Genomic DNA, 144,179 nt, shown 5'->3' with positions numbered 1-144,179 from the left:
TGCCTCACAGTGATACTGGGCCACACATACACCTCCCAGTCTGCCTCACAGTGATGCTGGGCCATACATACACCTCCCAGTCTGCCTCACACTGACACTCATTCATACATACACCTCCCAGTCTGCCTCACACTGACACTCATTCATAAATACACCTTCCAGTCTGCCTCACACTGACACTCATTCATGCATACACCTCCCAGTCTGCCTCACAGTGATACTGGGCCACACATACACCTCCCAGTCTGCCTCACAGTGATACTGGGCCGCACATACACCTCCCAGTCTGCCTCACAGTGATGCTGGGCCATACATACACCTCCCAGTCTGCCTCACACTGACACTCATTCATAAATACACCTTCCAGTCTGCCTCACACTGACACTCATTCATGCATACACCTCCCAGTCTGCCTCACAGTGATACTGGGCCACACATACACCTCCCAGTCTGCCTCACAGTGATACTGGGCCGCACATACACCTCCCAGTCTGCCTCACAGTGATACTGGGCCGCACATACACCTCCCAGTCTGCATCACAGTGATATTAGGCCATACATACACCTCCCAGTCTGCCTCACAGTGATACTGGGCCACACATACACCTCCCAGTCTGCCTCACAGTGATACTGGATCACAAATACACCTCCCATTCTGCCTCACAATGACACTGGGCCACACATACACCTCCCAGTCTGCCTCACAATGATACTGGGCCACACATACACCTCCCAGTCTGCCTCACAATGATACTAGTTCACATACACCTCCCAGTCTGCCTCACAATGATACTGGACCGCACATACATCTCCCAGTGTGCCTCACAGTGATACTGGCTCATACATGCACCTCCCAGTGTGCGTCACAGAGATACTGATTCAGCCATACACAGATATCCTGTTAGAGTGAGAAAGACACCAAAAACCAATTCCATGGTATAGCACTGCATTCAACACATGACCTGCCCTACTTGAAATATCATTAGTCCTTACTTTGTCTAGCTTTCTCCCTCCATCAGCCTGTTCAACTGACATCTTCAGTCAAGCTTCATTTGTTGTCATTTGTGAACTTTCTGTCTTGTTATGAGGTTTATTGACACTTCACTGGTTAGAGAATGTTTGTTATTATTGTGGTTTTTAAAGCAAAAAGCAGCAACATTTTGCTTTGGGGAAACATGGAGAACAATGAAGTGCTTGTTAAGAGTGCAGAGCTGTCTCAGCTCCAGCGGTTTGGCAGACTATAGGCACTAGCTGAAACAAATTATAATGAATTATAGGAACCACATCAAAAGATTAGTTAGATTTTGTGCTATTCGTTAGGTGCTGCAGGGAGATTGTATAACTTTACACACATTCTAAAATAGAACAATAGGAACACAGAAACCCCAACAGCTGCTTGAATCTAGTTAGTTTTGTATGTTCTAGTTAATGGCAATCTGCCTGAGGTGGTTGCTAAAACTTGTATTAAAGTAAGTTTTTTAAATACATTTTATTGCACCTAAGACATAAGAGAGAAAAGATTGTTTGCAAGTACCAGTATAAATATAATCTTGAAATATCCTTAAGGTGTTAGCTTTGGCTCAGTGGCAGCACTCTCACTTCTAAGTCATGAAGGTCATAGGTTCAAGTCCACTCTGGAGACTGGAATGTCTAATTTTGGTCGACACTTCAGTCAAATAGTGCTATATATTCAAGGTGTTGTTTTTCACGAGAGACATTAAAACCAGGTTTAATCCCCCTCTCAAGTGGACGCGAAATATTCCATGGCACTCTTCAAAGAAATGCAGGAAAAATTCTAATTCCTTGGCCAACATTTATCCCTCAGCTGCCATCATTGAAGTAGAATAGAATAGAATAAAATTGCTGCTTGTGAGACCTCACCATACATAAATTGGCTGTTCCATTTTTTACATTTTCTAATGATTGGGTTTTCAAGAAAACAAGAAAACACTGTCAAGGAGAGAAAATGGCAACCTGATTCCAAGACTTCTAATTTCATTTGCATGGTTTCCAATTTTTATTTTAATGTTGTGAAAAATTTAATTCATAAGTCCACACTCTGCACTCCTGACCTGGCCAATTCCATTGTAAAGATAGGAATACACCGGTCCTTATCACTTTTACTGGCGGCCCATTTTTCAAGAGCTGTAGTTCAAGACACCTCAGGAGTGTTGGGAAACATCATCAGGATGGGGGAATATTTCAAAAGGTAAATTCAAAAGGCCTAAACATGCTCCCTGTGCCACACTGTGTCCCCAGCCAATTCCTATGGCCCCTCATGTTCCCTATACCAAGATATGACATTTCCATGCTCTTTCACCTCACCATATAATACCGATGAATCTTATTGTGCTCACAGAATATGTTTACATTAGACTTTTTAAAAGGTCATTTGTTTATAATTTCACAGTTTCATAAAGACCTATTTGATGGCAAATAGCATTTTAATCATCCAGACTTTTCGAATTAGTAACAACAGTGCAATCACTTGAAACCTCATTATTTTATGCAAATAAATATTTACGCATTGACAGCAGAAACTTATTTTTATTTGCTTCTGGAATGTAAATTTCACTGGCTAGGTCAGCATTTATTGCACATCCCTAACTGTCCAGAGGGCAATTGTTCTGGCTCTGGAATAACTTATAAGCTATACCAGATAAAGATAGCACTTCCTTTTCTCATGAATATTAGTGAACCTGTTGTGTTTCTATGACAAGTGAAAGTGCTTACACTGCTGCCAATTGATTACCATTCTTTTCCCCACTCAAATTTTTCTTCAATTCAAATTTCACCATCTGCCATTGTAGGATTTGAGCTGATGTTCTCAGGACATTCGCTTGGGATTCTGGATGACTAGTTCAATGACATTAACACTACTTTACTGCTTCCCCCAGATCAGGAAGCCATGTTTGTCAGTCAAGCAATGGTGGGTTTTCCCCAAGGGCTCAGCTGTTTCAACAGTCTAATGGATGACTCAGTTTTCAGCCAATAATACATTAGCAAACGGGTACAAAGCTGGGAAAAAGTGAAGACGGCAGATGCTGGAGGTCAGAGTTGCAAAGTGTGAGGCTGGAAAAGCACAGCAGGTCAGTCAGCATCCGAGGAGCAGGAGAGTCGATGGTTTGGACATAAGCCCTTCATCAGGAAACTGAGAACAACCCTGCAGAGAGTGTCTCTCCAGCTAGCGACATAATTATAGAATGTTATAATTTTTCATGCATCTTCATAAATTTGTGCACACAATATAATGGTTTTTTTGGAACCTTTCTCAGAACCTTTTTTGATAAATCATATTTTCATTCTCTGTTGATCCAACAAAGAACATGATATTACACTCATCTGAGTTAAAGCCATTGCTATTGCATTGCCCACTGACCCAGCACATCTAAATTGATAAAAATCACACAATACCAGGTTATAGTCCAACAGGTTTGATTGGAAGCACTAGCTTTCAGAGCACCGCTCCTTCATCAGGTACCTGTGTCACAATCAATTACATTTCCATACAGTAAGATTCTAGTCCTTACACAGAATTTGGTGTCAGCCGAAAATTTACTGACTACACTCCCAACATTATCAATCAGATCATTAGCAAAAATACTGACCTGATATGGTTAAAGGCTTAATCCCTGGGGGATACCAGCGGTAACAGCAGAACTGCATCTATTAACTGTTTTGATGCAGGACTAAAGTCAACTTTTAACTTAAACTATTAAATGCGATGGTTACTGCAAGATTCAATCTTGTGGAGTAACCTAGTACAAAGTAACTTATGTAAGGCTTTATGACAAAAGTAGATAATGTCATATTGTATATTTTTAATAGCTTGTCCACTTTGCAGTTTATCATAAAGAGTAGGACTTATGATTACTTTTAGAATTTTCTCCATAGCAGATGTCACTCTGATGGGTCTAAAGATAGGAACCACATGACCTAACTGCATGAGCTTCTAACCTAATGGACCAATCATTGATACTATTGAAACATTTAACATTTGGTCAAAGAGATGACAGAGCACTTCTCCCATCACCTGAATCATTCTGGAACCTGCTTAATTTTGTATGTTCTTATGAAAGTTAAAGTATTCATGTGTTATAAATAGTAAACAGGCTTGGGCTGATAAGCAGCAAGTAAAATTAATGCCTCACAAGTGTCATGTAATGGGCCTCTCCAAAAAGATAGTTTAAGCATCTTCTGCTGACATTACATGGCATTACTATTACTACCAAGTTCCCGACTATCAATTTTTTGCAAGCTGTCATTGAGTCAAAACTCAAGTGTACTAGCTACATAAAAACGATGACATCAGAGATAAAGCCGAGGTTGGGTACCCTGGAGGGAGTAATTCTGAGCTCTGCAAAGCCTCTCCAGTACTGACAAGGTATAAGTCAGGAATATGGGAGACAGTTTTTACATGCCTGTATGAGTTAGCTTGCAAATAAAAAACAGTTTATCAACACCATCAAAGACAAAGCATCTTATTTGATTGACAGTGAAAATGGCATTTAAATCTTCACTTCTTTTACTATGGCTGAAGCAAGTCTAACATCATGGCTTCTGCGAAACATTGTCAAATTTGCGTCCTCTATACTTAAAGGTGGAAGATGTACTTGGTATAACAGCATCACCCCCATAGCTCTCCAGATATCACAGCACCTGAACGCGGTCAAGTCAGGAATAAGGTTTGGTACCACCTTCTTCTGAAGGTCAATAAATCTTCATTAGTGATGATCAACTATTCAGAAGCAATTTAAAAGTGACTCCATCCTGGTGTCTTATCTGCTCAGTTAATAGGACAAGCTAAGCGTATAATTATTGAGGTTGTATTTTTCACTAGTTACGATTCCAAGTTGCACCTGATTGAAATTCTAAGGAAGATCCAAATCCAGGTAAAGAACCTACAAAGGGATGCGAGTATCTGTCAAAAGGGGAAAAGCTCACAAGAGAGGAGTCAACGTTGACTGGATCTCTCCATAGATGTTTTCTCATCTGCTCAGCATTTCCAGCATTTTCTGCTGTTATTTCAAATTTCCAGCACTCACAATATTTTTTCATTTTTATGAAGGGAAAGAGCTGACTGAAATAACTTAGGATTCCAATGAAGCTCAACACAATGAGATACAGCATCTCATTTTCTGCTTAGATGCTTTATAGCCTTCAGGACTCAATATTGAACTCAATAACTTCCGAACATGAACACCGACTTCCATTTTGATTGTACTCCTCACATTACATTCCCACGCCTAGTGTCTCGTTTGCATGGGCTTGGTCTCAGCAAAGCTGACTTATTTTCTACTTTCACACCTATCATACCAAACATTACACTTATTTCTGATCTCAACAGCCTTTATTACCATTCACACTCCTTTTGTGTTTTGCTCTGGGCACCTTCACCACCTATTACCTTTGAGTCTCCTCCCTCCTTGTCAACAGCATGAAGAACATTGAATTCCAGGGCCCTTCAGTTCTGTTTTTCTCTCTCCACAGATACCATCAGACCTGTTGAGTTTCTCCAAAACTTTTCAGATCTCCAGCATCAGCAATATTTTGCTTAATTTGTGTTAGCCTAGACCTAGGTAATAGGCCCTTTCTTTTATCTTTTAGATAAGATAATTCACCCCTTTTAAATGTCTCAGGTATTATCTTGGGTGGCTTGCATGTGTTCTGTGCCTCCCATATATCTCTCCACCCCCGAGGCTTCCAGCCTCATTCCTGATGAAGGATTACAGCCTGAAACATCGATTTTCCTGCTCCTCAGATGTGACCTGACCTGCTGTGCTTTTCCAGCAAAACACTCTCAACTCTGATCTCCAGCATCTGCAGACCTCACTGTCTCCTGCGTGTGTTTGAGACAGTTCCACTGCAAGATTTCAGTGTTGTCTCTAGTTTTTGTTCATGTAGGGATGTATCCTTTGGCCCTCACATTCATGATGTACAAATCCCTTGGTAGTTGGGAGGCCTAGTCATGGTTAGTGATGAGGAAGTCTGGGGACAGACAGATTGCAAGTTTACAGGATAACTGATCGGGACTCCATGAAGCACTCCTGCTCCTTCGGCGCTGTAAAGGCTGATTCAGCCTTTCTGTTCTCCTCAAGCCCAGAAACCCAGTTGCCTGTGGTAAATAGAATAATTATAAAATGTCATACAATCTACCAAAAATGTTTAAAAAACTATGTGCTTCCCAGGTTGATTGCTCAGCCCTTGTTACAACACAGTTAAAACCAAAAACGGGTAGCAGTTTCAAGATGTTTCAGTTCTTTTCAAACTCCTGTGCGTTCTATTCTGTTGCTTTTTTATCCACACACCCATGTATGTGAGTCAAAAGCTTTTTCTTGGTGGTAAGCCAACTTTAGCTGTACTAATCAAACTGTACCAAGTTATGACATGTACAGATATCTAGGAATAGCTTTAAAAGGAGAATATTTTTGGAAAATTACATTTTAAAAGGCTTTGGATGGCACTGGTTCATGGCAGATTGTAGGTTCTGTAATTTGCAAATAAGTCTGAGCAGAAACGCAAGAGGAAAAGGACACTTCTTAAAACTACTACAATTTAGGGTCCAGTTGTGGTACCCCAGATTTCCGATTACGCCCAAAACGGAAATTCTACCTCACATATAATTTGAATAAATAACAATTATGATATGTGTATGTGTGTTATATATATATATATATATAGAGAGAGAGAGAGAGAGAGAGAGAGAAGATCCTCTGGAAACTATTTTAAGGAATTATCTCACACAATCCATCTGTGTGGAGATGAAGTAGCATGCTGAGTCAAAGCATAGTGGGCATTTTACAGAGCTTGTAAGAAAGTGAAAATATAGAGGAAATAAGATCCTGCAAAACAGCCAATTTCTGTGCATTAAAGAGAACTTTGAAGAGATGACAACTTAATTTTAGTGATTTATCAATTTAAAAAATAATAATTTTTGCACAATACAAGTGAAATAATAGTTCCTCTAATCCTAACCTAACTCTAACTTCAATACCATGTTTCATTGTGCTAAAGTCATAGAGATGTACAGCATGGAAACAGACCCTTCGGTCCAACCTGTCCATGCTGACCAGATATCCCAACCCAATCTAGTCCCACTTGCCAGCACCTGGCCCATATCCCTCCAAACTCTTCCTATTCATATATCCATCCAAATGCCTCTTAAATGTTGCAATTGTACCAGCCTCCACCACTTCCTCTGGCAGCTCATTCCATACACGTACCACCCTCTGTGTGAAAGAGTTGCCTCTTAGGTCTCTTTTATATTTTTCTCCTCTCACCCTAAACATATGCCCTCTAGTTCTGGACTCCCCGACCCCAGGGAGTCCTGAAATACTGCTTGTACTGATACGTTGCAAACCTTCTTCACCAGTTCTTTGTCGAGAGGGACATGTATCACTTACAATGACAATTAAAATTATCTGAATTATTCAATTATGTGGCCTAGCTCAAAACTCCATTGAGGTTTGAGTAATGACAAAACTGAGTAATGGATTATTGAACTAAAATGGGACCCAATGTTTGATGAACTTGACTCAGCCACTTTACAAACAAAAACAGAAATTGCTGGAAAATCTCAGCAGGTCTGGCAGCGTCTTGGAGAGAAATCAGAGTTTAGATCCAAACGTCTTCAGTCACTTTACACAGTGTATATTCCAAAAAAATAGCTTTGATTTTGTGAAGGCCTAACCATTAGATTAGATTCCCTACAGTGTGGAAACAGGCCCTTTGGCCCAACAAGTCCACACTGACCCTCTGGTGAGTAACCCACCCAGACCCATTTCCCTCTGACTAATGCACCTAACACTATAGGCAATTTAGCATGGCCAGTTCATCTGACCTGCACATCTTTGGACTGTGGGAGGAAACTGGAGCTTCCGAAGGAAACCCACACAGACATGGGGAGAATGTGCAAACTCCACACAGTCAGTTGCCTGAGGCTGGAATAAAACCTGGGACCCTGGTGCTATGAGGCAGCAGTGCTGACCACTGAGCCACCGTGCCGCCCTGGAGACAAGTGTGTACCTGCGACAGTCCAGTTTGCAAGGATAGCAGTGAAATCTTCTGAAATTCACAAAGTCCGAATCACCAATATTATCACATTCTCTTTCTTATTCCCCCAGGGAGGGTTCTGTAACTAATTGGGAACCACCTCCAAGATCTGGTGGGAAACCAATTAAAGCAATCAAGAACAAAATTAAATCCTGGACTCTGACCTTTACAGCAAGGATTGGTGTTTCCTGAGTAGTCAGCAAAGACTGGCCACAAGGGGAAGAACTCTTTCCAATGAAACAGACAAATTGAAAAAGTGTTATTTGTGAAAATGAAAAGCTTCAGCCATCACGGGGAGAAAGGCTACTGTAGACAGCACTTCTTATCTCAGAAATGTTTTCACTACAAGACTGCAGACTGCCAACCTTTTGGAAGGCACCTTAGTTGCTTAGTATTTTACCCCCCTTCAGATTCTATGCTGCTAGCTTTCTCCACTCACTTCGTGAGCAGCTCCTCTGTGGTTCTCCGGAAGAAGGATAAAAGAAAAGACAACATCACCAAGAACAGCAGCAGAAACGGGAGTAGGAGAAAGGAAGCAGTGCCAATTTTCACCTCAGCTGCCTGCTATTTCATAGTACAGAGATCCACTTCCAGTTGGAAGAAGACAAGATTCCTAACATAGAGTTGAAGGGCAGATGACCAATTTTCCAGAGATGCCGCAACACTAATGTTTTAGTTGGCTCAGACTAACGTGGTGATTATTGTCACTTCCTGGAATGATAGTTCCTTCCTGGTCGACCATGTAGGCATTTATTAGCGGTGGCTAATCAGGATGTATGTTGCTTAAAAGTCACAACTCCTCCTCCTACCTCTTGCTCCATCTCCATCTTTGATTTCTCCTCAAGTTGCTCACTCTTTTCTCCCGCAAGGAGAGAAAACAGAGAGTTGTGAGTCTATGTAAATGTAGATGTGCTGTGGAGGGAAGAGCACAACTTATGAAGCATGATATGAGGCAGAATAGGACGATTGTGAGTCTGAGGATTGATTGGGAATGTGAGGAATTGTTTCTTTCTTTTAATTCAAGAGATGTGGGCGTCACTAACTAAACCAGCACTTATTACCCATCAATAAGTACATTTGAGAAGGTATACCCACAGTCCTACTAGAATGGGAATTCCAAGATTTTAGCCAGTGACAGTGAAGAACTAGTGATATAGCTATAAGTCAGAATGGTTTGTGGTTTGGGGGGAATGTGCAAGTGGTGACGTTTTCATGCATTTATGTTCTTGTCCTTCTAGGTGATAGAGGTTCAGGTCTTGCAAAGCAGCTGTGAATTGCAGTGCACCTTGATGGTGTTGAGCTTCTTCAGTATTGTTGGAGCTGCACTAGACAATAGACAATAGACAATAGGTGCAGGAATAGGCCATTCAGCCCTTCGAGCCTGCACCGCCATTCTATATGATCATGGCTGATCATTCCTAATCAGTATCCGCTCCCTGCCTTATTTCCATAACCCTTAATTCCACTATCTTTGAGAGCTCTATCCAACTCTTTCTTAAATGAATCCAGAGACTGGGCCTCCACTGCCCTCTGGGGCAGAACATTCCACACTGCCACCACTCTCTGGGTGAAGAAGTTTCTCCTCATCTCTGTCCTAAATGGTCTACCCCGTATTTTTAAGCTGTGTCCTCTGGTTCAGCACTCACCCATCAGCGGAAACAAGTTTCCTGCTGCCAGAGTGTCCAATCCTTTCATAATTTTATACGTCTCAATCATATCCCCTCTCAGTCTTCTAAACTCAAGGGTATACAAGCCCAGTCACTTCAGTCTTTCAGTGTAAGGTAATCCCTCCATTCCAGGAATTGACCTGTTAACCTACGCTGCACTCCCTCAATAGCCAGAATGTCTTTCCTCAAATTTGGCGACCAGAACTGCATACAGTACTCCAGGTGTGGTCTCACCAGGGCCCTGTACAGCTGCAGAAGCACCTCTTTGCTTCTATACTCAATTCCTCTTGTTATGAAGGCCAACATGCTATTTGCCTTCTTCACTACCTGCTGTACCTGCATGCTTGCCTTCATTGACTGGTGTACAAGAACACCCAGATCTCTCTGTACTGCCCCTTTACCTAAATTAATTCCATTAAGGTAGTAATCTGCCTTCCTGTTCTTGCCACCAAAGTGGATAACCATGCATTTATCCACATTAAATTGCATCTGCCATGCATCTGCCAACTCACCTAACTTGTACAGGTCACCTTGTAATCTCCTAACATCCTCATCACACTTCACCCTGCCACCCAGCTTTGTATCATCAGCAAATTTGCTAATGTTATTGCTGACACCATCTTCTATATCATTAACATATATTGTAAAAAGCTGCGGTCCCAGCACGGATCCCTGCGGTACTCCACTGGTCACGGCCTGCCATTCCGAAATGGAGCCGTTTATCACTACTCTTTGTTTCCTATCAGCCAACCAATTTTCAATCCAATCTAGTACTTTGCCCCCAATACCATGCGTCCTAAGTTTAGTCACTAACCTCCTATGTGGAACTTTATCAAAAGCTTTCTGAAAGTCCAGGTACACTACATCTACTGGATCTCCCTCGTCCATCTTCAGAGTTACATCCTCAAAAAACTCCAGAAGATTAGTCAAGCACGATTTCCCCTTCATAAATCCATGCTGACTCTGTCCTATCCTGTTACTACTATCCAGATGTGTCGTAATCTCATCCTTTATAATAGACGCCAGCATCTTTCTCACCACTGAGGTCAGACTAACTGGTCTATAATTTCCTGATCCTGTCAAGTGGGCACTCTCCTAGCATGAGTCTTGTAAATAATGGGAGAAAGTGAGGACTGCAGATGCTGGAGATCAGAATCGAGAGTGTGGTGCTGGAAAAGCACAACCAGTCAGGCAACATCCGAGGAGCAGGAGAATCGACGTTTCCGGCTTTCGATTCTCCTGCTCCTCGGATGCTGCCTGACCTGCTATGTTTTTCCAGCACCACACTCTCGACTCTTGTAAATAATGGTCAAACTTTAGGTAGTTTGGAGAAAGAAGCATGTGTGGAAACACAAAGTACATTGCCTTGAGGATTGTTGTACTGTACGTTACAGGACAATTGGATGTGTGAGGATTGACACTCCAAAGCACAATGCCTCTCACTTGTCATGCCTGTTCAGTATCTGAGATCCTCTCGCTGCACTGTTTCCACGTTCAAGGGATCATATCCTTGTTGCTGGCTTCTTTGGACACTTCTGTCTACTGTTGCTTGTTTGGAAAAGTAGTTGCTTCCTCCCATCTTTGGGAAAGATCACCCATCTTCAGCCACTCAAAATTCTGCAGAAGTAACTCTAGGTACAAGTGAGAGAACCAAGTTGGCAAGCCCATTGATTAATAAACCAGATTGCTGTCTGGCAAATGTTCATGCCATTCTGTCAGGAACTAAATACTAAAATCCCCTGCCCAGGGAGTCTGAGTGGCAGCACGATTAATTGTGGAACAGGTGATACAAGGAGAAAGCAGCTCTTAACTTTAATTATGGCCAATAATCATTGGAGTATTTAATTTTGATTGAAGATTGACTGCTTGGAAATAGGACAGAGCCAAATTAAAATACAGAGGAAAAGTTTTTGATACTGACTTCTTTGAAGCACTGCAGCAGGAAATGCATCCACAGATGGTGGCTCTGATTGGAGAATGAGCCCCAAATAAGGAAGATGCTTTCTGGCATTTGGAAAGCTGTCAAATTACGAATGCTGCCATCTTTGCTCACATAATGATAAGTGGGGGCATTTTAAGAATTAAAGTCACAAGCTGGAGTATTCTCAGGGAAGTAACATGTACCATTCACAGGCAGCCATTTCTACACACTTTTTTTGCTGCAGAGAACTTGTGGGGCACACTTATTTGTGCGCTCACACTAATAACTTGTACTGCGACACATTAAATGGTAAGAAAAAACACTGACGCCAGAAACTCCTTGCATGCTGCCTTGGAATGTACTCTCATGGGGTGGGATGGGGACTGGCCGCAGGGCTGCCTGTCTGGGTGCTCTGCCAATTTCTAACATCTGGATGTCTTTAGCGTGCTTCCAGAAGAAGGCTGTTCACAGCCACCGTGAATGCATTGGCGGGACACCTGCCAATTTGAAAGAGTTGCTGAGATTTGAGGAGACGGCCCTCAGCATTTATGGCTTGGAATCTGTGAAGGGAACATGAGAGGGAGAGCTCAGGAGCACGCTGTCACCATCAAGAAAATATCCTCCTTTTATAGGCCAATTGTTTCCCTTACTCCTTCCACAACACATTACATGTTAGTAGCGAGGCACACAATACTTCAATATATCATTTCGGGCAGAAGGCATTACATTTTGAAACCCTTCTCAAACATCTTCCCTTTCTTTCAATGTATGATTTTTGTATTATCCAACTGGTGATAGCCAGGATTCAAATAGTTCTCAGCATTCCTCTTTATTCCTTCAGATATTTTTGGGGATGTAGCACACACTTTCACTTAGTTTAATTAAAATCTCATATCTAAGGGCCATCAAATAGTATGTGTGTGCGGAAAATAGATCCAGTGAAGTACAAGTGCGTAGGAACAAGTAGAGGATGCAGCCAAGAAAACACTACCCAGGGACACGTTCTGAGGAATCCCCTTTTTATAGCTAGTTCATTGATGAATAAAAGTTTCTTTGTTGCATCTTTCGAGATTTTGCCAAAATCCCGATCATAACTGCTAGAAAATGGGCTGCAATGAAGTCTGACTTCTCAACAACAATGCATGAGGAATTTACACTTTATAAGGAGAACTACACTGTTGGAGAAAATAAGCAATAAGAATAGACTCTCCTCATAATTTCTTCCATTGGTGTCAGATTTGACAAGATTTAAGTGATTAACTCATGAGTGAAGTGATTCAAGCATGAAGGTGTTGTCCTTCTGATTGTAAGTGGCCCCATTATCACTGGAGCCAATCCCAATAAGTCCAGATCTGTTCTCTTTGTCAATGAGAACTTCTTAAATTCATTGAGGCAGACCAAACTGACAGATAGGAAGGTATTTAATTTTAAGGGAGAACAGTGTTGTGCCATTGTACAAATCTCAGAAAGGTACTAAGATATTTAAGACAGCTAGATTACATCACATAATGTGTCAATCTAGAAACAGCAGGCTCCGTTTTGCTGTCTGTTAATTCAGTTTAGCAAGCAGTGAGTCAGTCATTCAGCAGTCAACTGTGTAGATATAATGTAATGACAATATAAGTAAACATATTATTCAGACTACACGCATAAGTCTGAGATGTCATATGTATTAGTGTACATACTAAGCTGCAATTGAACTTCCAGATATCTATCTCAAAGACAACTGGAGTATATATTATTTTGGCCAGAAAACAGGAAATTACATCACTTGGTGACAGCAAATTGACAGTAGAAGCTGGTGACAACAAGTTGTAAAACATTGTTCTCTGAACAATTACCTATTATCTGTCTGAATTCAGAGTGAAGTACATAATTAATAAACAAGACAATGATTACAACAGTTGGAACTGAAGCACAACAGCCACAAAAGACATGAAGTACAGTCCATCTCCTCAGAAAAGTGGGATGCTATAGTGTGTCAGATTTAAAAATGTACAGCAATTTACAAGAAGGCAAGTACAGTTCCAAGCTGGTAAAACAATCTTAGAATGAAGTTGAACCACTATATAACAGTTATCACTTGATTTTGCCAATTTGTTTTCTCTGCAAACAGCAGGAGTCGAGAGTGTGATGCTGGAAAAGCACATCAGGTCAGGCAGCATCTGAGAAACAGAAGAATCGACATTTAAGGCATAAGCGGGTTGTCTCCCGCAGTCCAAAGATGTGCAGGTTAGTTGAACTGGCCATGCTAACTTGCCCATAGTGTTGAGGGATGCGTAAGCTAATTGCATTAGTCAGGAGAGATGTAAAGCAAGAGCATAGGGGAATGGATCTTGGTGGGATACTCTTTGGAGTGTTGGGGTGGGCTTGTTTGGCCTGTTTCCACGTTGTATGGATTCCATGATAAGGAGAAAAACAGAAACTTCGAGAAAACAAGGTGGAACATTGTATTGCAAGACTGATCCTTCATATACAGACTTTTAAAAAGAAAACATAAAAATGAATAGTAAAAATGGAAGGCAAATATCTGAAAATGGATTGGCATTCAAATGATGATCGGTCAGAATTTCAGTTAGTCCAAGAAAGAATAAATCTTCATTTCATAGATCAATAGATCAGTGGATAAAGTCGGGCAGTCAAATATTTTATCATCTTAGGACACAAAGAATTGTGAAGATTAAAATATTTCAGTACTACAAGAGATGACTGGAAAGATCTTAACAATATTTATTAATAACAAGAAGATCAACTTATGGACTGAATCAATTTCAGACCGTATAGAGTGGATGCATGTCCTGCCATTAATAGCCAGTTGAAAATATCAATCTATTTGTAGACAGATGTTAACACAAAGTACAGGATCTGATTTCGTCAAATCTTAGCTGAAATGTTTATGGAATGAGTCGCTGCCTCCACACCCATCAATGTGTCTGAAAGGCATTTCTGGGCAAACCTAAAGATTATTCCATTGACACTTCTAGAAGGACACAAGTTTGAAATAGTTATGGCAGGGCAGTAAAACCTGCAGATGCTTAATTCTGCAGCAACAGCTGCAGCTATCAATGGGGTCTATAAAACAGCTAAATGTTTGATGAGATTTGGATTGTCTCACTCACAAACAGTGCCCAATGCCTATTTGTTAAGCACAACTTAAGTTCTATAAGAGGATACTGCGTTAAAATGTACAAGAAGTCCATTTGCTCAAAAAAACTATGGTGCAACTCAATGCTCTACTGTAACATGTGAAGAAGAGTCAACAATGTTATCCATTTTCCAAACTTTCATCCATTGAATTAATTTCCTGAGTCCATCTTGTCTAAAATGCAACTCAATGCTTAACTGTAATGACTGATTTCCAAAATGTAACTTCAATGTTCCAGCTTGCAGATCTGACAATTTGTTGTCTGTAAAGCTGTTGCCTTTACTCCATTTGAGTGATATATCCAAATGGAATAGACAACATGATCTACATGCCAAAAGTGACACTGGTGCAGGCACAAATATGTCCTTACACATGCTAGACAAGATGGACTCAGGAAATTAATGCAATGTAGAGCAGTCTGCATGCAATAACTGCTGGCAATGGGTCTCTCATCCTATATCGTGACATTATTCATCTTAAATGTCAATACAGCTCCTCAGGTTGTCTCAGTATTGCTTTGTTGATAAAACAGCACCTTCTATCATTGAGTGAAAGTGAGCACTGCAGGTGCTGGAGATCAGATCTGCTCTGACCCCCACCTTCTATCATTAACTTACCTGCATGAACAGATCTATGCAATATTATGCTCCATAAGATGTAACAAATATACTAATTTGAACATCCAAGATTCCAGACCATAACATCAGGTCTCTACATTAATTGACTAACCTCTACCAAGACTGGCTTGATTCTATAGAAATTTTGGGTGACATGGTGGCTCAGTGGTTAGCACTGCTACCTCACACCTTCAGGGACCTGGGTTCGAGTCTAGCCTCAGACAACTGTCTGTGTGGAGTTTATACATTTTCTCCATATCTGTGTGGACTTCCTCTCACAATCCAAAGATGTGCAAGTTAAGTGAATTAGCCATGCTAAATTGCCTATAGTATTCAGGGATGTGTAGGTTGGGCACATTAATCAGTCAGTGTCAACTGTAGAGGAATGGGTTACCTTTTGGTGGGTTGGTGTGGACTTGTTGGGTCAAATGGCTTGTTTCCACACTGTAGGGATTCTAGGATAATTCAATGGTGATCCAGTGTTACACCTGAAAGATTATGCTCAACACAGTGTCAACCCTCCACATAGGTTCAGTGTTGACACTCAGGATAAACACAAAGTAGAATTGGATTTCATGCTGCAAAACTAATATTCACAAAGTTGCACATCAGAAAAATTATAGCAGTATCATTATTTGTGTTTGGAAAAATGATGCACTCTATATCTAAATGCTTAGTTTCAAAGTGACTGAATATTTCACAAAATATATGTCCATACAAAATTCCTACCCTGGGAGAACTTAATCCCAAGTTCTCAGGTGCCAAGGTTTGTTCAAAGCTCAATATCAAGAATGGATATTGGTCCATGCAAATTTCCCCTGAGTCACAGGGAACTGATGCTTAGAACTTTGTTAGGAGATACTATTTTCTCAGAGTACTATTTGGATTATCTGTTATCCAGGATAAACTGCAAAACAGCATGGAGAATCTATGAGGTTATCTTTATATTGAAGATGATATTGCAATTTTCAGGGAAACTGAACAGGAGTATGACACAAATCTTCATCAGTTCATGGCAATGAAATGAAAACTAAGTCTTATTTTCCACAACAAAGTATGCTAAATCAGCATAGGCCAAGTCAAGTTCTTTGGATCAATCCACTCTTCAATCAATAGTAAACCTCATCCTATGATCACAGATCACAGAAAAAAGATGCCCAAACCAAAAGCAAACTGACAAAGGTTTCTCAGTCTCTTTAGCTTTTTACCCTTTGTTCTAAATTTTTCAATAAAAGTGTGAGAATTGCTTTACAAAGATCCACTGTGCATTTGGCACAAAGATCGCCAATGTAGTTTACAATTCAGTAGACATTTGGTAGTACTGGAATACTACTAAAACCAGACACATTTTATTGAAGCTTTTCATCTTGCACTCATCAGGACAATTCATAGGAGTATTAATTCAAGGGGAAAACCAATGTTTTTACAGCATGAGAGGCAGTGCTCATTAGTTGACAAGTGGTCTTGATTGATGGAGGCATTTTGAAAAGGCACCAAATAACGATGACTGACAGTTGACAAACAGACAACACATCTGAATTGCACATGTTCACTCATTCATATAGGATGACGGCTGTGATACTGGAGATATCACACCAGATAGTAACCATGCATATGTGATGCTTAATACACTTCTCTCCGTAATGACAGACCCCACACAATTGAATGAAGCTACACGACAGAGTCATGTTAATCGCATAAGGACCAAATCTAGTTATGTTCCACATCTGCCAAAGTCTTCTTTTAATGTACAAGGATAACGTATCAATGTGTATCCTTGCATACATTTGTCAAAAGAGGTTTCCTATTCTTCAAAGGAAAACATGAGATATATTATTGCACAGATATGAGAAAAGCACTTCACCTTTAAAAGACTGAAATTATGGCATTTGAAGCTCCAATAGCAGGCTGTTGTTCAGTTGACTAGCTCGTTAGCTTGAAGGTTGGTTTGTGGCATGAAATAACAGCAATGTGAGATCCATTCCTGTCATCAACTGATGTCACCACGAAGGCCCTATTGTAAAGATGGCGAAAGCAGGGTGGGGTGTGTTGGGTTCCCGAGCCTGTCTGCTTCTGATTTCCAGACTTACTGCATCCGTGTTTTAGATTTTTTTTCCCCATTTATTACTTTTAACATCTTAGCTTCTTTTGGCAGCTTTGGTGGAGGAGGGATGTTTTTGACAGCTATTGTGGTGGCGATGGCCATTGTGGCCACGTCCAGCACTGTTCTGCTTTGGCATCTTCAGCAGCATGGCCTGGGATTCCACCTGTCTACATTGGCGGTGGCTTCAGCAAGGAAGTGGCTTCAGCCCGCCATCTGGCGGTCTGGGATCCCTTTGGGCTGCTTCTACAAAATCTTCTGTCCTAGAATCGGCAAGGCTTCAGGTTTCTGTGAAGACGTACTGTCCAGGATTCCAGCGCCTGGTGTGGATGGCTGGCTTCTGCGATGCGATTGGCTCTTGGGCTGTTCCTGTGGAGTCTTACAGCCAGTATTCCAGAAACCTGGTATTCCAGTGGTCTGGTATTCCAGTGTCCCAATATTCCAGAGACCTGGTATTCCAGTGGCCCGATATTCCAGTACCTGGTATTCTAGTGACCCGGTATTCCAGAGATCCAGTATTCCACCAACTCGGTATTCCAGCAACCCAGTATTCCAGTGACCCAATATTCCAGCGACCCAGTATTCCAGCGACCCAGTATTCCATCTACTCGGTATTCCAGTAACCCAGTATTCCAGTGACCCGATATTCCAGTGACCCAGTATTCCAGCGACCTAGTATTCCACCTATTCGGTATTCCAGCGAACCAGTATTCCAGCAACCGAGTATTCCACCAACTTGGTATTCCAGCAACCCAGTATTCCAGTGACCCAATATTCCAGCGACCCAGTATCCCACCAACTCGGTATTCCAGCAACCCAGTATTCCACCTACTTGGTATTCCAGTGACCCAGTATTCCAAAGACCCAGTATTCCAGTGACCCGGTATTCCAGTGACCCGGTTTTCCAGAAACCCAGTATTCCACCGACTCGGAATTCCAGCAGCCCAGTATTCCAACGACCTGGTATTCCAGCCGCCCGGTATTCCGACCTTCTTCTACGTTGGTGGCTTGGACGGCTTTCTGCAGCCATGCTGTCTTTTCCTGAGTTGAGAATTGAACTAAGATGGACTTTGTCTTAATTTTTAATATTTTTTTCTTATCTATACGCTATTAATATAGTCACGGTAATATGGTGACTGAAATACTTTTCACTTATTTTTGTAAAAATCACAATTAATTACTCTTCTATTGTATTTTCTCAACCTCACTCCTCACCTGAGCCATAGTGACCCTCAGGTTAAACATACACAGACACACCAACTTTACCTTGTAGGCATCTTCATCTTGCTGTCTGTTCATTCAGCCTGCTGGTTAACCAAGCAGTTAGCCACATAGTCAGCCAGTCAATTATGTGTATACTGTATAGACAGTGTATGTAAGCATTGTACTTAGACTATATACATGATTTTGAGATGTCATAATATTGTGCATAGATAATTGTTAATAAACTTCCAGATATCTGTTTCAATAGGAACCTGCATATTCGGGTTATGTGGATACTACATCATATCAAATGGAAAAGGGATGGTAAATTTCAAAAGGGAGAAGTATTTTAAAAGATGATCCAAAGCATTAATGATAAAGATATTTCACTAAAAACAAGACAAACCACTCAATAATTAACCACTACAAATGAGGAAAGAGATAAGGGAATAATTGAAATTATGAATAAGGGATTCACTAAGCACTGTACATAAACATTAAAATAAATTACAAATGGGAGTGCAAAAAAGTTCAGATGAAGTTGAATAAAACATCAAAAACAAGAACTACCATTATTGAATTACCAAAAACTGCTAAAAGGAAGAAGAATGTAAGGAACTGGAACCGGAGTAGGATGTTTGACTCATCAAACCTGTGCCAGCTCTCAATAAGATCATGAACAGTTATTTCTTAAAAAATAGTGGGAGATAGATTGGCAAATATGTCGGCAGTTTTTGCGTGCAAAAGCAACAGGTCAATAGTTGGAGGTTTCCACTACTCAAATATCAACTGGGATACAAACAATATGAAAGGCGCAGGGGGAATGCAACTCTTAAACTGCATTCAAGTGAACTTTCTTCCAGCCAGGACATAACAAGCCCAACAAGAGAGAGTGAAATTCTACATTTAATCTTCAGGATTGAAGCCACAGCTGGGGTGTTGTGTGCAGTCCATTTTCAGGCTTTACAAAAAGGACATTATCGCTCTGGAGAAAAATACAGTGGAGATTGACCGGAATGTGACTGGGAATTCAAGATTGCGAATATGAGGAAAGATTGGAAAAGGTTAGGGTTATTTTGCTGAGAAAAGAGGTTGAGGGATGACATAATTTGGGTAAATGAAATAATGACAGATTTGGATAGAGTGGATAGAGAAGACCATTTTGTCCGAAAGATGGAGCTGAAAAATGTGTTGCTAGAAAAGCGCAGCAGGTCAGGCAGCATCAAAGGAGCAGGAGAATCGACGTTTCGGGCATAAGCCCTGAAGAAGGGCTTATGCCCGAAACGTCAATTCTCCTGGTCCTTTGATGCTGCCTGACCTGCTGCGCTTTTCCAGCAACACATTTTTCAGCTCTGATCTCCAGCATCTGCAGCCCTCACTTTCTCCCAGTCTGAAAGATGGTCAATGTACAGCAGCTGGTTGAAGGATTAGAGAGCACATGAGGAAAAAGGTACCTGGATCTGTACCTGAAGTGCTGTCATCAGCAAGGACCAGGTGCTGGTGAGTGGGATTAGAATGACTTTTAGAACTATAGGTTGGATGTAACCTTTCTATTGTTCTAACATGACCATTTCTTGCTTGCAAAGGATCATCTGTTGTGCATTCTATAATGGCTGTGGGGCTAAGTTGCAGACCTGCATGACTTTCAACAATGTGAACACGAATCATTCATCTGATTTTGGTGGGACTGTCCACAGCCTGTGTCCTTAACTACCTGTATTATTTGCTGTATTAAGAAAATGGAATGACTACCTGAGATTGTTCCTTGGGTAATTATTTTGTGTAAGTTTTTGTCCCAGACCATGTCAAATTTCTGGAGGTTTGCATTGAAGAGCCGTAATCTCAGTCTACCGCACAAACACTGCCTACCTTTGAGGTTTAATCATTGGCTCTAATGATAAGAGTTTCCATTCCAAACATTTTTTCCCTTTTGAAGTACCTCAGTGTTGGGTATTTTGTTCTCCTGATTGTTGCCCACATGTTCCTAAAAAATACCAGGCAGGACTGTCAGCTTGATATGTTTGGAGCAGGTAGTCTGGTGTTATACCAAAAAAGAGTTCAGAAGAACAGTCACAGCTGACTCAAAACATTAACTCTCTTTCTTTCTCCACAGATCTCAAAGAAGCTTTGAAGATATCTCTCCACCCACTGCCAACCAACAAAAAAACTTCGTCACAACTTAACAAGGCAAAGGATTATTACTGCCAAGTGAAGTTGATGAAAGCACCAACTTTCTAACTATGTTCTGGATGATGTTTTGGAGATATAGGTGGTTGTGCATGCTATGTACATGCTGCTTAGAATATCCACTCCTTGAGAGAAGTATCAATGCAGGTAGTAGTTAGTGATCTTCCTGGAGTGGAAGCTATCAGCTCGTCAATGAATGTGGGGAAATGATGGAGGTAGCCACGCCAGATCATGATCAGACTCTAGTTTGATTACGAGAAAGAGCTCACCAGATGTAAACTAAACTTGAAAAAAGACACAATTGGAAGTGTGGGACGTCATGTACAAAGGTTTTGTATGGACAGCAAAAGGAATCTACCCAAATCCTGACAAGTTGAGAGTTATAAAAGAGATGTAGCAACTGAATGGCTTGAAAGTGGTGCACTATGTGGTTCAGTTCCTGACTGTTTTGAAAAGCCTACCTCATTTTTCATCAGAGGGCAAAACTCTATACAAGCTCATTGCTGTGGATGTGCAGAGCTATTTGGGCACAGAACAAGGGGCCTCTTTCATTCAAACTAAACAAGTAGCAAAAATAGTTAATTTGTTATAGATTTCATCAACCCAGCCAACACATTTGGTGGAATTTTCCACTGCTTACAGCACCTTCAGCAACGGTAAGAACCTTGGGAAAATATAATGAGAATGAAAACATCCTGTGTCCAATATTGAGAAAAAACAACTCAGAATTTCCCCTTAAGGTTTAAATGGCGAGTTGTGAATCTTGCTAATAAGCATTGACAACTTTATTTCCATCCATTTGCCTCTCATTAGTAGCTAATCGCACCTCATGCAGCTTTCCATTCTCCCCTCCTTCCCCAGGAAATGAGACGGTGCCAGATCCTGAAGTGTAAGTCAGAGTGATTACCCAGCGAAAGCTCACTGCTTTCCATTCTGAGCCGTCTGGTAGCTCCAGCAATGTCATCATTTCCAGGCATGCTCCATGGACACCATTTTCTTCTAAAATTTGTCCACGCAACGGGGAATCACCAAACTGCAGGCCTCACCCATGGTGTTTTGGCCACTTTTGGACCAACTCATGCACCACCTCAATCCTCAATCCTAAAGATCACAAAAACGTATGCCTTGGCGGCTTCTGTTGGGTCACTTTACTCACATAGACACACATGCATCTACATAGGATGCAGCGTATCACTATTAGTTTAATTACATAGCACTTACTCACTTTGTGCTGGCTTAGACGCTGCCACTCTCTGGCTTGCATTAATTAAGGCTCATACAGCAATGAAGAAGGCCTTCCAGCCCCATTGTGGCCATGTTTTATCTAAATGGCTGTTTCCCCATAACTCTTCAAATTTTTCTTTTCAAGCATATATCCAATTCCCCTTTGAAACTTACAAATGAATCTGCTGCCATCACACTTTCAGACAGTACATTGACAATTATAACAACAAGATTTGAAAAGTGTGGCGCTAAATAAGCACAGCAAGTCAGGCAACATCCAAAGAGCAGGACAGTCAATGTTCCATTGCCATACTTTTCAACTTGAGCATGTGTAGTCTTCACTTTCTCCTAACTATAACAACTAGTTGTCTAAAAAGAAAAGTTGTCCTTGTTTCCACCCTGCTTTCTGTTGCCAATTATGTTTTGAAATACGTTACTGTGCCTTCGAGAGAGCACAAGTAAGTACCAGTGCGGTTTTATGGGAAAGAGAAATTAACATTTTCATTTAAAAACCTAAGTAGTTTTCAGGGCTGTTTAAGAAGCAGATTTACAACTCAACACTTTTTTTCAGAATGAGGATTCTAATCGAACGCTAAATATTCTGCCCTCACCCAACCCTCCCGCCTTGAAAAGGAATTCTGTGATATGGAGAATCGTAATATGTTGGAAGGTGTAGTATTCTGTGTATTTAATACTGCTTACTTGTTGTAGGATCGTCCTTCCTTTGGCTGAACCTTTTTAAGTGCCTCCACTGGATTTTTATTAAGCAATTAGTGAAATTTTGGTTTTTGAAGATTGTCATATTTTGCAATTTTTTAATCTCAGGTACAGCAGATGGCTGACAAAAGAAAAGAATAACACAGTGCCATTTGTTCAAAAACAGTGACCATTTGCTTGTTCTTAAAGAAAGAGCATTTTTCTAATTTGATAAACATTTCCCACAAAAAGTGATAACTCTGCCCTGGTCCAGCAGGGACCTCTTAATATTTGGTTGTCACCCTTTGTGACTCACACTGATATTTAGCACAGAGGGAAAGGCAGCTTATTACCATTCAGATAAACAACCTAAGGCCGACATATTGTTGTACGTCAATGTAGCACCTACAGTGTGTGCTAGCAGGTGACATGGAAAACACACCGTGTGCGCCTCAACCATATTACCACATTTGAAAGTCAAAGGATACCACTCCCGAATGGAATGAAGGAGTGCCGTGGTTAGTGAAAGGATACTACGTTAGTCAGCCCAGGGACTCAACCAATCTCTGTCCGAGATACCAACGTCACTTGTTCCTACCAGAGTCCAGGGATCAGTGTCCTTGCAGGGATTGGGCTACAGTAATACTTTATTTTGGTTGTTCAATCATGGGACATGGGTTTCATTGGTTAGGCCAACAATTATGGCGCAGTCCTAACTGTTCTTGAAAAAGTAGTGATGAGCTGCATTCTTGAACCTCTGCAGTCCAGTTGGTGGAGGTAGGCCCACAGTGTTTCTAGGGAGCTTTTTAGATCAAAATCCAGGATTTTGACCCAGTGGCACTGAAGAAACAGTGGCAATATAATTCGGAGCAAGGTTGGTGAGGGTCACTTACAGATAGTAATGTATACGCTGCCCTTGCTCTTATATGTGACGCAAGCCATGAGTTTGGAAGGTGCTGTTGAAGTAACATTAGTGCAACTGCAGTGCTTCTTGTAGATGGTATACACTGCTGCAACTGAGTGCCTGTGGTGGAGAGAGTCGGTGTTTGATGGTGTGGTAACATCACGCAGGTCAAGTGCAACCATGCCCAAGAATACATCTCTGCTTATGCCTGAAACATCAACCCTCCTGCTCCTCAGATGCTGCCTGACCTGCTGTGCTCCTCCACTTTTTGACTCTGACTCTCCAGCATCTGCAGTCCTCATCTACTTCTCTGTCAGTCAGGTTACAGTTGAGAAACACAACCCCGGACTGGATTGTTAATTGGGTCTGCCCTGACAAGTTAGGCCATGCTCTGGGGCAAGGTTGGTCATGCAAGTTATGGATTAATGGCCAAGGAGCTTATCAAGAACAGTCCGTGGTGTCCTGAAAAGTGGAATTCTCAAATCTGAGATTTAGGTTAATAGGCTGGGCCACTGAGGGAATGATGATAGGGAGTAATACAAGATCGAACGGTGGAATTTCATGGAGCATATGAGGGTGTGGCCAGCTGTGTGAGACAGACCCCTAACCAGTCTAAATCATTCAGGCTTCAGCATGAAAAGAGGACATTGCTAACAATGGAATGACAATTGACAAAGCCATGTACTTAAGATGTTTAAAGTCTGGTTGAAGATTTGTAGCTCGGGTATCCGTTGTTGTGGTTCTGCTCGCCGAGCTGGAAGTTTTTGCTGCAAACGTTTCGTTCCCTGGCTAGGGAACATCATCAGTGCTGTTCGAGCCTCGTGTGAAGCGCTGCTTTGATGTTTCTTCCGGTATTTATATTGGTTTGTTCTTGCCGCTTCCGTGTGTCAGTTTCAGCTGCAGTGATTTGTATGTGGGGTCCAGGTCGATGTGTCTGTTGATGGATATTCTTGCCGTTTCCGGGTGTCAGTTTCAGCTGTAGTGGTTTGTATATGGGGTCCAGGTCAATGTGTCTGTTGATGGAGTTTGGGGATGAATGCCATGCTTCTAGGAATTCCCTGGCTGTTCTCTGTCTGGCTTGTCCTATGATAGTGGTGTTTTCCCAGTCAAATTCATGTTGCTGGTTGTCTGAGTGTATGGCTACTAGAGATAGCTGGTCGTGTCGTTTTGTGGCTAGCTGATGTTCATGGATGCGGATTGTTAGCTGTCTTCCTGTTTGTCCTATATAGTGTTTTGTGCAGTCCTTTTGTAAACTACGTTAGTTTGGCTCATGCTGGGTATTGGGTCCTTTGTTCTAGTGAGTTGTTGTCTGAGCGTGGATGTTGGCTTGTGTGCTGTTATGAGTCCTAAGGGTCGCAGTAGTCTGGCTGTCAGTTCTGAGACGCTCCTGACGTATGGTAGAGTGGCTAGTCCTTTTGGTTGTGGCATGTCCTCGTTCCTCGGTCTATCTCTTAGGCATCTGGTGATAAAGTTGCGTGGGTATCCGTTTTTGGCGAATACCTTGTATAGATGTTCCTCTTCCTCTTTTTGCAGTTCTGGTGTACTGCAGTGTGTTGTGGCCCTTTTGAATAGTGTCCTGATGCAGCTTCGTTTGTGTGTGTTGGGGTGGTTACTTTCATAGTTTAAGACTTGGTCTGTGTGTGTTGGTTTCCTGTGTACCCTTGTGGTGAATTCTCCGTTGGGTGTTCTCTCTACTAACACGTCTAGGAATGGGAGTTGGCTATCCTTTTCCTCTTCTCGTGTGAATCGGATTCCTGTGAGTGTGGCGTTGATGATTCGGTGTGTTTTTTCTATATCTGTGTTTTTGATGATTACAAAGGTGTCATCAACATATCTGATCCAGAGTTTGGGTTGGATTTGTGGTATGGCTGTATGTTCTAACCTTTGCATAACTGCCTCTGCTATGAGTCCCGAGATTGGTGATCCCATGGGTGTTCCGTTGATTTGTTCGTATATCTGATTGTTGAATGTAAAGTGTGTGGTGAGGCACAGGTCCAGTGGTTTAAGTATGCCGTTCTTGTTGATAGGTTCGGCCTCCTGTGTTCTGTTATGTATGTCCAGTAGGTTGGCTATTGTTTCTCTGGCTAGGGTTTTGTCAATTGAAGTGAACAGTGCCGTCACGTCGAATGATACCATGGTTTCTTCTTTGTCTATGTGTGTATTCCTGATGACGTCCAAGAATTCCTGTGTTGATTGTATGGAGTGTTTGGATCCGCTGACTAGGTGTTTCAGTTTTTGTTGTAGTTCTTTGGCCAGTTTGTATGCTGGTGTCCCTGGTAGTGAAACTATGGGTCTGAGTGGGATGTCTGGTTTGTGTACTTTGGGTAGTCCATAGAATCTGGGGGTGTTGTTGCTTTCAGGTTTCATTCTTTGCTGGTCCGCTTTGGTTATCTGTCCGTTTTTTTGTAGCTTCCTCAGTGTGTTGTTTATTCTATTGGTGAGTTGTGGTGTGGGGTCGGAATCCTTCATTTGGTAGGTGTTGGTGTCTGCGAGTAGTTGTTGTGCTTTACTGATGTAGTCTGATTTATCTAGGATGACCGTCATTCTGCCTTTATCTGCCGGTAGTATGATTATGTTTTTGTCATTTTTCAGTGCTTTCAGTGCTTCTCTCTCCTTGGTGTTGAGGTTATGTGTTTGTCGTTTTCTTATCATCAAGAATGAAACCTGAAAGCAACAACACCCCCAGATTCTATGGACTACCCAAAGTACACAAACCAGACATCCCACTCAGACCCATAGTATCACTACCAGGGACACCAGCATACAAACTGGCCAAAGAACTACAACAAAAACTGAAACACCTAGTCAGCGGATCCAAACACTCCATACAATCAACACAGGAATTCTTGGACGTCATCAGGAATACACACATAGACAAAGAAGAAACCATGGTATCATTCGACGTGACGGCACTGTTCACTTCAATTGACAAAACCCTAGCCAGAGAAACAATAGCCAACCTACTGGACATACATAACAGAACACAGGAGGCCGAACCTATCAACAAGGACGGCATACTTAAACTACTGGACCTGTGCCTCACCACACACTTTACATTCAACAATCAGATATACGAACAAATCAACGGAACACCCATGGGATCACCAATCTCGGGACTCATAGCAGAGGCAGTTATGCAAAGGTTAGAACATACAGCCATACCACAAATCCAACCCAAACTCTGGATCAGATATGTTGATGACACCTTTGTAATCATCAAAAACACAGATATAGAAAAAACACACCGAATCATCAACGCCACACTCACAGGAATCCGATTCACACGAGAAGAGGAAAAGGATAGCCAACTCCCATTCCTAGACGTGTTAGTAGAGAGAACACCCAACGGAGAATTCACCACAAGGGTACACAGGAAACCAACACACACAGACCAAGTCTTAAACTATGAAAGTAACCACCCCAACACACACAAACGAAGCTGCATCAGGACACTATTCAAAAGGGCCACAACACACTGCAGTACACCAGAACTGCAAAAAGAGGAAGAGGAACATCTATACAAGGTATTCACCAAAAACGGATACCCACGCAACTTTATCACCAGATGCCTAAGAGATAGACCGAGGAACGAGGACATGCCACAACCAAAAGGACTAGCCACTCTACCATACGTCAGGAGCGTCTCAGAACTGACAGCCAGACTACTGCGACCCTTAGGACTCATAACAGCACACAAGCCAACATCCACGCTCAGACAACAACTCACTAGAACAAAGGACCCAATACCCAGCATGAGCCAAACTAACGTAGTTTACAAAAGGACTGCACAAAACACTATATAGGACAAACAGGAAGACAGCTAACAATCCGCATCCATGAACATCAGCTAGCCACAAAACGACACGACCAGCTATCTCTAGTAGCCATACACTCAGACAACCAGCAACATGAATTTGACTGGGAAAACACCACTATCATAGGACAAGCCAGACAGAGAACAGCCAGGGAATTCCTAGAAGCATGGCATTCATCCCCAAACTCCATCAACAGACACATTGACCTGGACCCCATATACAAACCACTACAGCTGAAACTGACACCCGGAAACGGCAAGAACATCCATCAACAGACACATCGACCTGGACCCCACATACAAATCACTGCAGCTGAAACTGACACCCGGAAGCGGCAAGAACAAACCAATATAAATACCGGAAGAAACATCAAAGCAGCGCATCACACGAGGCTCCAACAGCACTGATGATGTTCCCTAGCCATGGAACGAAACGTTTGCAGCAAAAACTTCCAGCTCGGCGAGCAGAACCACAACAACTTAAGATGTGAATGGAGAATGTTAATAGGAATGCAAAATTATTGAAAAGTCACAAGGAGAGGTTACAAGGTCATAACAGGGACAGAAATGGAAAAGGAAACTTGAAGATTTGAATGAATCATTATCTTCTTACCAAAAATAACTGTACAATGACAGGAAACCTGGCAGAGTGAGTGGAATAACTTACTGCTTTCTCTTCTTATTGAGGTAGAGAATAATTCTTTAAATGCGTGGCCCTGATAATTGCATTTACATTTATCATGTATCCACTGAATGTGCGATGCCACTCCTTGAGAACCAAATTGTAATTAATTGACCACTCATTCTTTCTGTGAGCAGTCCTGTCACCACATGATCAGAAGGGCGTGGATGCTTTGGAGGTGGTAGGGAAGGTTTACCAGGATCTTGCCTGGTCTGGAGGGTATTAGTTATGAGAGGAAGTTGGATAAACTCAGAATGTTTTCATTGGAAAGTTGCAGACTGAGGGGTGACCTGATAGAGGCGTACAAAATTATGAAAGGCCTACATAGGGTGGATAGTCAGAGGCTTTTTCCCAGGATGGAAAGGTCAGCTACAAGTGGGCACAGGTTCAAGGTCGGAGCAGGAATGTTTTAGGGGAGAAGTGCAGGTAAAATCTTTCACACAGAGGGTGGTGAGTGCCTGGAACACAGTGCCAGTGTAGGTGGTGGAAGCAGGCACATTAACAACATGTAAGGCATATCTGGACCTGCTGAGTTTCTCCAGCTATTTTTGTTCTTTTTATCAGACTTCCAGCATCCACAGTTTGTTGATTTTTTTGGACTTCCTTTAGTTGTTTAACTCTGTATGCGCTACACAGCAAGCAGCCCTTAGTCCATATGAACTACAAATAGCCCTGATTATTTCTGCAATCCTTGAGCTTTTCTTTTGCTGAATGAATATTTTCTTATCCATACAATTGTATGTGTGTTATCTTCCTGTGATCCAATCTTGAAGTATATGCACATTATATATCCTATTCACCCTTGGGGAGAAAGCAGCATTCCATGAGAGATGGCACAAAGGTGAAGTTGCTTTAGGTCTTCAGTCAGCAAATGATAACTGTTATGATGATACTATGGCTTTAAGAGGTGTATTTTTGTCCTGTGTTTATTTTATGAAGAAAGATTCAGAGAGAGATGTCAAGCAGTCTACTCAGAGTGATTAGAGTAAACAGTTTACAAGGCCTTGAGTTTTCTTTTAATTGCAACAATAGAAGCAGCCTGAATGGGTGGGACCAAGCTCCCACAGTACTAGGATTTTTAGTTTTAGTTTTTCAATAGCAGTGGCTGGGTCTTGAAGCTGGAATTAGAAGCTGCAGTAGAGCTCTCCCTGCTGCTCTGTCTCTCGGAGTTTTCTTTTGTTTTTTTTCCTCCTAAACTGGAGAGCAGCATGTGAGACATTTTACTGAACTTGCCTTTGCCAAGGCTGTGTATATGGAATGTAATTAGATTAGAACAGTGACTGTTTAGTAGTTAAATAATCTATCACGCTGCTAAATTTTCCAATAGAGTCAAGTTATTCCGATTTTTGCTTTCATTCTTTGCATCTTAACTATGGTGTATGAGTAAAGTATGTTTTGCTTCAAATCTGGTAGTTTGACTGATCAAATTGCATCAGGAATGCAACGCCTGACACTTGCCTCTAAAATAAAAAAAAAGTTAGTGTCTAGGCTATCTTCTTAATACATTTTGAGAGGGCTTGGTCTGGTCCATGACACTGTCTTAGTGAAGTCTTTCATGACAAGCAGCAGATTAGTAACAATCCCAAAACAGGCCATTTCCACCATTATGTTCACTCGCCCCCCCAGTTCCCTGTCAGCACAACAAGAGGATAAGTTGCCTTTCTGCACCATGTCCTCAGAGCTGACAGTTGATCAACGCACTGTGAAGGGAAGGTTATGGTTTGCAAAACCTGAAGTGCTGTGGAGTAGGGGTTTAAAATGGCACCAATGGTGTGAATGACCTAAAGTCCCAGGAGCAGCTACCTTTAGTGTTGGATGACATGAATAGTAGGAACCACATGTGGAGCATAGTCACTGGTGTTGATCAGTTGCAATAAATAGCCTGTTTATGTTGTAGTTTCTGTGATGGGTAAGGTTGAGTAGTGAATAATCACTGTGAGAAGAAGCTGCCTCTTTCATTCCTTCACCTTAAATAGGGCAATAAGGAATGAGTTAAAAACTAATCCCAGTAAATTGGACTGAATTGTTAATGGATGATCCTGTATTAAAGCAGTGAGAGGAATTCAAAGAAGAAGTTAGCGTAAAACAAAATTATTCTCTGCCACTGATTTACTCAGGACTGTGGTCAATGAATGAGGTAAACATCAATGTAAAGGTAAAAGAGGAGGCGTACAGAAACTTAAAGAAAATTGGAAGTTGAGCAGGTTGAGAGAACTATTAAAAATCTGAAGTGAAATACAGGTGCACAATCCTTTATCTAAAATGCTCAGGACCAGCTGGTTTTTGGAATTCAGAATTTTTTGAATTTCAGAATAAGTGGCAGTTTGATGGTGAAATTTTTAAAATCTTTCCGAAGAATAGATGTACTGTGAGTAAAATGGGCCCTGAAACAAAATTGAGGCCTACCAGTGCTGGGCCACACCACCCCCTCTGTCGCATCTGAGTGACACACATCGAGTGCATGTTGACTTGGGTTAACTGTTTGCACGCCTAACAACCTTGCTAATGGAAAAACACTTTATAAAACATCCTTCAGACTTGTGAGCTTTTTGGATTTTGGGATTTCGAATAAAGGGTTTTCTACCTGTATTAAGAGCTGATAAAGGAAAAACTTTTTAAAAATCACAGCAAAAAGTAAAGAGATAGAGATTGACTTAGCCCATTAAAAACACATGCAGGTGATATTCTAATCAACAATAAAGAAATAGCAACGAAAACAGAAATTGCTGGAAAACCTCAGCAGGTCTGGCAGCATCTGTGTTGAGAAATCAGAACAGTCACAGGGCCCGAAAGGTTAACTCTGATTTCTCTCCACAGATACTGCAAGATCTGCTGGGCTTTTCCAGCCATTTCTGTTTTTGTTTTTGGCTTACAGCATTCAGAGTTCTTTCAGTTTTTATAAAGCACGCTTGTTAAAAGAATACTTTGCTTTGATAGAAAAGCACAAAATAGAAGTATAGCACAAGTGTAGTGTTAAGATCTCAGGTGATGGTAATGCTGGACAAGTCATATTCCAACAGGAAACATGGGTCAATATATCAAGTGTTTATGTCTTCTCATTGGTTACCATGTGCTTAATCACTGAAATATGTTCACGTGCGGCTGTAGATGTTCTTTAACAACAGACAAGAAGTTTATTACACACAAATAAACAGAAGTGTATAAAAACCTTATTGTGTACCGCAAAGAAAAGTTTCAAACTGTTCTCAACATTAACCTTTTACAGATATTCAGAGATGTTCCACTCCTATCTCAACCTTTCATGTTTTTAATTTAACCGATTCTTTTCCTAGGATGGCACAGATGATTTTACAATTCTTTCTGAATCCACTGGTATGAACCTTTCATAATTCTGATGGCCTAAACCTTTTCCCTTCTGATAACTTGAACATTTCTAACTCGATCAAACTCTCCTGGGTTGGAAAGTTCACAAACTATAACCTTGCAGAAATATTAACTAATTCCCCTGAAATAAAATCTTAATGTGGAAGAAATTGTTCTCTCTTCTGAACTGAATTCCTGGTTCATTAAATGAAGGCTCTGATCTTTTGTTCTGAAGTAAATGAATGGCTTTACATTGTAAACTCAGCAGTATAAACATTCCATCCATTAATCCTACAGGGCTTCTCCTAGGCACTTGAATATATTCACATGCTATTTTGGAATTGATGAACTTGGGTCACTTTTCCAAATGACTCTGTCAACTGTTTATACAGAAAAACCTGAACAGAACTGATCCACATCCAAACTGCAAAATATTATATACATAATACATCTTTCATCACTATTCAAAGTACAAGCAAAACTAATAGAAAATCAAAAGGATGAACTTATTAAATTTAATGTAACTAAAATATAGCATATTATATAAATAAATTAACTGATATTATAAAGACTATACAATATTATTCAGGAAAAAACTGTCAAGTAAGAACAGAGATTTGACATTGACATTAGAATATCAATGTGCCAATTGGATCTGCCTACACTGATGTGAGAGAGAGTTATTGTTAAAGTCACAAGTGGACACTCAGAGCTTTGGATCAAATGTCACTCTGTCATCATATAGTCGAACATTAAGCTGAGTGGTGTGTTCCTATCCAGAAATGCTTCATTTTTCCGTACTTACTGTATATATTTTTTTTTGCTGATTTACCAGTGCATGGGAATTGATTGGTCTGAGAATACAGGGCATTTAGTAATATGAAATTTAATCCTGATTTTTTTTGGCAATGGTGTATATAAATCACATATGTTGGACTACTGTATCTATGGAAATCTGGAATGCTTTCCACTAAAGGTCTATGGATTCTTGATAATTTGAAACAAGACAAACAGCAGTAGATTTTTATTTGTTGGACAATCAAGAACTAAAGACTAAATGCATTTAATAAATTTGAGGCGCAAGTTAAACATAAAAGAATTACATTTCAATGGCACCTTTCACAACCTCAGAACATCGCAGAGCATTTTACAGTGAGTGAACGACTTTGAAGTTCAGTGACTTTTGTAAGCCAAGAAACTAATCTGGCCACAGGAAGATCCCATAAACATCAGTGTGATAAAATGCAGTTATTGTGTTTTTTGCATGATGACCTTAAGAGATAAACACGAGCTTGGATAATAGGACAGCTTCTTTTGTGTATGACCCTTAAATAGAGGGTTTTGCTATAATCAATGTTCCTTACCTCATACTGTAGGCATCAATGGCACGAAACTAATTTTGCATGCAAATGTTTTGTTGACCAATGAGCACCAGCATATACTCACAACACCAGTTGATTCACGAGATCTTGTATATCCACACGAGGGTAGTAACACCTCCAATAAATTCTCCACACATCTTCCCGTCATTAACCAAGTCACAGTTCCTTGGCTGCAGTTGGAATGTCTATGAGGCTGTGGTTTTTTTCCCCTAATTTCTAACCTTATCCCCTTGGCATTTAAACTCATACCTTAAATGAGGTCATCTGATTGGATTCAAGTGCCTTATTAATCCCACTATGATCATGCAAGATTATCTGCCTAAGCTATGAGCTGCTCTTTGCATGAGGTGTTTAAACGTGTGCCAACAATGGATATTGGCTTGATAGCTGATTTATGATTCAGCGTAATGCTGAAAGAACGGGTTCAATTCCCACACTGGCTGAGATCACCATGAAGTCCCTACCTTGCCCATGCTGAGGAATGGTGACAGACAGGTTAAACCCCTTGTCCCTCTCTCTAATGAGGGGGAATGGGACTTCAATGACTTTTTATCAACAATGATGTGATTTCAGTACGGTAAGGTAGGGAATTCATTCACACATATGCAGAGGCTATTTTGTGGGAAAGCTGACCTCAGCTAGGCATCAGATGATGACCCATTAGCTGAACGACTTCATCAGATACACCTGCATGTGTCTGTTAGTTAAAATTCTCTTTATTTTTGAAGAGTTCAATACAAACCCCAGTCAGAATGCTTATCCCTTTATAATTCCATCTCCCTACCATCCTGACCTCCAGACTACTGGTCCATATCACAACTTGGTTACAATTTAGACATAAACATAAATACAAGAAATTATTAAAAATGCCTCACAGCATAACAGAAATACACAATACATCAAAATGCCTTACACTTATTCTTTTTCAAAAACCAGCTGGAGACAGAGCAGGCAGGGATTCAGATGAATATCTCACCTGAATGACAGCAGTTCCAATAGCATGGCACTCCGTCAGTGCTGCATTGTAGGATCTGCCCAACTTGTTATATGCAGCTTTCTTGACAAGGACTTGGAAACCAAACCTTTTAACTCAGAAAGAGAGTTCCTCACTTTTCTCACTTCAGGTTTCCAAATATTGGCGCAGAATTGCCACCGACCAGCTAGTGCTTATTGGAGCAAAGTGGGAGCTGCACACGGGGACCCTGAGGAAAACCCATTGTAGCAGCCTCTGAAGGAGTTGCCTGACATATTGAAGATGTGGCTGTATAATCCCTCTATGCTTGGAGCATTTAAATCAGAGAGTTTGGAGGATTCTAACTAAATTAGGCCAGTAGTTGCTTAGGGAATGTTAGACAATTAAATACATTGTCAAACTCCTAAGTAACTATTAAACTGACTCTATACTGACCTCACATACCCCAACTACAACTCACCAAGGCTAGTTATACTTCACCAAGAACTTGACCCCTTCCCTTCCCCTTGACCTTCCACCCCTCTCTGGACCTGACTCCTCCACCTGACTGCAGACCCAGCATTATCCTTCCCTTGCTTCAGAGCCTACCGGATTTCAACCCCTCCAGATCTGATCTGGACACAAAACAAAATCCCCCACTCTTAATCTGACACCCCTCTTCAACTGCACCCCACCTCCACTGGAGCAGGCATCTCCTCCCGCTTCTCCAGAAGCTCTCCTCACTTCCCCTTCTCTGGAACCGATCTGCTTCCACTTCCCCTCCGAACTCAGGACATCAGCCCCCTGTCCTGCCACCAAGGCCCATTTCCAGCCTCCACCTCCTTCCCGCACCATGGGTCACAGCTCCCCTCCACCTCACTAGGCCTACACCCAGCCTCCCTGCCTCTTGCTGGATCAGATTCCTCCTGCCTTCCCCGAGCGACCCTAAATACTGCAGCATGCGCCTGGCCCTCTTGCCCCTCTGCACCCTGGCACCCTACCTACCTGACACCCAAATAATCTAGGTTGAGAGTGTATTGCTGGAAAAACACAGGAGGTTAGGCAGCAAACGAGGAGCAGGAAAATCAACATTTTGGGCCAGAGCCCTTCTTCAGGAAGTCTACCCCCACCTATTTGGCATCCTACCCATCTGCCACCATACACCCTGGCACCCAATTTGCCAGACATTCTGACACCCTTCTCAGCAAGCATAGCACCTAGCCGGCACTTACCAATACTGTAACCTGACTTTTACCTTATGTATTTATCATTTGATAGCAGCTTTCAAAATGGATCTTTAAAATTTCAGATAACCATGGGTGACTGCTATGAAAGGGGAGAGAGATTTGCCTTCCCCCAACAGGTCTGCACAATGAGAGAACTGTCAGAATGAAAGCACATGTCCAAATTTCTCAGGGTGCCCTGATCAGAAATCATCTGTGGAGCTCTCTGCTTTCATAAAAAACTGAGGTGTGGTGTGGCAATCTACATGCAACCGCCGATCCCTGGAAAACTTCACCTGTTTTTCTTTGAATTTATTGTTTAAATTTAAACGAGAGAAAGAAGAAACAAAGATAATTTCTATTAATAACAAAACCAATAAATCACATTACAATGCACTCACTCAATTCAATGTACATCTTGATTTAGTCCAATTATGCCTCATTGTTGCATTATAACAGGTCAATGATTAATAATTGATGCACCAAAGATTTAAAGTTACATCAGGTTCCCATAAACACTAAGTTCACATCCTTGAAAGTTATTTTAGGTGAGTGTTTCATTAGAAAACAAATGGGCTTCAATTTAATCAAGGCTAGCCATTTTAATTTAGACAATGCTACTTAGATACAATTTATAATTCAGAAGTTTGTTTTTTACACACACCCTTAAGGTCATTTTGAACAAGCCACTTAAAATTTAGCAACACAAAATCATCCGCCTCAAGGACTCCGCCACTGCATATATATCAGAAATCAAGCTTCTTCTCATGTAAGATGAAGCAGGAATAATTCTGAGGGTTTTTTGTGACATGCAGTACTTGGAATTTGAATGTTTAGGAATTAAAATTATTGACACATGTACAGCCACGTTTACAATGGAAGCTTTTCAGTGGAACAGTTTCATGATGATAAAGTGTTTCCTCTGTCTGAGAGTCTATAACTGTTCAATAACTAACAGCATCTCTTGCCAGCAAACTTCAATTTGCCTACTGGAGGTCAAGAGCCTTTCAAATTGGGTTTTGCAAGACGGGGTCTATTCTACAGTGAGAGGTAGATTGAAAAACCAGATGTCCTTACCTTCTTGTGATAAACAGCATTAACACATGATTGGATGTCTAAAATCTGCACTAAAGAATATCCATGAAATCCTAACATTGCATTTGCCTTAAAAATAACAAAGTAAATATTGCTCTCAAGATTGCCTGATGCAAACACTATTTATGTTAAATTAACATTATTGATAGTATCAACATTTAGGCTGTGAAAAGAAGTTTTACAGCATTAATATTTTTACAATTTTAATAAGGACATAAAATGTTACTGGGCTTTAAATAGATTTTACAAAACCAAGACATCAGACAGACAAAGAAAACACAGTTTCTCATGTGAAGATTATATCCATTTGACCGAAATAACTAAATGTGGGATAGAGATAGGATAATGCACAGCAGGTGGTGCAATCAGCCTTTCTTTCTGACAGCAGAATTATTTAATTCATCGAAACATTCATAGTTCATCCAAGGTCCTACCTACAAGCAGAAAGAAGAATGCAGATTGTCTTGTGAAGTTTTTCCAGTCATGCATTGTTCTTGTATTACAGTGTAAACAATGACCACTAAATAAAAAACACATTTGTTTTGCAAAGAAAACTAAAAGGTTTTATGTTTATTCTGTGAGCACTAAGAATGGAATTCAGAACAATGGGACATCGTGGTCCTTCTGACAATCGGGAGTATAATGCATTCAATTTACTGATATCACATGCAGTCATATACTGTATAACAAGGACATTATGTTAGATGTGAAATGTCACTGTAATTTTGAAGTCCTTGACTGTAAAAGGCTACCTCATACAATCCATTTGTACTAACACTTTTCCTGTGTTTATAAGCCAGGAAGCCTAGGCCTCTTGGCAGTTCTCAGATGTCGTGTTTCATACAATATCCCTGGCTCTCATATGGGATGTTTTCCAAACAGCCAGTCGAACAAGAAGAGAAAGTTGTTACTTTATTTGAGAGAACAATAAATGTGTGTCTGAGAGGTGCCAGTGAAATGCTCTGTTAGTCTTGTTGCTCCATTTTACAGGTTGTCAGATTGGACACTGGCAGGAGTGGAACATTTTTAACCAGCATGAGCTTCTATTACACATAGTGTGAGGTCTCTCCTTGACATGATCAAGGTTTGTAAATCTGACTTGGTATAATATATTATTTCAGGGATTAATCTATATAGCAAAGACAAAATGGCATTCATACCAAAGCGCCACAATAATTTCTATTGCTGGAAACTGTTCCATCAGAAAAGGGGTATTGTTCCAAAACTGCATTTGTCAGTATTTTTCCTTTATAACAAAATGGTAAAATGCAAAGATTTTTTGGTCCTTTTAGTACAAATGTTATAGTTACCTCCTTGCGTTGTCATGACATTGTGCTTTATGTTTGAACTGTCTTGCAATAACAATGTACTCATATATCTGTCAAAATGCTCAGGTTTTAAATTTCCATGTAATTGTGCAATACGAGCACCAAAAATATTACCTGTTATCCTTTATATCCAAAGGAAAAAGCAGAAATTACCCCATGCTTCCAATTGCCTGCCACTTCAACACCCTACTGTGTTCTCGCGACATCACTTCTTGGGCTTGCAGCATTCCAGTGAGGCTCAGCACAACAACACCTCATTTTCCACTTGGACATCCTGCAGTGTTCAGGACTCAATATCAAGTTCAATACTTTTAGGACCTGAACACCTTCTTCCATAACCTTTACCCATTCCCACATGCCAGGCCCTGTCATGACATGGGCTGCTTTCAGCGCAGTCAACCTATTTCCCCTACTTATGGCCCCCATTATCAACTTCATATTGTCCTGGCATACTGTCATCCCTCCCTTTGTCTCCCTATCTTATTCTCCCACTGACCTCCCACTCCATCTATTGTTTCCTCCTTCAGCAAAAATACCACCTTTTCTTAGCCACTCTCAGTTCTGAAGAAGAGTCATTGGACTCAAAATGTTAACTCTGCTTTCTCTCTACAGATGCTGCCAGGCCCTAATGAGTTTGTCCAGGAAGATTTGTGTTTATTTCAAATTTCCAGCAGAAATTTCTTTCAAGTGGTGGCTGTCCAATTGTTAGTTGTTTCCATACTTGGTACATTTAAATGTACCAAGTCAAGGTCTGCTCCAATCAGAGTTTTGTAGTATCATTGAGGAATACTAAAAAGGCAGGAGAATCCTTATATATGTTCATGAATACTACCCACAGAGGTTTCTAACATTTAACATTATCATACTGAGCCAGTGTTTAAGGGAGAGATTTGAAGGATTAATCATGTCTGGTCAAAGATCAGGCCATCTGTGAAGGTTTTAAAGCTGATAAGGAAGCTGAAGAGGTTAAGAAAGCAAGTTTCAAAATGTAATAGCAACAGAGATAGAAATTTGACCGCCACAATGACAGTGGAGCAGAATGTTTTAATATATAAACAAAATTAGCAATTGGCTTCTTGAGCTTGCTTCATCAAACAATTAGATCATTGTTAAGCTACATCTTAACTTTATTTTATCCACTGTTGTCTGATATCACTTGGTACCTTGAACAAAAAGCCAAAAGAAGCAAGATACTGGTGCTGGGTGTTAGAAATAAAGGCAGAAAATACTGGAAATACTCAGAAGGCCAGAAAGCAGTGGCAAATGGAGAGAGAGACAAATTAATGGGGTGCATTTTCCCATATTTTGATTGACTGTCAATTTCAGGTGGTTTCATGGAGAGATCCCTTCATGTGCTCCATTGATCTTTCTCACATAATTCTCTGCTGCTCACATCATGAATTACACATCTGGACACTACAGTGCTACTCTTGTACTCCTGCGTTCAGCAGAGACAGAAGGTCTCCCTATTCTGGAACCTTCCAGTGTTCATGCCTGGCCACCATGTTTAAACCAGAGTTGTGCAATGCTTCAAACTCTGCAACCATTGCAGTCACTTGGCAATTTAAAACAATATGGCTGAACACGGCACATTGGCGCCAATGTGCAACAACAGGCACATGAAGGTGGACAGCAGAGCTTCTCTCTATCCTCAGGGCTGAGGAAAGAGACCATGAAACCAGATGCTGTCAGCCTTGCCTGAAGTAGCCACCCAGGTCAGTGTCCAGTGAAATGCGCAGCAATGTCAGCAGGAGGTTAATGACCTTCTGCACTTTGCAAAAGTAAATGCCGCCATCTATGCTCTGCTGCCTCACATTCACACCAACTTCGTGAAAGCATCCACCTCCCACCAAGTCTCACAGTTTACTGTTCTCAATCTTGTGTACAGCATCTTCCTGCAGTTATTCTCACCCACTCTGTCCTTGCAAATGACTAACTCTTCCTATGCTCTGTGCTTCTTACATGTTCAGGGACCCTCACCACCTTTCTTGTAATTCCACCGACACGAACAGCTTTGTCAGCCACTTAGTGAATGCATTGGCAAGGTTGTCTCTGGAACCTCGACTAATTAAGATACCAATATCTCAGAGAGTTCTCTATCGATACTAGACTCAGTCCCACAATTTGGTAAGCACATCATGGACACCTCTTGACAGTTGGCAGAGGAAGAAATGCCCCAGACTTCTGGCACTCAGAGGACCGCTGAAGAGTGGCCATCAGCTCCGGCCCAGACAGAAGATCATCTCATGGTGTCAGTCATTAATAACCGTGTGAAAATGTACAAACACAGGAACGGCAGACAGGTTTGTCAGAAACTGGATGAAAGATTGGAGGAGTCCGTCAGTACCACCAAGAAACATCTTCCATCTCAGAACAGCAGTTGTTGTGGAGATTCAGGTCCAGTAGAATCCGATGCCTGAAAGAGATGCACATAGACCTCTACTCCATCTCTTTAGTCATTGGTGTTCAACACCAACAGCAAGGCAACAGGAGACTGAAGGACCATGATCTTCCTCCAGATGCTCATTCTCAAAGAGACAAGATGGCACCAACAGGTACCCAGATGGTGGAGTAATCACACACGGGGACTGCTTGAAGTCTCCTCTCAGGATATTCCAGAGACAGCTCAACCTCCAGCCTGCCTGCAATCCCCTACCTTTTAGAAGTTGCAGCCGAGGAGTGTGAGTTTGGCTCTAATACAGACACCATTTCCTCTATGCGCTCTAGCCACAAATGCCCTGGGTCAACCACCCAAACCTACAAAGCCAACAGTCTTCACTGGAGACCTGCCTCCTTAATCCCAGCTCCAGATTCTGAGACTGCACCTAGAGGGTGCAGAGGGCAAGGAAAACAAAAAAAAACTTCTGAAGGCACAGAGGTGGCATGGGTGATACTTCATTGTAAATGAAATAACGCAAAACCAGATATATAATGACACTTTAACGCATGATCTGTCTGATCAACATGTCAGAACAAACATGAAATCTATAGATACTCTTCCTGGGGGCTGTATGATTTTAGAACTCTCTGTTAAAGAGTGCAACTGTTTTCCTAATGCCCATCGGGACATAACATAGAGTCGTAGAGTCATACAGCAGAGAAACAGACCCTTCAGTTCAACCAGTACATGCTGAACATAATCCCAAACTAAACTAGCCCCACCTGCCTGCTCCTGACCCATATCCTTCTGAATCTTTCCTATTCATGTATCTATCCAAATAACTTTTAAACATTGTAACTGTACCCGCATCCACCACTTTCTCAGGAAATTCATTCGACAAGTGAACCACCCTCTGTGTAAAATCACTGCCTCTTATGTCTTTTTAAAATCTCTCTCCTCTCACCTTCAAAGTGTGCCCCCTGGTCTTGAAACCTTGTCATTGGTGCCACTATTTCATCAGGGAGGTGAGCATTCTACCCATTGGTTCTCACGCTGCCTGGTATCCAACAGCAGTGCATTAGGAATTTTAGAATATGCATGATCTATTTCTCTAACTGTCACGTGAAGTGGAACCTAATTGAAGATTCAAGGCCAGGCAGCAAATTTAACATGTCTTGATATCAAATGTATGTTTGAAGACATTAACAGAATAGATTGTGAGGAACATAGTTCACAGACTTCTGTCCTTTTACAAAATTTGTTTCATGTGGGATCCTTGCTGCTGAGAGACATGACTGGATTTTTACCTCGCAGTGGAAATGCAAACCTGGTTATGGACAACATTCATAACCTGGTTTGCATAAGACAACATTCAAATCTCAGAAATTAAACACATACTGATAAACTTTTTATAACAGAATCTTTTAAGATTGAAAGAATAGGAGACAGATGAAAGAAGAATGAAAAATGATGAGACAAAAACCCACAATTATATAAAGGAATCTTCATAGAATAATTTAAGGAATAATGTTAAATGATACAGCTTAACATAAAAGTGGGAGGTACCTATATTGAGGGTTGGCACCGTATTCCAATGCAGGAGTGATCCAAACATTTTAAAATTAAGGACTATTCCACTGAAATTGCAGAGGTATTAAAGATCCACAGGTAGTACTTCTTCAAAGGTGTTTCCTTACACTGGATAAGATCTATTACTGACTGAGGACTGTGAGTTTAAATTCTGTTTTAAATATTGATCGATACTCTATTCTTTGACATTGTTTGATGTGCTATTCTTAGATAGTCTTCAATGTTTTGAGATTTTTAAATAGTTATAAATGACATCAAATTAAATTCTATTAGATTTGATGTTACTTTTTTTAGCATAATCATATATCTATCCACTTAAAGCTTGTTAATTTCTGCTAATAGAATAGAAAATTAGTAAATCCTTTCTTTTAGGTATTTCTGTTTCAACTGAAACAAATCTTAATCTGTTATATAATTCCTTGAATGAACAAGTGCATGATCTGAAGAAAAACATCCCAGCCTACCAAAATATCTGGAACATTTATGTTAGAACTAAGATTAATTAAATTTAAACAGGCTGCTTGGATAATGGTTTAATTCTCAGGCAATTAGTTCTTCTGTGGGATGATTATGTAAATCCTACAATCTAAAATCTTTAAGCATTTGTGAAATTGGTAAGCTTAAACTCAGCAAAAAATGTTATCAGATAAATGATCCTGGTATAAGTCACCACTAAGAAGGAGTTTACAGCTATAAATAATTTTAGTGCGACTTTGCATAGGCCTTTGTCTTTTCACACTAGGATCTGATTTGTAGTCATTTTGGACGGTACGATGGAGTGTGTCAGAATGTGTGCATTGTGCCAGGCCAGTTAGCGGACCTGTGTGATGTCTCCAAAATAGCAGCCCAACTCTAGACATTGCTAAAGTATCCTTTAGATCTCATTGATAACTATTCAAATTTACCGCAGAACATCCATTCAACCCAGAACTCTCAGATCCTTCATGTTATCTGCATGTCCTGATCATGTATCTTCCATACCCACTCATCCAGTATGCGTTATCTTACACTTCAGGAGCAGGGAATAGGAAGGCTACCACTTTGAAATCTGATTCAGAAAGTTACTTCCAACAGCCTGTGCAGGAATCAAACTGCAAAATGCAGTAACAAGACAATGTAAATTACACACTAACCTTCGCAAAAGTTTTATTTATTTTGGATTCTATCTAAGTATTTCGGCACTGAGATTTTATAGTGGGTTATTATCCTAAAACACTTAATGGGTTGATGCTTATTAGTCTATCAGCTTTTTTAACTGTGGCATTAACTCGGATTAAATGACCAACTGCCTCAAAAGAAATGGGCAAAGTTATACGTTTAGCACAAATATTTTTGAACACTGGAATCTCTAGCACAGATCTCCATGTACTTGTACCCTATGACATAATCACAAACACTTGGTTTTATAACTTAGTAATATACGAAGTTGTACCCATATACATTCACAGAGAAATCTATCTTTTGTAAAGGTTAACCTGAATGTAATAAACCATTTAGCTATTACTCTATGCCCTCTGTAATTTTATAGCAGACAACCTCCTACTATCATTGTGTTAAAAATTACATTTCCCTTCTTTTATCACTTGGAGAGGGCGTGGAATTATGGCTTAAGTTCTCATCTTGCATCTATGATAAAATATAATTGAAAATTGAAATGACTGCCACTACATTATAAATATATGAGTAAATGAAATTATGGAACTATAGGTTTAACAATCAGACCTTTGCTATTTGATTCACAATTTCAGAGTCTTCTGGCTATCCCTCTGAGACCATTCGAAATGTTGGTTAAAAAAAATTCTCCCTCTGTCTGTGTGGGTTTCCCCTGGGTGCTCCGGTTTCCTCCCACAGTCCAAAAATGTGCAGGTTAGGTGAATTGGCCATGCTAAATTGCCCGTGGTGTTGGGTGAAGGGGTAAATGTAGGGGAATTGGTCTGGGTGCATTGCTCTTCGGAGGATCGGTGTGGACTTGTTGGGCCGAAGGGCCTGTTTCCACACTGTAAGTAAGCTAAGCTAATCTAAAAAAAAATTGGACAGAGGACAAACTGAGTGATAGCATAATAGTTGTTGCAGCAGTGTCATCCCTGAGGTTAATTTACACTTTGCAGTATGTTGTTGTTAAGAAAGACAGCTGGCAGTTTAACCTAAGAGTCACCATACCTCAAGGGCATGGTTGAGAAAGAGAATTCGTCATAATAACCTCAGCCAATGCAGAAAGTGAACTCACACTATTGGTATCAGTTTGCATTACAGACCAGCCATCCACCCGCCTGAGCTAACCAATCCCCTTAACATAGACATTGACGAACTAACAGTAATCAAAAATTTGCCATGAATGAATCATTTTCAATGTGGCAAAGTGTTTTTTTGGAGTCCCACAGGGATTAAATTTGCTGATGATCCAAAGATCAGTAGGAAAAGAAACTGTGAGGAGGATGCAATGAGTCTGCAAAGGGATATAAATAAATCCTGTGAATGGGCAAAATAGTGACAAGTGAAAGAAAATATGGGAAAAGGTCAGGTTGTCCATATTGGCAGGAAGGACAGAAAATCAGAGGACTAAATAGGGAGAGGCTGCATAATGCTATGGCACAAAGATATCTACGTATACTTGTCCATGGATTTCAAAAGTACAGAAATGAATTGGAAAGTCAAATAGAAAGTTAGTTTTGATGCTTGAAATAAAATATAAAAATAGCAAAGTCTTAATGCAAAATGGTACAGGGTATTGGTGTGATTTTTCCAAGAGTACTGGTATATTTCTGGACTTCTTCTCGAGGGAGGGTTATTCTTGCATTGGAAGCAGTTCAGGAAAGTTTTATTCATCTTATTTTTGAGAGGAAAGGGTTGTCTTATGAGGAGAGGTTGACAGGTTAGCCTATACATGGTGGTGTTTAGTAAGAATGCGAGGTGTTCTGATTGTTGGGAATTGATAGGGTAGATGCTGAGAGAATGGTTCCTTGCCTGTTTTTTCTTTAAAACCAGACAGTTTAGAAATAAGAGATGTCCCACCTGAGATGGAGATGATTAGGAATTTCTTATCACAGAGGTTGAATTAGTGTTTGAAATTCTCATCCCAGTCAGCTGTGGAGGCCAAGTCATTGAAGATACACAAGGCTAAGTTTGTGAAGAATTCTAAAATAATGTTTCTATATTTTTGATTGTGGTCTGAAATGAGAAAAGTATAATTTTAAAACTAAGGATTACTGAAGGATTGAGTGCTTAAACTCAAGTAACCAAGCACCCATTGTCAGCATTATTTACGCAGCTGCTCGTTCAAGCAGCAGCTTAATTCTAGTTCCAGATGAATCAAAGGGTATGTATTAATGGACCTTTGGCTGGCAACATGTAGCTGATTAGTCTATGGACTAATGGCCAGGTTAGATGTGATTGTCTTATGGATAACTGAACAGCTTGGAAGTGTGAATGTTTTGACGGAAACCATTTGACGGCTGGAGGAGAAGGAACTGTCTTTTTGTTCTGCAGTATAACAAAATCTCAAGGATGAAGATCACCAATTTACTTCACCTTTCCAGCTGAGATAAATTGTGACTTTTAATTGATAAGTCAAAAGCTTTATAAGTGGGAACCAGACATACTGTGCCTTCAGCAAACAAATTAAAGTATCTGGAGGAGGAAGATCAAGAATCAGAATTCTAACCAGCCCAAGAACCATCTCACAAAACTCTATGGACAGGAACCACTAAATTTTCCCTATCAGTGTCTGTCTGTATATATGGAGGGGCAGCTTTTAAGAGGGTTAGAGCTTTAACTGGTAGAGGTTTTTTTTTTGTCAATTATTCATATTGCTTGTTTATTGTAGTGGTACAACAATGCAGATCAATGTGGATTTCATCAGGTTCCCCATTCCCCCGCCTCCCTCCCCCCCACCTCACCTTATCCCAGTCACAAGCCTCCAACACAGCACCATCCTCTTGACCTGTCCATCTTCCTTCCAACCTATCCGCTCCACCCACTTCTCCGACCTATCACCTTCCCCCCACCTTCATCTACCTATAACATTTCCAGCTACCTACCACCCAACCTCACCCCCTCCCATTTATCTCTCAGCCCCCGGCCCACAAACCTCATTCCTGATGAAGTGCTTATGCCCAAAATGTCAATTTTCCTGCTCCTCAGATGCTGCCTGACCTGCTGTGCTTTTCCAGCAGCACACTCTCGACTCTGTTATAAATTTATGACAACAATAGCCAATTCAAGAAAACACCAAGCAGGCACTGGATGATGATTTGGCGAGATATGGTGTGCAAGAATATTGGGAAAAGACAGAAGACGGGCATTACAACCGATGCAGGCACAATGGGCTGAATAGCCTCCTACTGCACTAAAACAATTCTGTGATTTGGTGGACTATGAAAAATGTTCACCAACACTATCCCTAAGATAGCAAGTGATGCCAGAGATGTTCACATTATCAGGATGATTTTGTTTAAGAAAAGCTTTTTCTTTTAACTATAGACTCCTTACAGTGTGGAAGGCAGCCATTTGGCTTAACAAGCCCACACTGCCCCTCCAAATAACATCCCACCCAAACCCATCCCCTTACCCTGTATTTTCCATAGCTAAACTATCTAGCCTGCAAACCGCTGCATATTATAGGCAATTTAGCATGGTCAATCCACCTAACCTGCACATTTTGGACTGTGAGAGGAAATCAACACAGATACAAGGAGAGTGTGCAAGCTCCACACAGACAGTTGTCTGAGGATAGAATCAAACCTAGCTCCCTGGCACTGTGAGGCAACAGTGTTAACCACTGAGTCACTGTGCCATTGCTGTTGCATTTTAAAACACAACTTTTCAAACCATGGAAGGTGGGAAAAATTTCTGGCTGTACCAGGCTGTACCAGGCTGCTCCTTTTGAGGTATTTTAGATGATGGAGGTGATTTCCTTGAATTCCAAGAGCAGCAACAACAGTTTTATGTGCTACTTTGCATTGTTTTGGAACTTTGGAGAAATAGAAAGTCAAAACAACAGAACTTTTAAAAGGGAGAGGAACAGACCAAGGCAGCACGGGGTCAGGTCAGTGCAGCAGAGAGAGAGAAAGAAAGAAAGCCACACTGCTAACTGGCACAGCAGTGAACCTGCACAGTTACTGCTTTTGCTGTTTGAATTCAAGTATCACTGGACATCAGAGGGCATCTAGGAAAATTAACAAACGGTAAAATTCACGCCTGATCTTGGAGGAACCTGTTTGGGAGAGTTCACTGTATAAAACAGATAAGTGAATAGTTTTAAATGCTGCCGTACTGTAAATCTACAATAGTGAGTAGAGTGGATTCTTTCTTGATGATTTGTTTTATTATGATATGTCTCTTGATTAAACTTAAAAATATAAGCAGTAAGTATTAAGCTAGCCTGGAGCAGGGTTTTGTAGAAGAATAAGAAGGTGCTATTTTCTGGGTATGTAGATTGGAAGAAGCAAAAATGGCTCTTAGTAGAGGGATATGCTCTTCTTGTCGGATGTGGGGGCTTGGGGAGAGTTTACGGGTTACTGAGGATTATATCTACAATAAATGCCATTGGTTGTGAATCCTATCAGATTGAATAGATTGGTTGGAGTGACAAGTTAAAGGCAATGAGGAATTTACAAGAGCTAGGTGGTGCAATGGATGGGAATTATAGAAAGAGAGAAAAGCCTTAGATACAGTCACATAGATGGGTTAACTCCAGGAAAAGTAAGAGACTTAGCAGGTCTTCTGTGGCTATCCCCATTTCAAACAAGTTTGCTGTTTTGGAAAATGTAGGGAGTGATAGATTCTCAGGAAATGTAGCACAAACAGCCAAGTTTCTGGTATTGAGACTGGCTCTAACGCAATGAGTGGTATGTTGGGTTCCAAGAGATCAATTGTGTTAGGGGACTCTCTAGTCCGAGGCACTGACAGATGCTTCTGTGGCCAGCAGCGAAAAGTCAGAATGGTGTGTTGCTTCCCTGGTGCCAGGATCAAGGATGTCTCAGAATGTTTTCAAGAGGGAGAGGGTCCAGCCAGAGGTCATTGTCCACATTGGAACCAATGACACAGGAAGTGAAAAGGTTGAGATTCTGACGGGAGATTACAGAGAGGTAGGCAGGAATTTAAAAAGGAGATCCTCGAGAGTAGTAATATCTGGATTACTCCTGGTGCTACGAGCTAGTGAGGGCAGGAACAGAAGGAGAGAGCAGATGACTGGATGGCTGAGGAGCTGGTGTACAGGAGAAGGATTCACATTTTTGGATCATTGGAATCTCTTCTGGAGTAGACATGATCTGTACAGGAGGTACAGATTGTGCCTGAATTGGCAGGGGGCTAATATACAAACAGGGAGATTGGCTAGGGCTGTTCGGGAAGATTTAAACTAGCAAGGTGGGGGGACGGTGGGACCCAGGGAGATAGTGAGGAAAGAGATCAGTCTGAGACTGGTACAGTTGGGAAAAGAAGCAAGTCTAACAGGCAGGGCAGGCAGGGAGAAAGCAGAGAACAAGGTAGGATTGATAAATTAAACTGCATTTATTTTAATGCAAGAAGCCTAACAGGGAAGGCAAATGAACTCAGGGCATAGTTCAGAACATGGGACTAGGATATTATAGCAACTACAGAAACGTGGCTCAGAGATGGACAGGACTGGACTGGAAGCTTAATATTAGAGGATACAAATGCTACAGGAAGGACAGAAAGGGAGGCAAGAGAGGACGGGGAGTGTCATTTTTGATAAGGGATAGCTGTACTGAGGGAGGCTATAATACATCCAGGGAAGTTATTTGAGTGGAACTGAGAAATAAGAGAGGGATGGTCACCTTATTGGGATTGTATTATTGACTTCTGGATTAGCGGTGCTGGAAGAGCACAGCAGTTCAGGCAACATCTGAGGAGCAGTAAAATCGACGTTTCGGGCAAAAGCCTTTCATCAGGAATAAAGCCAGAGAACCTGAAGTGTGGAGAGATAAGCTACAGGAGGGTGGGGGTGGGGAGAAAGTAGCATAGAGTACAATAGGTGAGTGGGGGAGGGGATGAAGGTGATAGGTCAGGGAGGAGGGTGGAGTGGATAGGTGGAAAAGAAGATAGGCAGGTAGGACAAGTCATGGGGACAGTGCTGAGCTGGAAGTTTGGAACTAGGGTGAGGTGGGGGAAGGGGAAATGAGGAAGCTGTTGACGTCCACATTGATGCCCTGGGGTTGAAGTGTTCCAAGGCGGAAGATAAGGCGTTCTTCCTCCAGGCGTCTGGTGGTGAGGGAGTGGCGGTGAAGGAGGCCCAGGACTTCCATGTCCTCGGCAGAGTGGGAGGGGGAGTTGAAATGTTGGGCCACAGGGCGGTGTGGTTGATTGGTGCGGATATCCCGGAGATGTTCCCTAAAGCGCTTTGCTAGGAGGCGTCCAGTCTCCCCAATGTAGAGGAGACTGCATGGGGAGCAACGGATACAATAAATGATATTGGTGGATGTGCAGGTAAAACCTTGATGGATGTGGAAGGCTTCTTTAGGGCCTTGGATGGAGGTGAGGGAGGAGGTGTAGGTGCAGGTTTTGCAATTCCAGCGGTGGCAGGGGAAGGTACCAGGATGGGAGGGTGGGTTGTAGGGGGGCATGGACCTGACCAGGTAGTCACGGAGGGAACAGTCTTTGCGGAAGGCGGAAAGGGGCGGGGAGGGAAATATAACCCTGGTGGTGGGGTCTTTTTGGAGGTGGTGGAAATGTCGGTGGATGATTTGGTTTATGCGAAGGTTGCTAGGGTGGAAGGTGAGCACCAGGGGTGTTCTGTCCTTGTTACGGTTGGAGGGGTGGGATCTGAGGGCGGAGATGCGGTATGTGGATGAGATGCGTTGGAGGGCATCTTAAACCACATGAGAAGGGAAATTGCGGTCTCTAAAGGAGGCCATCTGGTGTGTTCTGAGGTGGAACTGGTCCTCCTGGGAGCAGATACAGCAGAGGCAGAGGAATTGCAAGGAGATCTCAGTTATCTGTAAGAATAATAGGGTGGTTATGGGAGGGGATTTTAACTTCCTAAACATGGACTGGTTAAGGGTTTAGATGGAGACGAATTTGTTAAGTGTGTACAAGAAAATTTTCTGATTCAGTATGTGGATGTACCTACTAGAGAAGGTGCAAAACTTGACCTACTCTTAGGAAATAAGGCAGGGCAGGTGACTGAGGCGTCAGTGGGGAAGCATTTTGGGGCCAGCAGCTATAATTCTGTTAGTTTTAAAATAATGATGAAAAAGGATAGACCAGATCTAAAAGTTGAAATTCTAAATTGGAGGAAGGTTAATTTTGACGGTAGTAGACAAACACTTTCAAAAGCTGATTGGAGGCAGATATTTGTAGGTAAAGAGACAGCTGGAAAATGGGATGCCTTCAGAAATGAGATAACAAGAATCCAGAAACAATACATTTCTGTCAGGGTGAAAGGAAAGGCTGGTAGGTATAGGGAATGCTGGATGACTAGAGAAATTGAGGGTTTGGTTAAGAAAAAAAAGGAAGCATATGTCAGGTATAGGCAAGATAGATTGAGTGAATCCTTAGAAGAGTATAAAGAAAGTAGGAGTATACTTAAGAGGGAAATCAGGAGGGCAGAACGGGGACATAGGAAAGCTTTGGCAAATAGAATTAAGGAGACTCCAAAGGGCTATTACAAATACATAAAGGACAAAGGGGTAACTCAGGAGAGAATTGGACCCCTCAAAAATCAGTAAGGCGGCCTTTGTGTGGAGCCGCAGGAGATGGTGGAGATACTAAACAAGTATTTTGAATTAGTGATTACTGTGGAGAAGGACATGGAAGACATAGAATGTAGGGAAATAGATGGTGACATCTTGAAAAATGTCCATATTACAGAGGAGGAAGTGCTGGATGTCTTGGAATGCATAGAGGTGAATAAATCCCCAGGACCTGATCAGGTATGTGCTAGAACTCTGTGGGAAAATAGGAAAGTGGTTGCTGGGCCTCTTGCTGAGATATTTGTATCATCGATAGTCACAGGTGAGGTGCAGGAAGACTGGAGGTTAGCAAACGTGGTGCCGCTGTTTAAGAAAGGTGGTAAGGACAACCCAGGGAACTATAGACCAGTGAGCCTGACCTCGGTGGTGGGCAAGTTGTTGGAGGGATTCCTGAGGGGCAGGGCGTAAATGCATTTGGAAAGGCAAGGACTGATTAGGGATAGTCAACATGGCTATGTGCTTGAGAAATCGTGTCTCACAAACGTGATTAAGTTTTTTGAAGAAGTAACAAAGAAGATTGATGAGGGCAGAGTGGTAAACATAGAACATAGAAATTACAGCGCAGTACAGGCCTTTCGGCCCTCGATGTTGCGCTGACCTGCCATACCAATTTGAAGCCCATCTAACCTACACTATTCCATGTATGTCCATGTGCTTGTCCAATGATGTGTTAAATGTACTTAAAGTTGGCAAATCTACTACCACTGCAGGCAAAGCATTCCATACTCTCTGAGTAAAGAAACTACCTCTAACATCTGTCCTATATCTATCACCCTTCAATTTAAAGCTATGCCCCCTCGTGCTCGCCGTCATCATACTTGGAAAAAGCCTCTACCTGTCCATCCTATCTAACCCTCTGATTATCTTATATGTCTTTATTAAGTCACCTCTCAACCTTCTTCTCTCTAACAAAAATAGCCTTAAGTCCCTCAGCTTTTCCTCGTAAGACCTTCCGTCCATACCAGGCAACATCCTAGTAAATCTCCTCTGCACTCTTTCCAAAGCTTCCACATCCTTCTTATAATGCGGTGACCAGAACTGTACACAATACTCCAAGTACGGCCGCACCAGAGTTTTGTACAGCTGTAGCATAACCTCATGGTTCCGGAACTCGATCCCTCTATTAATAAAAACTAAAACACTGTATCCCTTCTTAACAACCCTGTCAACCTGGATGGCAACTTTCAAGGATCTGTGTACCTGGACACCGAGATCTCTCCGCTCATCTACACTACCAAGAATCTTACCATTAGCCCAGTACTTTGCATTCGGTTACTCCAACCAAAGTGAATCACCTCACACTTGTCCGCATTATCTCCATTTACCACCTCTCAGCCCAGTTCTGCAGCTTGTCTATGTCTCTCTGTAACCTACAACATCCTTCGTCACTATGCACAACTCCACCGACCTTAGTGTCGTCTGCAAATTTCTTAACCCATCCTTCTATGCCATCATCCAGGTCGTTTATAAAAATGACGAACAGCAGTGGACCCAACACCGACCCTTGCGGTACACCACTGGTAACTGGACTCCAGGATGAACATTTCCCATCAACCACCACCCTCTGTCTTCTTTCAGCAAGCCAATTACTGATCCAAACTGCTATATCTCCCACAATCCCATTCCTCCACATTTTGTACAAAAGCCTGCTGTAGGGAACCTTATTGAACACTTTGCTGAAATCCATATACATCACATCAACCAGTTTACTCTCATCTACCTGTTTGGTCACCTTCTCAAAGAACTCTCTCATCTACCTGTTTGGTCACCTTCTCAAAGAAACATGATCTATATGGGCTTCAGTAAGGCGTTCGACAAGGTTCCCCATGGGAGACTGGTTAGCAAGGTTAGATCTCATGGAATACAGGGAAAACTAGCTATTTGGATACCAAACTGGCTCGAAGGTGGATGACAGAGGGTGGTGGTGGAAGGTTGTTTTTTTCAGAGTGGAGGCTTTTGACCAGTGGAGTATCACAGGGATCGGTGCTGGATCCACTACTTTTCATCATTTATAAAAATGATTTGGATGTGAGCATAAGAGGCCTAGTTAGTAAGTTTGCAGATGACAGCAACATTGGAGATGTAATGGACAGTGAAAAAGCTTACTTCAGAGTACAACAAGATCTTGATCAGATGGGCCAATGGGCTGAGAAGTGGCAGATGGAGTGTAACTTAGATAAATGCAAGGTGCTGCATTTTGGGAAAGCAAATCTTAGCAGAACTTATACACTTAATGATAAGGTCCTGGGGATATTGCTGAACAAAGAGACCTTGGAGTGCAGGTTCATAGCTCCTTGAAAGTGGAGTCGCAGGTAGATAGGATAGTGAAGAAAGCATTTGTTATGCTTTTCTTTATTGGTCAGAGTATTGAGTACAGGAGTTGGGGGGTCATGTTGTGGCTGTACAGGATTGGGCCACTTTTGGAATATTGCGTACAATTCTGGCCTCCTTCCTATGGAAGGATGTTGTGAAACCTGAAAGGGTTCAGAAAAGAGTTACAGGGATGTTCCAGGGTTGGAGGATTTGAGCTGTAGAGAGAGGCTGAACAGGCTGGGGCTGTTTTCTCTGGACCATCGGAGGCTGAGGGGGTGACCTTATAGAGTTTTATAAAATCATGAGGGGCATGGATAGGATAAATAGACGAAGTCTTTTCCCTGGGGTCGGGAAGTCCAGAACTAGAGGACATAGATTTAGGTTAAGAGGGGAAAGATGTGAAACAGACCTAAGGGTCAACTTTTTCATGCAGAGGGTGATACATGTATGGAATGAGCTGCCAGAGGAATTAGTGGAGGCTGGTACAACTGCAACATTTAAAAGGCATCTGGATGGGTATGTAAATAGGAATATTGGCCAAGTGCTAGCATGTGGGACTAGATTAGGTTGGGATATCTGGTCAGCATGGACGAGTTGGACTGAAGGGTCTGTTTCTGTGCTGTACATCTCTATGACTCTATAACTCTATAACTTACCTTCTTGGAAACAAAAACAGAAATTGTTAGAAACGCTCAGTAGGCCTGGCAACATCTGTGAAGAGAAATCAGAGTTAATGTTCCTCATTCCCTTCTTAGAGATGTCTACAGTCCTGATCATGACTTTAAAGATTGGCACCCTGGGAAAGGAGGTTCTTCAGGGACCAGACAGTCTTCCAATGAAGGCCATCAATATTTACAAGTGCAAAGTGGGGGATAAGCAGTGGCAATCCTTACAGAGGCAGAGTTGGAAATTCTAGCTTTTGGCAATGAGGTCCCATTGCCCGTATATTCCATTATTCTCCCTTGATTCCGTAAGGAATGTTGAAGGAAATTTCAGCTTGAGGGCCAAGACAGCACCCAGTGCTCTAATCACAGCACCCAGGATAAAAGTTTAAAATCCTATCATTTTCAGAATTGGCATGTCACTAATTTATAACTGAAATCAGATTCAAGTTATTTGGTTACAAAGTTTAACTGGATAGTTCATCTTCAAAACTTTCTTCAAACATTAGATCAACATTTCACATCTGCAATAAAAAGGATTAATTTCAAGGTGATGTTGTTGGTTTTGAGAAGCATTGCTCCATTCTTGTGATGCAATACCATGTGGTGGTGGCAGTATGAACTGTAGAAGTATAAATAGGGTGGAGGAGCATATTGCAGTGGTAATTATAATGCACTAGACAAGCAAATAGATTGTGGGTTGAAATCTCATAAAATCAAATGGAGAAATGAAACATTTTTGACAGAGTCTTGGAGAACAATGAATGAAATTTGGTGACAGTGAGAAATCTGGGAGAATTATGTCAAGGCCTTTTTCAGCAATGGAAATATAAAGTAACTTTTTCCAGCAGAGTTAATAATCACAATCAAAGCGTGGAAGCAGGCCATTCAGCCCATTGACTTCAACACCAAAACTCTGAAAAGCATCCCATCCAGACTCACCCGCCCACCCTTGCCCCATAGGCCTGCACGTGTTTGCTAATCTACCAACCCTGGACACTACAGGATAATTTGCCATGGCCAATCCACCTGATGTGCTATCTTTGGACTGTGGGAGAAAACTGAAGTCTCCGGGGAATACTCACGCAGACACGCACAATTAGCCAAGGCAAGAATTGAGCCACCGAGCTACCCATTGTTCAAGACGTTGACATCTGACTCTCACTAGCAAGAGGTGAGATGCCTATTAACAGGAATTATCACGCTTTTAACACTCTGAATAATGCTGAATCTCACCTTATTAATTTGTATGTTCCTATTCTACAAAGTGCCAGATGGAATTAGACATTGAGAACTCCCAGTGTTAACATCAAAGTGGGTACCTGGTGAACTCCAGCTCACTGCTTGTTGGATCTCCATCTTAGACAGCAGGCACCGGAGTGTCCATGCATACTCCATGGGTAGTAACCTCATACACACCACATCTCTAGACTTTGGCATCTCTGATATGGCAGGGTCTCCGCACCATCATGGTACAGTTCTGCACTGCTGATGCTGCTCTTTGGAGTGCCCAAGTACTTTGCATAGCAGTGCTGCTAGAGGACCTCTGCATGTAGGGACAGGCACCCAGCTCACAGACGGGATCAGGCTGCAGCTCAGGGCTGCTTTGCAGTCATAAAGTCATAAAGTCCCACATCATGGAGACAGTCCCTTTGGCCCAAACTGCTCCATGCCGACCAAAACTCCATTTCCCTGCACTTGACCCATATCCTTCTAATCCTTTCCTATCCACGTATTTGCCCAAATGCCTTTTAAATATTGTTAATGGATCCTCCCCAACCACTTCCGCTGGCAGTTCATTCCATATGTGTACCACCCTCTGTGTAAAAAGGTTCCCTCTTACTCTTCCTCCTCTAACCTTAAAATGATGGCCTCCAACCCATGTTTCTCCAACCCTGGGAAAAAGACAGTGCATTCACTGAGTGCATGCCTCTCATGATCTTATACACCTCTACAAGATCCCCCCTCAGACTCTTACGCTCGAATAAAAAAAGTCCTTACTTGTCCATGCTCTCTTTATTACTCAGACCATTGTGTCCAGACGATATCCTTGTAAATTTCTTCTGCTTTTTTCCAGTTTAATTGGTTTGATGGTGGGAAGCAGGGGGTAAAGGTGGAAAGATGCTTGTTAGACTGGAGGCCTGTGGCTGGTGGTGTCCCTCAGGGGTCAGTGCTGGGCCCATTACTGTTTGTTATCTATATCAGTGATTTAGATGAGAATGTACAAGGCATGATTAGTAAGTTTGCTGATATCACTAAAATAGGCAATAAAGTGGACAGTGAGGGAGGTTCTCAGAAATTGCAGAAGGACCATGATCGACTGGGGAAGTGTGCCCTCGGATCTATCACCTTCTCCCTCATCTTCATCCACCTATCGTTTTCTCAACTACCTTCCCCTAAACCCGACCTACCTCCCATTTATCTCTCAGCCCTGGTCCACAAACCTCATTTCTGATGAAGGGCATATGCCCGAAACATCGATTCTCCTGCTCCTCGAATGCTGCCTGACATGCTGTGTTTTGCCAGCAACACACGCTCGATTCTGTGTTCCTACACCAGCATTAACAGCCAATAACTTCCATTTCACACAATCCCTCCCTTTGTCCTGGGTTAAAATGTGGTAAATGCTGGCTAACAGTTCTGATGGGATGAAGAGTGTCCAGCCTGCTTGCATAATTAAGGGGAGTTAGTTCTTTTGTCTTTTAAGTTAGTAAATGTTAGTAAAAATACTAGGTTTATAAACTCGAAATAAGTTCAAAATTGTACCTGTATTTAATAAAAGAATAAATGTTTTGAAAGTGATTACCGCACCTGGGTTGTGAGGTTTGTTTACTATTTGCTGGTGTAACTTTCATTCATTCATGCAATTTCATTGAAGTGACTTTCATTGAAGTGCTGTTTTGTCAATTAGTTTCTTAAAGAGATAATGGCCCAGTTAAAAGGTATTTAACAGGTAAAACTAATTGGGGGTGGTGGAGATCCCCAGTGGTGGGCTCTCTACGCTGGAGTCCTCCCCCTTTCTCTCGGGGATCTGGGGCAGAGGGTGTTGCATGCAGCAGTCCCCTGCAACAGCAGATTGCGGTGGTTCACGGACTCCCAGCCCAACTGCTCGTTCTGTGGTGCTGTGGAGTCTGTGGACCATGTGTATATTGGATGTGGGCATTTGCACTCCCTTTTTGATTTTCTCAAAAACAACCTCCTCTGCTTTTGGTTGCACTTCACGCTCCTGATCTTTGGGCACCTGGTACGGAGGAGGGATGGCAGGTCTTAAGACCTCCTCGTGGGTCTGCTCCTGGGCCTGGCCAAACTGGCCATAAACAGGTCCAGGCAGTGGGCTGTGGAGGGGCTCGTTAGGGCCGACTGCCTGCCCCTCTTCCGCGGTTACGTTAGAGCCCGGGTGTCCTAGGAGAAGGAGCACACGGTGTCCACCAACACCCTGGAGTTGTTCAGGGAGAGGTGGGTGCCGCAGGGACTGGAGTGCATCATTTCCCCCTCCAACTCTATTTTGATTTAGTCCCTGCCCTCCACTTCACTGTTTGTTCACACAGCATTGCCCTTTGACGTGAAGGGCACTGCTTGTCACAGGCCACTTGGGTGTTTTCCTACTTTTCCTGGTGGTGGATATTGAATAAAGATTTGTGCGCTTTGCGTCTCTCACTGTGTCTCACAACTACACACACAAAAAAGAAAAAAAAAGAGAAAGAAAAAAAAGAAAAAAAACTAATTGGGGGTGGTGGAGATCCCAAGTGGAGGGCTCTCTGTGTGGGAGTCCTCCCCCTTTCTCTCGGGGATCTGGGGTGGAGGGTGCTGCATGCAGCAGTACCCTGCAACCGCAGATTGCGGTGGTTCATGGACTCCCAGCCCAACTGCTTGTTCTGTGGAGTCCATGGACCACGTGTATATTGGGTGTGAGCGTTTGCACTCCCTTTTTGATTTTCTCAAAAACCTCTTCCTCTGCTTTTGGTTGCACTTCAATCCCACGCTCCTGATCTTCAGGCACCTGGTACGGAGGAGGGAGGGCAGGTCTGAAGACCTCCTCGTGGGTCTGCTCCTGGGCCTGGCCAAACTGGCCACAAACAGGTCCAGGCAGCGGGCTGTGGAGGGGGTCGTTAGGGCCGACTGCCTGCCCCTCTTCCGCGGTTACGTTAGAGCCTGGGTGTCTCTGGAGAAGGAGCACGCGGTGTCCACCAACACCTTGGAGTTGTTCAGGGAGAGGTGGGTGCCGCAGGGAGTGAGTGTACTATTTCCCCCTCCAACTCTATTTTGATTTAATCCCTGCCCTCCCCTCACCCTTGTGATCACACAGCATTGCCCTTTGATGTGAAGGGCACTGCCTGTCACTGGCCACTCGGGTGTTCCCCTTCTTCCTGGTGGTGGAAAATGAATAAAGATTCATGCACCTTGTGTCTTTCATTGTGTCTCACACCTACACACACACAACATGGGTGCTGGGGAAAAATAAGCACTACTGCAGCTAGGCGGTAGTGTGGGTTTTTTTTAAAAAAAAGCTTATTGGGGAATCTATTCAGGTCCAGGAGATGGTTGGTAAGGGCTGATTAATATGATAATGTTTCATGGAGCAATGATGGCAGGGGTGTTGTTGTTCTGTATGCTACACTTATTCAGAGGTAAACACTGTTTGTAGCAAGGGCTAAGGTATGAAGATGCCCCATGGTGGGTTTGAAAGGGTTGTTTTGATTAGAAAGGGCTATTTTAAATTTGATCTATCTTATGATAGTTAAATATACTGCGAAACTGCAATTTTATGAATGAATGAATGAAAGAAACCATGTCATAGCAAAGTATGGATGAGCAAAGGGTTATGAATGAGTGACCAGTAACCTAGTATTAATGATTATAGCGAGCTAGTGAGTGAGTTAGCAAAGATAACCTGAAGCATGATATCTCACAGGTTGAAGGACATGCGGTGTGTCTGTCATGTCAGTTGCTGGCACATGGTATAGATTTGACACAGATGTAGCATGTCTCATTCCAGGAGAAAATGGTCTACAAAGGCCAGAAAGAGCCAACTTGGGTACTTGGTGCACAACTTGTGATTCCATATCTCCTACGATGAGAGGACCTTGACTTTGACTGGCCCAAGCAGCCACCTGACTGCGTCCCAACCCCTGGATTGATATTGGAAGCTGCTCTGATTTAATGTAATGTAACTCCCCTTGACTGAAGTGTGCCTCCCTTGTTGTTAATGACACCACTCTCCTCTGACTTTGAAACATAACCATTTTGGTTCATGAGTAAACCTTGGCTCCCATTTTGACGTTTTCTGACCTTTGTAGAAGATGGTAGTAAGGTAGTGTAGTGCTATCTTCACTGTGCTAGTAATCAAGAGACCTAAATTAAAGATCTGGGGACAAGTGTTTGAATCATACGATGGCAGATGGTGAAACTTGAAACAATAAAATTTTGTAAGAACCCAATTTAATGGTAACCATTTAACCACTGTTAAGTTATTGTTACAACCCCATCTGGTTCACTAATGTCTAATGAAATCTGCTGGCCATACCTAGTCTGGCCTGACTGTGACTCCAGAATAACAGCAAGGTGTTGACTCATGGCTGCCATTTGAGAGAGTTTTAACAAGTCAGTCTTCCTTTTTATTCATTCATGGGAAATGAGCATCATTGGCCAGGCCAGCATTTATTTCCCATTCCTAATTGCCCAGATGGCTGGTCAAAGTCAACCACATTGCTGTGTGTCTGGAGTCACATGTAGGCCAGACCAGGTAAGGATGGCAGATTTCCTTTCCTGAAGGAAGGTTTTTCCTGACAATTGACAATGGTTACACAGTCACCATTAAACTCCTAATGGTAATACCACATGGCCATCACCTCCTGGTCTGTTCAAGTGATAATTATGGATGGTCAATAAATGCTAGTCTAACCAGTGATGCTCACCTCATATGAATTAATAATTTAAAATAATGTATCCCTTTAGAGCAGAAAATGTCACTGACATTTTCCTGACATTACTGGGTATTCTGGATGGATCAAGGTGACAAATTCAGAATAGGCTTGGAGGATTTGTTCTTGAAGCTTGGGGGATGTGGATGGCATCCTGCTACACCACCATGTCCAGCAAAACCTCCAGGTTCCTGACCACAAATCAGTTGCCAATTTCCCCATTTCCACCATATTCAGGGCCAATGCCATGAACTATGCAGGGCAGCTCTGAACTGCTAGGGCTGCTCCGGGTGTGCAACAGCCACTGGGGGTGGGGGGTATTTAAAGAAATGCGTTTGGGATGACAACATGAAAATATTTACATGGCCTTGATGAGCAAAGCCCTCCATGAAACTTGACAAAAGCGGCACTGAGCCAAAATTTCATAAGATTCCAACTTATTAATCTGATGATTTATAGCCTGTTCTAAGAATAATGACCATAAAACCTACCAGGCAAAAACAAGGACTGCAGATGCTGGAAACCAGAGTTTAGATTAGAGTGGTGCTGGAAAAACACAGCAGGTCAGGCAGCATCCGAGGAGCAGGCAAATCTACGTTTCGGACAAAAGCCCTTAAACCTACCAGGTTGTTGTAAAAATCCAGTTAATCCATGACTGTCTTTCAAGGAAGGAAACCTGACATTCTTAAATGCTCTCAGCTCCATTCAACCCCAGTTACAAACACTAGATACCAGGCTTTAAGTGATCCCCAAAGTCACCTTTGAAGTAACTTAAGTCACACAGTCATAAAAACAAATTGTATCTACCAAGTAAAGAATGCACTTTTCAAGGTTATTCGGAATGAAAAGAAGGGAATTCACCAGTATCATTGACATTCTCACAACAAATTTAAATACAGACAAATGAAATGTTTCTAAACTCTAACATTTTAAGATAGATGAATTTCAATTCACTTAGAGTGTGATTTAAGATTTTCCTTTAACCTGCTCTAGTAAGGAGATGTTTGCATTACCATAAATGAATAAAGCATGTGAATTAACTAATTTGTACCTTTGATTTTTACAAAATAGATTGCGATAAACCAGCCCAGAAGTTCCAATCTTTCTCAGAGTTGGATTTATGTGTGTTGGATTGGAAGTTGGAGCAATGCTGAAATTTCTACATGTTTGGTTTTAGTCATTAAGTGAAGATATTTTTAAATATCGATGTAACTTGTCATTTATTTTTATTTGCATCATTAGGCTTTCACTCTTCCTCCGTCATTTTACCTGTGCATGCGAAAATCATCAATCAACACGATTTATTTTATGAGGCCTTTGCCTTCATTATGCATAGTTCTTGCTCACTTCATCCCATTTTTGCTGTGTGACCTCTCACTTGACTTCTTTTCCCTCTGGGCTTCCATTTTCACATTTGCTCCTGGACCTTTCTGACAGTGGTCGTAAATATGCCAGTATAGGTCCGCTTTTCTCTTCGGGTCATTATGGTCAGTGGTGGCATCTGTGCTCTGTGTCTGTCCATCTCCTTTTTAAACTGCCTGATATTAAACATTATTGCAGAATCTCCTGAAGAGCTCCCGGCTGCACCATCATGTTTCTGATCCATATGAGATCAGTGGCCCAACATACTCACAACTTTGCTCTCTTTCCCAATTGTATTTAATTTTTAAGCAGAGTGTAACATTTGAAAAGCTGCACTTGATTTTTCATTGAAAGTATTGAGTATGGAAAGTTGACTTGACATTTTTTTAGCATCTCATAACAGACGACATTGATTGATCGATGAAAGAAAGTTTACAGTTGTTCAACTTTCAACTGTATTTCTGCATCAGATACAAGATTAACTTCCATCACGTGTTCTTGCAAAATTGATGCACAATTAATTTTTTGATTGTACAATATTTTTATGAATAGGGTTGATGTTGTTTGCAGAGTTTAGATCTTCAGTTCTCAGTCAGACTGAACAATGCTGTTTGATTTTGAGATCAGTTATTTCCATAAAACCAATCACAACGCCAAAATATAGGAGGGACAAAATATAAAGTTTCATATCAAACGTGTTGACTATCTACTTACACACTAAAACAAAATGTTGACAGTGCAAATTAATTTTTGAAATGATACATGTACCCAAAGAATTTGTTATGGTGAGTTTCTGTACACACCATGTCAAATGTCTTCTGAAAGTGAATGGAAAACAGCACCTAGATATATTTATTTTAACAATGGAATTAAAGCACAGCCTACTGTCTGCAGATGGTCTGTTGAATGGGGTCTCCCAGCAATGCTTTAATCCTCTGCATTTTGTACCTTCAATTCTGTTTGTTCGGTGGCTAACTGCAGCCTGTCACAAGCTTGAATAAGGGTGCAATTCTCTGTGTAGGGGTAGTAATTCTTCCATGTGGTTCTATCAAAACAGAAATCTCCCACCATCCCAAACTGAAGTATTATTACAGCTGCTGAAAATGCCTCAGCTCTAGCTGGTTGCCTTGAAAATGCATGCGATGTTTGGGCTCTATTTATCGGCACATTGCTTTTGCTGATAACAGTTTAAAACACTGTTGTGCAGCTTTGAGGATTGTGAAACGAATTGAAGAGAACTTAAATTAAATAGGAATGGAGTAATTATTTTTAAATTTGATTAACGATTGAGTATGGCAGTAGGTGATTATCATTATTTTAATATGCACATGATATTTTGTGCTGCAGAGGTCAAATTCCACAAGAAGCCCTCACTTAGATCTTGTAATCTGAGGGGGGATCAGTAATTTGTAATTATTTCAAGGGCACAGCATAATGGAATACTGTGATGCTAGATATACAGTGATTAATGAGGAGTACTCAGATGAATTTATATGTTGGATCACGACCAATTCTTTTTTACCACTTCTTTGAAATTCAAATTTAAATACCAAATCAAACATAGGAAATTTGACACATAGGCCTCTTGTTTTGGTGTATAGTCACCATAACCTTAGAATTTACAAATCTTCATCTTTAGTGGGATCCAGATGACAGTTTCCACTGGTACAATAGATTTTTCTCTGGAGGTGAAAGTAACCTTTCAATAAGATCTTTGCTGATCTAATAATCCTCAATTCCACTTTCATGCCTTTGCCCCCTATCCATTGATTCACTTCCTGATTAAAAATATATCTATCTCAGCCTTAAATCTAGTACTAGAACATTACAGCGCTGTACAGGCCCTTCAGCCCTCGATGTTGCACTGACCTGTGAAACCAATCTGAAGCCCATCTAACCTACACTATTCCGTTTTCATCCATATGTTTATCCAATGGTCATTTAAATGCCCTTAAAGTTAGTGAGTCGCTTACTGTTGTAGGCAGGGCATTCCATACCTTTACTACTCTCTGATAAAAAAACTTACCTCTGACATTTTTTTAGATTAGATTACTTACAGTGTGGAAACAGGCCCTTCGGCCCAACAAGTCCACACCGACCCGCCGAAGCGCAACCCACCCATACCCCTAACCTAACACTAGGGGCAATTTAGCATGGCCAATTCACCTGACCCGCACATCTTTGTGACTGTGGGAGGAAACCGGAGCACCCGGAGGAAACCCACACAGACACGGGGAGAATGTGCAAACTCCACACAGTCAGTCGCCTGAGGCTGGAATTGAACCCAGGTCCCTGGCGCTGTGAGGCAGCAGTGCTAACCACTGTGCCACCGTGCTGCCCAAGATAGATAGACATCTATCCGACATCTATCACCCCTCAATTTAAAGCTTGTGCTAGCCATCACCATCCAAGGAAAAAGGCTCTCACTGTCCACCCTATCTAATCATCTGATCATCTTGTATGTCCCTATTAAGTCACCTTTTAGCCTTCTTCTCTCAAGTCCCTCAGCCTTTCCTCATAAGACCTACCCTCCATACCAGGCAACATCCTGGAAAATCTCTTTTGCACACTTTCCAATGTTTCCACATCCTTCCTATAATGCAGCAACCAGAACAGTATGCAATGCTCCAAGTGTGGCTGCATCAGAGTTTTGTACAGCTGCAGCATGACCTCATGGCTCTGAAACTCAAACCTTCTACCAATAAAAGCTAACACACTGTACGTCTCCCTAACAACCCTATCAACCTGGGTAGCAACCTTCAGGGATTTATGCACATGGACACCAAGATCTCCCTGCTCATCCACACTATCAAGAATCTTACCACTAGCCCGGTACTCTGTATTCCTGTTACTCCTTCCAAGTGTGAATCACCTCACACTTTTCTGCATTAAATGCCATTTGCCATGTCTCAGCCTTTATACTAAACAGACCTAGCTTCTACAGCCCTCTGCAGTGAATAATTCCACAGTTTCTAAGGGAGGAAATTCCTCAACATCTCTGCCTTAAATGGGTGATCCCACACTTTGAGATTGCGTCCTCTGCTCTTAGACTTTCCTGTAAGAGAAACAAAATATTGTAGTATCTACCCTGTCATGTATCAATAAGGTCTCTTCTTATACTTCTAACCTCCTGTGAGAACAGATCTAACAGACTCAACCTCTCCTCCTAAGACAATCCTTCCATATTGGAATCAACTGGATGATTATTTTCTGGACTGACTCCAATGCCAGTATATCTTCCCTTAACTAAGGGGACTGAACTGTTCATAGTCTTCCAGCTGTATTCTGATTAGCGCCATGTATAGTTCTAGAAAGACTTCCCTATTTGTATGTTCCATTCCTTATGAAATTAATGCCAAAATTCCATTTGCCTTCCCTGAATAAAGGTTGCAGCTATGGTGAATTGTATTGTACAGACCTTACCAGTACAGCCACACTTCTGTGCGTTGTGTTGTCAGTTTCTCAATGGGAACATATACAAAGTTGACTTGTTTTCTATTAAGGTAGTTCATCATGACAATGTCTTAACTATAAAGTATAACGAAATTTTACTGACAAATTTTTAAATTGCTAACAAAGCCAAAAGCTAATGTTAAAAGTCACACAACACCAGGTTATAGTCCAACAGGTTTATTTGGAAGCACACTAGCTTTCGGAGCGTCACTCCTTCATCAGGTGGTGAGAAACAACACTTTGAAAGCTAGTGTGCTTCCAAATAAACCTGTTGCACTTTAACCTGGTGTTGTGTGACTTTTAACTTTGTGCACCTCAGTCCAACACGAGTCCCTCCACATCAAACGCTAATGTGATATTTTATCATCTTCTGTGTTCAACCACTTGTAACAGTTATGATAATAGGTCAGAGACTGAGAATTCTAGTTTGATTAAGTAACTTTCTGACTCCCAAAAGCTTGTTTACCATCCACAAGGCACAAGTCAGGAGTGTGATGGAATATTCTCTGCAAGAAGTTTGATATCATCCAGAACAAACCAGCATACTTGACCATCACCGAACTCACCAACTTAAACATGTTCTCCCTTCATGAGCACACACTGTGGCAGCAGTATGTACCATATAGAACATAAACGTAAACAACTCACCTCGGAAGCGAGGGTCCTTTCACAGCACCATTCAGACCCATGAACTCCACCAGGATAAGGATAGCAAATGGATGATAACACTATATAGAGCAAATATGGATAACATATGCTGGCCATGCCTGTGATGATCAAATAAAGAATAAATAAAGAATAAAAAATAAAGAATAAATAAATAAATCAAATAATTCTCAAAGTACAGAGTCCCGGCTCGATAATTGACATCAGTTTGTGATTGCACCTGGTATACTATTCACCCCACGTCCACAAGAAAGACCTCGTGAAAAGTCACACAACACCAGGTTATCCTGGCATCTCCAAATCAAGAAAGACCTCAGTTTTGAACCTTGATTTAATCTTTGCTGTGTCGTGGCCCAGGTGATGCTGAGCTATGTTGTTTGGTTGTTGTATCTCTGATCCCTGAACCTGGAAGAAGGAAAAATAAATTTGAAGTAATATTCATTCATTGCAAGCCCACTGGATTGGGTATGCCTTAGTAAATAAAAATTGACCGTCTCAATAAAAATGCCCTGCTTTTAAAAACTGCTTGATATTCAGAAATGAATGGGGGAGCAAGGAGACAGATAAATGAGATAATGCTGAATAAGAAAATGTGATGGCTAGAAAGTGAAGAAATGTTCAAAATATGAAGATTAAGAGAAAATTGGAAGCAAAAACAGTTTCAAAATGAAACGTATGAGCGTATATAAAATGTTTAAAGTGTTTTCAATTTTAAAATTTTTATGCAAAAAGCAATATATTAAAGCCTGACCAGAAATTGTTGACACAATTCTGTACTCAACAGCATTTGATTACACTCATTCACACTGATCATCATTCTGAAGTGTTTGCTTGACGTCTAACAGTGGTCCTCTAATAATAGGAAAACGGTGGTGTGCTGCTAATGTCAGCAAACATCTCCTCCCAATCTTCCCCTCCTTCACCTTGCCCCACTCCACTATCCCCCTCATATTCCCCCTATTCTCTGCTCTACCTGCCTCTTTCATTAACTCCCTCTCTCCCCTGCTCTCTACAGCATCCACTCCCTTCTCTCCTCTCTCTCTGCTTCCCATTCTTTTGCCCCCTCCACCTTTCCTTTCCTTCACCTCAATCCCCTGCACCTGCCCGTCTCTCTCACCCTTCCCCCCAAACACTCCTTTCCCCTGGTTTCTGCCTGCCTCCTTCACTCCTGCTCCTCTTCTCTTCCACACCCTGTCTCCTCACTCAGCCCTCCCCACCCATCCACCACATCCATGCACAGTTCAGTTTCTCAGATGACCTCCCAGCCAGTCTTCACCACATCTCTCTTTCCTCAACCTACCTCCCCACCAACCTGTGTCACTCTACCCTGCTTCCATCTCTGCCTCTCTCTCTCTCCTCAACTACCCTTTCCACCTTGAGAGGAAAATATGGAGTGGTTTGTGTATTTCCAAGATGGAGAAAGCAAAATCCTTCTGGTAGTATGATAAAGTTATTCATGCTGTGTATAGTAATTTTATTCCTGTCACTTTAAAATTAACACAATTAGCTGAAAAAAACAGAACTGGATGATACAGAAAGATGTGACAAAGGCATTTTCAATTAATTAATAAATATGCACAACTTTCATCTCTTCAATATATCAAGAAATTTTAATGCATTTCAAAGTTATACTGTGCAAATCTGAATTTCTCAAATATGGCAGCACAGTGGCTCAGTGGTTAGCACTGCTGCCTCACAGTGCCTCTTCGGAGGGTCGATGTGGACTTGTTGGGCCGAAGGGCCTGTTTCCACACTGTAAGTAATCTAATCATGAAACTTTTGAATGCTGATATGCAAATACGTTTAACAGAAGCTTAAAAAAAATTATTTTGCAAAACTCAGGTCATTTTGAGAATGATTTGTGTGTAGGTTGATAATTGTGTTACTGAAGAAATCCAATTCTTAAGCTAGTACTCACATAGAGAGAAAAATTAATTTTTTGACAAATGAAATCTTCTATCCTTTTCCTTCATCTTTATGTAACAAGTGAGACATTGGTCTTTTTATTCTTACAATAAGAACATGGCAGTGCAATCCCACCTTTTAACCATGTCAATGTTGATCTCGGCAGAGAACTATGCTGGTCCTTCAATAACAACACAGTGCGGGATACTGAAAAGGAAAGAGCAAGCTGACAGCAAACGTATTTGATTTTGATGAGTCTCATAACAATCCACAATCTTAACTCAGGCATGATTTTCCTGGCTGCAGTATGAAAGGTTGGAAATACCTTAAGCCATCAAAGAATGTTTGTATGCCATGGAAGGATTTGGATCCTAGTGGGTTAACAGGCAACAAAACCATTTATTAAACTAAATCTGCCATCCATGACCATAGTATAGTGTTTACTTCCTGAGCATTCCCTTGTCATGCTCAATGACATAAAGTATACATAAATACTCAATGTTAAAATAGAGTCAGTTTGAATGTGGAAAAACTCCAGAACCTGGATCATTTTATTTAAGTTCCAAAAGTTACCTTTCTTATAATTTCAGTCAAATATTCAAATTTGGCATATACCAGTAAAATGCTTGCAATTATGGCACTAATTCATATGTATGAATATCCAAATATATGAATTATGAGCCGGAATAGGCCATTCAGCCCCTCAAATCCACTCTGCCATTCAATAAGTTCATGGCTGATCTGATTGCAACCTCAAATCTGTATTTCTGCCTGAGAACCTCTCACTCCCTTCCTTTACAAGAATCTATCTACCTCTGCCCTAAAAATATTCAAAGATTCTGCTTCCACCACGTTCAAACAACAGTCAAAACTTTGGAATGCACTGTGTCCTTGTGAAACACTCTGACAATGCCATACACACTGCACCTGACATGGCGCGACAGAATGCATTGTTTCATTCAGGATATAAATGTCAGCTCCATCTCTCTCTCACTCTCCTCAAACATAATAAAGAAGCAATGAGAAAAGTTGAATCAGCTGCTGAGAATCCAGATGTCTCCTGGATTTATGTCCATGAGACGTCAGCTGCTCTTTCAGTCAGTTGATGTATTCCATAAAAACATTAAATACAGAACCAGGAAATCCTGGGCCTGGACTATTGGCTCTCCAGACTTTTGGCAAGATCATCGTACGGTGGAATGGGAAATATTTACTCATTTGCAACCTTTTACAATGTGTAAAATGTTTGCCATAAATAGATTGGATGGGGAACATCATCCTGATCCTTATCAGCGATGTGGCCTCATCTTTCATTCCAAGTTTTGTTATAATGTTGTTTTCAGTTATTACTGGCTTCTACAGTAGCTATTTATAGCTATCAAAATTTTAGAGAGTAAGTTCAGAACTAATTATCTTTTTAATCATTTTTCATTATTATATTTAACAACAGATTTGAAGTCTACATTAAAACATGCCCTTTAAATATTTCGGTTTACTCCAAATCTGATTGCAGTTACAAGAACCATTTTATCTGTCCAATGAAGTCATTATACAATCCTTTTTATCTGTGCACTGCACAGCAGTCTCTCTGTCTCTCTCTGTCTCTCTCATTCAAAAATGCACCAACCACCAGATTCACCCTCCAACAGAAATGATCTTTGCTAGATCTAGCTTCAGGGTTTCTTACATCATTCAATAAGTATCAATATTCCCTCTCGTGAATGCTACATGGATAAATATAATATGTATAATCAAAAATGATTCATAATTACTTGTAAACTATGAGCCAGATTCTGAAGCGGAACAATTCAAAATTGGTGATCAACGTTCTTTAAAAAAAACAGCAAACAGAAAATCATGTAAAGGGCAACCCTACATTATTCAAAACCTTATCATAATGTTGCTCATCATAATATTCCATACACTTCACTCTAACACTCATAGAAGAAGAATCTACATCCCTCATTTTTAACATTTTGATATCCTCTAACACCCCTCACTATAAAACTAATGTATACCACAGTTTTCACTAAATATCCTATATATCCTACATATCGTGGACTAGGCCAGACCATTCAAAGCATTCTTATGCAGGCAGCCCAGACCATAACTTTGCAATCTGTTACGGTAAGTGTACAGTGAAAGTTACCTGAGTAAGTTTAGCGAGGTTGATTATCAGATTTTAAAACAGACAAAAATTGATTCACAAAACTACAGAATGAAATACAAAGCACAGAATGTAGAATACCTACAGAACTAAGACTATCCAAACTAGGCATAATTATGCTGTTCCGGAAAATGCATGCAACAGTCCCAATAAACAAACCCTATAAACATAGAGCAAAAATGAAACCATGGTTTACCGGTTGAAATTAGAAGAGCAGAAGGAGAGAGAGTCTAGCAGCCTGTTTCCATAGAGCCCACTGCTGAACTGACTCAATCAAGACTTCAGTTTTTGGGTTGACCACTCCCCTTTCATTATACAGGTTATTTCTAAAACATGAAAGTTGTGGCCTAAAGTTTCATCTGTTTACGTATAAACAAAAAGGCCTCCTAATACCCCTTGCATGTCGGTACCCACCCAGTTGATTTGAAGCCTGGACTATTTCATGACCCCTCTAAAAAAAGTCAAGGATACAGCATCCTTGAGAAAAGGAACAACTTTTAGATAAAAGGACCAGCTTTGTGACATACAGGCCTCACTGTAAACCTCTAGGAGAAAGTGAGGACTGCAGATGCTGGAGGCAGAGCTGAAAATGTGTTGTTGGAAAAGCGCAGCAGGTCAGGCAGCATCCAAGGAGCAGGAGAATCGACGTTTCGGACTCCTTGGATGCTGCCTGACCTGCTGCACTTTTCCAGCAACACATTTTCAGCTCTGATCTCCAGCATTTGCAGTCCTCACTTTCTCCTAGAAGATGAAGGGCTCATGCCCGAAACGTCGATCCTCCTGCTCACTGTAAACCTCTATCCACTCCTGCTTCTCAGCCTCACAATGGATATCAGGGAAAGGGCAAATTTATAATGAGTAGCTTGTCCAGGCAGCAGCAGACCAGAAATCTTGATACCTGGAGCTCAGTTGGAGCTCTACCAGAGTAGTCAATAATTTTTAAGGCTGCAAATAGATCTATCTAAACATTTTGCATAGCAACAAGAACAAAAATTGCTGTTCTGAAGAAGGGTCACTGGACCTGAAATATTAACTCTGTTTTCTCTCCGCAGGTAGTGCCAGACTTGCTGAACTTTTCCAGCAATTTATATTTTTGTTTCTGATTCCAGCATCCACAGTTCTTTCTGTATTTTGCATTGCAACCTACAGGATGCACAACTGAGTGAAACAAAGACATGAGTTCTGTTGTCAATAGGTAGCTCTTATCGTCCAGCAACTACTCTTTGGTTTGCATAGTAGTGCAGATAGCACAGAGAACTTCTCTAGAATGAAGACTTCATGACTGCTGTCTAGGTATTTACTGAAATTATTTGCTGCATATGATCATACATCTACTGAGAGGTGAATAACACATCATTTTGGTTGTGGTGCATCTTGGACTTGACAGACAACACCCTCAAATCAATTCAATGTGCTGTCAATGTCACCTCACATCATCAGGAAGGCTATATTGTTCACAAAACCTCTTCATGCTCAGTATGCCTACAGTTCACTAGGAAGAAGGAGTGATCTGTGGTTATCTCTCTTTGAATTGAGGGAGTCAGGAATGTTCCTCACACACCAATGAACCACAAACTACAAAAATATTGCTAGTTTTCAGCCTGGAAAGAATCCAATGCCATAGCCACCAGTAGCAGTGTGATTCTTGTCCTGTGCCTGTTGCATTTGAGGTAGACAAGCAGGAGGCTGGAAGAACACAGCAAGCCAGGCAGCCTCAGGAGGTAGAGAAGATGACATTTTGGGTGGAACCCTTGTTATTGCATTCGTGGCTGCAGAAGGTGTCATAATTCAGTGAAAATATCCTTTTTGAAGCATAGCCAACTCACACATTTTCCATACTGCGGTCCAGTCTGAAAACTTGTTCCCATTACTGTATGTGTGGCTTCATTCTGACCTCTCCTCTCTCTTCGTACTCTCCTCTGGGTCCCCACTGTCCATTCTCCCAGTTGCACTCCAACACTACTACTGTCTCCTTATCTGAGAGAAATTGGTTTGTGCGGAAACTTGGAGACCAGGATGGTGTCCTTCTGCACCTGCCATAGACATTACGAAAGTTAAAATACTCCAGAAAGCAACTCCATAGCAAAAGCCAAAAAAAAATCAATCTTAGTTAGAGACAAAGAAACTGCAGATGCTGGAATCCAAAGTAGACAACAGGAGGCTGGAAGAACACAGCAAGCCAGGCAACATCAGGAGGTGAAGTCAACGTTTTGGGTGTAACCCTTCTTCAGGGCTGGGGATGGGGGTAAAGGGGAGCTGCAGATAAAGGTGTGGGGCTTGAGAGGGTTTTGGGTGGGGAAGGGCTGCAAAAGTAGTAGGATGGGAGGGAGGTTATTTGAAATTGGAGAACTAAATGTTGAGTCCTTTTTTTTACATTAGATTAGACTTAGATTAGACTTACAGTGTGGAAACAGGCCCTTTGGCCCAACAAGTCCACACCGACCCGCCGAAGCGAAACCCACCCATACCCCTACATTTACCCCTTACCTAACACTATGGGCAATTTAGCATGGCCAATTCACCTGACCTGCACATCTTTGGACTGTGGGAGGAAACCGGAGCACCCGGAGGAAACCCACGCTGACACGGGGAGAACGTGCAAACTCCACACAGTCAGTCGCCTGAGTTGGGAATTGAACCCGGGTCTCAGGCGCTGTGAGGCAGCAGTGCTAACCACTGTGCCACCGTGCCGCCCATAAGTCCTCTCGGCTGTAGGCTGCCCAGGCAGAAGGTGAGGTGTTGTTCCTCCAATTTGCGATCTGATTCTCTGTGGCAATGGAGGAGGCTGAGGATGGACATGTCAGAAAGAGAGTGGGAAGGGGAATTAAAATAGAGCTGGGGGGGTGGGGGCTGACTGGGAGGTCAGGTTGACCCCTGCTGGCCTGGCTGAGATGCTTGGCGACACGTGCCTTCAGTTTACGTTCGGTCGCCCCAATGTAGAGAAGACCACGTCGGGAACACATGATACAGTAAACTAGATTGGAGGAGAGATGGTGAACCACTGTCTCACCTGGAAGGACTGTTTGGGGCCCTGAATGGAGATGAGGGGTTGGTGTGCTGGCAGGTTTTGCATCTTTTCCGGTTGCAGGGGAAGGCACCTGGGGGTTCAGGGGGATTGGTGGGGAGACTGGCACAAACCAAGGACTGGCAAAGGGAACAATCTTTGTGGAAGGCAGAGATGGGTGGGGATGGGAAGATGTTCCTGGTAGTGAGGTCTAGTTGGAGTCGGTGGAAGTGTTTAAGGGTGATACATTGGATGTGAAGACTGGAGGGGTGGTGGGTGAGGACAACGGGGTTTCTGTCTTAATGTATTTGGAGGGGGAGGTTTAGAGCAGTGGAGCAGTGTATGAAGACAGTGCGGTGGAAGGGTGTCTGGATGACAGGGGGAGGAAAAGCACATAGTTTAGAATAGGTGGACATTTGGGATGCTTGGGAGTGGAATGTCTTTTCATCCGAGCAGACGTGACGGAGGTGGAGGAATTGGGAAAATGGGACGGAGTTCTTGCAAGACACTAGGTGGAGAACGTGGAGTCCATATAGTTTTGGAGTCTGTGGGTTTATAGTAAATGTCAGTCTGTAGACTGTTGTTGGGGATGGAAACAAAGTGGTCAAGAAAGGGGAGGGAGGTGTCCGAGATAGACCAAATGAATTTGAGGGCAGGGAGGAAATTGTTGGTGAAGTTGATGAACTGCTCCAGTTCAGCCTGGGTGCAGGATGCTGTGCTGATGCAGTCATTTATGTAATGGCAGAAGAATTGAGCAACAGTACTTGTTCATGCATTGAAGAGGGACTACTCAATGTAGCTGACAAAGAGTCAAGCATAGCTAGGGGCCATCCAAGTGCCCAAGGCTACCCCCTGGATTTTGGGGGAATGGGAAAAGTTGAAGGAAAAGTTATTAAGTGTGAAGATTAGATCGGCGAGGCAGAGGAGGATATTGGTAGAGGGGACTGAATGGGTTTGTTGGAGAGGAAGAAGCTCAGGGCCGAAAGGCCATTCTTTTGGGGAATGGGCATGTATAAGGACTGCACATCCATAGAGAAGATAAAACACTGGGGGCTGGGGAACTGGAAATTACTGAAGAGATGGTTAGTGTCATGAATGCATCATCAGGCACTATGGCAGTGAGAAAAGGACTCACTGAGTGCACGTCTGAGGGAGTCAGAGAACTTCTTCAAAATGGGCAAAAGATCAACCAACAACTAACCCAAATGAAGATTGTGATCCCTTTACATAGTATTGTTAGTAAAAGATCTTGTTGCTCAGCAATAAGGTCGCAACCTATCAACTGGATGCCATGCTTCAATTCCTGTCAAACAATGCTCATTAGCATGTTTATTCCCAGGATGTGACAAGGCATTTTTTTTCCTTTTAAAAATGTAGAAACAAAAAAAGAGGATGCAGTGTACTGGGTTAGTTTCCTTTCACAGTCCAAAAATGTGCAGCTTAGGTGGATTAGCCATGCAAAACTGCCCTGCGGTGTCCAGTGGCTTGCAGCTTAGGTGTGTTAGCTATTGTAAATATGTGAGCCTGGGACGGCTGGTATTCAGAAGGTTGGTCCAGACTCAATGGGCCAAAGGCCTCTATCTGCAATGTTAGATTTTGACTGCTCCAACTTTTATGCCATTTCTCTCTTCGGGTGAATTCTGAGTTCTTCATATTAGCCATCCTTTGTTAGCATTTTCAATGATATTAATGGGAATACTAGCTAAGAGAAATTAAAATATTTTCAATCAACCTGTTCAAAGATTTTATTGCACACCTCTGGAGCAGGCAGGGCTTCAACTCAGACCTCCTGGCTTCATGGTAAGGATACCACCATTGTGTGACAAAAGTGCCATTAGCTGCGATTAAATATGAGCTAAATATTTTCTAGTCAATCTGCTCAGAGATGTTACTACACATCTCTGGAGCAGGTGAAACTTGAATCCAGACCTCCTAGCTTAGAGGAAGGGACACTACTACTGCACAAGAGCCCTGCAAGGAGAATTTAATAATTGATAACTGAAATAATATCACGAGTGTTTCATTTAAGATCAAAATTACCTTCTTTTTATGAATCTTTAGTGCTCCTCTATCTAACATGCTCCAAGTTCTTACATCTTTTCTTTCTAATTTCTGTACCTTGCTACTTCTTTAAAACTATAATTCTCTCTTTTTCATTTCACAGGTGGCAGAGTGGTTCTGTGGCTAGCACTGCTGCCTCACAGCGCCGGGCACCCTGGTTTGACTCCTGCCTCGGGTGACTGTCTGCGTGGTGTTTGCACTTTCTCCTCGTGTCTACGTGGGTTTCCTCCCACATTCCAAAGACGTGCAGATTAGGGGAACTGGCCATGCTAAATGGCCCATAGTGTTGGGTGTATTAGTCAGCGGTAAATACAGGGCTGATGGAATAGGTCTGGGTGAGCTACTCTTCAGAGGGTCAGTGTGGACTTGTAGGGCCTGTTTCCATACTGTTGGGGATCTTTAAAAAAATCTCTGACAACACCACAGAGCCAGGTTTGAGACTTAGACTAATCTGATCAGCACAGAAGAGATTTCAGCAACGCTATATTCATGACCAATTGGTTACAGAATACTGTTTGAGTAAAACATCTCAGATGATATGCTGGATAGTGCATATGTTGGGGAACTGCATTTCATCAAAATGTTTGCACTTATTGTGGATGAGTGAGTGAATATGGACAATATACATGAAGTCAAATTATATAAGTATAACCTAGTTTAATATATTTTAAAATAAATACTGCTTACAAGTGCACATTGAAAATTTCAACCTTATACTATTTATGTACTTGAAATAATTTATTTAATGGAAGTAGTATCCTGTTCGATAGAGATACAAAGCCAGATGTTAACCAGCAGAATGAAAAGAATAACTACTTGTTCCTTTACTTTTAATGTTTTGCAGCTAACATTATATTCCTATTAACTACATTATATTTTTTGGGGAAAAATGTATTGTGTAAGTAAATCCCAACTTATGTTGCATATATCTGATTCCACTTATTGTGCCTCAGCAAAAAGGAATGAGAGCCCGGGTGTGTGTGTGTAAGTTGTGTTAGGCTGGGATATTATCAGTTGCGTACAATAGACAGCTCAACGTGACACTACTTGGACATCTACCCTTTGACCTCGGTAACAAATGGAACTAAAGCTGTCTGAAATCTTGTACTATGTAATCATCAAGTATGGCCAACGGACGTGGTACATTGGAAACATTAGATCCATAATTAAACCAGAAGAGGGAAATAAAACTTAATTTGTTAACTTAAATTAAAACATTGATGTGAATAACAAGTATCACTTTCTGCTCGTCTTTATATGTTTTGCAAAATAACCTAAGACAGGAATTCCACCTCGAGACTGATAGCCAATTGTTCGTGGCTGCAGGAACAGCTGCATATGCTATGTACTGCATACCAAAACTGCCCTCATGCAGAAACATAGCTACAAAGTTGAGCATATGTACAAATCGGTGAACAGTACCATTACTTCATTTGATTTCTGTTTTCAGTAAAATACCTGAGCCCCAGCTGGAAAGAGCAGTTAAAGGAGATGGAATGACTGTGTGTACAAAGTACACTTCACTATGTATTAATTTTTAACAAGAGCTGAAAAGAAACAAAAACCCCATATCTGACATGTTAATTTTAGAACTGCGCTTCTCAAACTAGTTCAGGTTTCTGTTTATACTGGGAACAGATCCAAAGGCTCATTACGGCAACAGTTCACAGGTGTCCTGGAGAGGTTCCAGTTATTTCTCTCGGAGTCACTGCTTCAGGCTGGTCCCGGGGTTAACCTGGAAGCGTCTGAGGTGGAGAAAATTAGTACTGATTAGGCAATGTTCTGTACTCAGTGAGTGTTCATTTAACCTGCTTCGGGCACCTTTGAAATAGCTGCTGTATGACCTGAGCTATTGGTTTTTCAAATTGCAGATGAGAGGTTAAACCAAGGGCTCGCTTGCCTTCTCAAGTGAATAGAAGTGATCCCATGGCACTATTCAAAGAACAACAGGGGAGTTCTCCTCAGTATCCTGCCTAATATTTATCCCTCAACCAGCAGTACTGAAACAGATATAGAACAGAAAATGCCACAACTCCACTCTGAAGATCAGGCAGCATTTGTAAAGGTAGAATCAGAGGGAGTGTGCTAAATCCTCTACTCTGGCGCTTGGAGGTGGAAATGTATATAATTAGACAGGGTGGTAACACATTGGAACCCCCACTGTCTTCCTCATCCCACCAGAATTACATTTTGATGGGACATCTCATGGTCACCCTTCCCATGCATTAGCAATTGAGGTTTCAAAGTAGCAAGTTAATGATGACTTAATCTGCACTCACTGGGATTAATGATCCTGCAGGCATGTTTATCATCACATGGTGTGCATGACGGATAAAACTGTTTGTCACCTGATCAAGGACATGAACATGCTCTCTGCCCTTGCTCCAACAACAATTCCGCACTCCCCCATCCCCACCCCCAACTCTGGCCCTGTCTCGCTGACCCCAAACATGAGAAGATTCATTTTGCAATACTGATCTGCCGTCTGAGTCCTGCATGATCCTGGGTTAGGAGGGTGTCCTTCTGACAGTTGCCTGGATGACTCAGGTGGCTGTATTGAGTACGAGCACTGCCAGGATTTGATTGATGAGTCATCTGCCCTGAGGTCTTGATTCTAGGGAAATGTGTGCTGGTGATCTTACCTCTGCCTAAATAATGTACGATTTCCAGAAAAAAGGCACCACAGTTCCTACACCAGCTCTCTTCCTAGATCTAAAATTGAGAATGAGCACAGATTGAGGCATGAATCAAAAAGAGATTGGTCTCTATAGAACACTGAATAGGAGAAGCAGGTACGTTTGGTGATGGTGCCACATTTCCTCCACCAACTCCAGTTTCACATTATTTCCAAATACTTTGTCCACTGCCCTCTCTGTTTAGCATTCCAAAGGCATGGCTCCTTCCTGCCTTAGTCTATTCTTCATCCCCTTCCCTTCCACAGCACATTCTCCCTGAAGTGGAGAATTATAACAACTAACCATTTATCTCTTCCTTTCTCAAAATCCATGACTTACAAATACTCCTTTCTGAGTGAATCAGAGATTTCTGTCTCCTTCTCTAAATTTAATGCTTATATTTGTTTTTTTACAAATCTGTTCATGTTAATGCTATTGTTAATTTTAATGTGGTTTTCACTTTGCAGATTACCTCATTCAGACCACAGGCAAGAAACATTTCTGGGTGCCTCCATTTTAATTCCCATGTTGTATGAGCAATTCTCAATATATCAGTAAAATGTTGAAAGATGTCATTAACAATGCTATGAAGCGACAGCTGCTTAGCAATAAGCTGCTCATTGACACCCCATTTGGGTTCTGCCAGGGTCACTCAGCTCCTTACCTTAATAAAGCCTTGCTTCAAACATGGACAAAACAGCTGAATTCCAGAGGTGAGGTGTGAGTTTCACTCCTTGCCATCAGGGCCATATTTAACAGAGTGCAGCGTCAAGGAGCACTAGCAAAACTAGAATCAATGGGAATCTGGGTGTAAAACTCTCCAGTGGTTGGAGTCATACCTGACACATTGGTTGTTAGAAGTCAGTCCAACTCCAGGGTGTCTCTGCAGGAGTTCATCAGAATAGTATCTTCGGCCCAAACATCCTCATTTGGTTCATCACTGGCTTTCCCTCTAACTTAAGGTCAGAAGTGGGGATATTCATCAATGATTGCACTATGTTCAGCACCATTTGCTACTCCTTAGATGCTGAAGCAGTGCCTGTTCAAGTGCACCAAAATCTGACAAATGCAATGAGCATCCCTAATAAAAAAACAATCCAACCATTGCTGTTTGATATTCATTGGTGATACCATTACTATCAATATCCTGAGGGTTATCTTTGATGAGAAACTCAACTTGACTTGCCATATACATACTGTGGTTACAAAATAATGTCAGAGAACAAGCTAACTCACTGAAACCCTTCCACCTTCTATAAGGCTCAAGTCAAGAGTGTGATGGATCTCCACCCAACAATATTTAAAAGGCTTGATACCATTCAGAATAAAGCAGCCCACTTTTGATTGGCACAACATTCACAGGCATCCACTCCATCCACCACAAATGCTCGGGAGCAGGAGTGTGTACTATCTACAAAATGCACTGCAGAAATTCACCAAAGATTTTAGGCTACACCATCCAAACCCACGACTATCTAGAAAGACAAGGGCAGACAGATACACAGGAATAGCATCACCTGCAAGTTCCCCTCCAAGACACTCACCATCCTGACTTGAAAAATATGTCACCATTCCTTCACTGTCACTGGGTCAAAATCCCAAATTTCCTTGTGGGTCTACCTACAGCATGTGAATGCAACTGTTCCAGAAAGCAGCTCATCACCACCTTCTCAAAGGGCAATTAGGGACTGTCAACAAATGCTGGCCCAATCAGTGACACTCATGTCCCATGAGTGAATTTTTAAAAAGGCCCAGAGGCAGTGGAGTCCCTTCTACAAATGGTGGGGCCATCTATCTATGCTGTAATTCTCTGGCATGTGAGCACATTGAGAGAACATAACTGTTCATGGGGACACAGAAGAAGAATAACACCAAGTGAACATAATGGTTTCCAGGCTTTCATGGTGTAGCTTCATTCATGAGTCAAAGAAACAATGAGTGGGCTCAATGGGCTAGGCATGCATCCCTCCAATGCCCTGAGCTGAAGACATCCATGAGAATTTATGTGATTCTGCTCGCCGAGCTGGAAGTTTTTGCTGCAAACGTTTCGTTCCCTGGCTAGGGAACATCATCAGTGCTGTTGGAGCCTCGTGTGAAGCGCTGCTTTGATGTTTCTTCCGGTATTTATATTGGTTTGTTCTTGCCGCTTCCGGGTGTCAGTTTCAGCTGCAGTGATTTGTATGTGGGGTCCAGGTCGATGTGTCTGTTGATGGATGTTCTTGCCGTTTCCGGGTGTCAGTTTCAGCTGTAGTGGTTTGTATATGGTGTCCAGGTCAATGTGTCTGTTGATGGAGTTTGGGGATGAATGCCATGCTTCTAGGAATTCTCTGGCTGTTCTCTGTCTGGCTTGTCCTATGATAGTGGTGTTTTCCCAGTCAAATTCATGTTGCTGGTTGTCTGAGTGTATGGCTACTAGAGATAGCTGGTCATGTCGTTTTGTGGCTAGCTGATGTTCATGGATGCGGATTGTTAGCTGTCTTCCTGTTTGTCCTATATAGTGTTTTGTGCAGTCCTTGCATGGTATTTTGTAAACTACGTTAGTTTGGCTCATGCTGGGTATTGGGTCCTTTGTTCTAGTGAGTTGTTGTCTGAGCGTGGATGTTGGCTTGTGTGCTGTTATGAGTCCTAAGGGTCGCAGTAGTCTGGCTGTCAGTTCTGAGACGCTCCTGACGTATGGTAGAGTGGCTAGTCCTTTTGGTTGTGGCATGTCCTCGTTCCTCGGTCTATCTCTTAGGCATCTGGTGATAAAGTTGCGTGGGTATCCGTTTTTGGCGAATACCTTGTATAGATGTTCCTCTTCCTCTTTTCGCAGTTCTGGTGTACTGCAGTGTGTTGTGACCCTTTTTGAATAGTGTCCTGATGCAGCTTCGTTTGTGTGTGTTGGGGTGGTTACTTTCATAGTTTAAGACTTGGCCTGTGTGTGTTGGTTTCCTGTGTACCCTTGTGGTGAATTCTCTGTTGGGTGTTCTCTCTACTAACACGTCTAGCCAGGGAACGAAACGTTTGCAGCAAAAACTTCCAGCTCGGCGAGCAGGACCACAACAACGGATACCCGAGCTACAAATCTTCAATCAGATTTTAGAATTTATGTGAGATCTGAAAGGACTAAAAAAAAGTGGAGATTTTAAAGAATTGGGCTTTCCTAAAGACACTTCAATAGTGAAGGTTGATCCTTTGATAGTTGCACCAGTATAGCATTGTTTGAGAGCTGGAATGGGAATGTAGGATTTTGCTGGGTCCCAGAGGGCTCAGGAACCCAGAGAATGTAGCATAAATCCACCCAACACACTGCAGCAAGAAAGGCATTCAGTTACCTCAGATCGACACAAGTCTAATGTCAATTTTTTATTTGAATTCAAATTGTAATGCTTACAGTCATAGTGTCACAGAGATGTACAGCACATAAACAGATCCTTCGATCCAACTTGCCCATGCCGAACACATATCCTAACTTAATCTAGACCCATTTGCCAGCACCTGGCCCATATCCCTCTAAACCCTTCCTATTGATATACCCATTAAAATGCCTTTTAAATGCTGCAATTGTACCAGCCTCCAACACTTCCTCTGGCAACTCATTCCATACATGCACCACTCACTAGTTGCAAAAGGCCTGAAAATGCCATTGGATACTCTGCACACTCTACCCTAGGGCAGCCATGAACAGTTGTAACCACAGAAGAGAGATAGACAGTTGGGTCTAAACAAAACTCTCTGACCAACTGCCTGGATTCGCTGACAGCTACATTGGCAAATTCCAGGAGCAGATCTATGAGGAGACCATCTGATCTTTCCAGCCTAATCCGCACCAAATGGCCAAAGATCTGGAGCATAGGGCTGAAGTCCAAACAGAAACTGAGGATCCATTTCCACAAAAAATAGGGAGTGGTACTGCAACCTGACACACCCTGTGAACCTATGGACTGCAGGCTCCTCAAGACAACAATCATTATATTCTGTCTGGGAGGCTGTGACTCACCTTAACATCTCATTGTTCAGTATATAGGATTCTGGGTAATCCGAGATGGAGCACGGGAGAAACTTCTGGCTGTAACAGGAGCAGCAATTACTGTTGGAACTTCGGGAAAAAAAGTCAAAACAACAGCAGTTTTGAAAAAGGAGAGGTACAGACAAAGGAAGCACATGGTGAGGTCAGTGCAGGTGAGAGAGAGAGAAAGAAACTGGCACAACAGTGAATCTGCACAGTTACTGTCTTTGCTGCATGAATTCATATACAGCTGGACATCGGAGTGCATCTGGGAAAATTAACAAACAGTGAAATTCACAACTAATCTTGGAGGAACTGTTTCAGCGAAGTCACAGCACAGAAACAGATAAGTGAATAGTTTTAAGTGTGAACTACAGAAGGTCTGCAGTAGTGAGTAGAGTGTGTTCTTTCTTGATTATATGTTTTTTGAGATACGTCGCTTGATTAAACTTAAAATATAAGACATAATTATTAAGTTAGCCTGGGGTAGTGTTTTGTAGAGAAATAAGGTGGTGCTATTTTTCTGGGTCTGTAGTTTGCAATTAAGCAAAAATGGCCTTTAGTACAGTCATGTACACGTCTTGTCAGATGTGGGAGTTTAAGGAGAGTTTACAGGTTACTGTGGATTATATCTGCAATAAATGCTGTTGGTTGCAAATCCAATCAGATCAAATGGATCGGTTGGAGAGACAATTAGAGGCAATGAGGAATTTGCAACGACAACGGTTTGTGATGGATGGCAGTTATAGGAAGGGGGAAAAGTCGCAGATACAGTCACATAAATGGGTTAACTCCAGGAAAGTTAAGAGAGGTAGGCAGTTAGTGCAGGAGTCTATTGTGGATATACCCATTTCAAACAGGTATGCTGTTTTGGAAAATGTAGAGGGTGATCGATTCACAGGGGAATGTAGCACAAATAGCCAAGTTTCTGGTATTGAGACTGGCTGTAACACAATAAGGGGTTCGTTGTGTTCCAAGAGATTAATTGTTTTAGGGGACTCTCTAGTCTGAGGCACCAACAGATGTTTCTATGGCCAGCAAAGAAAAAATCAGAATGGTGGGTTGCTTCCCTGGTGCAAGGATCAAGGATGTTTAAGAGAGGGTGCAGAATGTTTTCAAGGGGGAGAGGGGCCAGCAAGAGGTCATTGTCCACATTGGAACCAATGACATAGGAAGGGAAAAGGTTGAGGTTCTGAAGGGACATTACAAAGTGTCAGCAGGAATTTAAAAAGGAGGTCCTCAAGAGTAGTAATATCTGGATTACTCCCAGTGCTACGAGCTAATGAGGGCAGGAATAGGAGGATAGAGCAGATGAATGCATGGCTGAGGAGCTGGTGTATGGGAGAAGGATTCACATTTTTGGATCATTGGAATCTCTTTTGGGGTAGAAGTGACCTGTACAAGAAGGACGCATTGCGCTTAAATTGGAAGGGAACTAATATACTGGCAGTGAGATTTGCTAGTGCTGCTCAGGAGGATTTAAACTAGTAAGGTGGGGGTGGTGGGGGGTGGGACTAAGGGAGAAAGCGAGGAAAGAGATCAATCTGAGACTGATACAGTTCCAAACAGAAGCGAGTCAAACAGTCAGGGCAGACAGGGACAAGATAGGACTAATCAATTAAATTGCGTTTATTTCAATGCAAGGGGCCTAAGAAGGAAGGCAGTTGAACTCAGGGCATGGTTAGGAACATGGGACTGGAATATCATAGCAATTACAGAAATATGGCTCAGGGATGGACAGGACTGGCAGCTTAATGTTCCAGGGTACAAATACTACAGGAAGGATAGAAAGGGAGGCAAGAGAGGAGAGGGAGTGGCATTTCTGATAAGGGATAGCATTACAACTGTACTGAGAAAGGATATTCCTGGAAATACTTCAGGGAAGTTATTTGGGTGGAACTGAGAAATAAGAAAGGAATGATCACCTTATTGGGATTGTATTATAGATCCCCTAATCGTCAGAGGGAAATTGATAAACAAATTTGTAAGGAGATCTCAGTTATCTGTAAGAATAATAGGGTGGTTATGGTAGGGGATTTTAACTTTCCAAACATAGGCTGGGTCTGCCACAGAGTTAAGGGTTTAGATGGAGAGGGAGTTGTTAAGTGCTTACAAGAAAATTTTCTGATTCAGTATGTGGATGTACCTACTGGTGAAGATACAAAACTTGACCTACTCTTGGGAAATAAGACAGAGCAGGTGACTGAGGTGTTAGTGGGGAAGCACTTTGGGGCCAGCGACCTCAATTCTATTAGTTTTAAAATAGTGATGGAAAAGGATAGACCAGATCTAAAATTTGAAGTTCTAAATTGGAGGAAGGTTAATTTTTATGGCATTTGGCAAGAACTTTCAAAAGCTTAAATGTTTGCAGGTAAAAGGACAGCTGGAAAATGGGAAGGCTTCAGAAATGAGATAACAAGAATCCAGAGAAACTATATTCCTGTCAGGGTGAAAGGGAAAGCTGGTAGGTATAGGGAATGCTGGATGACTAAAGAAGTTGAGGATTTGATTAAGAAAAAGAAGGAAACATATGTCAAGTCTAGACAGGATAGATCATGTGAATCCTTAGAAGAGTATACAGGAAGTAGGATATACGTAAGAGAGAGATCAGGAGGGCAAAAAGGGGACATGAGATAGCTTTGGAAAATAGAATTAAGGGGAATCCAAAGGGTTTTTTACAAATACATTAAGGACAAAAGGGTAACTAGGGAGAGAATAGGGCCCCTCAAAGACCAGAGCTGAAAATGTGTTCCTGGAAAAGCGCAGGTCAGGCAGCATCCAAGGAACAGGAAATTCGACGTTTCGGGCATAAGGCCTTCATGCTGAAACGTCAAATTTTCTGTTCCTTGGATGCTGCCTGACCTGCTGCGCTTTTCCAGCAACACATTTTCAGCTCTGATCTCCAGCATCTGCAGACCTCACTTTCTCCCCTCAAAGATCAACAAGGCAGCCTTTGTGTGGAGCCGCAGAAAATGGGAGAGATACTAAATGAGTATTTTGCATCAGTATTTACTGTGGAAAAGGACATGGAAGATATAGAATGCAGGGAAATAGATGGTGACATCATGAAAAATATCCATATTACAGAGGAGCAAGTGCTGGATATCTTGAAACACATAAAGGTGGATAAATCCCCAGGACCTGATCAGGTGTATCCTAGAACTCTGTTTGAAGCGAGGGAAGTGATTGCTGGGCCTCTTGCTGAGATATTTGTATCATCAATAGTCACAGGTGAGGTGCCAGAAGACTGGAGGTTGGTAAATGTGGTGCCACTCTTTAAGAAGGATGGTAAGGATAAGCCAGGGAACTATAGACTGGTGAGTCTGACGTTGGTTGGGGGCAAGTTGTTGGAGGGAATCCTGAGGGACAGAATGGCCATGTATTTGGAAAGGCAATGACTGATTTGGGATAGTCAACATGCGTGGGAAATCATGTCTCAAAAACTTGATTGAATTTTTGAAGAAGTAACAAAGAGGATTGATGATGGCAGAGCAGTACTATATGGACTTCAGTAAGGCGTTCAACAAGGTTCCCCATGGAGACTGGTTAGAAAGGTTAGATCTCATGAAATACAGGGAGAACTAGCCATTTGGATACAGAATTGGCTGAAATGTAGAAGACCAGAGGGTGGTGGTGGAGGGTTGCTTTTCAGACTGGAGGCCTGTGACCAGTGGAGTGCCACAAGGATCCATGCTGGGTCCATTATTTTTCATCATTTATATAAATGATTTGGATGTGAGCATAAGAGGTACAGTTAGTAAGTTTGCAGATGACACCAAAATTGGAGGTGAAGTGCACAGTGAAGAGGGTTACCTCAGATTACAACAGGTCTTGATCAGCTGGGCCAATGGGCTGAGAAGTGGCAGATGGAGTTTAATTCAGATAAATGCAGGGTGTTGCATTTTGGGAAAGTAAATCTTAGCAGGACTTATACACTTAATGGTAAAGTCCTAGGGAGTGTTGCTGAAAAAGAGATCTTGGAGAGCAGATTCATAGCTGCTTGAAAGTGGTGTCACAGGTAGATAGGATAGTGAAGAAGGCGTTTGGTATGCTTTCCTTTATTGGTCAGAGTATTGAGTTTAGGAGGTAGGAGGTCATGTTGCAGCTACACAGGACATTGGTTAGGCCACTGTTGGAATATTGCGTGCAATTCTGGTCTCCTTCCTATTGAAAAGATGTTGTGAAACTTTCAAGGGTTCAGAAAAGATTTACAAGGATGTTGCCAAGGTTGGAGGATTTGAGTTATAGGGAGAGACTGAACATGCTGGGGTTGTTATCCCTAGATTGTCGGAGGCTGAGGGATGACCTTATAGAGGTTTACAAAATTATGAGGGACATGGATAGGATAAATAGACAAAGTCTTTTCCCTTGGGTGGGAGAGTCCAGAACTCGAGGGCATAGGTTTCGGGTGAGAGGGGAAAGATATAAAAGAGACCCAAGGGCAACTTTTTCATGCAGAAGGTGGTGCCAGAGGAAGTGCTGGAGGCTGGTACAATTGCAACATTTGAAAGGCATTTGAATCGGTATATGAATGGGAAGGGTTTGGAGGGATATGGGCTGGGCGCTGGCAGGTGGGACTAGATTGGGTTGGGATATCTGGTCGGCATGGTCAGGTTTCCATGCTGTACATCTCTATGACTCCTGTATACAAAACCCTTCATGTTAAATCTCCATCGATAAGGGGAGAATTGCAGCATAGAGAACACCTGACCAAATTGGCCTTGGAGCGGGACGACTAGGTATTCCTGCTCTCAACCGAAGGGAATGACAGAGGGCCAAAACATGCCTGGATGGTGGACTAGGAGACGAAGGATGTACAGCTGCCAGCCATGCAGCAACATACTCTCTGAAAGCTGGATTGTCACAGAGGGTACAGTTGAGTCTGTACACCCGTCTCTTCCTTTTTTCTTATACTCCCATCACCAGAAATATCTATCAAATATTTGAATCATCTTAAGTACCTCAATTAGATCATTCCTTAACCATCTACATTGCACAGAATACAAGCCTAATAGCACCATTTGTACTCAGTTTAATATTTTAACCCTGGTCTCAACTCTGGTGAATCTCGGGCTTTTTTTTAACCTATAGATGCTTTCACATATGTCTGAGCATTCATTTTTTACCACCACCAAATCACTCCTGTTATTTCTTGTAACTACTGTTACTTTTTTCTCTGCCATCAAATCTCCCCTATCTCTAAATGTAGAACTTTACAGACACAGTCCTAGCGCTTGTGCAACAGCGATAGAAGTGAGGGAAGGTAAGGAGAGCTGAATACTCTTTGATAAACAGTATTAAATTAAACCAATAAAACCAAATTAAATGATGAACACACCTTAAAGGGGCACTGTGAGAAAAAAACAAATGCTCAAAACATAATTACGTTTAAATTAGAATGTCATTGTCGGCAGAGGTCAGTCCCCACAGAAGCATCAACAAAGCCTCAAGTGTGGCAGCAGATGACAATATTATATATGTATGATTTGGACATGCCAGTGTTGGACTAGGGCGTATAAAGTTAAAAATCACATAACACCAGGTTATAGTCCAATAGGTTAAATTGGAAGCACTAGCTTTCGGGCGCCACTCCTTCATCAGGTGGTTGTGGAGTACACAACTGTTAGACACAGAATTTATAGCAAAAGTTTACCGTGTAATGTAACTGAAATTATACATTGAAAAATACCTGGATTGTTTGTTGAGTCTCTTATCTGTTGGAATGACCATGTTAGTTTAACTTCTTTCATATGTAAATCACAAAACTGTTTTTGGAAAGTTACATTCTCAAGTGAACTTTAACAAATGGTGTCAGCACAGGTAATGTATTGAAGGTGCTAGCCCCCTGTGAAAGGGTAGAGCAGTCTTGCACTTATGTTCTTCTGTATATTGTTAATTAAACGATGTGGGAGACAGAATGGTTCCTGCTTCTTCCTTTGCCAGATAAATCTTTAGTTAATCACATGTTCCAATGACGCCCAACTCTTTCGATGTTTCCAATGTAATCAATCATCAGTTGTTCAATGAGCAGTCAGTTGGCCATTGCTTTCCCCAGCGCGGACTGGTAAGAGAGGTAGGTGTCTGTTCATAAGCCAGAAATTGGCTGAAGTATTTAATTTAAAGCTGCAAATGTGTTGCTGGTCAAAGCACAGCAGGCCAGGCAGCATCTCAGGAATAGAGAATTTGACGTTTCAAGCATAAGCCCTTCATCAGGAATTACTATTTAATTTAAAGGGCTACTCTTATCAAGGGTGAACAGTCTGAGAAGTCATAAACTTCTGCAGTTTGCAAACAAAAGTGCGAAAAGACATAATGAAAACTGAGATTCAAAGATTGGAGAAATAATTAGAATCATAGAATCATAGAGACATACAACATGGAAAAAGCCTTTTGGCCCAACTCATCCATGCCGACCAGATATACAAACAGAACCTAGTCCCATTTGCCAGCACTTGGCCTATATCGCTCTAAACCCTTTCTATTCATATACCCATCCAGATGCCTTTTAAATGCTGTAATTGTACCAGCCTCCACCACTTCGTCTAGCAGCTTATTCCATACACGTACCGCTCTTTGCATGAAAAAGTTTCCCTTCAGGTCTCTTTTATAACTTTCCCCTCTCACCCTGAACCTATGCCCTCTAGTACTGGACTCCCCCACCCCAGGGAAAGGACCTTGTCTGTTTATCCTATCCATGCCCCTCAAGATTTTATAAACCTCTATAAGGCCACCCCTCAGACTCTGACTCTCCAGAGAAAATAACCGTAGCCTAATAAGCCTATCCTTTAGCTCAAATCCTCCAATCCTGGCAACACCCTTGTAAATCATTTCTGAACCCTTTCAAATTTCATAACATCCTTCTGATAGGAAGGAGGCCAGAATTGAACGTAATATTCCAAAAGTGCCCTAACATGACCTCCCAACTCCTGTACTCGATGCTCTGATCAATGAAGAAAAGCATACCAAACATCTTCTTTATTATCCTATCTAACTGCGACTCTACTTTCAAGGAGCTATGAACATGCACTCCAAGATCTCTTTGTTCAGCATCACTCTCTATGACTTTACCATTAAGTGTTTGGTCCTGCTCTGATTTGCATTTCCAAAATGCAGCACCTCACTTTCTTCTAAATTAAACGATATCTGCCGTTCCTCAGCCGATTGACCCATCTGATCAAGATCACACTGTACTCTCTGAGGTAACCTTCTTCGCTGTCCACTACAAATCCAATTTTGGTGTCATCTGCAAATTTACTAACTATACCTCCTATGTTCACAGCCAAATCACTTATATCAATGACGAAAAGTAGTGGACCCAACACTGATCCTTGTGGGACACTACTGGTCACAGGCCTCCAGTCTGAAAAGCAACCCACCACCACCACCCTCTGTCTTCTACCTTCGAGTCAGTTCTGTATCTAAATGACTAGCTCCCCCTGTATTCCATGAGATCTAACCTTGCTAACCAGTTTATGGTGAGAAACCTTATCGAACACCTTGCTGAAGATCACATTCACTGCTCTGCCCTCATCATTCCTCTTGGTTACTTCTTCAAAAAAACTCTGTCAAGTTCATGAGATATTATTTCCCACACACAAAGCCTTGTATGTTGAACAGACGTCGACGATCCTACAACCAGCCAAATCATAAGTCATTCGAGCAACAATCTTAACAATAACACAAATACCCAAAAGGGTGCTAAATTCTCTTCCTGTATATGAACTATCACTATCACTTTCTAGACAAACTGTGACAGATTTAAAACAGTAGAAAGAAAATCTTTTAATCACTTGGGAAGTAGATCAAGAGTCGCTGTTGTCATCTTGGTGATGTTTGTGTCAGCTCTGATTCTGCCCATCCAGTAAAGCCCCACAGCTGAAAGCATTGAACCATCCCTCTTGCTTTAGCTGCCATTACCCCTCAGATTAACAACATCTTCCTGTGAACTCTCCTCCAGACTGTGAGTGAATAGCGAGAACTTCTCATGTGGCAGGATGGCAAGAGGTGACCTCTCTATCAGACTGAGGAAGCCTGGAAGGAAGAGGTGGTGAAGCTTGGAAGGTGTGTTTATAAGAGACTTCATAATCTTTGCCAATTTGCCAGGACGGTATGGCATCTCAGTGGTTAGCACTTACACCGCCAGGGACCTGGGTTCGCTACCAGCCTTGGGTGACTGTGTGCAGTTTCCATATTCTCCACACGTCTGCCTGGGGGTTTTCACTGAGTGCTCCAGTTTCCAACATGTGCATGTTAGGTTGATCAGCTGTATTTAACAATGCCTGTAGTGTCCAGGGATATGCAGGCTAGATGGATTAGCCAATGTAAATGCAGGGTTACAGGGATCTGGATGGAATGGTGTCCAGATGGTTGATGTAGACCCGTTGGGCCAAATGGCCTCTTTCCGTGCTGTAGGTATTCTATGACATCAAACATTGTGTCTGATATGTGCCAGTTGTTAAAAGAGGATGAAAAGGTGTTACATATATTGATTCATCTCATTTATTTTAGAGTTTGAATTTTGAAATGGCATATCTGCTTGTTCTATGTCCATGAAGGGTTTTAATGATTAACCTGTAAACATTTTTGGAAAAATAGCGGCCCTTTTAAAATATAGGACAAGACAGTGGGCAGTGGAGTTTTGTTTATATTGGAAGAGTTTTAGGAGCAAATGTAAAAGTTGTGCCTTAAGTTTCAGGTAAAAAAATTCCAGAATTTTCCTTGGCTTACCTTGAGTTTGACAATTTTGGAGAAGTTTTGAAACTGAATGTGAAAAACAGTTACTTGCAAAGAAGGGAGATAGCAGGCGATTGTTAACAGATAGATTGCCTCAGAGGAAAGAGTTTAGTATTACAATTTGAGACCAAACATGTTTAGTGAAAACACTGAAGGAGTTACTCAGAGCTGAGAGCAGCTAAACTTACATGTTTGAAGACCAAGGGCGAAGGCGATTAGACTTTTGTGACTCTCAAGTGAACTGAGGCCACAGTTAAATTAAACGCCTCCGGTGTGACAGAGAAGGGAATTCTCTGCAGTGGTTACTGTAAGGAATTCTGTTAACAATTTTGTTAAAAGCAAATCTTAAGCAATACGTGCTTGGTGTTTCAGCGAATGATCACCTTTTTAAGACTGAAACAAAACATGAATTTTCAAGGATCATATTATGAAAGAATTCTGTGTTCCCTGTGTCTCCTGAGGGCCCAATGTTTGTTTTCCCTCAGGAGCTGCTGCTGGATGGCCTGGCATCCCATGCTACTGGTCAGAATCTTCGTCACCAGAAGATGTTGATCAATCCAATGAATTGTCCTCTGTCCAGACCTCTCCTCCTCAAAGCACCATGTTTCTCAGGGTACAGAAGAATATGATTGATAGGGAGACTGGAGCTAAGTCATATTGCAATTCACCAATTACTCAGTCCACACAGTTAAATCTCATTTTGAGCAGATGAATGATAGCTCTTGAGAGATAGTTTGGGTGTAGATAACATTGAGTTTGTTGTATCTACCGATCCAATGTTGTGTGATGAAGAACAGTTGGAGCATCTTCAAGTGCCTCAGGATGTATTATTCTGGTCCCCAGGACACAACTGCCAGGATACCATGCACTGAACAGTAGGATCATTTGGCAGCAATCATTCGCTAATTGGAATTTGAAGCAGTTCAACCTTTTACAATCCACAAATGCCAGAAGTGAACTGATTGTAAGCTTATTAGTTACACATGACTAATGTATCATACTCCTTGAATATTCGGAAATTTCATAATGCACCCAAGTCCTTTGCCCCTTCCAACCTGACTAGCCTCATTCTTGCTAAAAGTGATTAAACCATGCATCCATCGGGACCTTACTGAAATGATGTGCTGCAAAAGTCCCTGGTTGATACTTGGAATGAGTCTGAAGTATTAACATTTAAAATCATAGTCACGAAGAGAACATCAGACTGGAGGCCTGTGACCAGTGGAGTGCCACAAGGTCGGTGCTGGGTCCTCAACTTTTCATCATTTATATAAATGATTGGTTGTAAGCATAAGAGGTGTGGTTAATAAGTATGACACCAAAATTGGAGGTGTAGTGAACAGCGAAGAATGTTACCTCAGATTACAAAGGGATCTTGATCAGATGGGCCAATGGGCTGAGAAGTGGCAGATGGAGTTTAATATAGATAAATGTAAGATGCTGCATTTTGGGAAAGCAAATCTTAGCAGGACATATACACTTAATGGTAAAGTCCTAGGGAGTGTTGCTGAACAAAGAGACCTTGGAGTGCAGGTTCATAGCTCCTTGAAAGTGGAGTCGCAGGTAGATAGGATAGTGAAGAAGGCGTTTGGTATGCTAATCTTTATTGGTCAGAGTACTGAGTACAGGAGTTGGGAGGTCATGTTGCGGTTATACAGGACATTGGTTCCGCCACTTTTGGAATATTGTGGGCAATTCTGGTCTTCTTCCTATTAGAAAGATATTATGAAACTTGAAAAGGTTCAGAAAAGATTTACAAGGATGTTGCCAGGGTTGGGGGATCTGTGCTCTAGGGAGAGGCTGAACAGGCTGGGGCTGTTTTGCCTGGAGCGTCGGAGGCTGAGGGGTGAACTTATAGAGGTTTATAAAATCATGAGGGGCATGACAGGATAAACAGACAAAGTCTTTTTCCTGGGGTTGGGGAGTTCAGAACTAGAGGGCATAAGTTCAGGGTGAGAGGGGAAAGATATAAAAGAAACCTAAGGGGCAGCTTTTTCACACAGAGGATGGTACGTGTGTGGAATGAGCTGCCAGACGAAGTGGTGGAGGCTGGTACAATTGCAACATTTAAAAGGCATTTGGATTAGTATATGAATAGGAAGGGTTTGGAGGGATATGGGCCGGGTGCTGGCCCGCGGGACTAGATTGGGTTTGCATATCTGATCAGCATGGACGGGTTTGGACCAAGGGTCTGTTTCCATGCTGTACATCTCTATGACTCTGTAACACGTTTGAATGTCCCCCTACACAATTCAAACTGATCTCCCCAGTTAGCATTTCACTACATCATTGACTTTTGAGGTAGAAAGAGAGACAGAGACAGAGAACCTGAGAGAGCATCACCATTCTGGGAGTTGCCAGCCTCCTCCAAAGTGTAAAAGCTTCATAGTGAGAGTCTGGATTCCTTATTGAAGTTATCACTCTCAAGGATATCTCTTTGTCCAGGACGCCTGCACTCTCACTCTTCTCACAAAGCTTCTCTTATCCTGTAACATATTGAAAAGATAACAAAAAAACTCAACATTCTCAGCTTCAACAGCAGACTGTGCAGCCACATCTAAGGAATGACTAGTTTGTATGCTTATTCATCTACCTAGGGCCACCCTCACAAACTAGACACAAATTACAACTCCATTTCACCTATGTGAATGTCATGAAGTGGAGCAGGACATGTTAATTGCTTTAACTGTTTTCTTTTAATTAAATGATTTGTGAACAGGCGGCAGACCTCCAGCTTTGGGTCTCAATCACACATTGTAACCCAGTCTGGTGTATTGCCCGTATGCAATATTTCATGAGGCTTGGGGAGGAGGCCTGGTTGATTTATTTGTTAAAGCTAGCCCTATGACTCAATTAAGTAAGTAATAAAATACTTTCTTCAACTGGAGCAGGTGGCGGTGTAATGGTTAGTCACTGAACTACTAACCTGGAGAGTCAGGAAATGTTCTGGGAGCCCACATTTGATGGATTGAATCAAATAAAACTGAAACTGAAAGTCTAATGATAACTGTGAAATGATTGTAAAAGCCAACCTGGTTCAATAATGTCCTTTAGGAAAGGAAAGCTGTTGTCCTGACCTAACCTAGCCTACATCAACATCCACCAAACTGGCTTAGAAAACCATTCAGTTGTATCTAACCAGTAAACAGTCTTCGAAAGCGATTGAAACTAGACAGACCACTATAAATCGAACTAAGCAACAAAAACAACAATGGCTAACTCAGCCCTGTCGATCCTGCAAAGCCCTCCCCGGTGTTAAAATTGGGTCCTGGTGTTAAAATTAGGAGAGCTGTCTCATAAGTCAAGCAATGACCTGACACTCTCAGAATTATACCATAACCTTAAACTTAAATCATGCCTTCATCTCTGGCAATGTGATCACTACCTCTGCAGAGCGGATGGTACAGTTGGGAAGGAATTGCCTCAGAAGTCCTCAGTATTGAGTCATGGCATCAGGTCAAACATGAGCAAGGAAACTTCCTACTGATTATCACATACTGTCTTCTCTCGGCTGATGTCTCAGTATTGCTCTATGTTGAACACCGTTTACATGAAGCACTGAAGGTAGGAATGGGTTGGGAACTGCAAAGTGTTTTTTTTAAACTTAGTTACTGTGGGTCTACTTACACCAAATAGACTGTGTTGGTCCAAGAAAGCATCTCAACACCACCTTCTTGAGGGCAACTCGGGATGGTCACTAACTGTTGGCCCAGCCAGAAATGCCCACATACCACGCATTAAGTAACATTGACTTGAGTAATGGTGATAATTGAGTAATACCCTAACAGATAGAAGGGAAAGTTTGTGCAGTACGGGTATTGTAGATCTTTGCCATCTTTTAGAATGACTGAGTGGTCTGCATGGAAAAACAGTTTTACATAGCACCATGACTGACTGAGCTGGTTGAGTCTTATGGACATTGTAGCTGGGCTGGGTCTGCAACAGATGATGACAGAATTCTGCAGCCCTGCCGCATCTCATAGTGAGTAGTAAGAGACAACTAAATGACTCACGGGAGGAAGTTTACAAATATCCCCATCCTCAATGATGGGGGAGCCGAGACCACCAGTGAAAAAGTCGGTGCTGAGACATTTGCACTCATTCACAGACAGAAATGTGAATCAGGTGGCTGATCCATCTCACCTTCCTTCAGAGATCCTAGCATCACAGATACTAGTCAACATCCAATATGACTCACTCGACTTGATATCTAGAAATGCCTGAAGGCTGTGGATACTGCAAAGGTATGGGCCCTAACAGCATTCTGGTAATAGTACTGAAGCTATGTGCCCCAGGACTTGCCACACCTCTAGCCAAGCTGTTTTAATATATCTATGATATCTACATTTATCCAACAATGTGAAAAATAGCACAGTAATGTCATATATAAATAACAAAGCAGGACAAATCCAACCCAGCCAATTACCATTCCATAAGTCTATTTTTGATCAGCAATAAGGTGATGAAGGACTTTTGCTGCTAAACCTTGCCCACAGATGCTCAGTTTGGACTTTGTCAGGGCCATTCAGCTCATTACAGCATTGAACAAAAGGGCGGAATTCCAGAGGTGAGGGGGAACTAACAGCTCTTTGTGCCAAAACTGCACTTAATCAAGTGTGACATCCAGGAGCCCAAACTGCACTAGACTCAATGGGAATCAAGGAGAAACTGTCCACTGTGTGGAGTCATATGTAACACAAGAAAGATGGCTTAGTTGTTGGAGGTCAGTCATCTCAGCTTCAGGGCATCCCTGCAGGAGTTCCTCAGGGTCATGGTCTTAGGTTCAACCATCTTCAGCTGCTTTATCAATGACCATCCCGCTATCATAATATCAGGATTAGGATGTTAGCTGATAATTGAACAATTTTCTGCACAATTCCTGATTCCTCACTTACTGAAACTGTCCACATTGAAATGCTGCACAACCTGGAAAATATTTAGGTGACAAGTGACATTTACAAATGCCAAGCAATTAACCATCTCCACAAAAGAGAACCTACCTTTGTCCTTTGACATTGAATGGTATTACCATCATTAAGTCCCTCACTCTGAACATCCTGAGTTGACATTGACCAGAGACTGAACTGGACTAGCCACATAAATATGTTGACTATACGAATAGGCCAGAGGCTAGGAATCTTGCATCAAATAACTTCCTTCCTGATGCCCCATTAACTGTCCACCATCAAGAGACACAAGTTAAAAGTGTGATCGAATATTTCCCCCTTACCTGGATGAGTACAGCTCCAGCAACACACAGGGGTTTGACACCATCCAGAACAATGCAGCCGTTTTGACTGCCACTCTATTCGCATACATTCACTCCCTCCACTACTGACACTCAGTTGCAACAGTGTATACTATCTACAAGATGCAATGCAGAAATTCACCAAGGCACCTGAGGTAGCACCTTCCACATCTGAAACCATAACCATCTAGAAGGACAATAGCAGCAGATACATGAGAACTCCAACACCTATAATTTCCCCTCAAAGCCACTCACAAGCCTGATTTTCAAATATGAGCTGAAAATGTGTTGCTGGTTAAAGCACAGCAGGTTAGGCAGCATCCTAGGAACAGGAAATTCGACGTTTCGGGCCAGAGCCCTTCATCAGGATTTTCAAATATACCAACCATCCCTCAATGTCTCTGCTTCTTTATCCAAAAATATTTCCTCAACAGCATTTTGCGTCGACTTACACCAGATGGATTTCAACATGTTCAAGAAGACAATTCATCACCACCCTCTGCAGGGCAATTAGGGATGGACAATGAATCCAGAGATACCCATATGCCATGAGCAAACAAAAAAATTGATTTGTGTCGTAGAAATAGTTGAGGATTAATTGCAGATAAAGGTGAATATGTTGTGCAGCAAACAAGTATACTGTTTTTTGTCATCTTTTAGAATGGCTGAGAGCTCTGTCAAAGGATGGAAAAACAATTGTCCACATATGTGCTGTAGTCAGTGTTTCCCAAAATACTATATGGTTTGCACTTTGTTTGGAACACAGAATCTAGTTAAGCATGTCACACAACTACACAAATGGAACATAAGCTACTTACAAATTAAAAATAAACCAACTATTATTGTCATCACTACAGGGCACAAATGTCAGTGACATGACTGATTTTACTGCTCCTCGGATGCTGCCTGAACTACTGTGTTTTTCCAGCACCACTCTAATCTAGACTCAAGCATTCTGTTATGTCACCTTAATGGAAAACTGTTGACCTTCAGTGATGAGGGCACTACAATTGGACTAGGAATGGAGGGAATAGGCAGCTCCTGATTTCCATCTCTTACTGCATACACATCATATAAGAAGAGGAAAACCTCAAACCTTTCACAGTCAGATAACCTATTCGCCTTCAGGTCTGCGGATTGCTGCTCACATTGGAGAAGAGTTGAGGGCTGGACTTCAGTGATGACTCAATATTGATTGGCACCCCCTTAGTGTCAAGGGCTTGGATGGGGGAGAGTTTGTTAAGTGCAACCAGGAAAGTGTCTGAATTAATTTAAAATTAGTCCAATAGGGAAGGGACTATACTGGACCTGGTATTGGGTAATGAGTCTGGCTCGGTGATCAAAATGTTAGTGGGAGAGCCTTTGGGAACAGTGACCATAATTCTGTAAGATTTAAATTAATTATGGATGAAGATAAGAGTAGTAGCCAAGTGAAAGAACAAAATTGGGGTAAGGCTAACCCGGACAACTTGGGAATATAGATTGAAAGTGGCTCTTCGAAGGTAAATTCAGATCTGTCATATGGATATCTTTTAAAGGCATGTTGGTTCGAGTTCAGGACCAGCACATTCCTGAACATGTAGGATAAGGGTGTCAAGATTCATGAATCTTGGATGAGAAGAGAAATTGTGACCTGAGTCAAAAAGACAAAGGAGGCAGACATAAGGGTCTGCTGACAGTTTCTTACATCTTACGTCTGCCTCCTTTGCAGCACAGTGGCTCAGTGGTTAGCACTGCTGCCTGACAGCATAAGGGTCCCAGGTTCAATTCCTGCCTTGGGCAACTGTCTGTGTGGAGTTTGCACATTCTCCTTGTGTCTGCGTGGGTTTCCTCTGGGTGATCTGGTTTCCTCCCACAGTCCAAAGATGTGCAGGTCAGGTGAATTGGCCATACTAAATTGCCCACAGTGTTAGGTGCATCAGTCAGAGGGAAAGGGGTCTGGATGGGTTACTCTTCGGAGGGTCAGTGTGGACTGGTTGGGCTGAAGGGCCTGTTTCCACACTGTAATCTAATCTGATCTAACCAAACATAAAAGAAGTAGGAAAGAACTTAAACAAGGAGTTGGGAGGGCTAAAATGGACCATGAAATATCCTTGGCAAACAGGATTAAGGAAAATCCCAAGGCATTTGAAAGTATACGAGGAACAAGCGGATGACTAGGGAAAATAGGGCCACTCAAGGACAAAGGAGGCAATTTATGGGAGGAGCCAGAGGAAGTGAATAATGAGGTAATGAATACTTTGCATCGGTATTCACAAAGGTGAAGGACATGGTGAACAGTGAGTCTAGGGAGGGGCATGTAGATATTCTTGGGTATTTGATTAAAAAAAGGTGTTAGCTGTTTTGAAAAGCAGGTCCCCAGGACCTGATGGGATCCATCCAAGAATACTGAGGGAGGTAAGAAAGGAAATTGCTGAGCCTGGTACGAAACCTTTGTAAACACTTCAGTCACAGGAGAAGTCGGCTTAGCCATAAGTCCCCTCTCCTTTCATAAATATATGAGAGTTTTAAGTAATTATAGACAGTCACATTTTAGCTGACATGTGAGCCAATAAGCAGCATGGTTAGCAGGGACTGCATACAGAAGTCGTCATACTGAATAGCCAACACAAAGTTTGTGCGCTATTTACATTTCAATCAATGCTCATTAGTTAAATTTGCATCACATTGCCATACCTGTTTGCTGAGGCAGTCAATGTCTTACTATTCAGAAAAAAGCTGGGAGCTGTTCGGTTGGTCTAGTCAACATTTCTCATCCAAAAACACAGATACATGAAGACCATTAGTGGGAAGTTGTTTCAGTTCAATAGAAATCATTATGCTTCATAGTCGAGTTAAATGTTTGAATCATCGTTTTCATATTTGTTCACGGGATGTGAGCACCACTGGTTAGGTCAGCATTTAGTGTCCATCTCTAATTGCCCTAACAAATGGCAATTAAGAATTAACAACATTGTTGTAAGGTCTGGTCTCACATGTCGGCCAGTCCAGGTAAAGATGGCAGATTTGAAAAGTGTGACACTGGAAAAGCACAGCAGATCAGGAATGAAGGGCTGATGCCTGAAATGTTGACTCTCCTGCTCATCAGATGCTGCCTGACCTGCTGTGCTTTGCCAGTGCCACATTGTTTGACTCTGAGCTCCAGCATCCTCATTTTCTCCAAAGGTGGCAGATTTTCTACCATAAAGGACATGAGTGAATCAGATGGGTTTTTATAACAATTAACAGTGGGTACTTGGTCACCATTAAACCAGTTTTTTATGTAATCCAAATTTCTCCATCTGCCAGAATAGGATTTGAATATATGTCCCTGGATTATTAAGCTAGGATTCACTTGTCCGGTGATATTACCACTACACCACTGTCTCCCCTCAGAGATGTGATAAAACACTAAATAAATCCAACTATTATTTATAGATAGGAGCAAAGAAGTTATGATGATCATCTCATCATCACAACATTACTTAGAAAATAACATAAGGACAGGTTTCATAATTTCAACCTCTCTGTTAGAAAACACAGATCCAAATCTGTGCTATAGCTTTAAAATGCTGCATCGATTCTCTGTTCTCCCTGAGGGTAGAATGCAGTTACAGAATCAACTGTACAGTTTTATCAGTATCTTAATTAATGGCTTGCAACAATTCATATCTCTTCAATTTAAAGATCTTAAATTTTAGAACTGAATGCCTCATACAGAAAGTTTTGACAATAGCACGTAAATATATACTTTCCCATCAAGGTTGAAGGGCCCCAAGACATTTCAAAAAGTGGGCCTCACAAAATGTAAAGGCAGCTCTGTCACTATTCATTCCAGCCCCTACTGAGTCAGGGTTAATTTTCTGTTTCCCAAAAGACTCACCAATGTGGGCTCCAATGAATTATATCAGCAAATTATTTATAATTATCAAACACTCAAGGGCTTTGTTCAGTTTGAACAAGTTTTGTTCAGTTTTGTATCTATTGGGACCTTCACTGAAACCATTCCTCCCAGGACATCATAATAGTTGGGATAATGAGGCACGAGGTGAGATTCATGTTGAGCCTTATTAGACTAACTTTTCCTAAAAATAGCTCAGAAATGTTCCAATATTAGTGTTATTAGTGAACATGCCAACTTGGAGAAACGTTTCTCATTCAGCGGTGGGCTGGTATTTCCCATGCAGCTAGTAATGTGAACGAATTTAAAATCAATTGTCACAGTCTGGCACATTTCTGAATTTGAGAACTTTGGGTATGAAAACCTTCAGGAAAGTTATTTTCACACACTGTAACTGGAACAAGACAAGTCATATGTCAACTGTACAATATCCTGGCATTTAGGTAGACTCAACATTGAGCCTAAACACTGATTTTTTTAATATTACTTTCTCCTCCTACAGTTTTGGAGACATTTTGTTTTGATTGTATTTGGCAATGACCAATATAGGGTGTTAACACAGGAGATCATTTTACATAGAGTTGTGAGCATGTAGACAAATCACACATTTAAGAGATAACTGTTAATCTCTTCTTTAGTTCTGCCAAGTAATGATATGGATTAAAGCAAGGCCCAGGAGAAATATGATACTAATTTGTGTCATTATCAAAGTATCCGAGCCATAACAGTGAGGAGAAACAGCTTTGCTTATGTCAGCTGGTAAAAATTCAGAAATGTAATTTTCTGCTGAGACACCAACTTTCCACTATTTGGTCATCAGATTGGTTTTGAACAGAGGGCAGGTTGTAATTCTCAAATGAAAACATTTTCTCCCTTCATACTGTTTTCAAACAATTCTGTGAGATCATTTGTTAATGTTATTAAGTGTTGTTAACGCTTCTCAGAAATCAAGGGAATATTGTAAGTTCATTATTGAGCATGAAGATTGTGACAAGTGTGCAAATCTTCATGCTGTCTGCCCATTAACATTCTTGCACCATATAGACCAGTGCAAGATGCTTGGTTAACTCCTCTTAACGAGGACATACGTTCAGGCTAAGTATCTGATGCAAAGTTTCAGAAGGTATTTATGTAATGAAGAAGACATATATTAGAGAAACAGGCCAGGGAGAGAATGCGGTGGCTAGTACAAGAAATTGCAAGAGGAAGACGGAGATCAAGTTTCCACAAGGGATCAGGAAGACCTCAAAGCACAGGCTGTGAAGGGAATGGGAAAAAGTAAGAAGGGAGATGAATTCTGAGAATCTGGCCCCAGAGCCTGGCACCAGTGCCAGATGAAGCTAAGTTACTTCACAAGTGGTCAAGTTTAGTGATCATATCTTCAACTACCGTCTAGTACTCCCCTCACTGTTACCCTCTCATACTGCTTGGCGTATCGCAGCCTTATCAGTGACTCATCAGCAAATGGAGGTCATGCCTAATATTTAACTTTTTCCCTCACCTAAACAACTCTAGCCATGCTACCAGCCTGATACCCACCTCTCATGTTTTCGAATACCACCATCTGTTCAGCCGCGGCAGGTCCATTATTCAAACACATTGCAGCACCTGTTGTTACTTCACCCTCTCGTGTTGGACAAGGTCACACCTAATCACAATGAGAATCAGCAAAACAAAGAGGATCAGGCATGCCTGTATCTCCAGTGGTCTTTGAAAGAGGCTGTGTTTTGCATGGTCTCGACAGTGATGTTCTCTCAAAAAATTTCTTTTGCCTGTGCAAATATTTGAATAACCTGATTGGTATAGTTAAACCAGAACAGAATTCACATGTTGGAGGATGGTAGATTTTGTGCAGGCTTTTTTAGCTGCTGCTCAGTCATGCATGCACACAGCTTACAAAGAACATTGGCTGGCAGTAATTGAGGTTTTTGCATCCAGTGTTAGAGAGAACATTCGAGTTGAGGGCATATTCCTGCCTTATGCACATCTGTTATCTGGCTGAGGATGGTGTCATCATGGATCTCTTGCTTTCCATCTGACTCCACGTTTCCTCAACTAACTGTCTCCTACATTTCTCCTTTCAGATATTCAGGATGTTCACCTGTCCAGCCATTCTAGACTTATCACAAACGATGTGAACAGCAGCAGACTGATATGATCCCTCGCGATGCTGGTAATCATCAAGCCAGATTCCAGAGTGAACCTTGGCTCAAATGACCATAAGTTTAATATTGGCAATTTGGTTCCTATGCTAGTCAGTCACTGACTTTATTTACATGAGACTGCCAATGTACTTCAAACAAAAAAAGGTTTATTATACAATTTTTTTAATGCCACATTATATTAGATTAGATTCCCTACAATGTGGAAACAGATCCTTTAGCTCAACAAATCCACACTGACCGTCCAAATAGCAACCCACCCAGACCCATTTCCCTACTTTAACCCCTGACTAATGCACCTGACCCTATGGACAATTTAGCACGGCCAATCTACCTGACCTGCACATCTTTGGAATGTGAGAGGAAACCAGAGCACCCGGAAGAAACCCATGCAGACATGAGGAGAATGTACAAACACCACACAGACAGTTGCCTGAGGCAGGAATTGAACCCGGATCCTTGGTGCTGTGGTGCTGCAGTGCGAACTATTGAGCCACTTATATAATAATTTGGATTGATCTCATCATAAATAGCAAGAAGAACGCAATACTTTTAGAGGTTACTAGACCCCAGTGAAGTATTATTTCTCTCTTTAACATTTCTAACTCAACTGTCAAGGTCACAAGCATTTCCTTCCAGTGAATTTCTCAACATTCACCAGATGTGATTCTCCCTCTTAAGTCTCTCTTCCCAAAATACACAGACACAGACTAACACAGTGAGCACTAAAAAATAATTGGCTTTTTCCAACATTGTCGAAATGGATTAAATTAACTCTTCGTGACTTCTTTCCAGCTCTGACTGGCTGGATACTGCCAAAACCTAAACTTTTCTTCATTAGCTTTTTTTTTCCTGAATCATAAATCTTAAATTAATAAACACTTCAGCAATTGTCTCACTAAGTGGCTTGCTTGAGCATTTCATTTATATCAAATGACTTCTTGGAAATGCTGTTTTGACCCACTGCTACACTAAAAAAAACTCTATTCACCTTCACAGAATTGAAAACCAAAAACCCATTTACCTCTAATATATAACTCAAGTTTCCAAATATTGATATGTAAACCTTCATTCCCCCTTTCCTTCAAAATGAAAAATTATCTAGAGTTGCCCTTTATCCTTATGTGTCTCATTTTGACAGTAATCTTGTGAATATACAAGGATTATCATAATCATCATATTCTGCACAAGCCCATTTGAGTATGTTGTTCAATTACATCCTGAATTGCTCTTGACAAAGTGGTGGTTATAATATAGTCTCTTCCTATCATCTGAATGTTCTTCAAATTATATGGCTAGAGCATTAAACCCCAACAGAAAAGTCTGAAATTTGAGTGATGGAACCTTTCCAGAAAAGTGAGAGGATTACAATTCATATAAATAAAGTTCTCAACAGAATGGTTGAATAGAAAAACTTTTTTTAAAATCTAGATTCAGTGTCCTTTTCGGCCATTGAATATTTCTGTCGCCACAAATTCAGTTTCCAGAAAATTAACTGACTGCCCATTCAATCCCCATCTCAACCTGCTGTGACAACGCTGCACCAACACTGACATTGCTAGCATCAACATAAATAGCTTAATGTAATTTGGAGTTGCAAAATTTCATGAGGGAGTCAGTACAGCATTTGACAAAGGCGTCATAATTTTTTTGTCCTTTCAAACTTCATGACATTCATTAACAAGTTTGTCAAAGGAAACTACTTCTGTGAAAATTGGAGCGAACCACTGATAAAAATCTTTCATGCCAATCACAAAGAACATTTCACTTTTTGTCTTAGGCATAGGAAAGTCCAAGATCATCCTCACTTTTGCTTCTTGAGATAATTCTTGGCTTTGTCCCATAGTGGACCGAATAAATTATTTTTGTTTTGGCAAATTCACTTCTATCCAAATTTATGATTAAATTAGCTCTTTGCAACTGGTCAAAGAGCTTGTTCATGTTTTGTAAATGTCTCTCTCAGGTTTGGTTAATCACAATTGGGTAATTGATGTAGAGAAACGAATTGTACAATATTTGGATGATCTTCTTGAGTTCGTGCATTCGTTCATTGGTGTGAGTCTTGTTGCCAGGGCCAGCATGAATTGCCCATCCCTTGCTGCCACTTGGACTGATCACTTCCTAGGGCCAGTTGAGAGTTGCTGTGGGTCTGGAGTCACATGTACCTCAGACCAGAGAACAATGGCATCTTTTCTTATTAAAGGACAATCCTCAACCAGGTGAGTTTTTAGAACAATTGACAATGGTCGTCATTAGGTGAGCTTTTAGTACAGATTTTGGTCGATTCAAATTTCACCAGCTGCCAAAACGTATCACCAGAGCATTAACAACAAAAGCAGAAGTTGATCAACAGGTCTGGCAGCATCTGTGGGAACAAAGTAGAGTTAACAGTTTCAAGTCCAGTAACTCTTCTACCAGATTTGCTAAGTTTTGCCTCAGATCTCCAGCATTTGCAGTTCTTTTTTTATTCCTAGAGAATTAGGTTTGCATCTGAATTACTAGCCCAGTTGCAATACACTACACCATTACTGTAGGTGGTGAGCTTGATGCGAGTCATACTTGTTTGTCCTGGTTTATGTTATTTCCCCTGGCTCCAGGATCTCTACTGTTGGGTACACTCGAACTGTGCCCAAGAAGGTGAGAACTATTGGAAGGGAATTCCAGAGTTTCCACCTAGTGACAGTGAAGGAATGCAGATACAATTCCACGTCAGGATGGTCTGGGACTTGGAGGGGAACATGCAGGCAGTGGTGTTACCAAGTGCTTTCCTTTTCTTGATTGAGGTCATGGGTTTGGAAGATTTCTGTAAATTGAGCACTGATGCTTTGCTAGTTTTCATTTTCTCATTATATACTTTGAAGTTTAATTCCATTACACTCTAATTTCCGCAAAAAATATTTGCAATATTTGCCGAATTTCTTTATCACCTTTTCCATTCCCTCCCACTCATGTGGCGGTGCATCCTTCATTTTTCCATAGAAGTTGGTCACACTGATGAAATAGGCACAGAGTTCCAGGGAATGACCAGAAGGATGGGTACTTTCCCATTTGAAATGGAAGGGGTCGGGAAGCTGCTGTTCTCCGTGGGTTCCTGTGCAGATGATGCAGTTCAGTGACTACCTCCTTGTTGAAAGACAAAGCACCTCAGGCACTATTTCTGGCGGAGATAAAAATGGAAAAATTGTTGTCTGAAATAGTTGGTGAGCCTGGCGTCCAATTCAGTGTTATGCTCTTCCTCGTCCTTGTGCTGACAGCTTCTCTGCTGCTTCAGTTCTACCCCCTGGAGTGTGGCAGCCCACAAGTTACTGCAGTTGGAGTGTCTATAATTAAAAGTAGGTTTCTTCTTCCAGGCTGTCTCACTCTTCTGACCAACTTGTTAAAGCCCAGTACTACTGTCTTGTGAATCTGAAAGCATTTTGAACCTCCTCCAGTAACACTCATCAGCAAAGTTCCATGCACTCTGCAGCACTAAAAGCAATTGAAGGAAAAACCTGTAAAACTCAGGAATGATGCAAACTGGTCCAGCTCATCTTGAGCACCCAAAAGTAAAATTCCAGTGCTTTTTTCATGTTTTCCTGTTTTTCCTTGGTTTCTCTAGCATGCTGGCGATGGTGATGGTGGGGATGATGGGCTGGGATGCTGGAGGAGCATTTGTCACTCCCCATGCAACTGAATGGATGTTTAGTTAGACCAGGGTATTTCAGGATCTACAAAGTTCAAAGTTGCAAATTATGTGGTATTTCAATATTAGAAGAGATACGATATGCCCATTTGAATGCATGCTTCTAATCTGTGCATGGCATATCAACAATCAGAATACATCATGTCTAAAGTGATCCAGCAAGTGGTGTTTGAAGCTTCAGACTTCTATTTCACCAGATGACCAGAGATATAGAGCTGATGTGTGGGCCATAATATACACTCGCAATGGTGCATTGTAACCATCGTCTCTGAGTTGAATGATCCAGGCCTATTAAAACAGAGAAAAATTGAAGCAACTGAAAGAACTGTACTAAGTAGAAACCCTAGCAAGTGACTGAGATAAATTTTAATAAATTGACAATGATCAGATTTGTATTTGGAACAAATGATGAGTGTGTCACATGCAGATGAGGAGCTGCAAAATTCAATGTTTTGTGTTTTATCGTCAGTAAGATTATCATTGACAATTACAACAATTTCTTTTAACATTGAGAAAAGCACAAGTTATGTTACTAACATTTTTGTATAGTCAGGTTTAGAATTCTGCACCCAGAACAAGAATTTGAAGCAAATGGCCTTTGTAAAAGGCTCACCCCTATTTATAAACTGCCAGAGCACTGTGTGATGACCTGCCAATCGCCTAATTATTTTCTTATTGATGACTCTCACACAGCATGATGCTTTCCTAACCAGACTGCGTTCATCAACTTGCAGTTCTCTATGAGAAAGCTGCCAAAGTTCTACAACTTAAAGCTGTTCATTATTGGAACTTAATTAAAGGGTGAATTCTCCTATTTTATTAAAATGTGGGGGAGAGTATGTTATAGGACAACTAACACATCATCCACTGCTGATGAGATAACTCATCCTGGAATCACAGTTACTGTGCAGCCATTGAAACTTCCAGCGGATATACTTGTCTGGGACACATGGTATGTGTACGACTTCACACACACTACAGTCTGTTCACTCCACTTGGTACTTCTAACCTACTAACCCATAAATGTCAAAACTATTGTTACTGTAGAATGCAACTTAACTTACTATGCAAGTGAAACATACTATTTCTCAGAGAAAAGGCCTAGAGGTTTTAACATAAGCTAAGTACTCAACACTCACTTGAAAGGTCAGAAATATTGACTGACTCTACTTGTCAACATTCCTGTAAACATGGCACCTTTGGTCTCAATGCAGATATCCTCAATTCTTGCCTTATTGCCTTTCCCGCTCACCACTTATTGTGGAGACTTTATTTTCTGTAGCAAACCATAAAGCATATCTTTTCTACTTTGCCCCAAATTCCCAGATGCTCACTCTGTCACAGCTTCACCCACTCTGACTATGCAGCACATTATCCTCAGCCATTTCTGCCACCTACAATCAGACCCCACCACCAAAGGTATATTTCCCTCCCCATCCCTATTAGTATTCTGCAGAGACCATTCCCTCCCTGACTCTTGTTAGGTCCATGCCCCCACCAACCCACCCTACACACCTGGCGCCTTCCCGTGCTGCCACAGGAGGTGTAAGACCTGGGCCCACACTTCCTCCTTCACCTCAGTCCAAGGCCCCAAAGGATTTTTTCACATCCAGCAGAGATTTTCCAACCTCACCTACTGCCTCCGTTGCTCTCGATGTGGTCTTCTTTACACCAGGGAGACAGGACGCCAACTCACAGAGCGTTTCAGGGAACATCTCTGGGACACATGCACCAAATGATCTCACTGCCTTTTGGCCAACCACTTCAACTGTCCTTCCCACTCCCCCAAGGACATGCAAGTCTTTGGCCCCCTCGACCACCAAATTCAAGCCATCTGACACCTGGAGGAAGAATGCCTCATCTTCAGCCTTTGGACCCTTCAATCAAACAGCATCAACATCAACTTCATTAGTTTCCAAATCTCCCCTCCCCTCACCTCATCCCAGATCCAACTCTCCAACTCGGCATCGCCCTCTTGACCTGTCCTACCTGTCCATCTTCCTTCCCACCTAAACCCCCAACCTGCACTAACCTATCACTATCACCCCCACCTGCACCCACCTATCGCCTTCCTAGCCACCCATCCCCACCCTACTCCGCTATTTATTTCTCAGCCCCCTTCCTCACCACATTCTTGATGAAGGGTTTATACGAGAAATGACAATTTTCCCGCTCCTCGGATGCTGCCTGACCTGTTATGCTTTTCCAGCAACACACTTTTCCACTCTGAAAGTGTGCCTTATTCTAATCAGGCACTTTGAAAAGCCCAGTCTTGTATCGAGAGCACTGATGAGTCATTTGTCTTTCTTTACTTCCTGTTATGGTGATCAACATGTAATTCAAGTAACAATTTCAAATGTTTGATAGATAACTGTCAATAACAGTGTAACTAAGCACATTTAAATTCCTTAAAGGCTTATTGTCTGATTCTGACGTTTACTCCATAGTTAAACACGAATAAGTTTTACAGTTGAATTTCCACTTTGACCCTAACTTCCAGATTTATCTCTGTCTCACTTTGGCAAAACCTCCCTCCCCCCGACTGTGTGACTTACCCTGACCATGGGCTTTGAACACCCTTCTTCCACCGAGAGCTCTGATGTGTCATTTGTTTGTTTCTCAACTTCCAGTTTGCATTTCCTTTTCACATTCGTCCTACTGAAGTGAATCATTTCACCTGCCGGGCACCTGCCCAATCCACCAACCTGTCTAGACTCATAAAATCTAACCAGTCCATGCTGACCATAATCCCAAACCAAACTAGACTCACCTACCTCCACCTGGCTCCAAATATTTCTTATTGATGTACTTACTTCTGTGTCTCTGTCCATTTGAAGTTCTACCCTATGCCTTTTATAATTCTTAATATTTGCAAGTTTTGTCTTACCTGTAAAGTTTGAAATTGTGTCTTGTATACACAATTTATACACATCAGACAGAGCAGAGGAAATGCACTATACAGAACCACACCCATTAATTGCTGCTCTCTATCTCCAGCAGAAAGCAAGCATATTGTTGACATGTATGTTCACTGGTATCAAAGGATTGTTTTCCTTAATCAGTATTCTACTTATACCTGTTCATAGGATCATAGAATCCCTACAGTGTGAAAACCGACTCTTCAACCCAACAAGTCCACACTGACCCTACAAAGAATATCCCATCAAAACCCACGCCCATTACTCTACATTTACCACTGACTAATGCATCTACCGTACATATCCCTGAACATCATGGGCAATTCACCTAACCAGCACATCTTTGGATTGTGGGAGGAAACTAGAGCACCCAGAGAGAATGTACAAACTCCATAGAGACAGTTGCCTGAGTCTGGAATTGAACTCGGGTCCCAGCAGCTGTGAAGCAGCAGTGCTAACCACTGAGCCACCTTGTCACCCCAGACCAGACCACTACAGGCAACTGCCAACATGCAACAGAGCAACACATTGTAGTCAACTTAAATAGAACTTCAACTTACCATCTTCTGAAGTGAAGTCAGCCACATTATCAATTATGCCACTGGACCAAAGGACTGTTCACTTACTGTTGAAAAGTACTTCAACGTAAAGCAGCACCCATGGCTGTTTTCATGTTATTTATGCTCTGTATTACTTTCTTTGTTCACAGTAGGCGCTGCAAGACGTGTCAGAGTGTGGACATAGATACCACCATTACGTGTGGGGACACCTCCTACCGTGTACATGGCAGGTACTCATATGAACTGAAAATGTGTTGCTGGAAAAGCGCAGCAGGTCAGGCAGCATCCAAGGAACAGGAGATTCGATGTTTCGGGCATAAGCCCTTCTTCAGGAACTCAGCCAATGTTGTCTATCTTATACGTTGCAGGCAAGGATGCCCGGAGGCATGGTACATTGGAGAAACTGAGCAAAGGCTACGACAACAAATGAATGGGCACCATACAACAATCAACAGACAGGAGGGTTCCCTCCCAGTTGGCGGACACTTCAGTGGTCCAGGACATTCAGCCTCAGACCTTCGGGTGACCATCCTCCAAGGCGGACTTCGGGACAGGCAGAGAAAATTGGCCGAGCAGAGGCTGATAGCTAAGTTCAGCACCCATAGGGAGGGCCTCAACTGGGACCTTGGGTTCATGACACATTACAGGTGACCACCATTGCACTATACACACACACAGATACTCCTACACACATACACATGGACGCGCATATACACAGACACCCACACATACCCTTACAGACACACACACTCCCACACACACACACACACACATGCACCCCCTCACAGACTTAAGATACTCTGCACTCACTACACACACACACTTTCTCACACTCACAACCCCCAACCCAGACAGACAGACAGACAGACAGACAGACACACACACACACACACACACACACACAAAGACCCACATGCACACATATATTTTGTGAGGTGAATTTGTACTTGCAGAGTTACATTGTACTTTACTCAAAAACTGCATGAATTCATGTACAAATATATTACCCCACTTGTTAGATTAGAATCAATCTAAACATCATGGTATAGACAGAGAACACAGGGGACCAACACCTTCAACATATTGTCTAGCTATCACCATTGTTAACAGCTAATCTGAGAATGCAACTTTTTAAAAAAAGGTTTTGTGGTTTACACATGAAATCACTGTATTCTAACAGATGAAAGGCTTAACAGACAACCAATTTTTCAATGTATAATTTCAGTTACATCACACTGTAAATTTTTGCTATAAATTCTGTGTGTTAAAATTGAGCCCTCCACAATCACCTGATGAAGGAGCGATGCTTCGAAAGCTAGTGTGCTTCCAATTAAACCTGTTGGACTATAATCTGGTGTTGTGTGATTTTTAACTTTATTCTCTGTTCACACCTTGAGAGCGATACTGAAGTGTGGGTGTATTAGATTTTGTTCAAACTTCTTTATTTTTCTGGACATTGCTATTCATTTAATTTTTATTCATCTAAGCCTTGGACATTTAATTTTAAACTAGAATAAAACAAAGAGCTGCAGTTGATGGAAATCTGAAACAAAATCAGGAATTGCTGGAGAAACCTAACAGGTCTGACAACATCTGTTGAGAGAAAGCAGAGTCAACTTTTCAGGTGCAGTGTTCTAAAGAACGGTTAGTGGACCTGAAACGTTAACTCTGCTTTCTCTGCACCAGTGCAGCCAGACCAGCCGAGTTTCTCCAACAATTTCTGTTTTTGTTTCTTAATTTTCAACTGGTAATCTTTAAACCATTTTAAATTTGGTTAAAAATTGCATGTTAAAACTAATGAAATGTATTGGAACACGACTATATATCTACAACAACCTTGACTGAATCCCACAGCAAGCTCCAGCTACCAAACTTTAATTCCACTAAATTGTGAAACATAATAAAATCAGGTTGGCTACCTAGTTTGAACATGTGGAGATCCTGACTATGATAGAGAATGTCAACTCTAATCAGTGCATGGCAAAAACAGGCTGGAAATTGTCAGGTTTTACAATGTGGAGAATGGAACTGACAGTTAATATCTCAGTAATGAAACTTAGATCTTCACATGGTAAAACAAGGCTTGAAATTTGAGACATTTCACCATATGGATGCTATTACTGGCTTTATAAGCCAAGGGACAGAAAGATGGAAAGGGTTGTCTAATGATCCAATGTATCAGCTTGCAAACACTTTTGGTAAATGGCTAAGTCTGACAAATAGGCAGCCTAAGTGGCTACTAGAAGTGGTGCCCTTTGATGCCAATCTTTCTGACTTCACCTACATGTTTTCACTGATGTAACACTATGCCTCAACTCAACCAAATTTGCAGAGTTTCTAACCAGAAATTCTGATCAGGGCTAGAAAATCTATTGCTGACCCAAATTGGATTTCAAAAAGTAGCAACTAACCTTTTGACGGCTGCTGTGCTGGAGATTTCTGTCCTGTTATAAACCTGCCCAGGAATCCCTGACCTCCAGTAGTGGAAAAGATCATTGTTGAAACCACATAGCCTGATTTACAACACTGACTGTGTATTCTGAGAATCTGAAGCCCATAATACACTTTGAGAGCTATTATGAGAGAGTAAGTATATCAGGTAAGCGAGGGATTAGGGTGAAAGGTGAGTGGATGGGGGAAGGTGAGTGATGGGGAGTGGTGTCATGTGGGTGAGGAGATAGGGTGCCAGATGAGCAAGCAGGTAGAGTGTCGGTGGGTGAGTGGATTAGGGTGTCACATGAGCAAAGTGCTAGCTTTCCAAGGGAGTGAATGAGTACATGGGGTTGAAAGGTCAGGTTGAGAGAGGTGTAGTGTTGAGTTGAGGTAGCAGGCGGAGTCATGTCTGCCTCAACGTGTTTGTGTTTGGCTGTGGTGGAAGTGTTCGGTCCAGTGAGGGTAGCCAGCTCCAGTCGTTATAGTTGTCCTGTTGGGTTGGATCAGTCAAGTGGGGCTGCGTCAAGTTAAGTTAAATGGACAAGTTAAGTTGCATCACCGCAAGTTGGGCAGTCGCAGGTATTTGGTTAGGTTCGCTCTGATCAGAGAAGGGTTGCTAAGGATGTTGTGTTATGTCAGATTGGACTGTGCTAGAATGATTGCAGATATTGCCTTTGGATCAGCTGGGGTTAGGGGAGGTGCAGGTATCTTAGCATCAGAGAATTCCTACAGTCTGAAAGCAGGCCATTCAGCTCATTGAGCCTACACTGATGCTCCAAAGAGCATCCCACCCAAACTCAGACCCACCCCACTACCCGTCCCTATAACCCTGCATTTCCCATGGCTAATCCACCTAGCCTGCACATCCATGGATGATATTAAACTTTATTGAGTTGAAACAATCAAGGTCTTTCAGTTTAATGGGTTGGTTCAGGGTGTTCCAGATACGATTCAATCACCAATTGGAATTTTCAATTTCCCAGGCAATTTCCTTGGAATCAGTTGCATCGGGATTTCTGGGTAGTATCAGTGCAGAACTCCAATCTACAATGCTGCAACAACTTTCTGACCATTGCAGTAGCCGGACCCTAAGATCTTGTCAATTAATACAGGCTTTCAATCACCAAGTATAAGCACTGAATCCATCAGCTAGGTTTTCCTTGGCACTGACTGAAGATAATATAGCCTTAGCCATCTCTTTTCCCTGCTGCTGTGTTTCATGCACAAGGCTGACATTCAATACTTGGGAAAATTCACTTCGTTGTGCTCATGTATGCAATGGACTGCTGGCTGACTTTTGACACTGGCTCTCAAATTACAGTCAAAAGTCTGCAGTGAATTTATTATTAGTATTTTGCTTTCTTTAAATATGTTGTTCTGCCCTCATTGAAGCACTGAGAGACAATATTGTACTCTGGCACTTAGCTCTGCAGCAAGCAATATTTGCTATGAAAGGTTGTACAATGGCATATTTAATAATCAACTAATCTGTACATGGAAATGAATAAAAATAGCTTGATTAATTAACACTCCCTGTTTTTACAATTTTAGAAGTTGCATTTTATAAAGAAGCATTTGTCATCTTCAAATATAAAGGAAACTTTAATCTTAATCAATTGAATTATTGTAATCATTTCTCTCCTTCATGTCACAGTGAACATCCTTTCTGAATTATAAAACAGTAATAACAGGATCTGTGGTTTTTGACTTATGTGGGGGAAACTTTTACCTTTTAATTAATGTAATTTATGAACACAAATTAGATCCAATTAGCCCACTGATTACTTGGCGGTTCATATTGGTGTAATTAATCTTGCCTTCTATAAAGGCAGGATTGTCAATTTTTGTATTACCTATGAAAGCTTTGAAAAATTACCCGGAAGCCATTATTGCTACCACGAGTACTCTGTTTCTTACTTTTCCTAGTCATTTTCTTCATTCATTCTACATCCTTCTTTCTCATGCATTTTAGTCCACAATTCTAACTCACTGTCTCTTAATCCTTACCCATTCTGTTTTAGAGTTGGCGGTCTAAAAACCTTTAGCTGCCTCTTCCTAAAATAGTATTTGGGTAGTAATACTCTATATGATTTCCCCTTCTCAGGGATGCTGAACCAGTTAAAATACCACCTTTATGGCATTTAATTTTCACAGCAAATTCACAAGCTCACTGTGAGCACTTTACCCACTATGTTCTTGCAAATATTCCCTTGAATGAGTATGATTCGTGGACTGGATTGTTTCAAGTGGTCAGTCAGAGACCATATACCTCAGACCACTTGTTTGATTTCACCTTTCGCATCAACAATTTAAGAGGGTATCTTTAATGTTCCTCTGCTTCCTGCATTGAGTTGAATATAAAAAGATAGCTTGTAGGAGAATTAGGGTTAAAGGTTTGCAGCCTGATAACTGATGTCTTTAAGTGGGAAAATTGTTGAATTTGGCTGGACGTGTTTTCTCTGAAATGGAAACTTTTGCAATTTGTGTTATATTAGAGGGTGTAGTTGCATACTAGTTTGATAAATGTGGAGAGAAATTTCTACTTCTTTCTGCCAAGATGTGCAATGTTACAATTCATAACACGCAGCAGCATCAGTTGTTATTAGTATCCATGTGCAGGCTCCCTACAGCTTAAACCTGACTCTTTACCAAATCTGTAGAGTTCACAAACGGTTCTACAAATAAAAACTATTTTAAGTACTGATGAGTCTAGCAGATAGATGAGATTGACTGCACTGCTAAACGATTTCCTACTGGCACCCTATAATTATATCAAGCTAATCTTCTCAAATTAAATATTTCTCCGTAATGTGTAACCTGGTATTAGCTCAAGTGAACTGGGATAGTTTGGGGTAACATAATTTCAATAAAGCGATAACCTGTTTGAAGACTTGTTTGCTTCAGCAGCTTTTGTATGTACTAATGTGGGATGCGACTGTTGGTTTCTCTTTTTCGTATTCAGCACAATTTATAGATACTGAGACAGGAAGCATTCTCACACTGGAGTTCTTTGGCAAAGAAAATGCTAATCAGGATTAGGGAGAAAACCAATCCATTTGAAGTGAAGCATCTTACCAAAACCTCAAGTCTAATTTAAGTGGATAGACCCGCAGTATGGTGCTATAAATCATCCTCTGATATATGTTACCACAAAATGTCACTCAACACATGCAGTTTCATAACTGCTTTGATGTCACAGAATCTTATTTGTCTGTTTACCATGTGCCCCTAGTTCTGAATAATTTAATAGCTGCTCATTAAAAGTGCTTATTATTAGTTTGCACAAGCATATGTTTGCGTCTGGGACTAAAATTCACAAAAAAATGATTAGATTCTCACTTGCAGGGATCACTTTAAAACTTACTTTTGTGTACAATGTTTTAGTTACTGGGTTACACTGACCTGTAGCAATATAACTTTCTGATTTATCATTAATTATCCACTTTATCAGTGTTATTATAAAGGAATAGAACAAGGATAGGTCATTAAGTCCCATGTGAATCATCCAGCATTCAATTAGGTGATGTATGTTAATGCTGTTTAGCTGTATTTATTTCACATTCCTGAAAACTGTTACCTAACAAAAATTTATTGATCCCAATATTGATGCCTCCAAGTATTCTAGCATTCACAATCTTTTTGAGGAATGTTTCTTGTGTTGTATTATCATTTATGTGAAAAGACTTCCTGATTTTACTCCTGAATGGCCCAACTATAAGACAAAAGCGAGGACTGCAAATGCTGGAGATTAGAGTCAAGATTAGAGTGGTGCTGGAAAAGCACAGCAGGTCAGACAGCATCCAAGCAGCAGGAAAATCAGCGTTTTGTGCAGGTTTTCCTGATGAAGGGCTCCTGCCCGAAATGTCGATTTTCCTGCTCCTCAGATACTGCCTGTACTGTTGTGCTTTTCCAGCACCACTCTAATCTTGGCCTAACTATAATTTTATTATGAGACTCTTTCTCCTGATCCGGGATTAAAACTTCTATCAGATCCTTTTTCATTAATCCTCTATGATAAAAGAAAGTCTGTGTTGCACTATATTTTTTCAGATGCTACATTTGTAATTTCTTCAAACTTTGCAAAGTACTTTCATGTCAACTTGAGTATGGAGACGGCCATTTCTAGCAAGAATGTTGCAGAATTTTGATCTGTCATTTGTGCATTGTGTTGAGTACATATTTACTAAAATCACCCAATATAGGATTTTCTCTGTTACATAATAACAGAAGGAAAGGAACAGGACCAGACTCCTTGAGACTTCTCAGCCTTTCCATACAGAATACTTAAACTCTTGCTTCAATGCTACTTTCCCACCCAGTCCTCATTTACTTTGATCTGCAGAAAAACCAAAGATGTCCTGATTTCAACCATAAATGTCCTCAATAATAGAGCCTCCACAACCATTTATTCACACCTCTGAATGATTTTTTTTGTCATTTCAATTTTAATTGACCAGCAATGTATCCTGAGACAGTATCCCTATTTTACGAACTTGCTCACCAGGAGAATGAACCTTTCACTTTCGAAAATGTCAAACCTCTTCAGAATCTTGCACATTTCAATTGAACTACCTCTCATTTCTCTAAATACCAGAAAATATAGGCTGAAATGACTCAGTCTGTCATCATATGTAACCTTCTTATGATAGGAACCAATCTAGTGAACCTCCACTACTCCACTAGATTGCCTGGAAAGTAAGTATGTTTTTTCTTAGATATAGAGACGAAAACAAACTGTGGTGCTCCAGGTGTAGCCACATCAAGATCCACACGCTTGTAACAAGATTATTTATTCTTGTACTCCAAACCTCTTGCAATGAATGTTAACATTTCCTTCTTAAATGTAATCTCTACCTGCCTAACACTTTGTTTCCTTGTCCAAGTGCACTATATACTCTTTGACCATCAGCATTTAAAAATTTCACTCTCTCTAAGACATATTCTGCTTTTTGATTTTTATCACAAAAGTGGCCATAGCTGCCTGTTTTAATGAAGTGCGATAGTTAATTGTCAATCAGTATTAATGGGCACATTGCCCACGACAATATCTCCACCAATCAAAGGCCACTTGCCAATCAATCAGCATTCTCATGCAGTATAATTTTTGGATTTCCTCTTGAATTGGTTTCCTTGAAAATTTTGTCTTGATGAATGCAAAACAAAAAGTTTTGACAAGGTGTGTCTATTTTTAGCAATACTTCCTCAATAATACTTCTTCCATATTTTCCCAATGACTGATACCAGGCAAACTAACTTCCCTGCTTTCTTCTCCCCTTCCTCACTTGAATAACAGTGATGCATTTGCAAATTTCCAATCTGCTGGAAGTGTTCTCGACTCTTAACATTATGAAAAATTATAAACAATGCATCAACAATTTTGACAGATACTACTTTTAGAACCTTAGGATGTTGGCCATTATATCTTGAGTTTCTTGAGTCACTTAAGTTTCTCTGATACTTTTTGTTTGACTCTTTGTTACTTCTGTAAATTCTGTCTTGTACTGTCAAAATATTTATTCAAAATCACTATCATTTCCTCATGTTCAATAATAATTTATTCTGTTTCTGCTTCTAATGGGCCCATGTTTGATTTAGCCACTCTGGTTCCTTTTAATAAACTTATGAAAACTCTTTCAATCATATTCTATTTGTCCTCTATATTACTAACAGTTTGATTGTCATTTGTTCATTTTTAAAACACTTTAAATCCTGAGGCTTATAACTGAACTTTGCAATATTATAAACCTTATACTTCAATCTTTGAATATTGGAGTTGGGATATCACATTGAGGTTGTACAGGACATTGGTGGGGGCTCTTCTAGAGTACTGTGTGCAGTTCTGGTTGACCTGATATAGGAAGTCATGATTTGGAGATGCCGGTGTTGGACTTGGGTGTACAAGGTTAAAAATCACACAACACCAGATTATAGTCCAACAGGTTTAATTGGAAGCACTAGCTTTCAGAGCGACGTCCTCCACTATTACCTGCTGAAGGAACGTCACTCCAAAAGCTAGTGTTTCCAATTAAACCTGTTGGACTATAACCTGGTGTTGTGTGATTTTTAACTTGATATAGGAAGGACATTATTAAATTGGAGAGGGTTCAGAAAAGATTTCCAAAATGTGACTGGGAATGGAGGGTTCAAATTTTTAAAATAAGCTGCATAGACTAGGATTTTTTCACTGGAGCATAGGAGGTTTGGGGATGACCTGATTGAGGTTTATAAAATCATGAGGTGCATAGGTAAGGTGAATTGCAAGGGTTTTGTCCAAAGATGGGGCAGCTAAAATTAAGTGACATATTTTTAAGGTGTAAACAGCATGTTTTAAAAAGACATGAGTGGTGACCTTTTTACACAGAGAGTGGATCGTGTGTGGAATGAATTACCAGAGGAAGTGATGGATGCAGTTAGAACATTTTAAAGACATTTGGATAAGTACATAATAGGAAAGGTTTGGAGGGAAATGGACCAAATGCGAGCAAGTGGGGACTAGTTTAGATTGGGAACATGGTTGGCATTGATTGGTTAGATCAAAGGGTTTGTTTCCATGCTGGGTGACTCTGACTCTATGACTGTATAAGACTAACCTTAAGATGCTATTCTTAATAATCGTGCTTGAAGCTGAAATGAATTATAACATATTCAGTCAAGTTCCAATACATTTGCTGAGATGAGCTGGTATGAAACAGAGTTTGGCAGATTTCAAACCTGCAGAGACCCAATATATTTCGGATCATCTGCAGTTTTTTAGGAATTTCTTTGGAGCTGCTGCTGCTTCACCAACAACATGCACAAGCTGGACACTGGCCTCACTTATCCTGAAATTTCCAACCATGCCCTCCAACCTTTACTGTCATATCAAGCCGAATCTTGAGAGATTCTTTATAGACTTTCTACGAGAGAAGTCCCGAGAGAGCTACAGTTTCTGAGTTCAGTCTTCACTAACTTAAAAATGTCTGAAAATTAATAGCAAAATTCTTTAGGAATGACTCCATTCTGGGGGAATTTTAAAATTAGTTGAGGGTCCTGCAGACTCCATTCCAGCAAAAGCCTTTGAAATCCTGGGTCTTTTAATGTTTTAAACAGGATGTTATTTATGGTGCTGGAATATTTGATATTTCATGCAAAATTTCCCATTTTTCTTCAGCTTTGCATCAATTAGTTTTACATCAGTAATGCAGATGCAGTTATACAGTTAAAGAGTAAAGTTACCTACATGTCTATTATTGTACTCTAAACTGGGATTACTAAATGAAAGTCTGGCTTAAAAATTCTAATATTGTTTTCATTCTTTATTTTTTACTATTAGTTTTAAAAATCACCTCTTACTCTGTTTTTCCTCAGTTGAAGAACAAGCTAAGACAAAGGAAGGATGTAACTTACTCAGCAAAACAATATCTCAAAGAAATTCTGTAGCTCTCAGAAGTGCCATTATCAATTTAAGAAGACATTTTCCTCCAACTGTTACTGACCACAGTTTCTTATTTCATGACATCATTTGCACAAGTAGGAACATGATATAACAACAACTGATGGAAGCCAGCATTTTCACTTCTGGCTGCCACAGTGTCCTTCGTTAGCTTTTGTAACAAATAACTGAGTCAAGCAAAGTGGTCACATCATTAGTTAAAAGTCTGGAAGCCCTCTGACTGTATTTGCTTGTTGCAACAGAGAAATACTGGTGCTTAGAGAAACTCAGGGGAAGTGTCAGCTAACTGTCTGTGCAAGGTCTTGAATTGTACCCTTAAGGAGCTGCTGGAATACAGCCTCAAGAATCCAGCAGCTAGTTTCCCACAGAGTTCTCGGGTACACCTGATCAGGTCCTGGAGATTTATCCACCTTCATGTGTTTGAAGATGTCCAGCACCTCTTCCTCTGTACTATGGACATGCTTCAAGATGTCGCTAACTATTTCCTCACGTTCTATGTCTTCCACATCCTTCTCCACAGTAAACACTGATGCAAAATATTTGTTTAGTATCTCACCTGATTACCTGCGGTTCCACACATAGGTGGTCTTGCTGATCTTTAAGTGGGCCTATTCTCTCCCTGGTTACCCTTTCTTCTTAATGTATTTGTAGAATCCCTTTGGATTTGCCAAAGCTATTTCATGTTCCTTTTTTCCCCTCATGATTTCCGTCTTAAATATATTCCTTCTGCCTTTAAACACTTCTAGAGATTCACTCGATTCCTGTTATCTATACCTGATGAATGCTTCCTTCTTTTTCTTGAACAAAACCTCACTTTTTCCAGTCATCCAGCATTCCCTACCCCTACCGGCTTGCCCTTCACCCTAACAGAAGCATACCGGATCTCTTAAAAAAATTTGGAATCCATTGTAAAGGAAATAAGAATTTCATGAGATTTGGTTGCCCGCAGTTAATATTTAGGGTATTGAGCAGAAATCTATGGGATCTGTCTTGACAGCATTTTCTATTTTGTGGGTGCTTGATCATAGTTTGTCTCTTAATCATAATTATCTCATGTTAAATCCAGATGTGAGAGAATGTGTTGTGTAGTAAATTGCTTCACTATTCTAACTTTGCATAGTAGAGTTTACTTTGTTTGTTCAAAAGAATTGAATCTTGTGAATTTATTTGTTAAGTAAACAACTGAGATCTCAAAGTTTGTCTGCTTTAAATAAGTAAGTATTGGTTTCATAGCTATATCATAACAGAAATCTGGCAGTGTCATCAGGGATCATAATATCATTCTTCAGAAAAATGTGATAATCTCCTCTTTGAGACACGTTATTCTCAACACCTCCCTTTGTCCCTTTAAGATTATCCTTATAACCTCAAACTGTTCCAAGGTTATGATCAATGTGGCTCAGTGTCAAATCTTATTTGGTAATATCATTATAAAGTACTTTCTGATGTTTTATATGTTAATTACACGATACAAATGCATGCTATTATTACTTGGCAATAAAGGTAGTTATTTATTATCTTAATGCCAGTTTCTATATGCCTTCACTCAAGGTTAGAACTACTAATAAGGTTACCCCCATAAACATTGGAGCAAACAAAATTATTATAATAATCATGTGCAATAAATGAGAAAGAACAAATTGACCCTGGCTTTTATTTAATCCAGCTTCAATAATCAAGTCATTTGAAAAACTCATATGGATCGAATTTTAATTTCAGTGGTGATGGAAAGCTGGCATTAGTTAATTTGTTGCTGGTTATATTCCCTACTAATTTTCCTTTCCACTTCATACTGATGAAAACTGACTTCGAAGTAGATTAACAACAACAACCACAATAGCAATAACTGTAAAAATCTGTCCCGACGCATGCTCAATATGTGTTTTTATACTCTTTGTTGGAGTTTGGGCAGTTTATTCATTGTGACTTCCCAGACCAGGAAAATTATAACTTATCAGCAGTGGTCTGAGATGAAAAAATCTTTACTGAGGATAATCCGCCATCAAATCAAATTGGAAAATTTGCTTCATCTTTTTTTTCTAGTCCTTATGCAAGGGAAGAACATTTTGTAATTTAGAAAATGCCTAAATGTCTTATTCACAAAACACTTTATAGAGCATTATCACAACTTCAATGCAAATATATGCAAATATCTGTGCGTACTGAACTAGGTCATCTGCAAAGAGGCCCCAAGTTCAACTTCTGCTCTATGTTTATGTATCTATTATCAACCGAGGCAGCAGGGGAGTTCTACAATTGGCCCCAATGTAAGAAAACTTGGAAGAGGTAAAATCAGTCATGGCTCCCATTCCTGATCACATTCCATGATTAAAAGGTCTGGAAATACTCACTGTCTTGGTATAGGTATGAAGAATGGCCATTGAAAAGAAGCATTGAAAAGCAATTTGCACTGTAGGACAGTATCTTTGCCTGAGTCTCCATGCTCAGGAAGAAAGGAGAGAGTCCAGGAGAAACTAACATCTGGAAAGTAAATGGAACTCCTGATGAAACAGATCGGCACAACATTATTGTCATTTCTGATAATATTTCAAGTACAATGACTGTTAACAACATCTCTTCATAGGATTCATAACTACTTTATAAATTCCTCAAATGCAATCACTTCTATTGGCCCTCTCAGTTGAAATGCCTGTATAGTAACTTGCACATATTAATCTATTAGGCAGATTAACTTTAATTGTGGAATCCTTGATGAGTACTGTGATCTCTGTGTCATTTCACACTTACAAATGACAGCATTGCATAAACATGGTTAGACTAATGTGTCCAAAGAAAGATTTTTTTTTGAAAGGAAGATAAATTATTCATAATTTCTTCTCTGTCCAAAAGAGATCAAGAAATTTTTAGAAATTTCCATAATTTAAAACGTTCAAGGAATGGGAATAAGTAGGGCTGGAATTGTTCCGTCTGCTTTCTGTCAAAATAGATTACCTAGACTAGCTCTCTTTATTATACAGGAGCTGAGCAGACATTCACATATTGGGTTGAGGCCAAAATAACTGATTGTCCAAGTCAACTGTTTTATCATTATATCCCTTACTATATCTCAGCTCAGCACTATCTACTCACACTTCTGTATACTTAAGAGTTCTTGCAATGGCCCTCATTTTATTTTTTGCATGAACCTCAATCATATTAGAAAATGTGACAGGATTGCGAAAAGAGCCCATTTCAAGGTTTTTACCAGTGACAGTTTGACTCTTTTCAGGATGCAGTATCCAGTTTCATTAGTCCTACATTGGCTTCTATTCAATGTTTAAAAACCGCGGCACCACTTTTAACATTCCACAGTCTTCAAATAAAATGTTCTGTACCATTTTATGTACAATGAACTCATATTTTCCATACTCCTCAGAGGAAAGTTACCTCCTTGCACACTGAAATCTCATTGTCAAACATTGAACGATTAGATGAATGTTTTCTATAGTGGGCTTTTAAACATCACACCTACAGCCAAGAATGTTCCTAATGTCTAATGCAGGGTTTTAGATAACCTAGTTTTTAAGTAATAATTTTTCATTCATATTATTCTAATAAATCATGAGTTGGAGACATACTTATATCAAAGGAAGATGGTTGTGATTGTTGGAGGTCAACCATCTCAGTTCCAGGATATCACTGCAGGAGTTCCTCAGAGTGTCCTTGGCCTAATTACCTTCTATTGTTTCATCAATTACTTCCCTTTCATCATAAAATCAGAATTGGGAAAGTTCACTAATGACAGTGCAGTTCAACGCCATTTACAACTCCTAAGGTACTAAAACACTCAGTGTCCCCATACAGCAAAGGTTGAACAACATTCAGGCTTGGGCTAATAAGCAGCAAATAATACTTGCACCTCACAACTACCAGGGAATAAATAACTCCAAGAAGAGAGACTTTAACCATCTTAATGACAGTACCATCATTGAATTGCCCATTATCAATATCTTAGGAATTTCCATTGACTAGAAACTGAACTGGTCAAGCAGGTCAGGAGTTGGGACTTAGGCGGCAAGTCACTCACGCTATATGTCCCCAAAGCCTGTCATAGAGTCAGAGATATACAGCATGGAAACAGACCCTTCAGTCCAACATGTTCAAGCTGACCAAACATCCCAACCCAATCTCGTCCCACCTGCCAGCACCCGGCCCATATCCCTCCAAACCCTTCCCATTCATATACCCATCAAAAGCCTTTTTAAATGCTGCTATTGTATCAGCCTCCACCACTTCCTCTGGCAGCTCATTCCATACACATGAAAAAGTTGCCCCTTAGGTCTCTTTTATATCTTTCCCCTCTCACCCTAAATCTATGCCCTTTAGATCAGATCTCCCCCACCCCCGTTCAGGGAAAAAGACTTTGTCTATTTATCGTATCCATGCCCCTCAGCCTGGAAAGTGATGGAATACCTATCATTTGCCTAACTGTTTCCAGCTCTAGCTACAATCTGGAAGTTCAAAACCATTCAGAACTAAGCGGCCTACTTGATTGGCATCCCATCTACCTCTTCATATATTCAATGTTTCCACCATTGACATATGTTGGTTGCAATGTGTACTTCATGCAAAATATATTGCAGTAATTCACCAAGGCACCTTTGGATAGCACCATCCATACACATGACTTCTAATTGCTGGAAGGACAATGTCAACAGATGCATGTAAATGCCACAAACTGACAGCTTCCCTCCAAGGCATGCACCACTGTGGTTAGGAGCTACATTTCCATTCATTCATTGCCCATGGTTCTCTCCCTAAGAACACTGCAGCAGTTCAAGAAGATAACTCACCACCACTTTCTATATGGCAATAAGTGATAGGCAATAAATTTTGGCCTAGCTAGCAACATCCACATTACATGAAAGAATGATTTTATAAAGTAAAGAAAAGTAAAATGGCCAGGATGAGAGTTCTCCTTACCCGAGAAGTCAATAGAAAGTGCCCCCATGTGGGTATACAAAGCACATTCGTGGCTTAAAGTGGCCATAAGGATTACTTTCTGAAATCACATACAATTCTATTGTAGTTCTATCCTTTTTGAAAGATACAGCATTCCAGGATAATGTAAAATGTCTTTGTTCACATTCCATTCTTAGGACCTGGAAAATGAGTCTTCTCCAAACTGTAGGAAGAACAATATTTTATTGTCTTGGTCTATTATTAGATTACTTACAGTGTGGAAACAGGCCCTTCAGGCCAACAAGTCCACACCGACCCGCCGAAGAGCAATCCACCCAGACCCATTCCCCTACATTTATCCTTTCACCTAACACTAAGCGCAATTTAGCGTGGCCAACTCACCTGACCTGCACGTCTTTGGACTGTGGGAGGAAACCCACGCAGACACAGGGAGAATGTGCAAAATCCACACAGACATATGTTTGAGGTGGGAATTGAACCCAGCCCTCTGAGGCAGCAGTGCTAACCACTGTGCCACCGTGCTGCCCATGATCTCACTTAGTTAACATTCTTGTACAAGTAGACTACTTTCTGCTTTAAGGTCTATTTCACAATGGAATTCTGTTACTCTACAACTATAAACTTAACAAAATAATCAGATTTTGCTTTTGTAAAGATGACTGTACAAACATAGGCTGTGAAAGATATGGTCATATGAACATTAATGGATTAACACATCCCTTAGAATAGCAGAGAAAGGAAGTTGATGTAACTGCACTAAGGATTATTAGAATAATATCACTGACAGCAATTTGTATCCTATAATTCTACCAAATAATTAGAACCTTTTTAAGATAAAACAGGCAATGCCTACTCTTCAGGTTTTCACCCATCTAGACAAGCATTTCGATTCAGGATAATTTCAAAGGCCCCATTCTCTGCTGACATTGTTGTTTCTTACCCAAGGATTTGGATGGTAAAACCAGGAGAAAGATACAGACCATCTGTCACAGCTGCAGCTAGCTAGAGTTCTCCATACGAATGGACAAGAGGGAAAATGTTGATGTTTTCAGCCTGTATATTTCTAAAGCTTATTATGGCCAATTAAGTAGCAATGAGGGTGTTCTAGTGTAACCCACTGTACTTTTATTTCAAACAGTTCACTGTGCACTTTTAAAGAGTGTTGTAAAAGCAGCAGCAGTTGTTATAAATTCAGCAAAGTCGCATTTGTTCTTGGTTCACAGGCACAGGAAACTCAGGGCTGAATGTGAAAGAAAATTGCACAAAGACTACTATCAGCAAATACCTCACCCAGATCAACGAATGTAAAGAATCAGGGTGAAATACCCAGTACTTACAGATTACCATGTATAGAGAGGTTGTGAGTAACCAAAGTTATGATCACTAAAGGTGGTGGGACATTCCTTCAACTGCACTGCCTCCTGTGCTTAAAGTGACAACTCAACTGGAGGTGAAAGTGATCGCAGATTGTAATGCACAATGAGATGAAACAAAATATCCCTTATTAAACCATCGCCTGACTTTTGTTTTCTTTGAAATCAATGAAAAATAATCTTGGACAAGGCATAAAAGAAACAACGCATTCAAATTTCAACTGAGTGCTATCCTCCAAGATCAATTTTACCCAGCGTTATTTTTGTAACAGCATAGAAGCCATATGAGCTTTCCAATTGATCACATAAGCACCACTAAATTTGTTATTGGGAAGGGAGAGGGAGCTATATGACAGAAGAAGGCAATTTTATACATTGAGTAAAAAATGAGGTCTGCAGATGCTGGAGATCACAGCTGCAAATGTGTTGCTGGTCAAAGCACAGCAGGCCAGGCAGCATCTCAGGAATAGAGAATTCGACGTTTCGAGCATAAGCCCTTCATCAATTTTATACATTGACTGTTTCCAATAGTCTGAGATTTGTTCTAAGGCAGTATAGCATAATCATGTGATAGCATAATAGCATGATCGTGTTTTCTTACATCTCAACATCATGACCTTGAGAATGTTACTGTTCAGCTGGATGGACTGACATCAGCATCAAATGCGTGTCATGGCATAGTCATACAGCAAGCAGGATCTCCCCTGAACCTTAAGGACAGCATCTAATTATGTGGCAGCCCAATCTCGAGGCCCTGCAGCTAGAAGAGCCATTGGTAGCAGAGGTTACTGCTCCAACTGTTAATGGGCCTCCAGACTACACAAAGCAGATGTAACTATATTTGACATATTGTGGGGACACCCTTCCTGCCTGTGAATCCCTTTCTGTATATAAGGCCATTTCACTTCAACACATTGTGAGGATTCATTTCTACTGGACTGCTGAATGGTGCCTAATTAGGTGTTATTTTATGGAAATTGGTTGTCAGCTGTTTAACATGGAGAACTTACACATTCATGATCCTAACATTTGTATAGCTCCCTTATAGTGGGTGACAGCTTGGGAACATGTCTGACATGGTTCCCTATGATTTTATTGTTGTCCCCCTCTGACTTTGTCTCCATTTCCTATGGTAGGGCTGCTATAATTCTGTCCATCATTATCTGGAGGTAGTCATGACGTGAAAACCATGGTACAGTTCAGTGTCACACAGCTGTGCAGAAAGTTGGGTACATCTGTGTCTGGTGATTCCTGTTCGACAGATATGACTGATGCTTATAGACTCTGCAAAAGAATAAGTATGCGTGACAGAGCTTTCCATAAATTAACACGAGAAATTCTTTGACATTTGCTAAGTGCCTGTTCAAAAGGTTTCTGAGTTTTGACCACTGGAAAATATCTTACAGTTTATTAGAGAAAATATTCAAGCAGCTAGATTTCATGAAATCAAATTGGACAGTCCACCCGCACCTCACCATCAGTTGCTTATACTCAACAGCACAATGTCATCGAGTTGGTAATTCCATGTCAGCACATCATTCCTAAAGGAAATCAGGAACAAAAATCAGAAGCCCTTCTAGCATTTGAAAATAGCCCTTGAGCTTGCTGAGCATCCAATTCAATGCAAACTTTCATTGCCAACTACATTTTTTTGGTTATAAACACAGTGGTTAAGAAGGCATTTAGCAAGCTTGCCTTCATAGCTTAGATCTTTGAGTATAGGAATTGGGACATTCTGTTGAGGTTGTACAAGATGTTGGTGAGGCCTTTTCTGGAATGCAGTGTCCAGTTCTGTTCACCCTGTTATATAGGAAGGATATTATGGAGAGTGTTCAGAAGAGATTTACCAGGATGTTGTTGGGAATGGAATATTTGCGTTTAAGGAGAGGCTGGATTCGGGTTGGACTTCTTTCACTGGAGCACAGGAGATTGAGGGGTAACTTTATAGAGGATTATAAAATCATGAGGAGTACAGATAGGATGATTGCCTGGTGTAGTTTTCTCTAGGGTGGGAGATTTCAAGACCGGGGGCATATGTTTAAGGTGAGAGTGAAGTTGTGTAGAGTAGCTTTTATTTGTCATTTCTACCATATCCAACTGATACAGTAAAAGAATGATAATTAATAGACATTGTTCTAGCAACAGTTCAATGTCTTGCAAAGAATTTCAGTATTAAAGAGCCTGATGGCTTGGGGGAAGAAACTGTTGCACAGTCTGGCCTTGAGACACTGAATGCTCCTGTACCTTCTGCCAGATGACAGAAGGGAGAAGAGTTTGAGTGAGGGGTGTGTGGGGACTTCCACAATGCTCTTAGCCTTTCAGATGCAGCGTGTGGTGTAAATGTCTGTTCTGGAGGGAAGGGAGACCCTGATGATCCTCTCAGCTGTCCTCACTATCCGTTGTAGGATCTTACAATCCGACACACTGCAATTCCCAAACCAGGCAGTGATGCAGCAGCTCAGGGTACTCTCAATTAACCTTCTGTAGAATGTAGTGAGGATGGGTTGGTGGGAGGTGGGTTTTCCTCAGCCTGTGCAGAAAGTAGAGACACTGCTGTACTTTCTTGTCTATGGCGTAGGTGTTTAGGGTCCAGGTGAGATTATCCGCCAGGTAGAGGCTCAGAAATTTGGTGCTCTTCACGATCTCCACACAGGAGCCGTTGATATCCAGTGTGCTTCGTGAAGTCAACAACCATCTCTTTCATCTTGTTCATATTCAGAGACAGGTTGTTGGCTCAGCACCAGTCTGTTAGCTGCTGCACCTCCTCTCTGTATGCTGATTCATCGTTCCTGCTAATGAGACCCACTACAGTCATATCATCAGTGAACTTGATGATGTGATTCGACCTACTCATCTCTGCACATTTATGTGTCAGCAGGGGGAACAGTAGTGGACTGAGCACACAGCCCTGGGGGGCTCCGTGTTCAGTGTGATGGTGCTGGAGATACTGGTCCCAATCCAGACTGACTGAGGTCTCCCAGTCAGGAAATCCAGGATCCAGTTATACAGGGAGGGATTTAGGCCCATAAGACTCAGCCTTCCAATCAGATCCTGAGGAATGATGGTGTTAAATGTGGAACTAAAGTCTATGAATGTAGATGCTCCTCCTCTCCAGGTGGGTGAGGGCCAGATGGGGGCGGTGGTGGAAATTGCATCATTTGTTGAGTGATTGAGAACTGCAGGGTATCCAGTGAGGGGGCAACAGTGTTTTAATATACCTCATCACGAGCCTCTCAAAGCACTTCTTGATAATGGATGTGAGCACAACAGGACAGTAGTCATTGAGACAGGACGCTGAAGACTTCTTTGGCACAGGAACGGGGGTGGTGGCTTTGAAGCACATTGGAACTATGGCACAGCTCAGGGAGATGTTGAAGATGTCCATGAGAATATCTGCTCATACATCAGAGCATCCTCTGAGTACTCTGCCTCCCTGAGCACTCGCCAGTCAGTGCGCTCAAAACAGTCTTGATGAGCAGAAATAGCTCCTGTCATCTATGCTTTCACCTGCTTCTGAACAGCTTTGACCCATCTAGCGAGCAGTCTGTATGCTGGGAGTAACCCTGTATTTCCCTGGCCTACACATCGCTGGACACCATGGGAAATTTAGCATGTGCCTAACCTGCACATTTTTTCGACTGTGGGAGGAAACTGGAGCACCCAGAGGAAACCCTGGGGAGAATGTGCAAAATTGACACAGACAGTCATCCAAGGGTGGAATTGAACCCAGGTCTCTGGTGCTGTGAAACAGTAGAGCTAACCAATGAGCTACTATGTCACCACCCACTGGAGCTACAGACAATGAAGGGTCCCTTCATTAGCAATCCAAAAGTAAGTTCAAAGTAAATCCTTACTCTAATGCAAATTAACAAATTTGTATTAACTGGAACTACTCTCCAGTCTTTCAGATAATGTTCTCTTATATGACTTTACTGTGTTATTTTCACCATTGAGTCCCTGCTGATCTAAACAGGCTAACTGCATTAAATGTGACTTGTACTCCATCTTCATCAGAACTGCTTATGAGATGGCTGTCTGTATTGAATATCTCATGTCAGAGGTCACATGATTACAAGAAGTCTGGAAACTCATTGGTATGATTCCTATCCAAACATCCCACCTTTGACACAAAATATTGCATGCACTTTCATTTACCTTGTGAGATACCCAAGTTACCCATTAATGAAACAATTCTCATACATTAGTTAAATTGCTTGTCCTTCTCGTCAGCCCCTCTGTTGTCAGTCTCTCTACATGCATAGCATTGTTAGCTTTTCCTGCAACTTTTCCAGGTTGGAATGATGTGTGATCCAGTTTACGTTCAAAACCTTCTCAGCTGGTTCTGCTGATTTACAGTTAGATACATCTTTCTTTAAGTCACATTAACTAGGTCCAACAAGATAATCTTTTCATTATTGCACATCAGTACCAAGTTTCCTTTCTGGTCCTGAAGATAGATACTGTCTGTCCTGTATTGTTCAGTTGTCTGTCAGTAGCTGCGACCTGTGAAACACTGTAAACCTCTTCTGACATGTTTAACATGACTAAGAGTACCACAAGATCTTGACCAACTGGGTCAATGGGTCAAGAAATGGCAGATGGTGTTTACTTTAGATAAATGCAAAGTTACTGCATTTTGGTAAGACAAACCAGGGCAGAACTTTACACAGTTAAAGTTAGGGCCCTGGGGAGTGTTGTCAAACAAGGTATTAGTAAGGCCACATTTGGAATACTGCATTCAATTCTAGTCGTTTTGCGATAGGAAGGCTGTTATTAAACTGGAAAGAGTGCAAAAAAGATTTACAAGGATGTTACCAAGCCTGGAGGATTTAAGTTATAAGGAGAGGCTGAATAGGCTGGGACTTTTACCCTTGGACTGTAGGGGGCTGAGGAATGAACTTATAAAGGTTTATAAAATCATGAGGGGCATAGTTATGGGGAATCGCCATGCTTCTTTTTCCCCCAGGGGAGGTGAAATCAAAACTAGAGGACATAGATGTATGGTGAGAGAGAAAGATTTAAAAGGGACCTGAGGGGCAACATTTTCATGCAGAGGGTGGTGTGTGTATGAAATGTGCTGCTGGAGGAGATATTAGAAGTCAGTACAATTAAAACATTTAAAAACGAAACTTAGACAGGTACATGAATAGGAAATGGGCCAAATGCAGGCAAATGGACTCATTCCATTTAGGAAAGCAGATTGGCATGGATAAGTTGAACCAAATGGTCTGTTTCCATCCTGTCTGACTCTATGGAGGAAGTAAGGACAACAGATGCTGGAGATCAAGGTCAATAATGTGGTGCTGGAAAGGCACAACAGTTCAGGCAGCACCCTCATTCCTGATGAAGGGCTTATGCTTGAAACATCAATTCACTGCCCCTCAGATGCCATGACTTTCCAGCACCACACTGTCTGACTCTATCACTCACCCAAACTTTCAATTTGCTCCTGCCAAGATGAGTGGTTTTAGCTTAGTGTCTAATATTTGTAAGTCCAAATCTTCAATCTTAACATAGCATTGGGCTCTCTGATTAATTTGTCCTCTTGGGGAGGGCATTCTTTCATCACATAACTTCAACCTTACCTTCAAGGTGTTCACTTTCAGATTGATATCTCCTTCAAAAGCAGCTATTAGTCTCATTTGCCTCCTCACTAAACATTTGTGTTTAACATTAAAGCGATTGAGCACTATACAATTAAAACACTTGCTTTCCTTGTGATGGACATGCTTTCTTTCCTTTTTAGTGGTGACTTCACCATATTTGCAATTTGTCCTTTGGCCTTGATCTTTCTGCCAGCCTCCTGCGCATGCTTGTGTTTTGCTTCGCTTTGTTGTGTTTGAAGGTCTAGGCTGCTTTGCACGATAAGGAACTGGTATCAAAACAGTACATAGGTCTAAACTGTCTCTCCACGTCAAGACCAACTCATCAGTTCTCTCATGTACATGCTGTAGCTGTTGATTTACAAGCTCAGAGCCCTTTCACATGTCTATAAATTTTTAGAATTGTTCAAAGATAGATTTTGTTCCCTAAGCAATTGCGATGCCATAGTTTTAAATAATTCTATCCCTAATGAGATCATCTTTCAGGGCTTGAATTCAAAAGATTCAATATTAGCGCATTGACGTATCTATCAATATGTTTCTTTAAATTCTGAGCATTAACGTAGCATAAATTATGTTCATTTAGGGCTCAAATTTCTGAAATCTGTTTTTTCCTGTCCTTTGGAGAGATCTAGCACAGAACATACTCATTTATAGATTCTCCCCAAAAATGTTAAGAATACCCTGACTTGTCGGTGATCTGGCTTGGTAATTCAATCTGTCACAACATAGAAGGAAATCTTGTAATTTTAGTGAATGAGACATACTGGGCCAACTCCTCTTGCCCACTTCAAAATGGAGGTCCAATATGACCTGAATATTCATTTCTCAGGTTTTTTATTAGTGTCCCTTTTCATTCTGATAATCTTGTAGTTGTACCATGGCACGCAGAAAACCTGACAGTTATGTTTATAGCTATAGTTGCATTAACTCTGAAGCTGGGAGAGGAAAACTTTCAACCATTGACTGACTTATCCAGTGATTTAGACACAGTTTTGTTATTTGTTTACTTTTCCTTTTCGGTGGCTTTCATAATTCTTTTATAATTGTACTTCTATATGATTAGATTAAATCCCCTACAGTGTGAAAACAAGCCCTTCAGCCCCACAAGTCCACACCGAACTTTCGAAGAGTAACCCACTCAGTCCCCTTTCCCTCTGACTAATGCACCTAACACTATAGGCAATTTAGCATTGCCAATTCATCTGACCTGCACATCTTTAGACTGTGGGAGGAAACCAGAGCACCCAGAGGAAACCCACACAGACAATGTGCAAACTCCACACAGTCACCTGAGGCTGGAATCAAACCTGGGACCCTGGTAGTGTGAGACAGCAATGCTAACCACTGAGCCACCATGCCGCCCATGGTGTGCTGTCCAACATTCAATCTCAGCTCCACATGTGGACACCATGTTAAACTTCAATGAAGTACAATGTGGCTTATTCTCTGTATTTATCCAAAGTGTTTGTAAGATGGCTGCCTGTGTTCTTGTCTCCTTATTTAAGAAAATATATTATATTATTGGAGGCAATTCAGAGAAGGTTGTTTTATGAGCAAGAATTAAACAGATGCTATCTGTACTCATTTGAATTTTAGAAGATTGAGATGTAATCTCATTGAAACATATTAGATTCTGAAGGTGCTTGACAGGGTCAATGCTGAAAGGATGCTTCCCCTAATGGGAGACCCTAGGAGCAGAGAGCAGAGTCTCAGAATAAAGGGGCATTAATTTATGATTGAGATGAGGTGGACTTTCTTCCCACAGAGGGTTGTGGGTCTTTGGATCTCTTTGCCACTAAGAGCTATGGAAGCAGAGTCCTGAGATAGATAAATTCATGGTCAGTAGGGGAATCAAGGGTTATTGGGAAAGGGCAGGAAAGTGGATGTGAGGAAAATCAGATCATCCACGATTCTATTGAATGGCAGAGCAGGTTCATGGGGCCGAATGACCTACTCCTGTTCCTACAACTTATGGTTTATGGTCAGTTAATGGCTCATAGCAGATGTCACACGACATAACAAGCGAGGAAGCACAATAATGCAATTTCCAGCCAAATGGACATTGCCATTAGAATTTGGAGAATTTTTTTTACTTCTGTATTGAATGAAAAACCAGATTAATAAATTGAGTCCTGCACCTGAATGGTGAACAACTGTCCCATTCCTTATCAAAATACTTAGTCTAACTTTAGCTTAAACTGCAGCAAGCAATTGAATAGGTAAATTGAGATATGACTCAGCTCAAGCACAAAAACTTAAATTCCTAAAATGTTCTACGTTACTTACAAAGGTGGCTGAACATTTGTGCAGGGTATAAACAAACCCCAGATCCTGTGACAATATATACTAGCCCAATCCACCTCAAACAGTAAGGGTGCATTTTAAAGAGTGCAAATAGGTGCAAAGTAAATGCAATTAAACAACCGATTATAATATTGTCTGTTTTTATTTTATGTATAGTTGCATCCTTATTTGGAGTAACTATTGTTGCATTATCTCTATTGTCAAGTCTGAATTAATTGCAGAACGCAGAGCCTGCTGATAGCACCCAGAAGTCTGTTCCATGCAATAGAGTTGAGAAAATAGTTTGCATAGAAAATATGTACATCCAGCAACTCAATGGTAATCAAGTTGTCCTCAAAAAGATAATGTTATTCCTCTCAGTTGCCTGTGGGCCCATACTTCGTTTTAAATGACATTGATTTCATTTCAGTGACGTGAATTTATTATCACTTAACCATTACATCAAGAACAACTGAAGCATGTCAGATATTTAGAGTAAAACAAGAGACATGGTCCCCGCAGTTAGATTTACTATGTCTGTCTTCAAAATTCTAAATTGGAGAACAATGACTGGCGATTCCCCTTTTACTTCAAGTTCCTCTCCAACCCTGAAGAAACGTCTTTAAAGCTGGTATCAAGCGGGAAACATAATTTTGAATGCTCATGTTTTTTTTTGCTGCAGAGAACAGTATCTATGCCCCAACTGTACTGTTAACTACAACAACTACGTTTTGGTGCCCCCACTTGATTGGCAACCTGCACAATGGTGTCATGATCAGTTTGTTCCTGCTCTTCTCAATGTTAGCTGCAAGAGCTTCAAAGCTGTTGGAAAAATATAAAGGATGAGACTCCTATGTTGCTCCTTTTTGGATCCCCTTACCACTATCCTGTACATAACCGTGGATCAAATTTGAAACATGTAACCTTAAGGTATATGACCAGCTCCTTTTCGAGGTAACAAGCCCAATACTTGTGCACCACAATATCTGAAACTTAGTCAATTGCTCATCAACTTTGAGTTGATGTCCCTTGAGCTGCAGACTTTATCTGCAAATATGGTTGCTGAGGATCACACAGTTAACCATGAGTTAGCACATTCAAACCTTCAATGCATCATTTGTTTTGGCATCTTTATTTTGCTTTTGTGTAATCAATTTAGTTTTAGAATATAATTTAATGATTAACTGTTATTACATTGCAGAGTTAAAACTAGTTGCATTATAAACTTGGAATAACATTTGTATTTTCCCAGTACTGGTTTAAATTACTGCCCCAATTTAGAGAGGGAATAAAATTAAAACTAATTATCTACTTGTATGTCTGCTTAATCCATCCAGGTTTCAGTTTTCACTGTCTTTTGCATCTCCTTTCAGACTTATAAAAGACTTGGACTTCTGTCAAAAAGAACAGCACCTCCTTCCTCACTGCATCAAAATACCTCAATTACAAATCTCTGGAGTTAAACACAGAGTGGCTGCTATCAAACTCAGGCTGTCACATTCACACAACTTATTTTGTGAAGCCTTTTTAAACCTACAATCTTTAACCTTCTTAAACCTCAGTCATAACCAACTGACAACATCGCCGGGACATGTCTGCAGTCTGCCTTTAAAAGTTCAAAAAGTAACAACAAGCTGATATCAGTACCAGGCAAAATAAGGTTATGATGACAATTAACGGAACTTGGAAGATGTAAATGGCAACCACTTGACCTCCTGGTATTCTACGGAAATCAGCTATCAGTGAGATGATTCAGCCTCTACTGTCTAGGGACCAAGGTTAAACTATAATTTAATGAACTATGTGGCGAGTGCCTGGATAGGAAGAGTCCTTGTTTGCCACTAAGAATACAAAACCAAATTTATTGATACAATTAGGTTAGGGTAGTGCAGATTTAGACTAGTTTTACCAGATTAAACTCAATGGACAGAAGAGCCTCCTCTGTACTCTATAATGCTACAGTTCTATGATTAATGCTGAAAGCAAATCTGACTGGGTCGGGAAGTCCAGAACTAAAGGGCATAGGTTCAGGGTGAGAGGGGAAAGATATAAAAGAGGCTTAAGGGACAACTTTTTGACACAGAGGGTGGTACGTGTATGGAATGAACTGCCAGAGGAAGTGGTGGAGGCTGGTACAATTGCAACATTTAAGAGGCATTTGGATGTGTATATGGACAGGAAGAGTTTGGAGGGATATGGGCCAGGTGCTAGCAGGTGGGACTAGATTCGGTTGGGATATCTGGTCGGCATGGATGGGCTGGCCCAAAGGGTCTGTTTCCATGCTGTAATTCTCTGTGACTCTATGACTAGATTTTAGGAAGAGTTCAACCCTTGAAATTCCCTTATTTAACCAAACCCCTGAGTTCAAACACTCTGTATCACTGCAGGCGGTATCAAAATATCCATTTTGTTTCTTTGGCATTCACTTTTCTTCTGAGTAAGTTGTATTTATCACTAAGGGCTGAATCCTAGGGGTTTTAGTTTGGCTAATTCTAAATTGCATTACATTTTTTGCAGGGTCATTTACCATGAGGCTGGGCAAGCTGTCTCCACAAACTCATAGAATTCTTAACCCACCCCGCCCCATAGTATCTCTCACATTTAATTGCTGTCAAATCCAATCATGTGCTGTTCCTGAAACAACTTGCCACTCAATACATATTTGCTGAAAGACCAGCACCATTTGCAAGCACACCATCTTTGAACAGTCAGTGTGCACCTGTCAAGCATTAGTTGTCCAGCATTGTCCCGCACGAGAAACATAATGTTGCAGTAACCAAGTCATGCTATAAGGCATGCTCCAAGGCACATACAACGCTATTCTAGTTATTGCTGAACCACCACACCATGAAGTTGCAATGTCTGTAGCTGCATCTCACCTCAAAAATCACTATAAGGCAGTTTTACCCTGTCCCCAGTGACCACTATAGATCTTGTCATTATCCAGCAGTGGAACATATCAGGACTACCATAGTGTTAAGGGCTTAGATGAGGAGGAATTTATTAAGTGGACTCAAGAAAGTTTTCTCAATCAATATGTAGACAGTCCTACTAGAGAAGGGGCAAAACGTGACCTCGCTTGGGAAATAAGAGAGGGCAAGTGACTGAGTTGTTAGTAGGGGAGCAGTTTCGAACAAGTGACCATCATTTTATTAGTTTTAAAATAGGTATGGAAAAGGACAGGCCGGGTCCTAAATTGGGGCAAGGCCAATTAGACAGGAACTTTTGGGGGAGGCTGTTTGCAGGTAAAGGGGCATCTGGCAAGAGGAAAGCTGTCAAAAGTGAGGTAATGAGAGTTCAGGGACAGTATGTTCCTGTCAGTGTGAAGGGCAAGGCTGGCAGGAGTAGAGGACACTGATGATTGGAGATATTGAGGCTCTGAGACAAGAGTGTAGTGCTGAAAAGCACAGCAGGTCAGGCAGCATCCGAGGAGCAGGAGAATCGATGTTTCAGGTTTAAGCCCTTCATCGGGATATTGAGGCTCCGCTCAAGAAAAAGAAGGTGGCACATGTCAGAGATAGACAGCTGGGATCAAAGGAATCCTTTGAGGAGTACAGGGTGTAGGAGTAAGTTTAAGAAGGAAATTAGGAAGGGAAAAGGGAACATGAGACAACTTTGGCAGATAAAGTTAAGGAGAATCTGAAGAGATTCTACAAGTATATTAAGGGCAAAACCTTAACTGGGCCACTTTAAGATCGACTAGGCCATCAATGTGTGGAACCATGGAAAGTGAGTGAGATCCTACACAAATACATCACATCAGCATTTACTGTGGAGAAGGACATGGAAGCAAGGGAACTTGGGTAAATACATATTAATGTCTTGAAAGGATTCCACAATACAGAAGAGGACTGACTGGAGGTCTTAATACACATTAAGGTAGATAAATCCCCAGGACCTGATCAAGTGAATCCCCGGACATTGTGGAAAACTAGGGAAGAAATTTTGGGGCCTCTAGCCGAAATATTTGTGTCATCAACAGCCGAGGTAAGGTGCCACACGGCTGGAGGGTGGTCATAATTGTGTCATTATTTGAGAAAACTAGGGAACTATAGACTGGTGAGCTTAACATCAGTAGTAGGCAAGTTGTTGGAGGGGATTCTGAGAGATAGGATCTACATGCTCTTGTAAAAGTAAGGACTGATTAGGGATATTCAGCATGGCTTTATCTGTGGGAAATCGTGTCTCACAAACTTGATTGAGCTTTTGGAAGAGGTGACCAAGAAGATAGATGAAGGCAGAGAGTAGACATCGTCGACATGGACTTTAGCATGGCCTTCGATAAGGTTCTGCACGGTAAACTAGTTAGTAAGGTTAGTTTACATGGACAGCTAGCTAACTGGATACAAAATTGGCTTGACAGTAAAAACTAGAGTGAGAAGATAGAGGGTTATCATTCAGAGTGGAGGTTTGTGATTAGGAGTTTCCCACAAGGATCAGTGCTGGGTCCACTATTATTCATCATCTATATAATAATTTGGATGAGAATATAGGAGGCATGGTTAGTAAGCTTGTGGATAGCACCAAAATTGGCGATATAATGTACAGTGAAGAAGGTTACCTTAAAGTACAATGAGACCTTGATCAGCTAGGCCAGTGGGTCATGGAATGGCAGATGGAGTTTAATTTAGATAAATGCGAAGTGTTGTATTTTGGTAAGCCAAAGGGACTTACATGGTTAATGTTAGGGCCCTGGGAAGTGTTGTCAAACAGAGAAACCTAGGGGTGCCGGCATGTCGTCTCTTGAAAGTGGCATCACAGGTAGACAAGGTGGTGAAACAGGCAATTGGCATGCTTGTCTTCATCATCAAAGCATTGAGTACAAAGTTGAGATGTCATGTTATGGCTGTACAAGACATTGGTAAGGCCACATTCAGAGTACTGCATTCGATTCTAGTCACTTTGCTATAGGAAGGCTGTTATTAAAGTGGAAAGAGTGCAAAAAGATTTGCAAGGATGTTACCAAGACTGGAGGGTTGGAATGAAAGGGAGAGATTGGATTATGATGCCTTTGTCCATGAACCATATTTTTTTCTCGTGTCAGTTTCACTGCTGCAGCTACTTCCCACACTGAGTCACTCTTTCAATTTCAGTATGAAGTGATCTCCAGATTTGGTCTCAATGACTCCAAGAGGAAGTCTCCTTTTATCACCTTCTCATCTGAGACAGTTCCACTCAGCGAGTGTTTGGTTCTTATTCAGCTGTTTCTCTTTTTCAGGCTTGATTTTTTTTGTTCTATGTGACAGCTGAATTTTTTTTGCTTCGGCTGTTTTCACGTGCACACTCAACTGTTCTCTTTATCACCTTGTCTGGTTTTTCAGACCCTGCCAAGTGAAAATCCATCAACTTCAGTCTGTCGGGCAACGTAATGCAACTGACTGGATCCATTTCACTATCCTGACAAATAGCATAATCTTAGCAGTGACCCTCAAAAGGATTTACAAAGTCATTTGTATTTTTGCTGCAAAACTCCATATCCCATGCCATTTAATCCTTACAATGCCATTCCTCCTATGCCATGCCATTCCCATTCTTTTTGTCCCTCTCCCATCATCCCCATCCCATCCCCAAGCTTAACCCTTCTTCCTAAGCCTGAATCACCCATTCCATCCTTCACCTTACGCCATAACATTCCCATTCTTCCAAGCCCTCTCTGATCACTCCCATCCCCAGACTACCCCTCCTTAGAATCATAGAATCATTGCATCAAAGAATCCCTCCAGTTGGAAGCAGGCTGTTCGGCCCATTGAATCCACACTGACCGTCCAAAAATCATCCAGCCCAGACTCACCCTATGAATTTTCCCTGTAACCCTGTATTTCCCATGGCTAACCCACCTAGCCTGCACATTCCTGGTAATTTCGCATGGCCATTCCACCTAATCTGCACATCTTTGGACCGTGAGAGGAAACCCAGAGCACCTGGTTTTTCTTCCGACTCTTGCTTCCCCCATTCCATTCTCCCCAGGCCAGTTTGCCTATAATGATTTCCCAGTTACAAGTCATTGATCCATACAAATGGTATCCTTATGAGAACCCCCTTCCCCCTCATGTTGTTCTACTCCTTCGTATATTGGGAAAAACGTGAACTCATTCAAAAGGAACCTGGATTGGTCCCTGAAGTGTTGCAATCGGTAAGGTTATGGAGCAGGTTATGGTAAGTGGAGTGAGAATGGGTGGATAGCTAACTGCGCCAGCACAAACGCAATGTGCTGGGGTGGCCTCTCTCTGTGCCATTACTTTCCAGTGGTTCTGTGTCCACTTTGACTCCATCAGCATCTTGTGGGGTGCCTGATGTTTGGTGACGTTGTTCTGCCTCTGCAGGCGACCATGGGTTGCTTAGATATTTTTAAAATTAACCGCATCATGTATTGCCCACAAAATAAACCCTCTAATAGATCCTTAAACTGCGCAGTCGTACCATATTTGGCTGGGCAAATAAAAACTGAAAGAACTACAGATGCTGTAAATCAGAAGCAAAAACAGATGTTGCTGGAAAAGCTCAGCACATCCATGAGAAGAAATCAAAGTTAACATTTTGGGTCCAGTGACCCATCCTGAGAACCTCTTCACAGATGCTGCCAGACCTGCTGAGCTTTGCCAGCAACCTCTGCTTTTGTGGCTGGAAAAATACATGGTCATCTAATCATTAACTAGAGAGCAGAGAAGCAGGTTGGACCTGAGAATGTGAAAGAAGCCTTACAGGAGGATAGCACTAGTCAGGCAGTGGGAGCTGTGCCAATCTGGCATGGGGCTGAATAGCGAGAAGGAGGAGAAAGCTGTGACTGAGACCGGGGTGGGGGTGGGGGGGGGAGGACAACACCACACAACATGGCAAGGATCACGAGTGGTAGCAAAGGGGCCTGCAAAGTGCCTCCAAATTCAACTGACCCAGCTGTTAATATTTCAGGGCTTTTGATATCCAATCCAACTTTGCTTGTCATTGCTATCAGGTATCCACCATTTTCACCTTCTGCTGAACGTCTGGATATTACACTGAAAACCTTTGTGGAAGGTGTACAGATAAATATTGGAGTGTTGCATTACTGAAAGTGACGGTTATGGTCAGTCGCATAAGAAATAATTGCAATTATTTTCTTTTGAACATATTTGTTCATGATCAGCAGTCGAATGAGATATTAAAGCATTTCTTCTTTACTCAGAGAGTGATGAATGTGCCATTGCTGGTGTATTGTACGCTGTGTTTTTGCACGCCTTTAACAGAGAGTTGGACCAGTTTAAAAAACTGGTTCAATCGAGGAGACAAGGGGCATTACTAATAACGTATGTCTGTGTAATTTCTCCAACTGGTTTCAATCATCTGAGAGGGGAGAGCAGAGATAAATTTTCCATAGTATATTCCTCTGAACTTGAAAGATTACAGGCTGTTTGAGGGGGTTAGACAAATGTCTGGTCAGGATTCTCTGACCATAATGAATGTGAGGCAGGTTTGATAGACCAGCTGGTCTTTTTCTGCTCATCACATTTATATATCCAAATGTTTGAAATATAAAACATCGCATACGACAAGCATTTTAATGGGTACTTCCCTCATGAAATATCTCTCAGATATCTTGCACTTTCATACGAAATGCACTCACAGAATCTATATACTCCTCCTTCTCAACCTGCAGATAACCATACCCAACAGCCATAGCAGCATTTGGCAGAATGAATAATGATTTTACAAAAGCTGATGTAACAGTAACCATGGATGAAAACTTCCCAGAGCCAGAACGTTGTGGGCTCTGACAAGAGATTCAGAAAGATCACATGAGATATCAAGTCAGGTCTTTCTCAATGTCAAGACCAACAAGTCACTGAATCCAACCAAGTCCAGAAAGCTGAGGTGAGGTTATTACATGGGGATCTACTCAAGGGGATTATCGTTCATTATCCCTTTCATTACTATCTAACCCCATTTTACTAATATGCAGCCTCCCATTCTCCCATCCGCCCAGATGGAAACAAGATGCTGAGAATTCCCAGTGTAAAAGTCAGGGAGGTATTTGGTGACTCCAATTTATGGCTTGCTCCTTTGGACCTAAAACTTGGACGTCCTGCATGCTCCTTGAGCCGTGGATACAGAAATCCCACATCCACTAATGCTGACGCCCAACATGTACCAGCTTCTCCACATCTTTGTGGCACATCTTCAATCCATTTACATCACATTTCTACACTGGTACATTCCATTGGAATGCTGCTGCCAATTGTGCACATGAACAGGCACCTAGGTCACAAACTGATCCAGGCTGTATCTCAGGGCTGTTTGCTTGCTGTCGTAGCACTAACTCACTTCGATCTGAACTGGATGTTTACGACATTCCTGCTGAGTTATGATATGCTTTTCATTGCATTTTATCATTTTGCTTTCACAACTGCTCCTTAAAGGATCACAGTAAATCTGAATTGCCTTGCAGTTTAGTACATGTACACACAAAACAGAGCCAGACAGCTTGACAGCTGTCATCAGTCAAGGGTTTAGACACTTTGCTTAATACCACAGCCCTACGTCAATCTCAACTTGTGCCAGTGTTTGTATGTATGCACCAAATACGCTGCAGGGCATCAACCCAATGTCTCAAAGTCTAAGGGCTGCAATCCTCAGTCAAGTCCAGAGAGAGACAGCCCTCAGCGCGTCAAGCAATGTAAGTCAAAATTAGCATCTGATAAAGGTAGACTGATGAACATTTCAATCAATGGGTTGGGTGAGAGCTTGGCAAAGTGTAAATGCTATGGGGTTGACAGAGTGGGCTGCTGGGAAGGAGATTCTGGATTAGTGGTGCTGGAAGAGCACAGCAGTTCAGGCAGCATCCGAGGAGCAGTAAAATCGACGTTTTGGGCAAAAGCCTTTCATTAGGAATGATGTTTACATTTGGGGAGTTCACCTAGATGGAAATGTTGTGCCTGAGATTCACTGTTCAAGTAGTGACCACTGTCACCTTCCATCATGGTGTAAAGAACAGATGCACATGGAAGATGAAAATGATTGAGACCACACCCAGAGTGGGCGTGGCAAATGTTTCATTCTGTGAGGGTGGGGCTTGAATGCTGAGTGATGAAAACTCTTCAAAAGGCAATAAACAGCACAGACTCCCATGCACTGAAGTTGAAACACTGCAGAATTGGGCTCGGAATGGATGAGGGAACACAGTAGGGGTGTGGTAGGTAGGAGTACTTATCACTTGGCAGGCCTCATGGAGAAAACCCTCCATGAAACACAACAAAAATGGCACAGTCAGAACATGGGAAGATTCACTCCATGCAATTCCAGAATCAGAAATTATGCTCCAACATCATGTAAATTATTTGTTCCTGGCAAACATAAAATGACAGAGCTTGGTTCCCACTCCATGATATGTTAGCCAATGGATCAGGGTCAAATTTTCTGGAGAGCATTTCAATTGGTTGTTTGATGTTTGGAACAGAGAGCAATCTGCCAGCATGCACACTGATATTCAGTGACACTCCATTAGAAAGCATATACAGTTGTAAAGATTATGATTGATTTTGACTGAGATGGTCGCTAAAGTGGTCAATTCACTGCTATCAACAATAGTCACTCTGCTGAGCTAATTAAAGGTAACTGTCATTTACATTGGATGGGAGGATGACTGCAACTTACTGAATGGAAAGAGCATTACTGGATTTGTAATACAGTTACTTGGCACTTTTTGACAATAGATTACGCAACATTATCTGTGGTTACATTTTTGTTAGTACAAACGGTTACTTTAAGCAATACTATCAAGAGTTAAATTTTAGTGTCATTGTAAGTCTTAGACCCAGACTTTTGTTACATCAGAGAGGCTTTTGCTTCTAGTGCGGAAATCCTATGTCTCATCTGAATACAACATTACCCATTTTTACCATATCTAAATGATATCGGCTCAGGTTTCATGCACGTGTTGTTTAAGGAGGCAGCTGGAATCAACAGCTATCTCCATTTCTTTGCAGTTTTTGCTTGCGATAAGTGCCTGAAACTGATGATACCAGGTTAGAAAAGAACTGACAAAGGGCCAGCTAGATGTGAAATGTTAGCTTGCTCTTTCTTCACGGAAGACGTCTGATCCACTTTGATTTCCAGCATTTTTTTTGTTGGTTTTCAGGACAGATTCTGACATCTGCAGTGCACGGTGGCCCTGTGATTAGCATTGCTGCCTCACAGTGCCAGGGTCCCAGCTTCAATTATAGCCTTGGGCAACTGTCTGTCTGGAGTTTGCACATTCTCCCCTGTACCTGTGTGGGTTTCTTCCCACAGTCCAAAGATGTGCAGGTCAGGTGCATTGACCATGCTAAATTGCCAACAGTGTTAGGTGCATTAGTTAGAGGGAATGGGTCTGTGTGGGTTACTCTTCAGAGGGTCGGTTTGGGCTGAAGGGCCTGTTTCCGCAATGTGGGGAATCTAATGTAATTTGCTCCAAGAGACGAACTGAACCTTGTAGATTCATTTAGGTAGCCTTTTCAGAAGGTATGGTACCTCTTTGAATCTAGGACTGCAACACAAAGTGGGAGGTAACACACTCTTTGGGAAAGGTTAGCTGCCTTTTGGGATGGTTCAAAGTGCACATGTTTGCACATAAAAATTGTCTAAGCTCATTAAGACTGACAAAGCTGTCAAAGAATTATCAAGCTGTCAAAAGGGACCTGTCTGGGCAGTCAAAGTATTTAAAATACTGGACTTAGGATTGTCACCCAAACACATCCACAAGCAAATGATACTGATAATAACATTCATGTTGAATGAAATCCAAATAATGCATACAATAAAATTATATATCAAATTAACTTACTAAAATCGAACAAATCGCAATCAATCAAATATTATTTAATCGACACATGCAAGACCTTTGAACCTCACAAATTAGAATTATCACTGCAAGCCAATCAAATCGGCATGACACTATGGACTGGATATTTTTCCAACAGATCATTTTCAAACTTTCTACAAATTTAACCCATTTCTTGAGCATGCTTCTATGCTACATGGGGCTATATCCTAATTATGTATCCACTGTCAAAAGGCATCCCTTTCTGGTCGGATGGAAGGAAGGGATCCCAGGAGTTCAGAAAATCCTGTATTAAGGCTAGAAGTGTGTTGCAAGCCTTAGGAGAGACAGACTGAGAAAGAAGGGCAATGTTTGCAGTCCACTCCACACGATTACCACCCCAAATCTATGTAGTTCATAGCCAGCATCACCCTTCTTTATCCTGCAACAACTACCATCTTCCAATAGATAGTCTTATGGAGCAGCAGTTCTAAGAGGATTAGGCACGGGGAAACTGGTCCGGAACGCCATGCAGTTTCCATATATGTGGAAAGATAACCTCCTAACATCAATGCCTGTGCGTCTGGGAAAAGGAAAGGCTTTCTGGTGGGAAAGCAGAGGAACATCCAGCTCTCTGGATCACACAGTAACCAGGAGAAAGTCTGCACAACACAACCATATCATTTGACACTGTACTTCAGGTGTACAATGACACTGAAAAGAAATATTTCCCAGGGTTAACCTTCTTTTATTAAAGAATTATCCAAAGAATTGAGGAGAATGTTATGCTTAATCTATTTGTTGATAATTTCCTGTATTGGTGGAAACAATTTCACGCCACTGGGTTTCAGTTCTAACTTCAACCTTCGAAAAGCTTTTTGGAATTTATTCCATCATTCTGATCGAAACTTGATTTCAGACACTCTTCACTCATTCATACTCGTTCACTCAGAGATTTAGAAGCTGCCCAAACGTTTCAGAATGGTAAAGATGCTTGGCTACCTGCCACATGGATGTTAGTATCAGACCCATGGCTGATTGAAAGCTCAAACACTGAGCACAAACTCAACACTCCTTCACAGGACATTCACAAGTCAACCCCTTTAAGTTAACACGTACACGGATGTGCAAAAGAAAATTTCAAACTTAAACAGTTCACCTGCACATTCCAAATAAAAAGATGATGCTGATAGCAACTGAGCAGTATTTTCAAAATTTGGATTGGTGCCCATTTTGATTTAGCTTGGAAAAAAGACAATATTCGAGATAATCAAATTCAAATGTAAGGTAGCTTTTAAATTCAAGGGTACGTATGCTGTATTTTGTGAAGATACTGTATGCTTTAATTACATGCTGCCTGCGTGAAAGAACATTGGTATATGATCTTACTGGTATAAATGTGCATTCATCAGGAACAAAGTACGGGAAAGAGATGAAGTAATTTCTTTGGTTTCACTTACTGAGACGTCGTGGTCCAGAGCTGTTGCTTGAGCTTGCTGTGTCGCTGTTTTCTCTTCTTCATTGGTCTTAATCATCAATTTATAAAACAAATACAAATGCACAAGCAGCCATTCTATTTATGACATCTGAGATTTCACCAGGAATTTGATTTTAATCCATTGCTTTCAAAGAAAAACAGTGCATCAAAGAGAAACATAAGGGAAGGGATTTCTATCCTGTAAATAGCTAATTAATTTTGTTTTAAATTATACGAACAGGAAATTTAGTTAAGACTTATTTACTTTTGGAGGTTGAACTTTCACATTTCAATATGAGAAACAGAAATCTGTAAAAGACTTT

Source organism: Hemiscyllium ocellatum, chromosome 36, assembly GCF_020745735.1.
Source record: "Hemiscyllium ocellatum isolate sHemOce1 chromosome 36, sHemOce1.pat.X.cur, whole genome shotgun sequence".
In the NCBI taxonomy this organism is placed as follows: Eukaryota; Metazoa; Chordata; class Chondrichthyes; order Orectolobiformes; family Hemiscylliidae; genus Hemiscyllium; species Hemiscyllium ocellatum.
This window is presented reverse-complemented; position numbering follows the sequence as displayed.